At 33.9% G+C, this 144,179-nt stretch overlaps 1 pseudogene across 1 annotated transcript; it reads right to left on the bottom strand.

Moving 5' to 3' along the window:
- Positions 1–49,609: 49,609 nt before the first annotated feature.
- On the bottom strand, positions 49,610–141,310 carry LOC143256514 (voltage-gated delayed rectifier potassium channel KCNH8-like; annotated as a pseudogene). The gene is made up of 14 exons (XR_013031393.1): positions 141,101–141,310; positions 89,081–89,314; positions 88,569–88,706; positions 87,917–88,053; positions 84,874–85,111; positions 83,337–83,497; positions 79,829–80,033; positions 69,394–69,576; positions 65,784–65,983; positions 64,626–64,875; positions 62,051–62,275; positions 59,963–60,119; positions 57,728–57,867; positions 49,610–55,556 (listed from the first exon to the last, which is right to left on the bottom strand). The product of XR_013031393.1 is annotated as a voltage-gated delayed rectifier potassium channel KCNH8-like (transcript).
- Positions 141,311–144,179: the final 2,869 nt, after the last annotated feature.

Here is a 144,179-nt window from a genome sequence, read left to right as displayed (position 1 = left end):
TTTCATAATCTAAAGTCTGTAATTAACCGTTTTATGTTTATATTTCATAATCTAAAGTCTGTAATTAACCTTTATAGGTTTACATTTCATAATCTGAAGTCTGTAATTAACCTTTATGGGTTTATATTTCATAATATGAAGTCTGTAATTACCTTTTGTGGGTTTATATTTCATCATCTGAAGTCTGTAATTAATCTTTATGAGTTTATATTTCATAATATGAAGTCTGTAATTACCTTTTGTGGGTTTATATTTCATAGTGTAACGTCTGTAGTTAACTTAATGGGTTTATATTTCATGATCTAAAGTTTGTAATTAACTCCTTGTATTTCATAAAGAATGCTTTTCTAAAAAATGTTTTGGAAAGTTATAAACGGGTAGAGAAATAATTCTGTCGTTTATTTAGACTGTTACATAGAAGTACAAGCATTTCATTACAGAACTGAAACAGTTATATAGATATGTCGTCTGTATTTCACAATGCACAGTGGAGATTTAAAACTGATATAGGAAGCTTTGAACTCGTCAATAGATTTAAGACCAGGATGAACATTGTTATACGTTTATATACATACACCAAAACAAAAGCGATTCGGAATAGTGAGACAGCGGTAAATTAACGGACTTTGAACGTTAAGTTCCGGGGTTCGATTCCCGCAGTGAATACAGCAGTTTGTTCAATTTGGTTTCCTTCTAAAACAATCCAATCAATCGGAACGGTGGCCCATACAAATGGGAACTCTTAGAATAAGAATATATAATATAAACTAACAGACTTCATATTAGCGCTTCATACCAGAGCAGCGACGAAATACCCTTAAAAGCGTATGTTTTGATGACTGGTTCACAAATAACAGTTTGAAAAAAAAAAAAAGTCTTATATGCGCACACACGCTGCAATAACAGATTGAATATTACAGAAATGTCAAGTTCTTATGGAGTATTTTCTTAAGCTGAGTGCTTCTGCATTTAGGTGGATAATAAATTCTGTGAAAACGTATAAGTCGAGATTGATAGCAGTTAATGACAGGATAATGGTGTCCAGTGGAGGTTGTGCAGTCCTCCAGGTGTGGTTCCATCGTATGATCATCAGCGCTAGTACACTTTAACCCTAATAGTTTTTTAATGGTTTCCTTCATCTCAGGGAAGCTGTGGCTGCTGTCAAAGCAACTATTTGTGCAATTTCAGCAATTTAGTCGGTGGATGCGAAGTCTGCGAGTGCTTAGAAGGGGCGAGTGAAATTCTTCATGCGTTACAAATATTATGTAGCCTATTAAAATTAAGTTCCATGATTTAGTCATTCTTCTGGAGTGTTTAGAAGACAAAGTTGTCGGTTTTTCTTTCCTAACCTGTACATTTTATTCTACTAAATAAATAAATAAAATATCTTTTGAAATAATAACGATTTGCTTGTTTCTACACAAAGGGCTATTTGTGCACTGCTCACCACGAGTTGCAAGTTCCCAGACACATCAAGGGGAGAGTGATGGGGCATATAATGAGGGACTTGTAATGAAAACTGAAATAAAAAAATCTGTGGTCACGTTCCTTTTGCTGTTGTCGTTTTGGAACTTTTTTTTTTTTGCTAACGTATATATTTCAACATACGTCACCTTAATTTTTATGAAGGATGTGTGTGTGTGTGTGTTTTCTTACAGCAAAGCCACATCGAGCTATCTGCTGAGCCCACCGAGGGGAATCGAACCCCTGATTTTAGCATTATAAATCCGTAGACTTACCGCTGTACTAGCGGAGGGCTTTCATGAAGAAATAATCCGCCTTAGAGTAAGATGGGCTGTTTCGATTATCCGTACAGTAAATATTAAACTGGTTAAATTACTGTCCACCCAAAAGCTTCAATCCCAAGGATATCTTTCAGGGATAAAAAAAATCATTCGATATAAATACCCTTTGTACCTAAGAAGTTTGTTTGCTTGTTTGTCTATGGAATTTTGACCAAAATTGCTCGAAGGTTACTTGTGATAGCGGTCTCTAATTTAGAACTGATAAACTAGAGGGAAGGCAACTAGTCAACATCGCCCACCGCTATCTTTTGTGCTGCTCTTTTTACTAACGAAAAGTTTGGTTGATCATCGCATTATAACGTCCCCGTCTCTCAGCTGAAAGGGCGGGATTCGAACTGGTGACTCGAAGATTACTAGTCGAGTGCGCTAACCATCAGGCCATGTTGAGTCAACAGAAATCAGATAACAATTACACACAAATACACACAGCCATTGTAGTCACAATTTATTAATATCTATAAATAAAGGCCCGGCATGGCTAGATAGCTAAGAGGGCTGGACTCGTAAACTGAGGGTCGCAGGTTCAAATCTCCGCCACATCAAACACGCTCGCCCTTTCAGCTGTGGGGATGTTATAATGTGACGGTCAATCTCACTATTCGCTGTCTTCCCTCTAGTCTTACACTGCTAAATTAGGGAAGGCTAGCGCAAATAAACCTATTGTAGCTTTATGCAAAATTCAAAATAAACAAACAAAAAGAAACAAGACTAATGACAAGGAAGAGGTCCTCCTGGGTATCTAAAATTCGAGATACCCAAGTAACCACAAAGAAGTGATGACTAATGACACGACCTGCTATTTGTATGTCAGTAGACAATGTAAGCATATTTAAAATAGGCTTCGTAGACTTGTGTAGAATGATCATCACTGATCAGTTGGTTAATTTATTCAGAGGTATTTTGTTTAAGAAATTCTATGTTTTAAATATTGAAATATAAAACAAATAACAATTTATTGCTTTGCATACAAATATGTGTAACGTTATTCTTCATTTTCGCTAAATGAGCACAGAAAGGTAAGTGAGTAGCTATACCGAAATTTCGGACGAAATAAGTTCTGAACGAATTTTTATCTAGAACGTCTCGTAATTTGAGGGTCGTGGGTTCGAATCCCCTTCGCACCAAACATGCTCGCCCTTTCAGCCGTTGGTGCGTTATAATGTTACGATCAATCCCACTATTAGTTGGTAAAAGAGTAGCCCAAGAGTTGGCGGTGGGTGGTGATGACTAGCTGCCTTTCCTCTAGTCCATCACTGCTAAATTAGAGACGGATAGTGCAGATAGCCCTCATGTAGCATTGCGCGAAATTAAAAAAACAACGAATATTTGTAACGATAAAATGCACCCCACTTTCTGTTGAAGTATGTCTCCCATCCCCATCCCACCAGTAGCACAGCAGCATGTCCGGACTCATAATGCTAGAAATTATGATGGGCACAACACAGATAGTCCGTTCTGTAGCTTTGCGCTTGATCACAAACGAAGAAACTGTTATCAATTTCAAGTTGAAGGTTGGAATTCACCAGATGTCTTTATTAGCAGTTGAATGAGATATTCATGAATTTAATCTGTTTTGTATTTCTGTAATTTTTACAGATGTTAAGTTTCAATCAAGACATGTCTGAGTTCAGGAGTTTGTTTCATTTCTGTCGTTTCTAAAAAACTGCGTTAATGAAACGTTTTTAAAGATATATCTTTATATTTTAGTTTGAATCATATCTGCTGGGTTAGAGAACGCATACACTTCAAAGGTTGCTGAAAAATAGTTTCACATTTTTCTAATTTTGTATTTCCTCCCCCAAACACACAAATTTGTAGAAAATACCGTCCTCTCATTTGCACAGCGGTTATGTCTGCGGACTCATAATGTTAGAAACCAGGTTTCGATACCCGTGGTGGGCAAAGCACAAATAGTTAATTGTGGAGCTTTGTAATTCTGATAAGGATATGTCAGATAGATATGGAATTCAACATGTAGGGTATCTTATATCATGATCAGTTTGAAAGACACGAGATCTGTGATACTATCTAACAAGGATGTTTTTATTGAAGTTCTTGTTACCATGTAAACAATGACATCTTTCTCTAGAGCGTATCAAACGTAACACTCTACACTGAGTATGTCTGCTTCCAGAAAAAGTGTCCCTGACAAGTGCTGGAAACAATGTTAAAATACAATTGGATGTTATGTAAAGTACAACATACAATAGGCTCCAGACAATGGCCACTATTTGACGTTCATCAACCGCATAAACCCAAAGGACATTTCAAAATGCGTTACACCACAGCGAATATTCAGTCTAAAATAGTTTACATTTCATACAAACCAACGGATCAAATAGTGGTCCACTAATTTTGTTTTTCACTGACGACACCACTGCTGCCACGTGCAATATTTTTAATGTAGGTTGTTTTTTTTTAAATTTATGTTGTAGTTATTCTTGGTTTGTTGAAACTTTCAATTAAATATGGCTTCTGTGGAGTTCAATTATGAACTCACCTTTAACCATTCTTTTGTAATGTTATGAGAATATAAAAAATATTGACAACATCAGATGACGTACTTCATCCTGCTTCTGTCTCCGACAATTCAAGCAGCTAGAGGTGGTGTAATAGTGTGTGGCAAAGCTCTTTTCATGACAGGGGATGAGTCATTTTTATCATTTTGGAAGGGATATTAACGTCAGGATTGTCGCGCCCCCTCGTCTCAGCTCTACATTGTTAAGTTTACATCATAATAAACAACGACTTATGCAAAGGGGTAATATTACTCTCTACCGCGTTCATATTTGTGTTTGACAAAGTATTCTCTATATTATATATCTTAAATAACGAAAACAAATTGCATCAATAACTCTTTCACTTCAATAGATTGCGTTCCTTCGTTCTAACCATGGATAAAATAATATTTAAAACTCTTAGAGAATATAACAGCATCTTTAGCAACAATGTTAAAACTGCATATCATAACAGAGAAAGAATAGAGTTAAGTCTTAGGAAATTGTAGGAGTCAAAATATACATTAATGGTTTCAACAATTCGACAGTAAATTTTATTATGTAGAGTATTTTGTTTCTGAAATACCACAAATACCAGTGGTTCCTTCGCTTTCTTTTTTACTCACAACACCCCTGCTGCCACGTGCAATATTTTTAATATAGAGTTTTTTTTTCTTTTAAATTTATGTTATTAGTTATTCCTAGTTTGTTAAAACTTTTCACTAAACATGATTTACCATTCAATTGAAAACCATCACAGACTACCTTTCTTTTTAAAAAAAACCTACTGTATCCAACGGATAAACTAGATTTTTTACAATAGAATTTTAAGAACAACATAAGAAACCTACTGTACCCAAAAGGATAAAATAGATTATTTACAGCAGAATTTTAAGAACAATATAAGAAACCTACTGTACCCAACGGATAAAATAGATTATTTGCAATAGAATTTTAAGAACAACATAAGAAACCTACTGTACCCAATAGAATAAAATAGATTAATTACAGTAGAATTTTAAAAACAATGTGAGAAACCTACTGTACCCAGAAGGATAAAATAGATTAATTACAATATAATTTTAAGAAGAATGTAAGAAACCTACTGTACCCAAAAAGATAAAATAGATTATTTACAGTAGAATTTTAACAAAAATATAATAAACCTACTGTACCCAACGGATAAAATAGATTATTTACAATAGAATTTTAAAAACAACATAAGAAACCTACTGTACCCAACAGGATAAAATAGATCATTTACAATAGAATTTATGAACAATATAAGAAACCTACTGTACTCATGAGGGTAAAATAGATTAATTACAGTATAATTTTATGAACAATGTAAGAAACCTACTGTACGCAACAGGATAAAATAGATTATATACAGTTAAATTTTAAGAAGAATGTAACAAACCTACTGTACCCAACAGGATAAAATAGATTATTTACAATAGAATTTATAAACAATATAAGAAACCTGGGGTACTCATGAGGATAAAATAAATTAATTAAGTAGAATTTTAAGAAGAATGTAAGGAACCTACTGTACCCAACAGGATAAAATAGATTATTTACAATATAATTTTAAGAACAATAAAAGAAACCTACTGTACCCAACAGGATAAAATAGATTAATTACAATATAATTTTATGAACAATGTAAGAAACCTACTGTACCCAACAAGATAAAATAAATTATTTACAGTAGAATTTTAAGAACAATATTAAAAACCTACTGTACTCAACAAGATAAAATAGATTATTTACAATAGAATTTTAAGAGCAATATATGAAACCTACTGTACTCAACAGGATAAAATAGATTATTTACAGTAGAATTTTAAGAACTATGTGAGAAACATATTGAACTCAAAAGGATAAAATAGATTATTTACAACAGAATTCTCAGAACAATGTGGAAAATCTACTGTACCTAACAGGATAAAATAAAATTTTTACAATAGAATTTTAAGAACAATATAAGAAACCTACTGTTCCCAACAGGATAGAATAGGTTATTTACAGTAAGATTTTAAAAACCATGTAAGAAACCTACTGTTCCCAAAATGATAAAATACATTATTTACAGTAGAATTTTAAGAGCAATATAAGAAACCTACTGTACCCAACAGGATAAAGTAGATTAATTACAGTATAATTGTATAAACAATGCAAGAAATCTACTCTACCCAACAGGATAAAATAGATTATATACAGTTGAATTATAAGAAGAATGTAGCAAACCTACTGTACCCAACAGGATAAAATAGATTAATTACAATAGAATTTATAAACAATATAAGAAACCTAGGGTGCTCATGAGGATCAAATAGATTAATTAAGTAGAATTTTAAAAAGAATGTAAGAAACCCATTGTTTCCAACAGGATAAAATAGATCATTTACAATAGAATTTATGAACAAAATAAGGAACCTACTGTACTCATGAGGATAAAATAGATTATTTACAATAGAAATTTAAGAACAATATAAAAAACCTACTGTACCCCACAGAATAAAATAGATTAATTACAATATAATTTTATGAACAATTTAAGAAACCTACTGTACCCAAAAAGATAAAATAGATTATTTACAATAGAATTTATAAACAATATAAGAAACCTACACTAACTAACAGGATAAAATATATTATTTACAATAGAATTTTAAGAACAATAAAAGAAACCTACTTTACCCAACAGGATAAAATATTTTAATTACAATATAATTTTATGAACAATGAAAGAAACCTACTGTACTCAACAGGATAAAATAGATTATATACAGTTCAATATTAAGAAGAATGTAACAAACCTACTGTACCCAAAAACATAAAATAGATTATTTACAATAGAATTTATAAACAATATAAAAAACCTAGGGTACACATGAGGATAAAATAGATTAATTAAGTAGAATTTTAAGAAGAATGTAAGAAACCTGCTGTACCCAACAGGATAAAATAAATAATTTACAATAGAATTTATGAACAATATAAGAAACCTATTGTACCCATGAAAGTAAAATAGATTATTTACAATAGAATTTTAAGAACAATAAAAAAAACATACTGTACCCAACAGGATAAAATATATTAATTACAATATAAAATTTTATGAACAATGTAAGAAACCTACTGTACTCAACAGGATAAGATAGATTATTTACAGTAGAATTTAAAAACGATGTAAGAAACCAATTGTACCCAACGAGATAAAATAGATTACTTACAGTAGAATTTTAAGAAGAATATAAGAAACCTACTGTATCTCACAGGATAAAATAGATTAATTACAATATAATTTTGTGAACAATGTAAGAAACCTACTGTACCCAACAAGATAAAATAAATTATTTACAGTAGAATTTTAAGAACAATATTAAAAACCTACTGTACTCAACAAGATAAAATAGATTATTTACAGTACAATTTTAAAAACGATGTAAGAAACCTACTGTACACAACAAGATAAAATAAATTATTTACAGTAGAATTTTAAGAACAATATTAAAAACCTACTGTACTCAACAAGATAAAATAGATTATTTACAGTACAATTTTAAGAACAATATAAGAAACCTACTGTACGAAATAAAATAAAATAGATTATTTACAGTAGAATTTTAAGAACAATATAAAAAACCTACTTACCTTACAGGATAAAATAGATTAATTACAATATACTTTTATGAACAATGTAAGAAACGTGCTGTACCCAACAAGACAAAATAGCTTATTTACAGTAGAATTTTAAGAACAACATAAGAAACCTACTGTACCCAATAAGATAAAATAGATTAATTACAGTAGAATTTTAAGAACAATGTGAGAAACATATTGAACCCAAAAGGATAAAATAGATTATTTACAACAGAATTCTAAGAAGAATATAAAAACCTACTGTACCCAACAACATAAAATAGATTATTTACAGTAGAATTCTAACAGCAATATGAGAAACCTACTGTAACTAACGGATAAAATAGATTATTTAGAATAGAATTTTAAGAGCAATATAACAAACCTACTGTACACAACAGGATAAAATAGATTATTTACAGTAGAATTTTAAAAAGGATGTAAGAAACCTACTGTACCCAACGAGATAAAATAGATTATTTACAGTAGAATTTTAAGAACAATATAAGAAACCTACTGTACCTTACGGGATAAAATTGATTATTTACAATAGAATTTTAAGAACAATATTAGAAACCTACTCACACCACAGGATAAAATTGATTAATTACACTATAATTTTATGAGCAATGTAAGAAACCTACTGTACCCAACAAGATAAAATAGATAATTTACAGTAGAATTTTAAGAACAATATAAGAAACCTACTTACCTAACAGGATAAAATTGATTATTTACAATAGAATTTTAAGAACAATATAATTAAACTACTGTACGAAAAAAAAGAAATAGAATATTTATAGTAGAATTTTAAGAAGAATTTAAAAACCTATTGTACCTTACAGGATAAAATAGATTAATTACAATATAATTTTATGAACAATGTAAGAAACCTGCTCTACCCAACAAGACAAAATAGATTATTTACAGTAGAATTTTAAGAACAATATAAAAAACCTACTGTACTAAACAGGATAAAATTATTTCTACTGTAAAGATTATTTACAGTAGAATTTTAAAAACGATGTAAGAAACCTACTGTTCCCAACGAAATAAAATACATTATTTACCATTGAATTTTAAGAACAACATAAGAAACCTACTGTACCCAATAGGATAAAATATATTATTTACAATAAAATTTTAAAAGCAATATAAAAAATCTACTGTACCCAACAGGATAAAATAGATTATTTACAGTAGAATTTTGAAAACGATGTAAGAAACCTACCGTTCCAAACAAGATAAAATAGATTATTTACAGAAGAATTTTAAAACAATATAAGAAATCTATTTACTCCAAAGGATAAAATAGATTAATTACAATATAATTTTATGAGCAATGTAAGAAACCAACTGTACCCAACAAGGTAAAATAAATAATTTTATGTAGAATTTTGGGAACAATATAAAAAACCTACTGTATCCAAGAGTATAAAATAGATTAATTACAGTAGAATTTTAAGAACAATGTGAGAAACCTACTGTTCCCAAAAGGATAAGATAGATTATTTACAACAGAATTTTAAGAACAATGTCGAAAATCTATTGTACCCAACAGGATAAAATAGGTTTTTTAGAATAGAATTTTAAGAACATTATAAGAAACCTACTGTACCCAACAGGATAAAGTAGATTATTTACAGTAGAATTTTAAAAACGATGTAAGAAACCTACTGTACCCAACAGGATAAAATAAATTATTCACAGTAGAATTTTTAGAACACTATAAGAAACCTACTGTACCCAACAGAATAAAATAGATTAATTACAGTATAATTTTATCAACAATGTAAGAGACCTAGTGTACCCAACAGGATAAAATAGATTGTTTACAGTTGAATTTTAAGAACAATGTAACAAACTTACTCTACTCAACAGGATAAAATAAGTTATTTACAATAGAATTTATGAACAATATAAGAAACCTACTGTACTCATGTGGATGAAATAGATTAATTACAGTAAAATTTTATGAACAATGTAAGAAACCTACTGTGCCTAACAGGATAAAATAAATTATTTACAATAGAATTTTAAGAACAATATAAGAAACCTGCTGTTCCCAACAGGATAGAATATATTATTTACAGTAGAATTTTTAAAACGATGTAAGAAACCAATTGTATCCAACGAGATGAAATACTTACAGTAGAATTTTAAGAACAATATAAGAAACCTACTGTACCCAACAAGATAAAACAGATTATTTACAATAGCATTTTAAGAACAATATAAGAAACCTACTGTACCCCACAGGATAAAATAGGTTATTTACAATAGAATTTTAAAAACAATATAAGAAACCTACTGTACCCCACAGGATAAAATAGGTTATTTACAATAGAATTTTAAAAACAATATAAGAAACCTACTGTACCCCACAGGATAAAATAGGTTATTTACAATAGAATTTTAAAAACAATATAAGAAACCTACTGTACCCCACAGGATAAAATAGGTTATTTACAATAGAATTGTAAGAACAATGTAAGAAACCTACTGTACTCAACAGGATAAAATAGATTATTTACAATAGAATTTTAAGAACAACATAAGAAACCTACTGTACCCCACAGGATAAAATAGGTTATTTACAATAGAATTGTAAGAACAATGTAAGAAACCTACTGTACTCAACAGGATAAAATAGATTATTTACAATAGAATTTTAAGAACAACATAAGAAACCTACTGTACCCAATAATATAAAATAGATAATTTACAACAGAATTTTAAGAACAATGTCGAAAATCTATTGTACTTAACAGTATAAAATAGGTTTTTTACAATAGAATTTTAAGAACAATATAAGAAACCTACTGTACCCCACAGGATAAAATACGTTATTTACTATAGAATTTTAAAAACAATATAAGAAACCTGCCGTACCTAACAAGATAAAATAGAATATTTACAATAGACTTTTAAGAACAATATAAGAAATTTACTATACCCGGCAATATAAAATAGATTAATTACAATATAATTTTAAGACCAATGTATGAAACCTACTGTACCCAACAGGGTAAAATAGATTATTTACAGTAGAATTTTAAGAACGATTTAAGAAACCTACTGTACCCAACAACATAAAATGGATTATTTACAGTAGAATTTCATGAACTGTGTAAGAAACCTACTGTACCGAACAGGATAAAATAGATTATTTACAATTGAAATGGTAAGAACAATGTAAGAAACCTACTGTGCCCAAAAGAATGAAATATATTATTTGCAATAGAATGTTGAAAACAATGTCACAATTTTTTATCAGTCGATCTTCTTTAGACACTAAGCTAAACACGTGACTTTCAAGCTCCCGACGATTTTTTTTCTTTCCTTCTTATAGATGTCCATTTTTAAGTTATGGTTTGGGAGGGCGTATTTAATATGAGCTTAAATCAAGCGAATAATCTACGTTTTTTCTTTAAAGCCGTTATGATTAAAAAATAAATTTTGATACGTCCATGTTCTACAGGTACTTATACAAAATTACTATGTTCTTGTTTTTATTTGTTGACAATTGATAATTAAAAGACTGCCAGCCCCCGAGGCGTAAAAACGCCCCTTTTACCAAACGTATGTAAAGACTTTGGGCTACAAAAATTAGTGGGGGAGGTATTTTGTATATGTTTTTATAAATATCTCACTGTTTTAAGGCTTGGCTTATCTTGTATATAATATGGAACTGTCTAAGTAAATAAAGCAGTGATGTAACCACGCCCATATCCCTATATTCGTTAATCAGTACCGCGTTTTCATCATTCTTTAAAAGCCACTGAAGTAACACGAGATACAAAAGAATAAATAATAAAGTAATAACAATTATAAAGATCAGAGGAGCGGGTGTGGCCTGAAGGTTATCATATTTAAGATTGGACTGTTCACGTCCCATTACCACCAACGAAAAAATAAATTATATTAGTGGTAATCAAATCCCACGATTATATCAGCCAGAAGTTTAGTATTAAGGACAACTAACGTATGTAGCACTAAAGTAATTTCGATAAAAAAACAATAATTGTATGTAACAAAGAAGGTTGATTCGTTTGTTTTTGAATTTCGCGCAAAACTACTCGAGGGCTATCTGCGCTAGCCGTCCCTAATTTAGCAGTGTAAGACAAGAGGGAAGGCAGCTAGTCATAACCACCCACCGCCAACTCTTGGGCTACTCTTTTACCAACGAATAGTGGGATTGGCTGTCGCATTATAACGCCCCCACGGCTGAAAGGGCGAGCATGTTTGGTATTAATGGGATTCGAACCCACGACCCTCGGATTACGAGTCAAACGTCTTAACCACGTGACCATGCCGGGCCAGGTTCATTCGTAAGTTACGCCGAATAAACAGGACTTAGCTTGACTTTGTAAACATCTGTAAACCCTAAAGCATAAACAACTGCATCGGTTTATCATGTGTGAACAAATATTGTCGTTTAAATCTGTGTTAAAAGTTATTAACATAAGAAATTGTTGGTTTTCAAAAGATACTGCAGCTGAAAGGGCGAGAATTGTCAATAAGTGAGTCGAACTTTGACCCCCAGATAACACCATCAAACCATACCTACCTCAATACCCTATCTCCTTACAAAACCTCTGTCATTTAGTACTTTACTCTCTTTTGTTATTCTGCAAAAGGCTGTATGTTATCTTGTCAGAGTACAATGTTCTCTACTAACCAAATAATAAATAAAATACGGATATTTTCCGATGAGAAAGTGTGCAGTTATGCTTGTTTGTGATGTGCTAAAAGCACACAGGTCCAAGAAGTCTTGATGAAACTGAAATAGACACCCTTATAACCCGCCTTATAAAGGTTTTTATTTCAGTTATTTTTTGTTTTGTTTGTTGTTGTTTTTTAATTTCGCGCAAAACTAGCGCGGAAGTTGGGTGATGCTTCATCCTGTTGGAGGAGAGCTATCTTTGTCACAAGGCAGGAATTTCTGGAGTTGTGGAATAAAAAAAACTCTTGTAGCATCTATAAATACAGATTTCCAGTAATAGTTCGTTCGTCAAAGAAACAAGAAAAATATATTAACAGAACAAAACGAAACTTAAAAGTTTTTTTGTTTTTTTCAATTTCGCGCAAAGCTACTCGAGGGCTATCTGCGCTAGACGTTTCTAATTTAGCAGTATAAGACTAGAGGGAAGGCAGCTAGTCATCACCACCCATCACCAACTCATGGGCTACTCTTTTACTAAAGAATAGTAGGATTGACCGTCACATTATAACGCCTTTAGACTGATGTTTATAGTCTGACAGAGGTCTAGGACACTTTACACACTACAAACATTTTCGCAAGAGACAAACATAATAAGAGTAAACACATATTAAAGAGATAGCGCAAACAGGAAATGAATTATTAATCCTGCTTTAAGGTCGTTTACGTACAAACATGGACCACATAATTTGTTTTTGTTGTTCTAATAGCGATTTTAATTATTCATTTGCACTTTCTGATAACTTGTGCACTGACTGTAACTTTATAACGCTCCCACCACTGAAAGGGCGAGCATGTTTGGTGCGATTGGGGATTCGAACGCGAGACCCTCAGATTACGAGTCGAACGTCTTAACCCACCTGGCCATGCCGGGCCTATTTGCTTAAGTTTATTTTTAGTATATCCATTTTACACTATACGTATGTTCAATAATGCACTTGGGGACCAATTACAATAAAAATTTGGGTTCTATACCCGTTGTGGGCACAATTTCGTAGCTTTGCGTCTAAAACAAACAGTCAAACGTAACATTTTTTTTTCCTAACTCACAAAAGTATGTTTGTTCAAACAGCTGTATTGTATGCTTTTGGTTCCGTACTTGAAACTAAATACAATCTTATTTGTGCACCGCCTAAATTATATATTCACAGTATATATTTGTAACTATTACTTATATTTAAAGAATGCAGAATATTATTGAAAATAATGTTTGTTCGTTCAGGACACTACGAAATCACTCAACATTAAAGTTATAGATAAGTCACAAAACAATGCAACCAAAAACCTAAGCGTTTTCGAAAGGTAGACGTTCCTTATCGAGGGTGAAACGTTTTAGTACCCTTGAAAAGAAAAGTTACTCATCTCTCAAGGCGCTAGTTTCCATTGTGTCACTTGTTTAGCGATTAGTTTTAATCAAAGAGGTTCGTATTTACGTTTACAAACATGGGTTCGGAGTCATTTCTCTCCCATTGTAACATTATAAAATATTTTGATTGATGCAAGTTTAATCATGAGAAAAAACGCGAAATTTTTATGGAACAACTTTAGATTTCGTGGGAAACTAAACTATAGAAATATTAAGTACAGTTTGTTTGTTTTTTCTACGATAGATGGGGCCACTAAACGACTAATTATTAAATGGTTCTGTTCTCGTCAATCAAAGTTTAATCCTCTTGCCATAGACATCTGGTTGGGTAGTTTTGGATCAACAAAGACCTGAGATTAATCCAGAATATTATTTCGTAACTTCGCCCATCACGTAAAAGCAGTCTTCTCTAGACATACACAGTAGCTTGAAACGTGGAGTTACCTTTATTTAGTAACGTAAGTAACCAGGTTCATTAACAACAGGATGGAAGGTGCGAAACAAAGCAGTAAATAATGATAGAAAGTTATACTAAGCTGAAAAGAGGTTTAACTTCTTTTTAATACCTTAGTATATTCTTATTAAAGCTTAGCTTTCAAAGTTATTAATGCATAACTAAGAAATAAGTTTTAATCCCAAGAATTTTTCAACTTGTGGGAGATAATCGTTAAAGTAGATAAAAAAAAAATAAACACATACACAAATAAATTAAATTACGTCATGTTTTGCTAAACACAAAAAACTGAAGTCGACTTATGTTCAAGGTTTGAATATATAACAAGTAGTGTAAAATCAGTAGATGAAAAATAAATTATGAAAAGGTTTTATTTTTAATTTTAGAAAAACAACAACTAAAACTACCTACGTACATGTATGTATGTAATCCGTATTTGTTAGATATACATGTGTGTGTATGTGATCCGTATTTGTTAGATATACATGTGTGTGTATGTAATCCGCATTTGTTAGATATACATGTGTGTATATAATCCGTATTTGTTAGATATACATGTGTGTGTATGTAATCCGCATTTGTTAGATATACATGTGTGTATGTAATCCGCATTTGTTATATATACATGTGTGTATGTAATCCCTATTTGTTATATATACATGTGTGTATGTAATCCCTATTTGTTATATATACATGTGTGAAAATAATCCGTATTTGTTAGATATACATGTGTGTATGTAATCCCTATTTGTTAGATAGACATGTATGTATGTAATCCCTATTTGTTAGATAGACATGTATGTATGTAATCCGTATTTGTTAGATATACATGTGTGTATGTAATCCCTATTTGTTAGGTAGACATGTATGTATGTAATCCGTATTTGTTAGATAGACATGTATGTATGTAATCCGTATTTGTTAGATATACATGTGTGTATGTAATCCGTATTTGTTAGATATACATGTGTGTATGTAATCCCTATTTGTTAGGTAGACATGTATGTATGTAATCCGTATTTGTTAGATAGACATGTATGTATGTAATCCGTATTTGTTAGATATACATGTGTGTATGTAATCCCTATTTGTTAGGTAGACATGTATGTATGTAATCCGTATTTGTTAGATAGACATGTATGTATGTAATCCGTATTTGTTAGATATACATGTGTGTATGTAATCCGTATTTGTTAGATATACATGTATGTATGTAATCCGTATTTGTTAGATATGCATGTGTGTATGTAATCCGTATTTGTTAGATAGACATGTGTGTATGTAATCCGTATTTGTTAGATAGACATATGTGTATGTAACGCGTATTTGACAGTGATGTTTATGTATGTATGTGTGTGTACCTAATCTCTATTTGTCAGTGAGATATATGTGTTCATATATGTAATCCCTATTTGTTAGATATATGTCTGTGTGTAATCCGTATTTATTGACTGTATAAAGCCTGTAGATTCATTCATCAATTTTTATAAATGAAATAAATTCAGAAATGTACAGTTAAGTCTGGTCCACATCAAGTCCATTTTTTTCGGACTCAAAATTACACAAAAATATTTCATTTTGAAACCGTTAAGATCAAGTTGTTAGCTTATTTTATATTCAACAATAAATAAGTTTAGCTTATCTAAATTTTCCTTACACACTCTCTGCTAAGCCTTTCGGTTTTTGTATCCTACACCTACCTATCCACGTGACTACTTAAGAGGGTCAGTTTTCTGAAACAGCGGTGAGAAACTTGTTGAAAATCAAACATGAAAAATCTTCCCGAACGAAACACTATCAGTGTCCCCACCTATCGACCGATAAAATTGCTACTTAAAATTGCACTATCCACTACGCGTCATAGTAGCTCTTTTTTATATAACCTATTTTGTTTTGTTTTTACGCGTGCATGCTCAAGTTAGTAGCTGTTATCCAAGAGTTTTCTTGACGGAGAGTAAGAAGGAGAGATGGGAGAGAGGGAAATTAGAAATTGTATAACATTTCTTGTGTTTCTTTCTCCCAACTTCTGGATTGGTTTCTGTTATCTGAAAGAAATGGTCATGTTGTTGCATTTCTCGCTAGAATACTTTCTGTTTCCAGTTGATTTGGAATGTAGGAGTGTGGCGCCGAAGACAGATATATTGAAGATGCGTCTAGCTTTATTGCATTATAATAGAGCTCTGCATCTGGAATACCAACAATCGTCTTTTCCGGTTCGAGCACAATGAGAGAAAACGATTTCTGGACGAGAATAAGGGGGCGTCAGCTGGTCAGTATACCGACACTTTTGAGATTGGTGGGTATGAAAATAGATCTCCTGACGTCTTCACATGACCGAGTTTTCATGAAGCCAATATCTGAGTTGATTTATTTCAGTGTATGAGCTAGCTCGGTGCCTCATGAAATTCATACTGTCCACGATTGATTACAGATTTTCTGGGACGAATTTGATCCGTCAATCTTGGCTCGTAGTGTTCAAACCTACACAGATTCGCAAATTTATTATTATTATTTATATATAAATAACGTACTTAAAAGTCTCTTCAATCACCATTTATGGAAGTTCAAAGCAACGAAAATGGCTGCCATTTTTTTCCTGTCAGTTACGTCCACAGTAACTAAGTACAAAGGTGAACATTTAGTAAGAAGGTAAATACTGATCAGGAGTTAAATACGCCTTCTAATCTGTTTTAAATAAAAGTTGGTCCAGCACGGTCAGGTGGTTAAGGCGCTCGACTAGTAATCTGAGGGTCGAGAGTGCGATTCTCCGTCACACCAAAGATTCTCGCCCTTTTAGCCGTAGGGGCGTTATATTGTGACGATCAATCATACTATTTGTTGGTAAAAGAGTAGCCCAATAGTTGGCTGTGGGTGGTGATGACTAGCTATCTTCTCTCTAGTCTTACACTGCTAAATTAGGGACGGCTAGCGCAGATAGCTCTCGTGTAGCTTTGCGTAAAATTCAAAACAAACAAAACCTCGTAACTAAATAAGAGAACCTACGAACCTCAAAGTACAGATCGAGCACTTTAACAACCTAGCCTACATCACGTTTTACTCAAGTCAATATTTAGTAGACTATCATTTTAGTAAGTAATACATTGAATCATGGCCAGGTGGGTTAAGGCGTTCGGCTCGTAATTTGAGAGTCGTGGGTTCGAATACCCGTCGCACCAAACATGCTCGCCCTTTCAGCGGTGCAGGCGTTATAATGTGACGATCAATCCCACTATTCGTTGGTTAAAAAGTAGCCAAAGAGTTGGTAGTGGGTGGTGATGACTAGCTGCCTTTCCTCTTGTCTTACACTGCTAAATTATGAATGGTTAACGCAAATAGCTCTCGTGTAGCTTTGTGTGAAATCCAAAACAAACAAATAAATGTCGTTCTTTGCCAGAACAAGTTATTACAGTTAGAGTTTCAAAGAACAACAATATGCGGGAAAAAAAAAATAATGCATTGTTTAGGTAAACTATAAAATTGTTCACTGTAACAAAATAAAACAAGCTATAAGTATATATATATATATATACTATATTCACCATGCTATCAATAACATGTATAAAAAATAGCATGGAAAAAAATAAGATGAAAACTTAAGGTTTTGAAAATGCAAACATGGTTTACATGTAAAGTTTTCAAAGGGAAAAAAAAACAGTTCATTCTCTAATTTTAATGTTGGTTTAATGACGTATACACTTATAATATTTAAATATAACGTTTCAAATACAGTTTAAAATAAATTTACTCACAGTAAAACTATTTTATTTTATATAACTTTAAGATTTATATAAAAGTAGTCACCCGCTGGTACAGCAGTAAATCTTCTGATTTACAACGTTAAAACCAGGGGTTCGATTCCCCTTGGTGGACACAACAGATACTCCGATGTGGCTTTGCTATAAGAAGAACAAACAGACACATACATAAGCGTATAAAAGTATCTGTAAAAGACGGTCAGTCAACAACCTTTAATGGTGGATACATGGTTTGAGTAAAAACAAACCAAGTTTTCGATAACTGGAGGTGATTTACTTTAGTTCCAGGTTACACAATGGGCTGTCTCGGAACTGTTCGTCACAAGAATCGAGCCTCTGATTCTAGCGTTAGAGGCACGTAACTTATCGTTAATTAACCTAATAAAACATACAAAGTATACACCTAATAGAATATTACCCCTACCTTATGATACATACAAAGTATACACCTAATGGACTTCCCTACGTTATAATACATAAAAAGACCCGTGTGTTTTTAGAAAAGTCTAAATTTCCAGGTTAAAAAGCTAGATAAGACTTCAGCTATTCCTTCAAAAAACTACACATATTTCAACCTGTATCGTGACGTGTAAAGAGATATTGAGACATGGAAAAGGAAGTAAAACAGTTTTCTATCTTACAGCGGTTCTGCACAATAACAAAAACGCTTAACATCAAATTGTTATTACTAATACAGTGCTTTCGAATGTATTGTTGCCAGTTTCTCGTTACATTTGTTACGTAATGTACAAGACTGGATATAAAACAAAATTATCCATCATTCTCATTACAAGAACTTCTGAACAAATCTAGAAGGGCCCGGCATGGTCAGGTGGTTAAAGCACTCGACTCGTAATCTGAGGGTTGCGGGTTCGAATCCCTGTCACAACAAACTTGCTCTCCCTTTCAGCCGTGGGGGTGTTATAAAGTTAGGATTAATTCCACTATTCGTTGATAAAATATTAACCCAAGAGTTGGCGGTGGGTGGTGATGACTAGCTGCCTTCTCTCCAGTCTTACACTGCTTAATTAGGGACGGCTAGCACAGAGAGCCCTCGTGTGGCTTTGCGCGAATATTAAAAAAACAAACTATTATTTATTAAAACATTGTTTCTCTGAAGAATCGTTAAAGCGATACAAACCTTTCATAAAATTAATGTTATTATAAGAAACTTGACAACAAGTGAGAATAAAATAACAATCACTTCTGCTGTTCATACACTTTTAGTTGTTCATGTTGTTAAACGTGAATCAAGTTTTCACATCCTCAACCATCTCGCCTGGTGTTTTCTTCTTCTTGTTTATAAGTAAGCACAAGGCTACGTAATGGGCGATTTGTGCTCTGCTCACCAGGGGTATCAAAACCTGAATTCTAGCCTTGTGTACCCCGCTGATACAGCGGCAAGTCTTTGGATTTACAACATTTAAATCAGAGGTTCGATTCCCCTCGATGGACTTAGCAGATAGCCCGATGTGGCTTTGCTATATTAAAACACACACACTCTAGCGCTCTATGTCCGAAGACATGCCACTGTGCCACTGGGAGGTAGTGTTTTCTTAAAGGACCGTCTACGTTCGTTCTTTGATAGTTTAACCTTCACAAGACATTTATTCTGTCTTATATGAGTGAGAGATTTGAATACTTTCCAGTTTGTTTAAAACCAGACTGGTTAAAAAATCCGAGGATCCAAGGTTCGTGTCCCATTTGTAGGAAAGTGTATTTGTGCTTTGGAGCGATGGGTGCTGCTGATTTGCTGCCTTCCTTCTAGTCTACCATAAACATTATGGGTGGGTTGAGAAGGTGATCCTACTATAGCTTTATAGAAACAAATAAACCATCACGAAATACGGAAGTTTCTAAGGTGGAACATCCGGAGCTATAGAATTTTGACGTTTTGTTAAATGAAATACTTGGTAAACAAATAAGGGAGACGGAGCTGGGCTCCACCTATCAACGCTCTTAGATGTTTCAAGTTCCAGCAAGTCTTCCTATATATTATACTATCTGTTCCAGCAAGTCTTCCTATATATTATACTATCTGTTCCAGCAAGTCTTCCTATATATTATACTATCTGTTCCAGCAAGTCTTCCTATATATTATACTATCTGTTTCAGCAAGTCTTCCTATATATTATACTATCTGTTCCAGCTTTACATATTGTGATTGAGTTAACGAACACTTGTATTTTATGTTGTTTCATTTCTGTGTGTCTAACATAATATATATTCCAACTTTTTAATATTGTAGTCGTGTGAACACTTGTACCGTACATTGTTTTATTATAACCATTCAGCTGTGTATGTACCATTTTAAAAGAGTCCAGCGTTTTTGTTGATTTCTAACTACTTCTTGACAACTCTTTATTTATAATTAACAGATGCTTGTTGCTAAGGCCTTTCCATGCTCTTTTATCGGACATATATATATATATATTTATGAACCTATAGAGAGTGGACTGTAACGCCAGTGTTGGAAGTAATTTAAGCAAACAGAGCAATAGTGCAGCCAACATCCCTATATCTTTTAAACAACAGAGGACTTTTTGTACTACTAAAGGACTAACAAAACAATACTGGACAGTAAAAAATAAATGATAAATAAGCAAGGAAAAAAGAATTAGTGGAAAGACAGGTAAAATCATGGTTTATAGTTTATGTCCAACAGACTTCGTTGTTGTTGTTTTGCCTTTAACCTTAGCCAAACAACATGATGAATTCTATGAAGTTATGCAACAGTTGCACCAATTTGCAAACAAAAAAAAACATCAAAAAACTGCTTTTTGTTTTAACGTGTACTGAAATCAGTTGAGACAATAAGTTGTTTATCAGTTGTATATCTGGTATTTTTCAGTCTATTATGGTACTATGAATAACTAGTAAACCCACATGAATAGACAATTAAATGCAGAACGTGCATATTTATTTGTTTTGTTCTATCAGCTGGTTCCTATCACAACTTCGTTTCAAAGTTAAATCAGCTTACAGTTATGTTCATGTTTGTTCTGTTGCTGACTGCCATAAGGATGAACTTGTAATGTTTAGCATATATATTATTTGGTGATACATCTTTAAAGGGACAAAAACTGGGGCTACTTTATGTTGAAAACCTGTATTTAAATGTTCACCTGAATGTATTTCGATTGGTAAAAACGTCGTAAACTATGGTCATTGTTAACACCACAAATATAGTGACGAATGTTAGTATGGAAAAGCCTCACAATCGTTATTCTTAATAATAGAACACAGTGTACGAAACTTGTTTTAATTAACTGGTAGATAGAGCAGCTCTTTTAGAAAATTATACATGAATATGAAAGGCTTGTACTTTGGAGGGTCTAAAAATTCGTACTGTTTATTTCCTATATATTATTTTTGTGTTTAGAACACTCAGGTAAAAAGTTATTAGAACTGGCAATCAGAATCCGGTATTGAATCATTAGGACTGACAATCACAATTCCGTATTAAATCATTAGAACTGACAGTCAGAATCCGGTATTAAATGGTTACAACTGACAATCAAAATCCGGTATTAACTCGTTAGAACTGACAGTCAGAATCAGGTATCAAATCTTTAAAAATGACAGTCAGAATCCGTTATTAAATGGTTACAACTGACAATCAGAATCCGGTATTAAATCGTTAGAACTGACAGTCAGAATCCGGAATTAAATAATTAGAACTGACAGTCAGAATCCGGTATTAAATCATTAAAAATGACAAAATCCCTATGGATCTGATAGATCATAGATCTTAAAATCTACTATCTCACCCCGAAGTGGCACGGCAGTATATTTGCGGATTTAAAACGTTATAAATTGGATTTTGATACCTGTGGTGAGCAGAACACAAAACGCCCATTGTGAAGGTTTCCTTAACTTAAACAGAGGCCCAGCATGGCCAGGTGGATAAGGCACTCGACTCGTAATCTGAGGGTCGCAAGTTCGAATCCCCGTCACACCAAACATGCTCGCCCTCTCAGCCGTGGGGGCGTTATAATGTTACGGTCAATCCCACCAACGAATAGTGAGATTAACCGTCACATTATAACGCCCCCACGGCTGAAAGAAAGAGCATGTTCAGTGTGACGGGGATTTGATCCCGCGACCCTCAGATTAGGAATGGAGCTCCTTAATCGCTGGGTCAATATTGTTTTGTACTCAACAATACAATCGGCTATTGCGAACGAACTTTAAAATAAGCGTATTATCAGACACATTCCTAGCAAAAAAAAAAAAAAAATCGTCCACTCTAGTTTTGGAAGCTCATTTAAAACTTAATAAAAGAGGCATGCCACTTGTTTGACAGTTAAAAAAAAAAAAAGCCATACTTTTCTAAGTGATGTTTTTGTGTCAGATCTGCATAGCTCGAGACCCACTTCGCATAAAGAGGTAACGTTTAAAGTTTAGGTACAAACCCGTAAATCAATCACCTCCACGCGTGTCTCAGTTAAATGATGCGGCAAGATGCTCATTGTGCAGCCGGGAATATGGGAGCCGAACGACACGGTTGAAACTCCTTACTTTTCAAACCAACAAACGGCCATGTTTGACTAAAAGACAATATATAGGCAATGCAACTAAGCCATTAACTTTAAATATAGCATAGCGAAAGCTGGAACAGCAGCGCTGTAAAATACGAGCGAAAATTTATTAGTAGATAACAGTTTGGAAAGCGAATTTCGCTGGATAGAAAACTAATTTTTACGTATATTTCTGTGAATTTTATTTGTTCAACGGATCGATCTTTCCAGATCAAACATGCTTCACATAAATGATTTTGTTTCCTTATAATTAAATACAAAAATACGCAGTGGGCCATCTGGGCTCTGCACATCGCAGGTATCGAAACCCGATTTTCACTGTTATAAACCCTCGGACTTACCTGATTGTTGTTGTGCAAACTTCTTTGGAAATGCTCATAACCTTCTCACACGTAAAACTATTCATTTCCAAAGCGCATATTATAAATATTTTACCATGATCACTTATTTCTATATTTATATACACACACATATATATAGAGAGAGAAACACGGCCCATTTTCATTCACAGTGGCATTTGGATATTATAGATATCTCTAGGTAGAGACGAACTATTCTGATTTAAGGTATACCACCTTAATCGTTTTTTATATTTATCCTTAAAAGTTCGATTTGTGTCAAAATTTTACATACAAATAGGTTTTCTAATTTCTGAGATATTTAGAATACATTCATCTTAATCTGGAGTTATATATCTATATATATATATATATGTTTAACCTGTGAGAGTTAGAATACATTAATCTTAATCTGGAGTTATATATATATATATATGTTTAACCTGTGAGGGGGTTACTTCTCGTGCGAAGTTTTTTCCTTTTTTTATTACACAAACTTTCATTTTAAAAAGCGTTTCTTATTTTTAAGGTTATAATTATACCCTAAGGTATTTGAAAGTAAAAAAAAACAAACAACATAACATTTAAATAGTTTTCTATTAAGAAAACATACAAGTCATAGTTCACCTTTGTGTGGTGCATAATTTTACCTAAGACTTGGAAATGAGTTAACTAATAAATTTTGTATTAAAGAATACTATCATACTAAGACAACCTTTGATTTTGTAGAGTTGACTTAAACATTAAACATTTTGTGTTAAAGAATACTATCATACTAAGACAACCTTTGATTTGTGTAGAGTTGACTTAAACATTAAACATTTCGTGTTAAAGAATACTATCATACTAAGACAACCTTTGATTTGTGTAGAGTTGACTTAAACATTAAACATTTTGTGTTAAAGAATACTATCATACTAAGACAAGCTTTGATTTGTGTAGAGTTGACTTCAAGATTAAACATTTTGTGTTAAAGAATACTATCATACTAAGACAAGCTTTGATTTGTGTAGAGTTGACTTAAACATTAAACATTTTGTGTTAAAGAATACTATCATACTAAGACAAGCTTTGATTTGTGTAGAGTTGACTTAAACATTAAACATTTTGTGTTAAAGAATACTATCATACTAAGACAAGCTTTGATTTGTGTAGAGTTGACTTCAAGATTAAACATTTTGTGTTAAAGAATACTATCATACTAAGACAACCTTTGATTTGTGTAGAGTTGACTTAAACATTAAACATTTTGTGTTAAAGAATACTATCATACTAAGACAAGCTTTGATTTGTGTAGAGTTGACTTCAAGATTAAACATTTTGTGTTAAAGAATACTATCATACTAAGGCAAGCTTTGATTTGTGTAGAGTTGACTTCACAATTAAACATTTTGTGTTAAAGAATACTGTCATACTAAGGCAAGCTTTGATTTGTGTAGAGTTGACTTAAACATTAAACATTTCGTGTTAAAGAATACTATCATACTAAGGCAAGCTTTGATTTGTGTAGAGTTGACTTCAAGATTAAACATTTTGTGTTAAAGAATACTGTCATACTAAGACAAGCTTTGATTTGTGTAGAGTTGACTTCAAGATTAAACATTTTGTGTTAAAGAATACTGTCATACTAAGACAAGCTTTGATTTGTGTAGAGTTGACTTAAACATTAAACATTTTGTGTTAAAGAATACTATCATACTAAGGCAAGCTTTGATTTGTGTAGAGTTGACTTCAAGATTAAACATTTTGTGTTAAAGAATACTGTCATACTAAGGCAAGCTTTGATTTGTGTAGAGTTGACTTCAAGATTAAACATTTTGTGTTAAAGAATACTGTCATACTAAGACAAGCTTTGATTTGTGTAGAGTTGACTTAAACATTAAACATTTTGTGTTAAAGAATACTGTCATACTAAGACAAGCTTTGATTTGTGTAGAGTTGACTTAAACATTAAACATTTTGTGTTAAAGAATACTATCATACTAAGACAAGCTTTGATTTGTGTAGAGTTGACTTAAACATTAAACATTTTGTATTAAAGAATACTGTCATACTAAGACAAGCTTTGATTTGTGTAGAGTTGACTTCAAGATTAAACATTTTGTGTTAAAGAATACTGTCATACTAAGACAAGCTTTGATTTGTGTAGAGTTGACTTAAACATTAAACATTTTGTGTTAAAGAATACTGTCATACTAAGGCAAGCTTTGATTTGTGTAGAGTTGACTTAAACATTAAACATTTTGTGTTAAAGAATACTATCATACTAAGACAAGCTTTGATTTGTGTAGAGTTGACTTCAAGATTAAACATTTTGTATTAAAGAATACTATCATACTAAGGCAAGCTTTGATTTGTGTAGAGTTGACTTCAAGATTAAACATTTTGTGTTAAAGAATACTGTCATACTAAGGCAAGCTTTGATTTGTGTAGAGTTGACTTAAACATTAAACATTTTGTGTTAAAGAATACTGTCATATATGTACACTTGTATTATCTGCCAACCATTAGTGAAACAATTTGGGACTAATTGTTATAGGTGTGTCTATGGTTTAAATGCCCCAAATTGCTAAAGTTTTTACAGACTTCTGAGGAATATCATGATATATTTCGTTCTAACAAAAGGGTAAATGATATTATTAGGTTCATTGATGCCCGCCACTAGTACAGCGGTAAGTCTACGGATTTACAACGCTAAAATCAGGGGTTTGATTCCCCTCGGTGGGCTCAGCAGATAAGAAAACACACAGGTTCATTGACTAATCATTCCTTTCGAATCGTTAATGTGTCTATTTTTGTATTTCAAAAACAAGACTTGCGTTCCTTTCGGTTGCATCGTTAAACTTAAGTCGAATTCGCTGTCCTGTATTTTTTAAGTAAGTTACATTATCTGTGTAACATACGATTTAGACCACAAAAGCACAACCAGTAATCATAAAAAAAGACCGTATTTAAAAGCAGTTCTTCGCTAAAGAACGATATAGATTACTGTGGAGTCCTGTTTATTGGATTGTGAAGTGCATAGCCCGAAAGTTGAAAAAAAAATAGTCAAGTTCAGTTGCGGTCACGTGCACAAAGAACTCAGACCACCTGCACACAAAACGGGAAGTAGCCACCGGCTTAGTGGCAGTGCTTACTCTAGGTTTGAATTTATGCTTTGTGTAGAGATTAGTGCTTGTCTAAACGTTGTCTAAAAGGAGGTAAAACCCGAAACTGTATAGGATCTGCTATTAGAATGGTATTAAACTCCTGTTTTCTGAACCAGCAAATGGTACACAATGTAAGTCGAGGAAGCGGAAAAGAGAGAACTGTAGCCACACAACGTATAGTTTACTTTGTGTCATAATTAGAAACGGGGATTAAGTTAGGAGAGACGAATACGTTTATTTTGTGAATGTGAAGCCTCAACCAATCATCTATTCACGCCATTTCTAAACCAAATCTTTGCGAAGGTTTCCTGCAAATGGTTATACTAAACAAACCAGATGGCAGTGTAGTTTAATATGACAGTAAGTGTGGGAACAAATATATACACGATGTATTCTACTATTCATCAATTCGATATCTTATTTTGACATAACAATAACAAATACGTCCTTTCAGTTGCATAACTTTGTTACTAAAGCTCGCTTCATATTTCTAAATGTATTCTTGTCGATGTGGTTTTTCAGCCTCTTTGATGAATTCGTCGTATCGTACAAGGACTTTGAAGGTTATTATACAAGTTTGTATCTAATTTTCCTTTAAATAGGCGCTTTTCTCTAATAGTAAGTTTATATTAATTTTACTCTGATTCTGTCAAATTTAACTATATTTGTTTAGTATTACTTTAACGTACTATCTGAAGTTATAACATAACTGGTTTAAGACCTTCCATTGAAATCACATCTGGATGAGAAAACGAGGTTACAAAACTGATGCATCGCTAAGAGCTTTAACCAAGAAGTTAAAATAACTTTACTTTCTGTAACTCATGGGACCACAGATATAAAATTTAGTTGAAATATTCTCACTTGATATATTTTAGTTATAACTCAACCCACCGCTATTGTCTGTCATGTATATAAGTGCAACCCTCTTCCATGGTTGAGAAAATACAAATATTATTTGCTCTGTGTCTCAAGTCAGGTAAACTCTCAATGTTGTGTGCTTTAAGTTGTTGTTTTGTTGTTTTTAATCAAGCACAATGCTACACAATGGGCTATCTGTGCTCTGCCCACTACGGGTATCGAATCCCGGTTTTTAGCATTGTAAGTTCGCAGACATACCGCTGAGCCACTGGGGGGGGGGTTGTGTGCGTAAAAACAACAACAAAAAAAGTTTCATTCATATTATTTTATTGGATCCTAAAATGTTAAATATTTATTATAAACGTAATACAATTTTAACATCCGATTAGCCAATCAACATTCAGTTTGCTCAGTCTCTACAAGATGTCCGACATGGCCAGGTGGTTAAGGCACTCTACTCGTAATTTAAGGAGCGTAGGTTTGAATCTCCATAACACCAAACGTATTTGCTCTTTTAGCCATGGAGGGCGTTTTAATGTGATGGTCAATCCCACTATTCGTTGGTAAAGGAGTAGCCCAAGAGTTGGCGGTAGGTGGTGATGACTAGCCGCCTTCTCTCTTGTCTTACACTACTAAATTATGGACCGCTAGCGCAGATAGCCCTCGTGTAGCTTTACGCGAAATTCAAAACAAATCAAACTCTACAAAAATTTCCAATTCAGCCACTTTATCAGCATCTAGTTTATCTGATCTCTAGCCAACATCCAGTTCACTCAACCTGCACATAAACATCAAGTTCACCAACACTACATACAGATCACCCAATCACTACATCAATAAATAATTCATCCAACCTCTATATTAACATCCAGTTTGTCCAAATTCTTTTTGCATGAACAACCTGTTCTCTACACTTAATACATATACATTTCAACAGTTAGGCAAATATTAACAACTGAAGGAAAAATACAGTAAACCCAAACCTGTGATGGAAAAAACATTAATTACCATAACCAGCGCTAACAACCACAACAAAAAAGATGTGTAAATTAAAAAGAACACTAGAACACAGGCTGCAATGTGGGATATAAGATGTACCCTTGGTATGGTAGGAATACCCCATCTAGTGGTTATTTGCAGCATAACACGCCACCTTTGCCTCAACAAAGGTTATTATACGCTCAGCATAGAATATGCAAGCTTATAACTAAACAACCGACCCTACAACTATACTCACTTCAGAAAATAAAATAGCCAACCCTACATTGAAAAACCTATCTTTACTTCAGTGTATAAAATAGCCAAATCTACATTGAAAACTGACCTTACTTCAATGTATAAAATAGCCGACCCTACATTGAAAACTGTCCTTACTTCAGTGTATAAATTAGCCGACCCTACATTGAAGACTATCCTTACTTCAGTGTATAAAATAGCCAAATCTACATTGAAAACTGACCTTACTTCAATGTATAAAATAGCCGACCCTACATTGAAAACTGTCCTTACTTCAGTGTATAAATTAGCCGACCCTACATTGAAGACTATCCTTACTTCAGTGTATAAAATAGCCAAATCTACATTGAAACTGACCTTACTTCAATGTATAAAATAGCCGACCCTACATTGAAAACTGTCCTTACTTCAGTGTATAAATTAGCCGACCCTACATTGAAGACTATCCTTACTTCAGTGTATAAAATAGCCGACCCTACATTGAAGACTGTCCTTACTTCAGTGTATAAAATAGCCGACCCTACATTGAAGACTATCCTTACTTCAGTGTATAAAATAGCCGACCCTACATTGAAGACTGTCCTTACTCCAGTGTATAAAATAGCCGACCCTACATTGAAGACTGTCCTTACTCCAGTGTATAAAATAGCCGACCCTACATTGAAGACTGTCCTTACTTCAGTGTATAAAATAGCCGACCCTACATTGAAGACTGTCCTTACTTCAGTGTATAAAATAGCCGACCCTACATTACACTCAGGTCTTGAAGCTTAAAACGACGACGCAGAAATTCAAGACCGTCAACTATACTGGTAACTATCAGAAACCAGAGGTCGCTCTACGTTTTAGTCACCTCAACATTTACCTGTTCCTTCATAATCTTCCAAACACAATATCTGTGTAGCTACATCAATCACAGAATCAGGTTATTTTTTTTTAATATTCATGTAATTATCTATTTGTTTCTGTGTGTTCTTTTTAATATGCAGGTAAATATCAGACGTAGTTCATCATAGTTAGTTTAAAATTATGAAATATATTAAGCTATCTTACCTTCTCTTAAGTGGTTTTACGTGGAACATTCATAACCACGTGCAAGCTTGATTTACGTGAAGATATAGTTTATGTTCTTAACATGGGTTTTATTTTTCAAAGATACGCCTTTTATTACTGTGTAAAATACATGAATCAACAAACACCACATTTAAAACAAGAATCTAAGCGTTTAGGACAGAAGTATGTGTAAATGAAATGTGATCTTACTTTTTTTTATTTCGTGCAAGGCTACAAGAGGACTATCTGCGCTAGCCGTCCCTTATTTAACAATGTAAGACTAAAGGAAAGGCAGCTAGCTAGTCATCACCATCAACTACCAAGTCTTGGGTTACTTTTTTAACTAAAAAATAATAGGATTGACCATCACATTATAACGCCCTCACGCATGAAAGGGCGTGCATGTGGGGTATGATAGGGATTCGAACGCGCGACCCTCGGCTTAGCAGTTGAGTGCTTTAACCCCCTGACCAATGAGAGTTTGCTATAATAATTTTATAAATTATATTTCATTTAATTTTTCTAATAAAGTATTATTTCAAAATAACAATTAAATTGCATTATTATTTAAGTTCTTGTATTTTCATGTATTCAACGTACTGAAACTTTTATATTTAGTTATTATTAAATGGTCTATCTGTGCTGTGCCAACCATAGGTAACGAAACCCGTTTTTAACCCTTCCTTCTTCCTTAGCAGAAATGTTAAAAAATGTTTCCGTTTTAATAACCCTTCAGGCTTCTTTAGCAGAAGCATGGCCAGATGGTTAAGTCGCTCGACTCGTAATCTGAGGGTCGCGGGTTCGAATCCCCGTCGCACCAAACACGCTCGCCCTTTCAGCCGTGGGGGCGTTATAATGTTACAATCATTATTCGTTGGTAAAAGAATAGCTCAAGAGTTGGCGGTGGGTGGTGATGACTAGCCGTTTTCTTTCTAGTCTTACATTGCTAAATTAGAGACGGATAGCGCTGATAGCCCTCGTGTTGCTTTGCGCGAAATTCAAAAAAAAACAAACTTTTAGCAGAAATGTTAAAATGTTTCTAATAAAATCAGTTTCCAAAGGATTTTTTTTTTAACGTACCGCAAGACATGTCAATTACAACCCTAACGGTATGTTTAGTTACCATTGAGCCTGATATCTCAAGTGAAATTACGTGGCGACTTTGTAGTCCAATTTCTAATACTCAAAAAACAAGTGTTGAAAAATTTGAAAACAACAAGCATCACAATTCTGAGAGAAATGATCACCTAAACATTAGCGAACAAATTTTGAACTAGAAATTTAAACTTTATGTTAGTTACAGTAAAATACATTTTAAACTGGCCTGACCTATGCTTTTACAAAGCTATATTAGTGTCATTCGTAGCTAGACGTAACATAGATAATACTGAATTTCAATGAGGTATTCTTAGCACATACCTGAGAGGAATGTTCCGTTGATGTATATAGAGGGTACGTAGCATCTTTGGCTGATAGGTCTAAATCGTAAACAGTTTTGTAACCCTTTCAGCCAAAAGATACGTGATTAAACTGTGCTATGTATTACATTACTGCCTACAAAACTGGTATTTAGTATGTTAATTGAGATATTACTATTCAAATCAATACCCTTTCACATGTATATAGAGAGGGCTCAGATATGTTAATAAACTTACAAATAGATGGTCGCTTTACTTCATCTGAATTCACGATTGTGTGTGTCTTCTTTTAGCAAAGCCACATCGGGCTATCTGCTGAGCCCACCGAAGGGAATCGAGCCTCTGATTTCAGCGTTGTAAATTCGCTGAATTCACCACAGCTTTGTACTTCAGTCCAAATCGTGTCTGAAAGACGGAATCTGTGGTTTGGCGTGAATTAACTTTTGTCCGGCTGAGTATTAACTGATGCATATCACGTTCGTGTGACATCGTACACCTGAACAGTGTACTTTATTAACAATAATTAAAACGTATAGTTTTGTTGGGTTAAAGTTAAAACGTATAGTTTTGTTGGGTTAAAGTTAAAACGTATAGTTTTGTTGGGTTAAAGTTATAATTTGTAATGCAAACATTTTTAACAGTTATAAAAAAACTGGTAACTGAGTTTTTTGTTCAGTCTTTAAACAAGAAATTGCGAATAAATAAATAAATAATTCTACATTTTGTGGTCTTTACTCTTCATAATAATGTAAATAAGAATAGTAGAATATAATAATAGAATATAAGAATAATAGATGTTATTTTGTACTTTTTGATATACTGAAACGCGTTGATACCAGACCCGTTGTTTCACATGCGCAACACGCATTACATGTTCATATCAAGTCGATTGTAAAATTTTTATATCATAATATCACAAGCGTCTTGAATCTATTTCTATGTCGTTTCTTTCCTCGTGGAGCCATTTGCTATTTAGAAATGATTTAATACATCGTTAATTTGCGAAGTCCAGCAAGCTACCTTATTTCCCAAGCAGCCAACTCTATCACTTTCTCTAGTAATGCCGTTTTAATGGTCTACAATTTACGTTCCATTATTGGGATTTATGGAGGAAGGTAAACTCCACAGTCAATCCCTAGCTTCTTAACGCTCAGCAACTGTTTATAATATTAACTACGTGAAAAGTTCAGCTGAGACTAGAAGTGAAAGGACTAGCGCATTGTATCAGTCGACAGATTTATAAGCTGAGGCCCATTGGATCCACAAAAGGAGTTCCCGCCTACGATATAGGTCGCCATTACTTCTGTTCCACTGCTGGTTTACTTGGCAGCCAGCCGTGATACTGCAAAACTAACGTGTCTTTCATGGACTTATCGTAAACGTCTGCTTCCGCCTTAATAAAACTAACGGCTTTCTAATGGCTTAATTTATAACAATTCCATAACCTCTTATGCGATTTTTTTTGCAACTTTCTCCTTTTAGGCTTAACTCATACGCTTTGTGTGTGACAAACGATGTTGAATTTGCTTACTGAAGAATAATTTATTACTCCAACAGATGAATTACTCCCAACCTTATTTGAACTATTTACGCAGTAACATTCACTATCAAAACGTTAATATCCCGCGTGATGACTTTCTCCACTGTCCTAATGTTTTACGCACTCTAACAGTTCGTGTGAACAGCATAGTAACAAATCAACGATGTATGCATGTTCATTAAGTTTATACTTCTAGAAAATTCTAATATAAAAAGACACTCCGACGATAATTAAAAATTGTGGGAAACTCCAACTGAATCCATGAGACAAAAATAACTTTAAATAAAGTTTTTACAGACTGTTGTTCTCTTAGATTGGCTTTGAATCTATTATAATTTTTTCCTTAAAGTACTGTTTTCATTTTACACTCCGAATGTATAGTTATGTTTAACATATCCTTCCGCTGGACAATACAAGTTGACTCAGAGAGAGCACTAATACAATAGAATCAGTGTGTGAGAGGGGGTAGAGAGGGAATACCGGCTCTGTGTGTACAGATTGTGATGTTTCTTTTCTGAAAACAATTCAAATTTTAAACACGTGTTTAAGAAAAAAGAACAACACATATTGCATCAACACTCTCTGTTTCACCTGCAACGGATAGAAAATAATTCATAATAAATTATAACCCAGTCCAGATGTCATTGGAGTCCAACGGTGTTTATTTTAAACGTGTATTTGTATTTCAGCATCGCATTCATTAGTAATTTTGTTGTCTTTCTTTCTATTCAAATGTATAAATTACTTTCATACAAAGACACTGTTTTCGTATCTACTGTCTTCGCAGGGCTTTGGTTCCACAGCGATGTGTCATATACATACATTTTTATATACAATGTAATATTTCCAGATAGAACTATTTTCTAGTAAGGCGACTTGAAATGTCAAATTGAAGTAACGTACTTCCATTTGATTTCACTAACACAGTGGATGTTTTATCTCATTAAACTAAGCCTGTGTGTCTGAAGTAAGCAACTTGTGCGCTATTTTCATGTGGGCCTTTCGAATAATACAAACATAAATGGAGATTTAAGTTTTAAAAGCATTGTATATTACATAACACTGATTTGACTAATAATATTATATATATATATATACAATCTACAAAGTGAAACATAGCAACAAAGGAAAACATGTAATTTAGCAGTACAGTTTCTGGTTTTCAAGTAATTTAAACAGGCAAGAAATTGCACCATTTAATATATATATACTGGTATCATTTTACATTGAAAAATAAAAACAACTCGAAATTTCTCCCTGAACATGTGTCATGTTGTATCTAATATATACTTCAAGTGGACTGAGGACCAGTTTATATAAGTTCATTTAATGTTTAATATAAACGTTTTCCAAACTTTTGATCGTTAGTAATGGCAAATGATTTCTCTAGTGTATGCATGAGTTCAGTTTCCTTCATCGTTGGTGTTGCAGAGTCCACGTGGTTCAGCAGGAAATTGATATTTTTAAAGCAATAAATCATAGTCGAGAAGCCTGCTTAAAGTTTCCTGAGGAAGAAATAACATTAGCACTTCATAATCAAAGCGTTTCCTATACACCAGTCACTTTTAGTTATGAGTGAAACCTTATGTTTAGCAGTCAGTCTTGCTTGTAGCAACGTTCAAATCTCAGACTAAGTACACACTAGACTCTCTCTTAGCTCACTCTTATATGTCTATGAAACACAGATCAATACTATACCTAAGTAAAAATATACAGTTGGTCAAAATAATATAAAGGTTTGTGCGTATCTAAAAATCACACCGTTTTTTAATATTACTTCTTGAACTCAGAATACTTTGGGCAAGTAGATTTAGCACTTAACACAAATACTTAAGTTTTAAATATACACTCATGATTATCTTAATCGCTCTACAAACATAGCTGGTAGTTGATGTTAGAGAGATTGAAAAATATGTAATCTGAAATAATTTCTTTATTTTATAATAAATGCACACAATATTAGAAAGGAAAGGAAACGTTTACGTGTGTAACATGTGTGTGTAACGTGTGTAATATGTGTAAGTAGGGTCTGTTCGTTAAGAGTACACATGATAGGTAATGATATAATTGTATTATATTCACAATCATAATGACGTTTCATATTTATTGAGAATATACAAAATAGGGCATAGTATAACTGTGTTAAATTCTTAAACCTGAGAGAATATCTACTTTTATTAAGCGTCATTGAAATAAAATAACAAAAATAACTATATGAGATAACCAATATAGTTTTATCAAACCGAGATGGTCCTCCAGTGGCACACCAACAAGTCTAAAGGCTTATACTGTTAAAATACTGGTTACGAAACCCGTTATGGGTAGAGAACAGATAATCTATTGTGCAACTTTGTACTTAACAACGTACAAACAAAAAGGACTAGAACAACAAAAGATCTCTAAGGGACATAAACATTAATATAAAATAAATATAGCATTTTTATGTGTGTATAAATCAGAACAACCTTCAATAAATACAAGAAAGATGACATTAGCTGGATCAGGTATAAACCAGACAAACCTTTAATAAATATAAGGAAGATGACATTAGCTGGATAAGGTATAAACCAGACAAACCTTCAATATATATATAGAAGATGACATTAGCTGGATCAGGTATAAACCAGACAAACCTTTAATAAATACAAGAAAGATGACATTAGCTGGATAAGGCATAAACCGGACAAACCTTCAATAAATATAAGGAAGATGGTATTAGGTGGATAAGGTATAAACCAGACAAACCTTCAATATATATATAGAAGATGACATTAGCTGGATAAGGTATAAACCAGACAAACCTTCAATATATATAAGGAAGATGGTATTAGGTGGATAAGGTATAAACCAGACAAACCTTCAATATATATAAGGAAGATGACATTAGCTGGATAAGGTATAAACCAGACAAACCTTCAATATATATAAGGAAGATGGTATTAGGTGGATAAGGTATAAACCAGACAAACCTTCAATATATATATAGAAGATGACATTAGGTGGATAAGGTATAAACCAGACAAACCTTCAATATATATATAGAAGATGACATTAGCTGGATAAGGTATAAACCAGACAAACCTTCAATATATATAAGGAAGATGACATAATTTGAACATATGTTAAAAAAAAATAACGAAACCGAAGATATGTGGTGGGTTCTATATTTTATAGCAACGACATAATGGACTATATGGTGTGTCAACTACAGAGAATCGAACCAGGGATTTTTAGCATTGCATGTCCATAGACAAACTGTTGCTCATCTGGGAGACATAAGAATTACTACCGAAGATCTAGTGCTTACGTTTTAGGTCTAATTGTGTTCGATTTATCAGGTATTTGGAATTTTTATTTATTCGATCAGGTTGTCTTCTTTATACGCGCGTATTTTCGCTCAATCATCATAAATCTAAGAAAGGCATGGACAAATAATGAAACTTATCTTTTGAAACTGTTGACAAAATGACAAGTACATTTTTTGTTCATGTTTATAGTTTGGTTTGTTTTGAATTTTGTGCAAAGCTACACGAGGGCTATCTGCGCTAGCCGTCTGTAATTTAGCAGTGTAAGACTAGAGGGAAGGCAGCTAGTCATCACCACTCACCGCCAACTCTTGGGCTGCTCTTTTCCAACGAATGGTGTGATTGACCGTTAATTTATAACGCCCCCACGACTAAAAGGGCGAGAATGTTTGGTGTGAGTGAGATTCGAACCTGCGACCCTCAGATTACGTTATTTTAGTGAACTCCCAAGGTTTGTTCCATTAAAATAACGAAATGCATAATTTATAAACAATATTTCGTTTTCCTCAAATCAATGTATACATAACGAAGCTTAAAATTAAACAAAAGAAACAAGTCTTTAATTTAACTACATGGGACAACATCCTTCAAGCTGTTCATAATAGCACGAAGTCTTCCACTGAATTCTTTTCTGATTTAAATAAAACTTTACGATTAAATGACTATAGCTGTTAATCTATAGCGGATTCTCTTAGGCTATTCTCGTATACCCACTCCGCCTACTTGTATACTTTTCAAGGGGAAATTTTCAAGGGGATGCGTCTCTCATGATCACGTTACCTCGTTTCATCGCACACCCCTCGAGAAATCAATATCTTCATTTACTTACCCATTAGCAGGATGTATGAAACGGTTTGTCAGCCAATTAACTCTAATCAGAAGAAGTAAGCAGGGCGTTATTGCCCTACAGTCCCTAGAACGGGTAACAATTATTAATCTGAGCCTGTCATACGTCAGGGTTTAACCGAAGTCGTGCAGTTAGATTGCTACAGGTCAGGATCACACCACGATGGGAAGTGAACAGCAAGGAAACAAAGACGACCCGAGGCGCCGGTGAGTTGATGTATTTATTTCACTTCGTATATAATAAAGTGTGGTTAGATAAATAGTGAATTATAAAACCCAGAAGGAAGAAAGTGTTATTAATTTAAATATAACTTTTACTGGGATATGTCAATAAAAGCTGTATCTAATTAACATCTGCAACATTTTAATTAGCTTTGTCAGATTACAAAACGTTGATAAATTAATAAACAAGGGGAAGTTGTGATTTTCAACCAAACAGTTTTCAATAGATTAAGAATGCCTACACTCAAAGAAATCTCAAAAGTTTCTTTAAATAGCTTCTTAAGACAACTATCTCGTTTATAATGTACAAAGTTCTTAAGTGTAGAATTTTCGAGTTAAGTCAGTTCACGAAATTAACTCATCTGGCAATGTTTATATTAATGAAATTCTCGGATATTTTTCCTCTGTCAGAGCGTTAATTAAGACAAGTTAAACGCGTTAAATTGAATTACTAACCCTTGAAAAATTATAACGTAACAAATCTTGTTTGATAATATGACATAAATATTCATTTTAAATATTTATATGCTTTCTCTTGTAATTCTCGTTTTACATATAAATAAAACTCAACACATTTATATTAATATTGGTAAAAAACAAACAAATCACACAGAATCCATTATATATTTCAGGTATTCTCGCTTGTTGTTCACTGTTTACAACACACAGATGTATTTTATCGCATTATTGTTTTACAAAAAAAAATAATTCAGAATATAATTAGGATATACTACGAATGACTGCCTATCTGTACTTTCAAGATGAAACCTAGTCTTGCAGAACAGCATGAAGTACGCAATGGGGACATGACTTAAGCTCAACAAAAAACAGGTTTCGTTTGTTCTGTTTGGCTTTGAATTTTGCGCAAAGCAGCACGAGGGCTATCTGTGCTAGCCGTCCCTAGTTTAGCAGTGTAAGACTAGAGGGGAGACAGCTTGTCACCACCACCACCACCAACTCTTTGAACAACGAATAGTGGGATTGAGTGTACATTATAACGCCCCCACGGCTGAAAGGGCGAGCATGTTTGATGTGACGGGAATTCGAACCCGCGACCTCCGGATTACAAGTAGAACGCCACCTACCACCTGGTCATGTTGGGCCTAACAAAAAAGAAAGAAACGGGTTTTACAAGTTTCCTTCGTAAAATTGATTTACTTAAATTAAGTAACTATAACTTAACACTATAACTTATAACTTAGCACTATAACTTAACACTATAACTTATAACTTAACATTATAACTATAACTTAACACTATAACTTATAACTTAGCACTATAACTTATAACTTAGCACTATAACTTAACACTATAACTTATAACTTAACACTATAACTTATAACTTAGCACTATAACTTAGCACTATAACTTATAACTTAACACTATAACTTAGCACTTAACACTATAACTTAGCACTATAACTTATAACTTAACACTATAACTTAGCACTATAACTTATAACTTAACACTATAACTTATAACTTAGCACTATAACTTATAACTTAACACTATAACTTATAACTTAGCACTATAACTTATAACTTAACACTATAACTTAACACTATAACTTATAACTTAACACTATAACTTATAACTTAACACTATAACTTAGCACTATAACTTAACACTATATCTTAACACTATAACTTAGCACTATAACTTATAACTTAACACTATAACTTATAACTTAACACCATAACTTATAACTTAGCACTATAACTTATAACTTAACACTATAACTTAACACTATAGCTTAACACTATATCTTAACACTATAACTATAACTTAACAACATTTCTTTAAGGGAAGCAAACATTTTCCATGTAAACTATTTATGATATTAACTGTAGATGTGGGGATATCTCGATGATATTAACTGTAGACACGTGGGTATGTTGATGATATTAACTGTAGACACGTGGGGATATCTTGATGATACTAACTGTAGACGCGTGGGTATCTCGATGATATTAACTGTAGACGTGGGGATATCTTGATGATATTAACTGTAGACGTGGGGATATCTTGGTAATATTAACTGTAGACGTGGGGATATCTTGATGATATTAACTATAGACGTGGGGATATGATTAACAAAAGAGCTCGTGAGAATATAAACTTGACATGAGTCAACATTCATAAAAAAGCTGCTACATTATAAACAGTTCCACCTTGAAAGTTGAACAGTTACCATTAAGAAAGCTAAGCTTGTAAAATGAAACCCTATCGCAGAAGATCAGCTGTCTCCAGATTCTGAGTGTGAAACGTTACTTGAAGTTAATCCCGCTGGTGTGAACAAATGCAGGAATGCAATGTGTATTTGGATAGCTGGCAGCTATTGAGTTAACATAAACACGTGTATCTGTCGATGGAAACTGACATAAATGGTACACGCACGAAAGTCTATTGAATATCAGTTTTGTACTCCGTTAAGCCTTTTCTTCCCAGTTTGGCCCAGGACACTGTATAAGCTATCTAGTTGTTAGTTTTGTGAGAAAGGGAATAGGTGTATATTAGTATGTAAATAACGTCTTTCAGGTTTTGAAACTTTTCACACTGTGCATTCTAATAGTTTCATTTTGCCATAACCTTCACACTGGGAACAAAGATGTAGTAAGTGGAGGCCGTGAAGAGATTAACTGAGTGGTTTATCTAAAGGCATACAACACATTTTTATAACTTTTTATCTCTTAATAATAAGTGTAATATTTATGTCGTACCAGTATGGTGTCATTAAAATATGCGTCATGAATTTATTTATCACACAGCGTCAAGAAATTTTTAATAATTTTGAGCAAAATGTATTTTTGTTTTATTTAAGACAAAATGGGCAGTTAGAATGTTTGAAAATTCGGTTTCATTTCCGCAAAGAACTGCTTATAATTTTCTTATAAATAACCATCTTTTGATTTGTTTTTAATTAAAACCTCACTTAAATAATTAAATTGTTATATTTCATTGTATAGAAACAAATTAAAGAATTAAATTATATGTTTCATTGTACAGAAACAAATTAAAAAATTAAATTTTATATTTCATTGCACAGAAACAAATTAAAAAATTAAATTTTATATTTCATTGTACAAAAACAAATTAAAGAATTAAATTATATGTTTTATTGCACAGAAACAAATTAAAAAATTAAATTTTATATTTCATTGCACAGAAACAAATTAAAAAATTAAATTTTATATTTCATTGTACAAAAACCAATTAAAGAATTAAATTATATGTTTCTTTGCACAGAAACAAATTAAATAATTAAATTGTTATATTTTATTGCACATAAACAAATTAAAATTTACATATCATTTTATATTTCGTCGCACAAAAACAAATTAAAAATTAAATTAATATATTTCATTATACGGAGACATGAAAAACCTTAAACCAAGTCTAAATGGGGGCTCCTACCCTAAAACATAATTACAGAAAACCAGTGGTAATCAATGGAAACTAGGGTTTTGTCCATGTATTTTTAATAAATTGTAATTACTTAACTGCCTGAAAATTCTCTGTTGAAAAGACTTTAGTTTTCAGTCCAGATTGACATAATAAGTCACATTAGTAACATTTTCTCATTAGTTTTACACATATAACTTTCTTTAGTGAGTGGTAACAGTCTGGTATCTATATAATAATTACTTTAACAAAATAGTATATAACTAATATTGTGTTACACACTGAAACAAAGAGTGTGTGTGTGTGTGTTTTTCTCATAGCAAAGCCACATTAGGCTATCTGCTTAGCCCACCGAGGGGAATCAAACCCCTGATTTTAACGCTGTAAATCCGTAGGCTTACCGCTATACTAGAGGGAGGCGAAACAAAGAGACCGCCCAATCATTTGTTGTTTTGAATTAAACACAAAGCTACACGATGGGCTAGCTGTGCTCTGCTCACCACGGGTATCGAAACCCGATTTTAGCGTTGTAAGTCTGCAGACATACCGCTGAGCCACTAGGGGCTCGCCCAATCAGCACCAGATCTCTCAGACCGTTTCATCCGTAACCAAAGATTGCTATTTTATAAAATGTCTAAAAACTATATATATTCCGAGTTATGTACTCTAGTAGAAAAAAACTACTAATTTTCCTGATGCTTATCTTAAACTTTACTGAAATGAAACTTATGGAGGAAAACAAACTGGAAGTATCGTATCATGAAATATATCAGAATGCGAATGTAATTAGAAAGGTATCAGGGTAAAAGTAATTTTAATCTAACAATAAAGCATGCGTTGTCAATCATAAAAAAGTGTTCTGTTCATTTATGTTAAACTTAAAATTGATTAATTGCTTGGAAGATCTGAAACATGTTTTAAATATCGATAAGGGATTTAAAATTTTCCAAATGGGGGTAAGTACGTAATGAGATTGGAAAACAAAGAAATATGAATCAGTTTGGAACACCAGAACCACCCAGAAACGGACCTCCGAAAAAAGTCGTTTTATAACAGTGGTAAGAAAATTACGACAGCTTGCAATAACTCAGAGCTCAGTGGCAAAAGTCGTCCAAATGCCCCGGCAACAGTAAACATCGTAAACAAGTATGATCGCCTCCTGGGAAAACGACTCAAGTTATATGGATACAAACCGATTTCTTGAAAGTAGAAAAATAAAATAGAGGTATTCATGTTATTCCATATAAAAGCATATCCGTTATGTCGCCGGAGAGAGTATCTATAGATTTCTGTGCGATTGGGTGAGGTAAGTGGGCACCGAAAAAAACCGTCGTCTTGGTACACTAGTTTGCTCATGGAAAGCATGCAAGATAGAAGATTGAAGCATTATACATGACAGAAGAAATGTTTTATAGCTCAACACATATTTTTAAGGAGTTTCTTTTACTCTGGGACAGTTTCTTCAAATTCACCTTTATGTGATTGTTAGACTTTTTTATAGATTCTATAAGCGATGGTGTTGGCCCTATTTTCTTGTCTTGGTTCTATAATATAACAATAAAATTATTGTTCCTAAAATTAAGGATAAAAAATACAATAGTTTCAATATTTGTCGAATTTGTTCGTAATATTGCTTAATATTAGGATGAATACAGTTCGACAATAGATACAACGTATTATAATCTGAGAGGGTTATCCTCAGTACACAACGTAATGTGATCTAAGAGGATCATCCTCAAGACACAACGTAATGTAATCTAAGAGGGTTATGCTCACTTAACTAATGTGTACGATACCTATAAAAAATTAAAATGTAATTTACTGAAGAAAGAAATCGAGTTTACCTCACTGATATCTTTCATTCTTGTGTTTTCTGATATTTTTCACACGTGTAGCCGATTTTAGTTTCATGTTTCAATCTCAACGTCTATAATAGTACTGTTTCAACAGACTGAACACAATATTCTATTCATGTTTAGAATTATTTTTAGTTGTTTAATATTCCTCCCATCCAAGCGGCACAGCGGAATGTTTGCATATTTACAACTCTTATAAACCAGGTTTCGATACCCATAGTGGGCAGAACACAGATAGCCCATTGTGTAGCTTTGCGTTTAACTACAAACAAACAATATATTTCTGTTTTAACTGTCATAATAGCACTGTTTCAACAATTAGTGTATAATACACTAGAGATATTCAGCACTGTTGTTTTATACTTCTAAATGTATTAATGTATTCTACCGTTGTTCATATGTGATGACGAATCTTACAAAAAAAAAAAAGTGAATTCTTTATATTCGGTGTTTATCATTATTTACGAAACAAGGACTGTTTCCACGATGATATTGACGTATCTTATGATATGTAAAATCATCCACTAATCTTCAGCCATGTTTTCATTTAAATAAACCATTATTTTATTTTTTCTCTCTTATAATTTTACTGAACAAGTTTTATGAACCCGTATCCCTTTGCGTCGTTTTCCAGACCTAATACGAATGTGGCGGCATCTAGTAATGCTAAATAACATTACCACAAAATTTAAAGTTCTGAAAGAATTCGAATCACTTATTTCTCGCTTCACGTGTAAAATCAAATGTTCTACGTTATGTCGATAATACGTTACAAGCGGATCTTACTAAGAAAGATTTTTGTAACTAGCGAATCCCGAGTCTGTACGAAAATTATCGCAAAATATTTCAATTAAAAGAAAATGATATTGTGCACGAGCTAGTCGCGCCAAACATGCTCGCCCCTTTTAGTCGTGGGAGCGTTATAATGTGACGGTCAATCCTACTATTCGTTGGTAAAAGAGTAGCCCAAGAGTTGGCGGTGGGTGGTGATGACTAGCTGCCTTTTCTCTAGTCTTAAACTGCTAAATTAAGGACGGCTAGCGGAGATAGCCCTCGAGTAGCTTTGCGCGAAATTAAAAAAACAACAAAACAAACAAAAAACAAACAAGCACGAGCTAGTAAACCTATAATTTTTCTCTATTGATATTGTTTGTACATTAATTGTCACAACAAAAGGATTCATTTTTTATTTTTGAGAACTGAATTATACATGAAAGGTAATACCTACATAAAATACTTGTAGATAATGGAAATTATATATTTATTATAATCATTAATAATAATATTCTTCTGTAAGATGTTATTAATATTTCAACTCAAACAACAGAAGAGCAGATAACCAAAAGGAATGTTTTTATATCTTTTACAATTAGTCTAATGCATGACAAAGTATCTGAATCCAGAAACATAAGACCACTACGTCAAGAGCACGTGACAACAATATGCATATTTAATCAATATTACTTGTTAAGTTATTGATGTATATTTTGTACTCAGAGTTTTCAACTCTCTACAGTCAGTAATTATACAGTTAAAAGTCTATCTTGTGGTTAAATTCTCAATCAGATTTCAAGTTAAACGTAAGAAGTGGGAATACATCAAAACTTTTCATCATTACTTCGAATTTTCTTTCTTTACGTGATAATGTTTGTCGCCTGTCACTCATTCAAATTTTTATTTAAAATAATTCAAGAACTGTAAATATCTCATTCATAAATTTTTGTTAAAATTTAAAAAAACAAACATACAATAAATGTCATGATTTAGTTGAAATATATTCGGGGCACAGGTCTGCAGTTACTGGTAATTGTTTCAGTGTATAATGTTTAGGCACAATTAAACAGTTCATTGTTATCAATGAGAGGTGCAAATATTTCTGTTTAATTCTGTTTATCTGTAATAATAAAGTACGATTGAAAGAAGCTATAACAAATTACGACACTTTATAAAAACCTGAGCTCTATTGCAGTTAAGAAAAATTAAACATGAAACACAGTCATGTAGTTAATTACTACAGAGTGTTAATTTATTAATACACCATTAAGAACCAATAATAATTAACAATAATAAATAAAACTATTATTTTACAACCTGCTATTGCATGTAATTTTCGAAATAATAAAAGGAAAACATTGTTTTATGTTAAATTAAATGGGTGTTATAAAATTACAAATATCTTAAGGCTTACATCATATTTACTAAATTAAGACCTTGATAAATGATCAAGGTAGTTGGGTTATACTTTGTAATTTAAGCTTATACAGATAACATGAGAAATATTCTTACATATGACACGAGTCTAATACTTTTGCTTGATATGTCACTGTTAAAATGCTCTGTCAAGACAAAACATCAAATAATACGATCAAAAGGTAACGCGAAACTACTCTGAGGGTCCCTCACGGAACAAAAAAGAATTAATCTTTAATTTAATTTCACTATTTTAAAAAAAAGTTTAACATGTTGTAATTCTCTAACCTGTTCTAAGGCTGCTAAACAGAGAACTCAAAAACAAAATTTCTAGTTATTAAAAGATAAATTATTTTAACCACCTTAAAGAGAAACCAAGTATATCTAATAAAGCATTATTAATGCTTTAGTTAATGTCTTTAGTTAAAGACAGAAAAATTCTTGATTTATAGCATCATAAATTGATAACGCAGACGCTGCACATATAACACACGTCTTAGAGCTGAGATCATATTGTGTTTCTTTTCCACTAGGTTTAAGTGTAAAACGTGTGATATTAAGTGACTTAGGACCTGTTCCAAACGTAAACGTAACGAAAAACACATGTTCGTTCTTTCAGCCGTAGGGGCGTTATAAAGTTATGGAGCAATCCCACTATTCTTTGGTAAAAAAGTTGCTCAAGAGTTGGCGGTGGGTGATGATGACTAGCTACCTTCCCTCTGGTCTTACTCTGTTAAATTAGGGACAGCTAGCGCAGATAACCCTTGTGTAGCTTTCTTTTTACTGATGAATAGTGCCATTACCCGTAACATTATAACGCCCTCACGGCTGAAATGGCTAGCATGTTTAGTTTGACAGGAATTCGAACCGACGATTGTCAGGTTACGAGTCAATGTTTTGACTTAACCACCTGGCCATGCCGGACCGATACTTAGATAAGCATATAAATTGATACAGATCCCAAATATACGAATTATAGTTGAATATTCCAATGATTCAATGGCTCATTTTTATTTAAACTATTTTGTTTGTTTGTTTCTTTTTTAGAACAAAATCTCATTGTGCCTACAGCGAAGAATGGAATTTTAGATTTTGACATTGTCAGTCCGTAAGCTTATCGCTGTCCCACCAGGGGACAACTAGTCTAAAAACCTGTTATTTGTTCTTTTCCTAAACCCTGTTATTTGTTCTTTTCCTAAATCTAATCACCACACAGTGATTCAGTTTGTTGATCAACATGAATTTTAGGTGCTTGGAATTTGTTCTTAATCAAACCCAGCCCTGTTGTTCGACTAGTATTTTTTTGCTTTTAAAAACTAGGAAAGCTCTCTATGAGGTTGGGATTTTAAAGAATTGTTTCGTATTATTGGTTATCATTGTGATAATCAGCCAATAAAAAATCTTGTATGAACAGCGGTAAACAAGAAGTCACATTTGACTTTCCTAAGTTTGTCCAAAAGTCTTGGACGTCTTGACGTGAGAAAATATTCTTGTTGTTTAATGACTGCTTCAAATCGGAAAAAAAAAATTAAAAAGTGTGCCCTAGATTTTCTGTGTTTATGATGTATATAGCGACAGTTATCAGTGGATTCTTCTAACCGCCACGAATGATTCTACTAACTAATCGCCATATCATACCATAAAAGTAAGTTCATACAACATTCCAAATAATTGGTGTTCTAATAATAATTGCTGTGATAAAACCATAAAATATGTATATATATATTATAGAAATTGCGTGCGATACCAAAGTTAAGAGGAATCGCAAAATGAAATTCTGTAATTATTTTATAGTTTTTAAAATGGCTTGGCAATACAAGGATCACGAGTTCGAATCCTCCTCCCACCAAACATGTTCGCCGTTTCAGCTATTGGAGCATTATAATGTGGCAGTGAAGCCCACTATTCCTTGGTAAAAAAAAGTAGACCAACAGTTGGCTCTTTAGTCTTTAACTGCTAAATAAGGGATGGCTAGCGCAGGTTGTTGTTGCTTTGAATTAAGCACAAAGCTACACAATGGGCTATCTCTGATCTGCCCACCACGGGTCTCGAAACCCGGATTTTAGTCCGCAGACATACCGCTGAGCCACTGGGGGGCGCTAGCGCAGCTAGTCAGTTATCTTGTAGTTCTTTCACGAAATTGAAAAAAAACAAACCCATAACTTGTCACTGACGAAAGAGGGCACGACATACGATCACGAGCTGTCGGCTGAAATTTCCCAAAATAAATATGAATTACTTTTATCTCTTTTTAATGCCAATAATGAAAATATTAAGTGACATTCGGCATTAAAGATAAATTCAATATAAATTGGTATACATGTCTGATATGCCAAAATTACGGTTATCTTACAAAATAATTGCTCACTTCACAGAATGTCTTGTAATCGGAGTAGATATTGGAGATTAATTATTCAGTTTCTTAACGAAGAAACTTTTCTCTTATTGCAATTTTTGATGTCTACTTTGTAGTAAGCTTAAAAGCTTTAATCCAGAAATTCAGAGTTAGATCTCTGTAACGGGCACAACACAGATAGTACTTTTCACCAAGACTAACTAGCTAATTACTTATTCATTTCACACTAACTAGTCCAGTATAGAAACTGTGTTTACACTTTCAGTTCACAATCTTTAAACCTATATATAACGACGTATACTTGTACTCAAATATTTGAAGTCTTTAGTGTAGACGTTGTCTCGCACTTTTGCATGACATAATAAGTTAATTTACATAATACAGGTAAAAGTTAAAATTTATATTTAAACGAAAAACTTAAGACCAGACATCAAAAACATGTTTGTCTTGGTTTCATAAAAACGTGTTTATATCTCGTTTATTTGTGGAACTTTTATAAATATTTTGATCTTTATATCATGTGTTAAAGCACTTATGACGGACTACGTTTCCAAGCATTAGATTACTTACAAGTTCTAATAAAGTCGTTTAGTCCAGTATTTTAATTTCCTTTATGGCTGATAGATGGCAGCAGTAGAATATAATAGTCAGTGTTTTAAAAGACAAGTTGAAATGTATATTAATAGCAATGCACAGAAGGTATTTCTTTGTATAATTAAAAAAACATAAATAAACGTTTATCCTGAAAACTGCACGTCGTTTATTTCAAAATGTTATCCAAAAAGAAACTGGAAATATATAATTTTTAGTAAAGTAATACCATCGAGCAACTATTAATTTATAATGAAACAATGTGCATATTTTGTTTTGTTTTTTAATTAGTCATTAAGATAGTATTAAGAAAACGGAACACCCGAATTATATGTAAAATTAAGAACAGATGAGCACAGGTATTGATCGAAATACGTCACATTATTAGATATGGCAGATGTAATGTGTTTGATATATCATTACATATTTTCTTTGTAGTTAAGCAGAGTCTACAGAAATAAATTAGGTAAAACAAATATAACAACGTAGGTTAGTCTCAAAGTAGTACATTTTTTCTCACATATAAAGCCTGATTATAGTTTGGAAACAAATACCTACAAGGGCTACCTGCTTTGACCGTCTCTAATTTTCATCAGCCGTGGGGGCGTTCTAATGTTACGGTCAATCCCACTATTCCTTGGTAAAAGAGTAGCCCAAGAGTTGGCGGTGGGTGGTGATGAGTAGCTGCCTTCCCTCTAGTCTTACACTGGAAACTTAGAACGGCTAACGCAAATGACCCTGGAGTAGCTTTGCGCGAAATTCAAACCAATTAATCGAATAGTGGAATTTGGCTGTTACTCTTATAACACACCCATGGCCTTAAAATACAGAGTGAATTTTCGTAACACCGATTACAACCAAATTAATTCACACATTCACACGTGCGATTAATCAGTAATAAAATATATCTGATTCCAGAATAACACAGCAACTCTGAATTTGCATATTACATCCTTTTCTGGTCGCCTGATGAATGTTGTACTCTATACAATAAACTAATTGCTAACTTATGTACACAAAGCACACGCTTAACTTTTGCTTGAGTTTCTTTTTTAAGAAAACTGCAGAAATTGAATTAGTTCTTTTCTTTATAAAGGAACTTGAAAATTAGTGTGTGTGGGGGGTAAAATGCACATACAACAAGAATGGTGTCTTTTATCTCTCGAAAATAAGCTGCTTTGGACAACAGACATCCTTTAATAGTTTATACTACGACCAGGTGTCATTTAGGTAGTTAGAAAATTCAGCATTAATGTATAAAGTTTCTAAAAGTACAGGTAGTCATACTATACCCAGTAGTAGTAGTGTGATTAAGCAATGTTACGTGTATCGATCAGAGTTTTGGCTGGTCATTAATACTCCATGTTGAAAGTCTCCACGTTTCAGTAGGATCTGTAGGCTAGTTTCAAAAGAGGAGGATAGGTGGAGCTAATAGTGTTAAGAATAGAATGGGTTGAAGTTAGAAGATGTTGATTATTTCATGACAAGTTCTTTAAGTAAAGGAAGACTCTGCTTCTGAAGATTGTGTTAAATGCGAGAGTAAATGCTACTTCGAGGCGAGTAGGACACCATTAACTTAGAATGATCCTATTGGGGGCGTAACTGTTCGAAAATCACTGCTGAAAAAAAAAATCAAAGGTTTGAGACCCCGCACATTAGAATGAGCAAAGCTGGATACATGGACTACAAATAAACCCAAATTCGATCTGTTTTTTTTAACAATCGATAGCAGTTTGTTCAACGACTGAAGAGAAGAACAGAGTTGTGGTCAAGGTACATCGTCTACATTGAATCAATACAAGTTTGGGGCTGCGTTGAGCCAACAGTATTTGTGTTCTACAAAAAACTTGTGTGGTCGTAACTGCTGACAACTACAGGCAGATTTCATCATGAAATCCCTCAGCCTACAATCAAGGATCAATCTTCTAACAAGACAATGATCCCAGGCATAATGCAGAAGTTGGGTGTGAAACAACATCTTGGAGGTAAAGAGACCGATGAAACACCAACGACCTCTGCTTGCAAAAACTATTGATGTAAATAGTCCAGTGATTTTGTGGACCTATGCACAAACTACACTGGTAAAAAGGCTACTAAACAACTTGTTTGGATTGTGGGGAGAAATATGTAACTTGTGGTAATATAATATATGTAATAACTTCAGAACTTCCGTTAGGATTTTTTTTTACATAACTTGCATCCAATTTTTTTTTTCATTTTAGTAACGTTTTGTACTATTACTGAATTCACCTATTAATTTCTAGTTTGTTTCTAACTCCTGTGTGTTTGTTTCCATAGTTATTTCTACGTCTCACCACCAATGCACAAAAAAGAAACCATAACAGTTTTAGTTTCTATAAAACTTTATTTTATTTCTGATACATCCAAGATAATAGGACAAGAAACTTTTGTATATTTATGTGTGAGTTATATACAACACTGGTAATTATATATATATATATATATATTTGTTTATTTATTTATTTTCAAACACCACCAAGCAGCTAGTTTTAAAACCAGTCTTCACCTTTAATATAAACGATTCATTTCACTTATGTAACAAGAAGGTATAATTTCAGAAGAAACACGTGTTATAGATACTTCGCTATTTATAAACCACAGTTTCTCTCGAGATTCTTGCACGAAATAAACTAGAAACTGACATTGTTTCTCATAGTTTGTTCACAACTTAAAATAGATAATCATAATAAAACATGAGATCAGAAAATAAAATTATAATCGACTTTCGTTTTCGTTGCAATTAAAACGAGAGTTTTTTTTTTGCTGAGTAACTGCCATCTTTACGAAACTCACTTATTTCTTAACTCAATAACGATTCTCTGAGATGCATAAAGTTACGTCCATCTTTAGTCACGAGAACACCGCCAGGTGGAGCGAAGATCAAAAAAATAAACTTTTAAAAAATGTTGCTTGTTAATTAGTCAAAAGAATATTTGCATACCGTAAGGAAACTCATTACATTAATTACAATGCCATAATAATATAATACATTGCACTACAATATTTCTCACGCAAGGATTTGAGAGTTGAACCTCCAACAGGTGGAGCCACAGTGTATAAAATTTGTGCTTGCTACTTAAGAGGAAAACTAGATGTTTATTTAATATACAGTTAAGATTGTAAAGGGAACAGATTGTCAGTGTGTGCGTATGTTTGTTTTACAGCAAAGCCACATGGGGCTATCTGCTGTCTCCACCGAAAGGAATCAAATCTCTGATTTTAGAGTTGTAAATCCTTAGACTTACCGCGTTCCCAGCGGGGAACCAAACTGTCAGAACTCTATTATAGAAATAAGTTTTGACACGTTTGCGTCCTTTTCAGTTTGTTTTCTGCTTGAAGAAAAAACAAAAAGGTCAACAAACGTCTACGTGACCCTTGATCTTGTAATTTTCTTAAGGACACAGGAGGTCAGGAAGTTGTTAAGTTTGAAGTGACCTCAGGAAGCGTCTAATTTAGGCGGTCTTCTTACCAACACTTAAGAAAAATACAAGACCAGCGACCACGTAGATGTTTGTTGGTCAGTTGTTTGTTGTTGTTTTTTTCCTACCAACAGAAAACGTGACACTGAAGAGGACGAACAAACGTGTCGAAACTTGTTCCCCCAATATCAGACTTCTGATAGTTTGTTCAGTTTACTGATTTTAGCTTTGGAAATCCGTGGGCTTACCACTGTACCAGCGGTGGACGCCCCTAGCAGACCCCACAGAATACAAGGAAACCATGACGAAATTTTGATACTAAAGACCCTCATTAGTTTAGCGGTAAGTCTTATAACGCTAAAAATCGTGTTCCGATCCCCGTGGTGAGCACAGGAAAATAACCTAGTGTATAACTTTGTGATTAACAACAAACAAACTGTTACTAAACTAAAAGAAAATAAATGTATTGATTAATTATCCTATATAACTTAAATCAGTAAAAGTTTGACTTGTGGTAAACACACCATCTAGAAATCCATAAAGTATAAAACATCATGTAACACTGGACTATGAGTACTTATAAATAAAGCGTCAAGAAATATTGGTGTTGTTTATTGAACTACAGATTACTCTAAAACAACAAAGGAAGTATTCAGGGGTATGGTGAGTTTTATATCTCGTTCATCCACTTTTATTCGGGTTCGCGTCCGAGTCGCGCCAAACCATTCTCGCCCTCCCAGCCGTGGGGGCGTTATAATGTTACAATCAATCCCACTATTCGTTGGTAAAAGAGTAGCCCAAGAGTTGGCGGTGGGTGGTGATGACTAGCTGCCTTCCCTCTAGTCTTACACTGCTAAATTATGGATGGCTAGCACAGATAGCCCTCGAGTAGCTTTGTGCGAAATTCCAAAACAAACAAACAAACAAATCCACTTTTATTTCTTTTTTTCCACACTTTGTTCTCTTAGTGTGAAGTATTGACGTCAAACAATTTAGTTTATGCGCGTGCTTTTCGTTTGGTTTGTTTTGAATTTCGCGGAAAGCTAACGAGGGCTATCTGCGCTAGCCGTCCATAATTTAGCAGTGTAAGACTAGAGGGAAGGCAACTAGTTATCACCACTCACTGCCAACACTTGGGCTACTCTTTTACCAACGAATAGTGGGATTAACCGTCACTTTATAGCGCCTCCACGGCTGAAAGGGCGAGCATGTTTGGTGTAACGGGGATTCGTGATCCTTGGATTACGAGTCCAGTGCCTTAACCACCTGGTCATGCCTAGCCGTGCTTTTCGTACAACAAAGCCACATCGGGCTATCCGTTGCGCCCACCGAGGGGAATCGAACTCCTGATTATCGCATTGTAAATCAGTAGACTAACCGCTTTTCCAGCGTAGAACCAAACAGTTTAGACGATGAATGTTTTTTTTTGAATAAGCAACGTATGGCTTTGAAAAATACAACATAATATATGTTTGTGTGAAAATTCACACTCGTGAGAGAAACAAGCACAACCTTCAAAACCTTCATTTACACGAGAATCTATCTCTCTTTCATATAGTGTCTAATGTAGGCGTACAATCGAATTGTTCATGTATAAAATTAAATGTTGCAGTCGAATAAAAGGACACTTATTTAATTTTTGTATGTTCAAAGTTTTTTTTTCCAGTTAGCACCATGTATACCAACGAGCAATCTTTCTTTTATTTTATTTGAATTACAGGGTTTTGTGTCTAAATACCGTACATTAAAGTTTCTTTTTAGCACAAACAATAAATTGTATTAAGGTTCGATTCTTATTACTAAACCCTGCATGGTCTGGTGGTAAAGGCACTTGAGTGGAAATCTAATGATCACGGGTTCGAATCCCCGACACACTTAACATGCTCGACTTTTCAGCCATGGAGTTATATGCGACGGCTAATTGGTAAAATGGTAGCCCAATAGTGTGTGGTGATGACTACCTGCTTTCCCTCTGGTCTTACACTTGTAAGTTAGGGACGGCTAAGGCAGATAGCCCTCGTGTAGTTTTGCGCGAAATTCTGAACAAACACACTTATTACTATCTATATACTGATTGGTAAACGTATTTACTTATTGTTTAAATACTTTACAAAATAAGTTGAACTTTTACATGCAATATTTGCCTTCCACAGAATATAATCTATACAATCTATTCTATAAATGGGGTAAAATTCTGTAAGTTTAACTAAACCAGTTTATCAACATGTGTGCATATCAAAGAAATTATTTACTTTAATAATTCAGAATGTTTTAATTTTAAATACTCCTTCCCCTTAGGGGAATGAAAGGGGTTTTCACTAAATCTTCGAATTGTTAAGATCAGTGTCTTAGATTAGTTTGAGAAATGTTTATAGTGGGGAGCGGGGAAGTGTTATTTACTTATTGTTCAAAGTAACTATCTTAGATTAGGTTTGAGAAATGTTTATAGTGGGGAGCGGAGAAGTGTTATTTACTTATTGTTCAAAATAACTATCTTAGATTAGGTTTGAGAAATGTTTATAGTGGGGAGCGGGGAAGTGTTATTTACTTATTGTTCAAAGTAACTATCTTAGATTAGGTTTGAGAAATGTTTATAGTGGGGAGCGGGGAAGTGTTATTTACTTATTGTTCAAAATAAGTTTCTTAGATTAGGTTTGAGAAATGTTTATAGTGGGGAGCGGGGAAGTGTTATTTACTTATTGTTCAAAGTAACTATCTTAGATTAGGTTTGAGAAATGTTTATAGTGGGGAGCGGGGAAGTGTTATTTACTTATTGTTCAAAGTAACTATCTTAGATTAGGTTTGAGAAATGTTCATAGTGGGGAGCGGGGAAGTGTTATTTACTTATTGTTCAAAATAAGTATCTTAGATTAGGTTTGAGAAATGTTCATAGAAGGAAGCCGAGAAATCACTCACGTTTGGTAGCTCTTGAGATTCGCTGTATAAATTCACTTGAAAATTGACATAAACTTATGAATAATAATTTAATACAATATTTCTAAACTTATTTGAGTAATTGTTGCTATGAATGGAATTTCACGGGTAATTTCTTTCTGTAAATAATATAAAAAAAAAAGACTGGTTTAATTAAATCATACTTTACTACGAACTAAGCAATTTAAAATCTGGAGTAACGTAGCCTAAAAATAAACTCATCTAAATATTTCACAACAAATATCTCAAATACGTTTCAATATATTTCTAACTCGTAAAGCTTTCTTGTTTCTTAAAATAAAGGTCTTTTGGAAACAAATAATGCGCATATTGTGAATTTTTAAAAATATATTAACCTCGCGATTCAACTGTTTTTCACGCTAGGAGATGCTGTCATTTACTTTCTATACTTTGTTGTTGTTTATTACACAGCTCACACTTGAAGATTCCAAATATTGAATTTTTGTTTATCAGTCAAGCTTCGACTTATTAGCGGTCTAGGCTTTCCAAGCTAACTCGTAAGAAACAGAAAGTGTTAATACATCTAGAGTGAAGGTAATGCAAGTTATTTTATCTGAATTTTCCTTCATTCTATCGAACACCAAAGGATCTAAACAAAATTTCACAGAAAAGGTTTGCAATCATCCTCGTACATAACAATTATTAATGTAAAACAAAGCTTATTAAACCCTAGTATTTTCATACAACTTTCTTACACTTAGCTTGTTTTTGTTTACAAAACACCGGTTTTAAAGTCTAGTTGAACATCTAAAAAGCATTTTTGAGCTTTTTATATATATATACAAACATGTAAATAGATTTATCAGAAGAATATTAAACAGGATTAATTACATTGAACAAGAAAGTTTAAAGAAGGCTTAAGATCGCCTAAAGACAGCGAAATGAAGTTCTTTACCTACAATTTTATTAGTAGAGATTTAACTGTATATGTTTTCTAGGATCTTCCAGTTCAGCGGTTTGTTAAGGTTAGAAGAGAGAAGATAACCCTTAGTTTCACACAGAACTGTGTTTTAATAACTGTGGTAAACAGATGGAGGAGCAGATAATGTCTTCTGTGCATTCATCAAGCTTAATGTTTGAATCACAATGTGACTGAATTTGTAAACATTATCTACAAGTACCATAATGAGTAACTTTAGGTGAGGCCCAAAAAAATCACAATGTGACTGAATTTGTAAACATTATCTACAAGTACCATAATGAATAACTTTAGGTGAGGCCCAAAAAACATGGCGTAATGAGTTCTCTTTTATCATTTGTTTCTGCAGGGTACTTGTCCCTAGATATAAGAACCATTTCATCTTCTGTTACTAGCATTCAGTGGAAAGATGTCTTTTTTTCGATATTGACTCGTTATTTGCTTGATTCTGGTTTTGTTTTTGACTTTCTTTCATTGGCGAGCGTGGTATTTCTGATCGTGGAGGTGGAGAAAAACCTGGGGGTCCGTTCTCTCGCGTGTTCCAAGAAGCAGTCGTTCCACAAGGTGAGGTAATATTTCGCGAAGTGGTTCCACTTAGCAGGAATGTGTTTCTGGAGACATTGTCTTCTGATACTCTTTGACAGTCGTTGTTTCCAACGATAAATCGGACTCGTTCACCATTTGAAGAACAGGGTGAATAACCGGAAGTAGGAGGTAGTGAATTGTAATCACCGATTTTACATAAAAGACAGTGGAGGAGATAGCGATCGGTTTGTGTTTCGCTCGACTTCTTATTGCAGACATTTCTAGAATTGCGAGGAGATTCTGTTGAAGCCAAACCTGTAGGCTGACTCAGAGTTCGGAGTGGCACAGCATCGGTGTGTACATTTTGTGGTAGGTCACACGAGGACAAAGACGTTATACCCCGATGACAGAATAGCTGTTGTAATAAGGAAAGAGTGGTCCTAACTTCCTGGCTCAATACTGCAACGTCGTGTGTTAACGTTGAAAACTGGTTGTCTAGTCGATCAACACTGCTTCTGGTTGTCTCCACCTCATCTCGTAGTTCGAAGAGCTCCAGTGACCGCTCTTTATTACATAGAATTATAAAAAGAACAAACAGTTATTATCTTTAACGTTTACCTTACACACTAACACAACATATTACTAACCTATTACTAACCTATTCCATTTTCTTCATAGTTAGTTTCATTTTCATTAAACGTTATTGGTTTTAACGCTTTTATTATAATAATTATAGCATTGTAAAGGTCACTTCCCACTATTGTATTATTAGTGTACAAATTTGTTGGAATTACGGCCGAAAACGTCGTTAGTAGTGAAGATACCCAACTGACAATTCAACGCATTTTAACAATTATATCATTTAGTTTTCTGATACATAAGTTTCTAATATTAGGTATTTCTAGTCGGTTCGTTATAATTGATCGTCTACGTTTATTTATTAGTTAATTTTTAAATTATTTTATTCCAGTGATTTATCCAAAACATTTCATGTGAACCAGAAACTAACACTTCTCAATAAATATAAGTCGTATCGACTTTCTTGTTTCTTTTGCTAGTGAAACAGGAACTAGAATTTAGGTTTAACTATGTCAGTTCTCATTAACCCAGACTGCTGACGGCGAACTTTATACAAAATAGTTTTATGTCGTGTATGTATCTATATCAAAATGTTAGTAGCAATAACACCAAACCAATTATAATTTTAAAGAACAGTTGCAAATATCAAAACATGTTCAAGGTAACATTTTTAAACAGCGACTTTAAAGTTGCAAAGAACAACAGGTCTGGAATATACCAAATTATATCAACCAATCAGAGAACAGATAATTTTATCAATAAACAATATTTACGAAACTCTAAATACAAGTAAAGAACTCAGGATAATATTAAATCTTAAAACGGCTGAAAATATTTTGTTGGAAAACCAAGGAAAATAATATAACTAACTTATCATTTTAATTTTGAAAACTAATTTGATTGTTTTATAATATCTTCGTTTTCCTTCTAAAGTCAAAAGGGAAACTAATCTGCCTAGTTTTGTTTTACGCTCACCAACAGTATTTTTAGACATGATGTCAGCATTAAAATAAAAATATATTTTCAAAACGTTCTGAAACAAATTCGTAGTAAATCCTAAGTTATTATATTTGGAATAATGTAGAATTGTAAGTCTTAACAGCCAAAGGCGTGGCTTGGTGATTAGGAAGCAAGACTGTAAATCTGGAAATGTTCGTGATCGCAACTCGTTGACGCAAAAGCACTCTCCAAACTATGGGATTGTGGGTGCGTTATAAGAGTGACAGTCAAATCTCATTATTCGATCAGAAAAGATTTGGCGGAAGTTACCGTTGATAATTTACCTTACCTTTAATCTAGTTTGATTTTTTGCCTTCCCTTTAATCTAATTTCATTTTTGCCTTCCTTTTAATCTAATTTCATTTTTTGCCTTTTCTTTAATCTAGTTTGATTTTTTGCCTTTCCTTTAATCTAGTTTGATTTTTTTGCCTTTCCTTTAATCTAGTTTGATTTTTTGTCTTTCCTTTAATCTAGTTTGATATTTTTGCCTTTCCTTTAATCTAGTTTGATTTTTTTGCCTTTCCTTTAATCTAGTTTGATTTTTTTGCCTTTCCTTTAATCTAGTTTGATTTCTGCCTTTTCTTTAATCTAGTTTGATTTCTGCCTTTCCTTTAATCTAGTTTGATTTTTTTCATTTCCTTTAATCTAGTTTGTTTTTTGCCTTTCCTTTAATCTAGTTTGATTTTTTGATTTTCCTTTAATCTTGTTTGATTTTTTATATTTCCTTTAATCTAGTTTGATTTTTTACCTTTCCTTTAATCTAGTTTGTTTTTTTGCATTTCCTTTAATCTAGTTTGGTTTTTATTGTCTTTCCTTTAAGCTATTTGTTTAAGATTAGGAACAGTTGGAGTATGTACGAATATTCGAAACAAAGAAACAACAGATACAATTATGATCAAATATATAAATATATATAGAACAGGCGAAAGTGAAAGTCAGGTAGATTCAATTTTAATAATATCTATTGTAGTTGGTCTGCGTCTAAAGTGAAACCGACCTGTTTCGTGACAAAAATATATGGAAACAAGTGTTTTGTATCCTGTTATTGGGCCCACAAAGGACACAGATACATCTAACAAAAAATCCATTTCATTCTCACTTCTTATCTGACACGTTTTGCTTTTACACTCCAGTATTTAGAAGGTGATATGTTTTACCTGAGGCCTTACTAAGGTTTGGATGAGTGGCGGCTGTTCGTAGCTTTTCATTCTTATAAAACTGACGAGTGAAGACGAGTCGACGAGACGAAGACGATAAAGATTCGCCACACTTAAATTCATTTTCATCGCTTTCGTTTCTAGAATAAATTAAATGTATTAGATTAATTATATATGTCTACAAACTTTATCCAATAATTGTATTTTGTTGTAAACAAAAACAGTACAGAACCAGCCACAATTTCTTGTCATGTCTAACCCAGTAAACGCATGTAGCACAAGAATGAACGATTCATTAAGTTCCAGATTGGTTCCCTTGTTTTAATAACTCCCTCTGGAAGAATTGCGCTGTTTCTGGAAATAAAATGTACCAATGGCAAGGGTAACTATATAAAATGACACAAGTAACAAAGCAACTAATTTTTAAAACAGTTTATGAGTTATCTAATTATTTAAAGCTGGATTGTATATATCAGATAAACAAGGCATTATATAAATATCTGCTGTTAAATATTGTTTTGTTGGTTTTCTTGATACGTTATTGGAAGAAATACGAACTGTTTACTTGTTGTCATGGAGACTAAAGATATTAATAACCAATCTCCTCACACGACATTGAAACGGAAGGAAACTGAAGCAGGATTGTTTATAACTCAACTGTTTTCTCGTGCGTGAGAATTTTTCAGCAACAATTAATGTGTTGTGTTTTGTCTTCATGTCCTGAATTAAAAACACACAAACAGTGATAATTTACAGATTTACAATGTAATGGTATAGATAGTAAATTACGGTGGTATAGAACAATTGTTTAAAAGGCTAAAGAGAAACATTATCTCGCCTATTAACGTTTCAGGGCCCGGCCAAGCGTGTTAAGGGGTGCGACTCGTAATCTGAGGGTCGCGGGTTCGCATCCCCGTCGCGCCAAACATGCTCGCCCTTTCAGCCGTGGGACCGTTATAATGTGACGGTCAATCCCACTATTCGTTGATAAAAGAGTAGCCCAAGAGTTGGCGGTGGGTGGTGATAGCTAGTTGCCTTCCCTCTAGTCTTACACTGCTAATTTAGGGACGGCTAGCGCAGATAGCCCTCGTGTAGCTTTGCGCGAAATTCAAAACAAACCCAAAATCCAAACCAGTATCAAAAGTTCTTATGGTAAGTTAAACAAATAAACTAGATTCTATATATTATCAAGTGAAGTGATACATATATGCATACATTTCGACACGACACAAAAAAAGTAACAAGTTATCTTGCCAGACCAATTGTTCCAGTCCCGTTACTGACACTCTCACAGTAGTTTAGAGCTATAGGTGCGTTATAAGTATGAAAATCAGTTCCCAGTATTTAGTAAGGCAAAAGTAGCCCAAAGCTTTTTACTTTAGGTTATGAATTGAAAACCTGAAATGGATAACGAATATCCGAAAAGAAGAAAACTACATATTTATTGTATAAAATGGTCGAGAATCCTCAGGCTTAAAAGTTGGTTATAATTTATTCTATGTTTATGAACGTTCTAATTGTGGTATTAATCGGACGAAAGATGTTACCAAAGTGTGAATACAGAGAAAACACTGGAGTCAATGTTAACTTCCGTTAGAATATTTATTTATCTTTATATTGTGATTTTCTAAATCTAGAAAAAAAAACACTATGTTTTGATTTGAGTAGTGATTACTTGTATTAAGTGGACATAATTATAAATACATTACGTAAATACTGCATGGGGATTTCAAACGGACAAAAGCAGTATAGTGGAATAGAACTATATATCAAATGTTAGGCCCGGCATGGCCTGGTGGGTTAAGGCGTTCCAGTCGTAATCCGAGGGTCGCGAATTCGAACCCCTATCGCACCAAACATGCTCGCCCTTTCAACCGTGGGGGCATTATAATGTCACGGTCAATCCCACTATTCAAGTAGCCCAAGAGTTGGCGGTGGGTGGTGATGACTAGCTGCCTTCCCTCTAGTTTTACACTACTAAATTAGGGTCGGCTAGGGTAGGTATCCCCTGAGTAGCTTTGCGCGATATTTAAAAACAAACAAACAATATGTCCATTGTTTGGATACCGTGTATCGACTTTAAATTCTCAAACGTTCTTTGGTTACTTAGATTAATTAGACACAGTTATGATACACTAAAATACCATATTTGGATTCGAAATCCGCAAGCTTCGTGATTAGTTTCATAACAAGAACTTATTTATGACATATTCACCCTGCCTGGGACTGACTTACAATGTTCCTGCAAAGCGACAATTCCCTTTAACTGAAGGGGTGACAGGAGGTGCAGATGATGTCGAAGGTGAAGCTGGTGCTGTGCCGCCATTATTATCATTTTCATCATCCTCAGAAATAGAAGGAAGAGTGAGGGACTGGAACCCGTTGTTTTCTTCTTGCTGTGTATACATTTAAAAAAAATCAGTTTTCTATCATTTGTTATAAAATAAAACAATTTGTACACCAGATTAGCTCAGTAATTTAACACAAGGTGCGAGTCATGATAGACGATAAATCGGGTTAGATTATTTGAATACGTGTTGGATTCAATATATACGTTCACAAAACAAGAGAGAAGCCTCAATAGTCGCGACACTTGAAGTTATTTTAGGTAAGATTAGAGTAAATTCATTTTTGAGGCCTTACTCCTCTCAATGACTATATTGTGCGTCAAAAATATCAACTGTAGCACACGCGGTTTCAGCTTTATTACTTATTATCTCTACCAGCCTACAACTAAAATTTTTTAAGCATAATTAGGGCACATTAATTTATGCCTTGGGCGTAATGAAATACATTAATCAAAAATTTTCACCTCCTGAGTCCAAAACTGTAATTTTATCTCAAATCAGTGAAGACATAAAAAACTACGAGCTAAGATATATCTTATTCATATTATATTAGTTAACATTTACAAATATATTTGCAGCCGCGGCATATAGGCTCAAAGAACGGCTCTGAGTTTTTTTATTGTTTTTTAAATATCGTTTTATACTTAAGTAAATGAATATTTTTTTTAGTTTGCTTGGTTATTGTTGAAGCTATACAATGGGCTACCTGTCTCGTGCTCATCGCGGGTGTCGAAACCTAGTTTCTGACGTTATAAGCCCGCCTGCTTACCAATGTGCCACTAGAGGGCAACGTTTTTTTTACCCTCTCATTTACTTGACAAAGTCGTTATCATCAATTATTAAAAAATGAAAAAAAAAACGTTTAATCACATATGACATTTCTGTACTATCCAATATAAACGAATCTTGTCAAATCCATACAACATGTAGCGTGTTTCCCATTGGTTAGGTGACACATACGTGTTTCCCTATAGAGGTATTTATGAAATAACAGCCAGATTCATTAAAGTATGTTAATAACACTGCAGTTGTTAATTTTCAGCCAAGCTAATGATCCAGCAGTGCCGTTCAATAATAATCGCGCAAACTTAATTAGAAACGGCACTGGTTTGTCAGTTTCATGACGTCTACATTCGAAGCTTCCAGCATTTCAGACAAAAAACAAAGCAGGTACCTTCCATTCAGTGAGTCGTTATTTTTGTTGTTACAAAAATGAATCGCGCAAAAAATTTGTAATTAGAGTTTGATTTCAACATTGAATAGCCATTAAAAGACTCCCAGAATAAAGTTAGAGGGATCGTATCATAAAACACACATATAAATATGATATGAATTATTTCAAGTGTGGTCCCTTAAAATTTATTTAGTGCAGTTCAGCAGCTACATTTTAACAAACTGAAACGGACAAAAATTGTTTTTTAATGTTCAGGATAAAAACGCAATTTCTTTTTACGTGTATATGTTTTTTTATAACATACCTTTTTTCATGTAATATTATATCTTGTAACCTGTGATAAACCTTAGAAATATCATTATTTTCTAGTACGTTTTATGATACTCAACACGCAAATAAACATTAATATTTTGATATACAGGCTGGCCCGTAAGTCCCTACCCATCCATATGTTATTATGTTATATTCAATTACGCATGTATTATAAATTTGTTTCTTTTTTTTTCAGAGAAATACGGCTGATGTAAGCCCATTTAGACTTGAAGAGCGTATTGTGACAAGTACGTCGCATAATATTATGCACCGAGAATGAGGGACGCCAGACAGATACACTGGATACATAAGATATACGGATGGGTAGAGACTTACGGGCTACCCTATACTTTTTCAATATGTTTCTAAATTTTTCAGTAACTGATAAATATATACTCATAACCATAATATACTCATAACTAATCGATTAAATGCATTGAATTAAAAAAAAATCCGAGTTTCAAATAAATTCAAATGAAACGTCACAACATGCCTCATTTTCAAAACCTTCCCTCAAGTTAAAGGTCAGGTCATGTAATATATCGTGACAGAAAGTTTCAGCAAACTCTGGGTATAACTTCAGGACCTCCATCAAACCTGGTATATAAATACATTTCAAGTCGCAGTAGGTCAGAGCCTTGACGTCACTGCTGGATTTAATAACGGTTTCATTTAAATTAGTTGTAATGTCACATCCCACAAGATCTCCTTTTCCTGTTTCGGGAAAAATGGAAAACAGACTTATCAGTATAGACAACTATTGTTAACATTAATCATGCTAGGAATGTGAAAATTATAATGAACACTGACAATTCTGTCTTATTAGTATAATCCGTTACATTAACCCACTTCGCTAGTAAACTTACAGTAAGTATCAATTGTTGTTGTTTTAAATTAAGCACAAAGCTAAACAATGGGCTGTCTGTGCTCTGCCCACAGCGGGTATCGAAACCCGTATTTTAGCGTTGGGCGTCTGCTGACATACCGCTGAGCCACTGGGGATCACAAATATCTCTGACAATAATATTAGTTAAACGTAATGTCATAGGCCTCGTACTAATGTCTTACGGTAAAGATGTAATATTTCAATAAACTATCAAAACCAACTGTTCAGGTTGTTAATATTTAGAATTTAGCATTTTTAAAACATATATCGCTAACAAATTTACTGTTGGCCTAGGTACAAGTTTGCATTAAGAGTATTGAATTTATACTTAATATATCAGTAAATTTACTTGTGAGATAACTACAATATTAGACTTAAGTCAATATTTAGTACAGTTACAAGTGTCCTATTACATCAGACAATGTAGATAATACGTAGTTAGGAATTATCTTCAAATTAAAATGGTTTTGTCATACCAATTCAGTACTTTATATAGGATAACTAAAAAAAAAAACAATTTAAAATCCATTAGTAAAATATTTGTTCTTTACATTTTAATGCATGAACAACGTGCTAAGCTGAATTTTATCAGCACGCTTTTATTAATATTGTTCCTAATTCATTTTGTCTGATTTCTCTACAATTGCCAACGAGTACACGTCTAATGGTGATTGCCCAGTATTCCTGAGGCTCGATAGTCAGAGACAGTCAAGCATAATCGAATGAATAAACAAATTCTAGGTTCTATTCTACAGTAGATAAATGTAGTGTCAAATGAAAGTTTAAAGGGTACATCTTGTGTGTGTGTGTGGGTCTGGGGGCCAACCGCCCCTGATGGTTTGCCATCGTTATAAATACAAAGTACAGAAATATTTGAGTCGGCATTGTAGTTTACAGTTCACTGCATTGGCTCGGTGTCAGTATAGTTTTACTGACTGGAGACTTTCAGTATATTAGATGAGTCGGGGATGCATTACTTCTTGTTATAACAGTATGGAGTAATAATCTTAAATGTCCATTCTGTCAGAAGGACTAGATTTCCAAATCCAATCCTGATGTGTAAACACGCAAGCTGTACAGTTAACACTATACAAGAAAATAGCATCAGATAAACATCATCTGTCCATTCATGAGAAACTCTACGTTTTAGGTCGGATCCTGTTGGCATAAGACAAACATCATCTGTCCATTCATGAGAAAGTCTAACGTTTTAAATCGGATCCTGTTGGCATAAGATAAACATCATCTGTCCATTCATGAGAAACTCTGCGTTTTAGGTCGGATCCTGTTGGCATAAGACAAACATCATCTGTCCATTCATGAGAAACTCTAACGTTTTAAATCGGATCCTGTTGGCATAAGATAAACATCATCTGTCCATTCATGAGAAACTCCAACGTTTTAGGTTGGATCCTGCTGGCATAAGATAAATATCATCTGTCCATTCATGAACAACTCCAACGTTTTAGGTCGGAGCCTGTGCGGTTTTGTCACAGAATTTGAACCAGACAATAATGTAATAATGGACTCTATCAAGTGATAGGCTGTCTCCAATCAAATGGCTTATCAGGTTCTGACTCTAACAGTGAGGCACGATCAGGAGTGCAGCCAGGACTCTTCCCGAAGAGGGCACTGAGACGGGCTGGACTAAACATTGAGGGACTGAACTCTGGTTTCTGGGGGCATGTACACTATAGTGTTTAAGAAGTGAAGCAGCAATAACCTTTGAACATTTCGTGGGTGTAGGGGCTACAAGGAAAGTTACGGCGTATTGTAAGTAAGAGGTAGTACCAGTCCTAACAAGCCCCCTACCTCTTACTGTCGCCCCAGAATTTGGTACAAAGAGATAATACTTGATAAAACAGCTTCTACTCAGTTTGAAGGTTAAGGTGTTAGTTATATCCTATTGTGAGCTCAATAAGTTAATATTTTATAAATAAATCAATATATTGGAAAATTAAGAAATGTGGCGACAAGAACTTTGTGAGGAAATTCTGGTGATAAGAAAGCAACCTAAAAGATTTAGAAAAAAAAAAAACACGTTCCATTTTCTCTTAAAATGTTACATTATGTTCAATCGCTTTGTATCAGATATTGTAGTGTACCATATGACAATAGTAATTTGTATCAGATATCATAAGGTATCATATGACAATGGTAATCCATTTTATTACCTACCCAAAATGGCGACAACCATGCCATTTTGTAATACCTCCATCGAACCGTTGCAAACAAAATAAATATATCCTAAAGCGTCTCCTTTATGTACCAGATATTCACCAGGTGCACAGAAGTTACTTTTAATGTGACGAGCCAGCTGTTTGAGACAGCCCTGGGGGGCTGTCTCGAATATCGGTAAGGATAGTATTTCTTTGTTCAGATGCATCGAGACATCACCCCGAAGTTCGTCTGGAAATTCTCGCAAAATCTGTCAAAGAAATATTGAGTAATATTGTGTTGTTAAAATTCTCCAAAAAAAAGAACATTTCCGTTTCTTTTATTAAACTGATCTGCAGACAGGTTTATTTCGTGAGAAACTGACGTAACATAGAATACAATACTTACACAACATATATAATAAATATATTTTAAATATCAAAGTAAAATTAAAAATAAAACAAAGAAAGTATTACAAAATAATAAAACAGTAGAGAAATGCGTTAAATCACAATAAGAAAAATTTAGTAGAATGTACCATAACCTTGTTTGAATTGAGAAAACATTATAGGGGGCAGCACAATATTCAATCTTAATTTAATATAAGTATAATCCACAGGTAAAACGTTCAACATCAATAAACTTTAACACAGAACTAATTCTGGTTGGATAATAAAATTCAAAAGAAGGAAGACATTTTATAGTGTATAATAATACAAATCCTAGAAAATACTAGAATAATAAAATATATAACTTACTTTCAAGATATTTCTCGACAAACATTTGTGTTTTATATACAAATTAGAGTTAAATTCTTAGGTTTGAAGAGCAGTGAAAACGGATTACCAAGCTTGTAATATTATCCAGAGTTAGGATTAGGACTAAATTATTATTAATCTTTAATCTACACAGTTTTGAGCACCAGGATTACCTCATATAACATTTTAAATCGTTATTGAAATGATTTGTTAACTTTTTAACTTCATCGTTTATCGAGTAAGAATAATTAACGACGTAAAATGTTATAACTATGAATTTAAAGTTTTAACCGACAGTTAAGAATTAGTTATTAACAAGGATGCTTCTTTCAAGCGAACAAAACGTCTGGTTCTACCGACGCTGGACAAACTTTCAGATAAGTATCTATAAATATTTTCTAGCTAAAGGAACGTTCCTTACTTCGTTAGGATCAATTCCATGGTTTAGAGACCACGTGGTCTGGAAGTAATCTATCATTCGCTGCTGTAACTCCTTCGATATTCGATGTAGACGGAAAAAGTCCTTCAGATCTCTTAGTTTTGTCTGATACTGTGATCGCCGAGAATACATACGCTGAATGATAGCTGTGACGTTCCCAAAGACAACCGCGTGCATTAAAGCTGTAAGAAAAGTAATGTAATAGTAGTAAACTTTTAGTAACAGGTTTCTACTCACAGTCAGTTACTCTAAGTGTAGGTTACGTTCTATGAATTACAAAATGGAGTCAAGTCGCATAGTATTAATACACACACACGCGCGCGCATATCCATACTTTACTACTGATAATTTCTCAAACTGACGCATACATCATCACTATACGTCAAAATACATATAAAGAACAAAATATAAAATATTTAAAACCCAGTATTACTATGTCTGAACTAGTTACTCTAAGTATTGCACTAATTTTTTATAAGTATCTCAAAAAGACTGTTATGGGTATTAACACTTTTACTAATGAAGTAGAGGACAACAAATCCACCTTCTGAGATACATTTTTATTTAAAGTGGGTTTCTTGTCATCAAGACTAAAAATTTTTATAGTTCGAAGATTTTATTATATACATAAATTAGAGGTAAGGTTATATGTAATTAGTTATATCAAGATACTAACCTGTAATATAATTAGTTATATCAATATACTCACCTGTAATATAATTAGTTATATCAAGATATTCACCTGTAATATAATTAGTTATATCAATATATTCACCTGTAATATAATTAGATATAGAAATATATTCACCTGTAATATAATTAGTTACATCAGTATAGTCACCTGTAATATAATTAGTTATACCAATATGCTGTCATATAATTATTCACCTGTCATGTAATTAATTGTATCAAGATACTAACCTGTAATATAATTAGTTATATCAATATATTCACCTGTAATATCATTACAGCTGCTCACTTCTAACATAATAAGTTATATCAAGATAGTTACGTGCAATATGATTAGTTATATCAAGCTACTAACCTGTAATGTAATTAGTTATTTCAAGCTACTCACCTGTAACATAATTAGTTATATCAAAATAGTTACGTGTAATATAATTAGTTATATCAAGATAGTTGCATGTAATATAATTAGTTATATCAATATGTTTACCTGTAATGTAATAATTATAACAAGATACTAAACTTTAAAATAATTAGTTATATCAAGATAGTTACGTGTAATATAGTTAGTGTTATCGATATGCTCACCTGTAATATAATTAGTTATATCAAAGATGCTCACCTGTAATGTAATTAGTTATTTCAAGCTACTCACCTGTAACATAATTAGTTATATCAAAATAGTTACGTGTAATATAATTAGTTATATTAAGATAACCACATGTAATATAATTAGTTATACAAATATGCTCACCAGTAATACAATTAGTTATTCAAGCTACTCACCCGTAATATAATTAATTATATCAATACAATAACCTGTAATATAATTAGTTATAACAAGATACTCACCTTTAATATAATTATATATATCAATATATTCACCCGTAATATATTTAGTTGTATCAAAATAGTTACGTGTGATATAATTAATTATATCAAAGATACACACCTGTAATATAATTAGTTATATTAAGCTACTCATCCATAATAAACTAGTTATATTAATATACTCACCTGTAATATGATTAGTTATATCAATATATTCATCTGTAAGATAATTAGTTATATCAAGCTACTCACCTGTAATGTAATTAGTTATATCAATATGCTCACCTGTAATAAAATTAGTTATTTCAACATGCTCACCTGTAATATAATTAGTTATATCAATATGCTCACCTGTAATAAAATTAGTTATTTCAACATGCTCACCTGTAATATAATTAGTTATATCTATATAGTTACCTGTAATATAATTAGTTATATCAATATACTCACCTGTAATATAATTACTTATATCAAGATAGTTACGAGTAATATATTAGTTTTACCATTATGCTCACCTGTAATATAATTAGTTGTATCAATATACTCACCTGTAATATAATTAGTTATATCAAGCTACTGACCTGGAATATAATTAGTTATATGAATATAATCACCTGTAATATAATTCGTTATATCAAGATAGTTGCGTGTAATATAATTAGTTATATCAAGCTATTCACCTGTACTATAATTAGTTATATCAAGCTACTCACCTGTAATATAATTAGTTATATCAAGATACTCACGTAGAATATAATTAGTTATATCAAGATACTAACCTATAATATAATTAGTTATATCAAGATACTAACCTATAATATAATTAGTTATATCAAGCTACTCACATGTAATATAATTAGTTATATCAAGATACTCACCGGTAATATAATTAGTTATATCAAACTACTCACATGTAATATAATTAGTTATATCAAAGACACTCACCTGCAATGTAATTAGTTATATCAAGATACTAATCTGTAATATAATTAGTTATATCATTATATTCACTTGTAATATATTTAGTTAAATCGAGCTGCTCACTTCTAACATAATAAGTTATATCAAGATAGTTACGTGCAATATGATTAGTTATATCAAGCTACTCACCTGTAATATAATTAGTTATATCAAGCTGTTCACTTCTAACGTAATAAGTTATATCAAGATAGTTACATGTAATATAATTAGTTATATCAATATGTTTACTTGTAATGTAATTAGTTATAACAAGATACTGACCTTTAAAATAATTAGTTATATCAAGATAGTTACGTGTAATATAGTTAGTGTTATCAATATGCTCACCTGTAATAAAATTAGGTATATCAATATACTCACCTGTAATATAATTAGTTATATCAAAGATACTCACCTGTAATGTAATTAGTTACTTCAAGCTACTCACCTTTAATATAATTAGTTATATCAAAATAGTCACCTATAATATAATTAGTTATATCAAGCTACTCACCTGTAATGTAATTAGTTATATCAATATATTCACCTGTAATATAATTAGTTATATCAAGATAGTTACGAGTAATATATTAGTTATATCAATATGTTTACCTGTATTATAATTAGATATATCAATATATTCACCTGTAATATAATTAGTTATATCAAGCTACTCACCTGTAATATAATTAGTTATATCAAAGATACTCACCTGTAATATAATTATTTATATCAAGATACTCACCTGTAATATAATTAGTTGTATCAATATAGCCACCTGTAATATAATTAGTTATATGAAGCTACTAACCTGTAATATAATTAATTATATTACTTTACTTAAATTTAATGGTATATTACATTTATTGAATGTCATTGTTTCAGTTTATCGTCTTCAGAAGGCTTAATGACACTAGGACATTTATTGGGAGATACTAATATAAGATTATCTTAGTATATGTGTAAAAACGGCTCGTTTGAGTTGAGAAAATTTTTTTACGTGGAGGAGTGAACAACGTTTCGACCTTCTTCGATCATTGTTCACTTCTCAACGTGAAAATAATTTTCTCCACAAGTGTGTTTTCTCGACATCACTGAAGATTATCTTACTGACCTCCAATGAGCATAGTGAGTATTGAAAACACCTTCTCGTTGTTTGTATTGGCAGACACGTTCCCAAATCCTACACTCGTGAGACTGCTTGTAGTGAAATAGAGGGCGGTAATGTAGGCAGCAGTTGTGTCAGTGTGATTTATGACGTCATTGCCTAATTTAGTTGACAACTGGTGAAGCCAACCTTCGAAAGAAACAAGAACAAGGAACAGAGAAATCAACACACAAATAAAACAACCGTTAAATAACCATCCATAAACTTACACTCCAATTATGTTTTCTTTGCAGTTTCCAGTGCAGCACAGTGCTGAGATTCACTAAAATATATTCTGGAGTCAGTTCGTGTAAAGAATATTATCTTTCTTAATTACTTGTTAATACAGAAACAGTGTTGACACATTTAAAGTTCTAGTTGGCCAGTGTTGTGTTATCTAAATTGTAATGAAGTTAGTCAAATAAAAACGTAATTATTAGTTACCGGAGAAACGGTTACATTGTCTTTATCGCTATTCGATGTGATCGACTTCAGTTTACGTGTTATTTGTAATTATCCACCTATCTGGAGTAGAAATAAAAATAAAATAAATGTTAGTGTGAGGTGTTATGCCTCCATTTTATTTTTGCTTGTCCCCGGAGCAGAAATAAAAATAAAATAAATGTTAGTGTGAGGTGTTATGCCTCCATTTTATTTTTGCTGTCCCCGGAGTAGAAATAAAAATAAAATAAATGTTAGTGTGAGGTATTATGCCTCCATTTTATTTTTGCTTGTCCTCGGAGTAGAAATAAAAATAAAATAAATGTTAGTGTGAGGTGTTATGCCTCCATTTTATTTTTGCTGTCCCCGAAGTAGAAATAAAAATAAAATAAATGTTAGTGTGAGGTGTTATGCCTCCATTTTATTTTTGCTTGTCCCCGGAGTAGAAATAAAAATAAAATAAATGTTAGTGTGAGGTGTTATGCCTCCATTTCATTTTTGCTTGTCCCCGGAGTAGAAATGAAAATAAAATAAATGTTAGTGTGAGGTGTTATGCCTCCATTTTATTTTTGCTTGTCCCCGGAGTAGAAATGAAAATAAAATAAATGTTAGTGTGAGGTGTTATGCTTCCATTTTATTTTTGCTTGTCCCCTGGAACAGAGGTAACTCTAAAGGTTTATAACGCAAAATATCGGGCCTCAATACCTCTATTGACAAAGTATAGGTACATTTTCTTATAGTTGTTTTTGTTTTGAATTAAGCACAAAGCTATACAATGGGCTATCTGTGCTCTGCCCACCACGGGTATCGAAACCCGGATTTTTGCGTGTAAGACCACAGACATACCGCTGAGCCACTGGGGGGCACATTTTCTTATAACTTTGCGCTTGACAACAAACAAACAAATAGCTTTTGCCATTTCTATGTTTCCTAATAAACGCCAAAGAGCGTAATTTCTATCATCATCATATGAGACAATTGGAGAAATAAAAAGCTAGAGATAAAAATAAAGTGTTTAAATCTTACAATTTGATTATCGGAGATTTTCTTCAAAACAATCGCGATTCCTTTCCGAGTTTAATATTAATATTCGTGCAATAAGTTGGCATAATTTTCATAAAAATACCTCTGAACATACCATTGATGCAAGGCCCGGCATGACCAGGTGGTTAAAGCACCCGAGTCGTAATTCGAAGGTTGTGGGTTCGAATCCCCGTCATACCAGAAATGCTCACCCTTTTAGCCGTTAGGGTGTCATAATGTGACGGTCAATCTCGCTATTCGTTGGTAAGAGAGTAGCCCAAGAGTTGGCGGTGGGTGATGGTGACTAACTGCCTTCTCTCTAGTCTTATACTGCTAGATTAGGGACGGCTAGCACAGATAGCCCTAGTGTAGCTTTGTACGAATTTCAAGACAAACCAGACCATTGATGTATTTCTCTGTAAGAGATTTTATTTTTTAAAGGTACATGCCTGCGTCGCTCAGTCAAATTAAATATAATTGGCATAAACAGTCATTTTATTACTTTAAATATCACATTTTGTAGAGGGCGATGACTCATTGTTCTTTTAATATCTTATGCTGATTGTGTACGCTCACTGTGAGTGTTATGTTATAGAAATCGAATTACTTGTAGTCTATTGCTGTCAGAATGGCTTGTAGTCTTGTTAGTTGAATGATTTGTGAGTTTGTTGCTGTCTGAATGCGTTTTTGTCGGTTTTTAAGAGAATAACTTCGTTAGAATAAATATCATTATTATAAGCACTCTTCGTTGGAATAAATATCATTATTATAAGTACTCTTCGTTGGAATAAATATCATTATTATAAGCACTCTTTGTTGGAATAAATATCATTATTATAAGCACTCTTTATTGGAATAAATATCATTATTATAATATAACGTTGTTTGTTTTTACACTTCTAGTATGGGAATATTACTTTGGTCTTTGTGCTTATAGGAAATGATTGTTGGAATACCATTGTTTGTACGCTTTTATGAAATAAGTATTTGAATACTATTGTTTGTATGTTTCCATGTAATAAGTACAAGAATATTAAGTAGTTTGGATACTTCTGGGAATCACTTCCATCAGACTTTACAAATAAAGGAATATTGCTACTACAATTCCTGTTTGGAATAATGTATCATAACGTAAGTAAAATTTACGATAATTACAATTAACTTACTTAATTTGTTTTGATTCCCTCCATAACAGATGTTCATGAATATTGAGAAAATCGGAAGAGATAAACATAAATTTTACAAAATCACGGAATACCTCTCTCATACCTTCACCTTATGCAAATCTGAATGTGCATGACTGAACCAAGCTACCTTGGCTAAAATGTTTTAGTAGTTTTGTTTATAACGTTCGTAATAACAGGTAACAAAGATAGATATTTGCAACACTATTCGCGATCTAACAACGCACTAGTAGCCACATTCTACGGTTACAAGTATGCTCTGTGAGTTTCCAAGCAACAACCAAACCTCATAAACGATTGTTTATGTGCACACGCAAAGTGATCGATATGCATCTGTATCAGCTAGATAAGGAAAATGTTGAAGACGTAGATTCTATAGACTTCAATTCTGACTATGATCTAATCTTTGAAAGCGACGTTTTCAGTTCTGTACATCTAACTCAAGGATATTGTGTCGCATAAAGCAATTCTATCATAACAGTCGGTGCCTAAGAGGTAAATCTCCTACATAAGGACGAACACTATTATTGCCAAAGTCTGACATAGCTTTGCTCAAGTACTCTGGACTTTAAAATAAGAATGAATTTTCCTATAATTTACTAAGTGTGATATAATAACATCTGAGGTTGTACTTGAAACAGTTTGAGTCTAAAATATACCTTTCAAGGAAACAAGAAAAAGGACAATCTATTATAGTGGTACCTTGAAAAGTCTTTGTCTCAGCGATGAGACATTAACATTTGTGTGTGTATATATATATGTTTGTGTGTGTATAATGCGTAGAGTTCTATTATCTCCACCTTATTACAGGTGCCCTGATGAACCCTGGTATTGGCAAGTTTGTTGGCACTGGATAGGATTAATTGTGTGTTTCACATAATACAACATATTATTTTGTACTTTCTCCCATGGGTTTTCAGTATTTCCAATATTTTGTAGTTGCATCCCTAAACTGGGCGTTGAAACATTCTGTCGGTTCAAAATGATACATGAGTGTGTACATACAAACAATCTACAAACACTACATGTTTTAATTATTTTTTTCATATTTCTTCTTTCGTACTGGCTCTGTTATATAATAGAAAACGTCCTGTGTTAGGGTGTTCTGTCATTAAATTACTTTCAGCAAAAGGCCCGGCATGGCCAGGTGGGTTAAGGAGTTCGAGTGGTAATCTGAGGGTCGCGGGTTTCACTCTCCTTTCGAAAGGCCCAGCATGGTTGGGTGGTTTACACAGTAGACTCACAAACTGAGGGTTACGGGCTCGAATCCCCCATCTCACCAAATAATTTCGCCCTTTCAGCCGTGTGGGCGTTATATGTGACGATCAATCCCACCATTCGTTAGTAAAAGAGTAGCCCAAGACTTGGCAATGGGTGTTGAGGTGTTTGCTATCTCTCTAGTTTTTCACTTCTAAATGAGGGTCAACTAACATAGATAATCCAAGTATAGCTTTACGTAAAATTCAAAAGAAACCAAACTTATAGCCATCTTATTAAGGTAAAAAAAAAAGATAGTTTGCATAAAGCTCCGATAGAGGTGTTTTGAGTCAGTATGATCCTGTACATTGGCTCTGTAATTAATTTATTTTTTATGTTTTTCTGATTTTGAAATAAATTAGATATTTATCGCAACGTATTTGGTCACTAGCTTTCCACAAATATCAAGTGTCAGAAAGTAAGGAGTCCCAACACGGTTCTGTTAACATCAATATTAAAAACATACTTATCCGTAGACGATCCTTTCTTTAAATAAAAACATACTTATCCGTAGACGATCCTTTCTTTAAATAAAAACACACTTATCCGTAGACGATCCTTTCTTTAAATAAAAACATACTTATCCGTAGACGATCCTTTCTTTAAATAAAAACACACTTATCCGTAGACGATCCTTTCTTTAAATAAAAACATACTTATCCGTAGACGATCCTTTCTTTAAATAGTTTCTTCTTCTTTTCCAGAATATTCAATGATCCGTTTGTGGAAATTACTACTCAATCCCAATCTCATAACTCTACGAACATATTTTTTTACAGAAAGTTAAAATAATGGACGTTTATGCTAATATATAAATGTGTGTGTATTTGTCTGCGCGCGAAAGCAAAACTGAATTAGCTTAACTTATTCTTGAACTCAGCTGGAGTACCTATCCCCGGGACTGAAGTTATATACCTTCATGATTATCTTAGGACATGCAAAGTTGCTTCTCTTATACGTAATTGTAAAAGAAATAGCAAAGACATCCATAAACAAGTGTAACATTGAAAACCAAAATCGTTTATATATAACTTCACACGGACACGTGTAGACTCACATGAGTCTACATACAAATTTTGGTGAAGATCCATACATACCCTGCGAAGTAGTTACATATACATGTAACAGACAGTACTATTATATTTATATAGATAAGTAGTTACATATACATACAACAGACAGTACTATTATATTTATATAGATAAGTAGTTACATATACATACAACAGACAGTACTATTATATTTATATAGATAAGTAGTTACATATACATACAACAGACAGTACTGTTATATTTATATAGATAAGTAGTTACATATACATACAACAGACAGTACTATTATATTTATATAGATAAGTAGTTACATATACATACAACAGACAGTACTATTATATTTATATAGATAAGTAGTTACATACACCAGACTGTACTAACATATTTATATAATTATAATAAACATTACATATGAAATAAAGACAACATAAGGAAAGATACCACTTACAAATAGAATTTTTATTAACAACCACAATGTTCCATAATCTGCGATTCACCCACTGCTACTATCTGAACCTGATGTTTTGTTATATGAACACTAAGACTTTCCGCTAAGCTTCTGGGGTGGGGCGGAGATATGTAAATCATATCAGTGTTTGTTTGTTTGTTTTTGGAGCGAGACGTAAAAGTCAACCACATTACTTAATGTATTTTTGTTTTTCTTCTAATTAAAGCGGAAGCTCTCTGTTGTTTTACTTTAACATATTACGCTACCTTGGGGTGTAGCTTAAAAATTCGTTGTCTGGTCAATAACCAACAGTAGCTCGGAAGCCATATTGCTTGGTATCAAGTGTGTATTTATTTCTTATTTATTATCTGAACCAAACAGTTTGCAATTAACTATTTAGGACGACAACAACAAACCTCTTCTTTTTTTTTAAGGTTTTAGCTGACGTATTGATTTTCGACGTTTAGTCAGCGGGACAATATTTTCTGTTACGCTTAGAGACGTCTCAAACCAAGCAGCTGACAGCGTGAATTTCTCGGTGCCTGACGTCTAAGGTCTTGTAATTTTCTCAGTCAATATTTGCTACAATAATCGAAGCGATGGATGAGAGAGGGGTAAAATAGCAGTTCAAACTAATAACCTTCAAAGGCTTTAAGCCCAGAAAGTCGAAAATTATACGCCATGTTTTACTTTCTATCCTGTTTTAAGATATGGAACTTATGAGAGGCTGAGAGGTCATGGGATCCCGTAGGTTTCTTGTATCAATTAGCTTCGCTGAGCGATAGCTGGGCTCTACACCTTGTTCATTAAGAATCATTTCCAACATGTTTCACAACCCTCGGGCACATTGTAATGGATAAATACACCAGGGACGTTGTGTTTCATCAGCATGGCAAAAGTGTTATGTTTAATTCTTAGATAACTCTCTTCTTGAAACTTTGTACCTGAAAACGTTCAGTCATCGTATTTCTGAGTCCGTATTCTGCATGACAAGACGTGACGAAAGAAACACAGTCACTTTTCCAACAGAATCTGAGACTGGCAGAAACACAGATCATGGTTCGTCTTACGTCAGAATTACATCTGAAATGGGACACTAAAACTATGTGCTTTCAAGAAACGGATAAGTAAGAAAAAAAGAGTACTGTTCATGGATATTATATGGATATATAACCAGAAATATTTGTTCACAAAAAATAATTAAAGGCATTGCTCACGAAAACCATGAGGTAAGTAGTGTGGTTAACGTGATGGAAAAGAATATATATATATATGTTACAGGAATTACGTCAATAATGATTTTCTATATAATTAACGCTTAACTTAAAGCATCTCAGGTTCCTTTAACGTAAGACTTATGTTGTTTTCTTTGGATAAAACGGATGAAAAATTGGCTATGTTCTTATGGAACAAAATGGATGATGAATTTTATTGTAATGGATTTTTAAATATTTCTTATTCAGAATGTGAAGAAGTAAAATGTTGAACGGTTTAAAGTTTGATGTTTGTTTCTTAAACCACTTGCATGGACATAATTAACTTGTTATTAGAGAATAGGCCATGTTACTATTTCTATACAACCACGTTCATCTTAAACAAAATGTTAGCAATTTTAAGGTGGTTTTTGTGGAATACAATAAACAACATCTAACATACGCTTATGGAATACAGACTAATACAATTTTAAGGTGGTTTTTGTGGAATACAATAAATAACATCTAACATACGCTTATGGAATACAGACTAATACAATTTTAAAATGGTTTTTGTGGAATACAATAAATAACATCTGACATACGCTAATGGAATACAGACTAATACAATTTTAAGGTGTTTTTTTGTGGAATACAATAAATAACATCTAACATACGCTTATGGAATACAGACTAATACAATTTTAAGGTGGTTTTTGTGGAATACAATAAATAACATCTAACATACGCTTATGGAATACAGACTAATACAATTTTAAGGTGGTTTTTGTGGAATACAATAAATAACATCTGGCATACGCTTATGGAATACAGACTAATACAATTTTAAAGTGGTTTTTGTGGAATACAATAAATACCATCTAACATACGCTTATGGAATACGGACTAATACAATTTTAAGGTGGTTTTTGTGGAATACAATAAATAACATCTAACATACGCTTATGGAATACGGACTAATACAATTTTAAGGTGTTTTTTGTGGAATGCAATAAATAACATCTAACATACGCTTATGGAATACAGACTAATACAATTTTAAGGTGTTTTTTGTGGAATAAAATGAATAACAACTCACATACGCTTATGGAATACGGACTAATACAATTTTAAGGTAGTTTTTGTGGAATACAATAAATAACATCTAACATACGCTTATGGAATACAGACTAATACAATTTTAAGGTGTTTTTTTGTGGAATACAATAAATAACATCTAACATACGCTTATACAGACTAATACAATTTTAAGGTAGTTTTTGTGGAATACAATAAATAACATCTGGCATACGCTTATGGAATACAGACTAATACAATTTTAAAGTGGTTTTTGTGGAATACAATAAATACCATCTAACATACGCTTATGGAATACGGACTAATACAATTTTAAGGTGGTTTTTGTGGAATACAATAAATGCCACCTAACATACGCTTATGGAATACAGACTAATACAATTTTAAGGTGTTTTTTTGTGGAATACAATAAATAACATCTAACATACGCTTATGGAATACAGACTAATACAATTTTAAGGTGGTTTTTGTGGAATACAATAAATACCACCTAACATACGCTTATGGAATACAGACTAATACAATTTTAAGGTGTTTTTTTGTGGAATACAATAAATAACAACTCACATACGTTTATGGAATACGGACTAATACAATTTCAAACGAAGCAGCTGGTATAGTAGTTGTGAAGTACAACTGTGTATGTTGGTAATGTGTTTGGTGTTACATCAAAACTCATAATTAAATATGATTAAATTAAATTGTAATACATGATCAAATTATGTTCATGCGTTGATAACGAACACTCTCAAGATCGATGAACAGCTAAAATGAAAGAACACTAGTTACATCCGGGTAGTTTAGAGGAAACAGTGGAGCGATTTATGGCTAACGTTTCGGAATTTGGATTACAAGAGAACAGAGGCAGAAGGTTACATTCTGCCTGTTTTGGATAAGAGTACGATCAGAATATTTTTAGGAAAAACTAGAAGATGATCAAACATTCTTGGAAACATTCGAAGTTAGAAAATCCAATATAAGTGTCAATATTCAGCATGTCAAGTTATGCCACCCGTCGGATGCGAGTAGCTCTTATCTCTATCATATGATAAGTTCACAGATACCCGTATAGTGAATTTACTCTCACATTTTCTGAGATAAATACGTTTGAACCCAATGGAAATTCCATTATAAGATAAAAAAGTAGGTTTTATGCATTGTGAGTTTCTCAAATCTATGCAATATTACCAAAATAACATTATACACCTTACCCTTATGTCTTTGATAATAGGATTGGATAAGGCCAAATTATTTTGGGAAATCGTGGGTACGCTGAAGGATTGGAAGTAAAATCCTACAATTCAGTTAACTAACTGTTGGAGATGGTTGTTGTTGACTAGCTGCCCACCCTTTAGTCTAACGTTTCAAAATTAAGAGACAGTTACGAGCGTGTAATCTTATGTACCGTGTTTCTCCGATAATAAGACCTACCCATAAAATAAGACCTAGTGTGATTTTTGGGGATAGTTTTAATATAAGCCCTACCCTTAAAATAAGCCCTAGTTAAGAGTGGCAGGAAGAGGAAAGAAATAAAAAAAAATTAATTTATCAATTAGTTTAATAGTTAGTTAATTAGTTTGTTTAATAGTTAGTTAATTAGTTTGTTTAAGTATTAATCAGTTAGTTTAATAGTTTAATAATAGTTTATTTTAAATGGTTAGTTTAATAGTTTTACTTTGTAACTTCATTTTTTTAATATATCAAAATAAGACATCCCCCGAAAATAAGCCCTAGTGTCATATTTTGGAGTGAAAATTAATATAAGCCCTGTCTTATTTTCGGAGAAACACGGTAGTTCTGCTCCACAACTTGAAACAGAGTTAGAGTTAAGTAACTTAAGTAAAAGTAAGATAAAGCGGGTATTTGAAAATAATTTTGTGTTTTATTTAAATATTTAATTTCTTACAGTTATCAGATCAATATACTTTCTCAAACAATAATGTCTTTAAAATGTAAATAACATTGAATACTTGTTTTAAATCGGTATCCAGCAAGTAACTATACATAACTTAAATGTGTTATGCATTACACACACAGATAATCTTGATCATAATATTATATAGGAAGGGTAAACTTAGTATTCAGCAATGGAAAAATATGACTTCCTTGAAAAAAAATTACCTCACTAACATTCCGGTGAATTTACTGTTTGTTTGTTTTGTTTTGAATTTCGCGCAAAGCTACACGAGAGCTATCTGTGCTAGCCGTCCCTAATTTAGCAGTGTAAGACTAGAGGGAAGGCAGCTAGTCATCACCAGCCCCCGCCAGCTCTTGGGCGATTTTTTTTATCAACGAATAGTGGAATTGACCGTCACATTTTAATGCCCCAACGGCTGAAAGGGCGAGCATGTTTGGTGCGACGGGGATTCGAACCAGCAATCCTCGGATTACGAGTCGAGTGCCTTAACCACCTGGCCATGCCGGGCCCCACTGAATTGAATTGGTACTCTATGTGTGTATGAAAAGGCAGACAAATCTTAATATGATACTTACTTCACTAACTTTCCACTGGAGTGGATTGGAATCTGTATATTAAAAAGTAGAAAATCCTTAAGATCAATTATATCTCAGTATACAACTAACTGGATTTGGTTGGAACCCGATAAGGAAAGCAGGAAATCCTTGATGTCATTTTGTTTCATCTAAATTGTTATATGTGTATGAAAATTGAAAAAAACAAAATCCTTGAAATAAATTTTATCTCACCTACATCCCATTCGATTGGATTGACATCTATTTCTTCAAGTGCAATGACATACCAAACGCAGGCCATCCAGTGAGCGACCAAGGAAAACATAAGCATCAACAACGTTAGAATGATGGCACTGTACTGAGAGTAGCGGTCCATTTTTTGAAGAAGTCGAGCCAAACGCAGCAGTCGGGTCAACTTCAACAAGTGCATCAAAGTGTTCTAAAATAAAAAGTAGACACACTTTTCTTTATCGATAAACAGTGAAACAAAAACGTGCTGTTACATAAATAAACCAAGAACCGACAACAACTACGGTCTAGAGTGGATGATAAGGATTTTGTTTTTTAACATCTACTTCTGTTTACTTATAATATAACAATACACTTTCATATTCGTTCAGGCCCGGTATGATCAGGTTGTTTAGGCGGTCGACCCGTAATCTGAGATCCGCGGGTTCGAATCACTGTCACACTAGACATGCTCGCTCTTTCAGCCGTGGGGTCGTTATAATGTTATGGTCAATGCAACTATTTGCTGGTAAAATACAGCCCAAGAGTTGGCGGTGGGTGGTGATGACTAGCTGCCTTCCCTCTAGCGTTACACTGCTAAATTAGGGACTGCTAGCTCAGATAGCCCTCGCATAACTTTGGGCAAATTTTAAAACAAACAAACAATTCAAGTTAAAGCTTCAGATGCGACATCATAGGTCTTTGTATACATCTAAGCCATTTCATTTTTTTTTCAAAAGATATTGCTCGAGTAACTTAAATTTTTTTTTTGTTTTGAATTTCGCACAAAGCTACTCGAGGGCTATCTGTGCTAGCAGTCCCTAATTTAGCAGTGTAAGACTAGAGGGAAGGCATCTAGTCATCACCACTCACCGCCAACTCTTGGGCTACTCTTTTATCAACGAATACTGGGATTGACCGTCACGTTATTACGCCTCCAAGGCTGAAAGGGCGAACACGTTTGATGCGAGGGGGATTCGAACACGCGACCCTCAGATTACGAGTCGAACACCTTAACCCAACTGGCCAATTAAAAAATTAAACATATCGCACGTAACAAACTGGGAGTGCTTAACCCCCTAAAGTGGTCTTAACCGTTGTATTATTTGTAGAATGAAAATATACACCAAACACTATGATTTAATCCAGTAGCCTATTCTTAACACAGTTAAGCCTAAGTTTGACAATTAACTAGTTTTTAGACTTTATCTAGTAAATAAAACGGTGTATTTAGTTTGTCTTACAATCTCGCTGCAAGGTGAATTATAGCTGAGGCTATAGATCCGTCACCAGTGCTAAGCCCATTCTAACGTCATATATAACATGTATACATATTACATTAAATTTGAAACTTATGCCCACTTCTGTAGTCCCCAGTCTTACTAAATCTAGTTATTTTTTATTATTCAAGTTTAATTTCTAAAGATAAAAGTAATAAAACCAAACAATATTCAAAAATTCACAATATTATAATTTAATTTTTCTAGCGTTTTCTATTGTCAGACAGCGCCCTCTAAACCTCAACGTTGGAAGCTTTGTACTGTCAGTTTCGGTTTTTGTTTTAAAGAAGCTGAAAAGCGAAATGTCGATGTTTAATTAAATAATAACAACATTTTGATGTTATAAGGTCGTTTATTTCTAGTATTAGTTTGAAATAATTAAGGTATTATGACAATATAGTAGTTAACAAAGAAATAACAATCTCAATACGTGCCCTTTATTTAAATACAGTTTTAGGAATTGTTTGTTAAAGTTGTAACTTTCTCGTGTAAAACACAATAGAAAGTTGTAATTTACTTTATTATAACATCGAAATGGCCAAATAATTGTCCCCCAGTGGGACAACGGTAAGTCTACGGATTTACAACGCTGAAATCAGCGATTCGATTCCCCTCGGTGGACACAGTAAATAATCCGATATGGCTTTGCTATTAAAAAAAAAGCAACCAAAAATGCACACCCAAATAATTATGCTGGTAATATTCCCCAAAACAGTTAGATCAAAATATGAGTGTGTATTCAACAATGAACCCTTCTTATAAAAAAACAACAACATGTTTCCCACTCTCGATTTACCGTACTTTATCTCATAACATTCAAAGTGGCCTTACAATAAAATATTAAACGCTTTTTAAGAAACTTGTCGAGGAAGTAACGTAGTTTTATTAACCAAGTAAAATCTCTTTCCTCAAGGAGATTTTGTACAAGAGTGTTTTTATCTTCTTTAATAAAACGTGTTCTGCCTTGTATTAGTTAGACCTTAGGGAACTTCGTTAGTATATACGTTTCATTGCGAAAGTCAAGTTTGTTCCGAAAATTCGCGCACAGCTACATAATGGATATCTGCGCTATTCGTCCCTAATTTAGAACTGATAAACTGAAGAAGAGATAGCTAGTCAACAGCATCTACCACTAAGTCCCTCGTCTAATCGGATAGTGAGATTTGATAACTGCTAGTACATAACACTCACAAATCCAGAGCACAATATTCGGTTTTTTTTTTCTTTCTTTGTGCAGTGAAAAAAAAAGCAAACCATATGATCCACAGTCTAGTATATCAAGGACTTGGTCACGTCCAGTCCCTCTGTGAAAGATTCTAAAATGTATTATTTAATAGGCAAAAATAAATATCTTGCGTGTCTTTCTTGCTAACTAAACTTACTTTTAACTGAAGAAAACACTTCAGTGAAGATATTTCTATATGGGCACCTTTTTAGTAAGAAAGAATCGATATAGAAATATCTTTATATGTCCGTAACGAAACATTTACTGAAAAATACAGGGTGCCTCGTAAATCTCGTCAATAGCTGATCTTTGACTAAGAACCGGTTTGTAGTAAATTTTTAAATAAACAGAATGTCCTTATATATTTATAAACGGCTGATATGGATAGAGAAAGCCCTAACAGAGGAGCGAACAACGTTTTGACATTCTTCGGTCACTGTCAGGTTCACAAAGAAATAAAGGGTCACTGACCAGTAGCTGACCACATGTTTGAAGGCGGTTGTGTAATTGAGTGTAGAAATACTGAATAAAGAAGCAAACATAAACAAACGCAAAATTAAAGAATCCTTACTTATACAATAACTCAAGCCCAAAATAAACCAATACAAAGGAACACCTTTATACCTATATTAATAAATATAATCCAACGTCTAAGCACACCCTGTACATTCCTACACTCAATTACACAACCGCCTTCAAACATGTGGTCAGCTATCGGTCAGTTACCTCTTTCTTTCTTTGTGAACCTGATGATGACCGAAGAAGGTCGAAATGTCGTTCGCTCCCCTACTAGTGCATTCTCTATCCATACCAGCCGTTTTTAAATATATAATTCTCTACAAGTGGGTTTTCCTCGTCATCACGGAAACAGAATGTCGTATATAAATTCCAACTATAAGTTTTCTAGTGGACATTTAACGAAGGGAATTGTCGAATAAATCTTTATTAACTACGTTCTCCAAGAAATCCTTCATTTGAATAAAATTGTATCTGATCATATAAAACTTACCCTACTGTACAGGTTTGCTGCATATAGGAGATCGAAGGGTAAGGCAGCAAAGAGGTCAACAATGAACCAGCTACGAACATAATGAACAGCAATTGATTTAGGCTTTGCCACAACTTCTCCCTTTCTACTCACAAAGGTTGTGCGAAAGTTGATAGCGATGTCTGTTAATCCAACAGGAACAGTTAGAAAACTCAGATGAAATTAATATTTCATCTTAAAAAAAAAGAAACAACTTTATAATAGAAACTTCGACGTGATTAGCTAGCTCTTTATAGTTTTAAAAACAACTTTAATGAATAATGTTTCGATACAGCAGATTTAGAAATGAATTATTTTACAAAAATATCCAATAAGTTCTAAAGACCTGGACGTAGAAGAACATTTTCGAAATCGTTAAAAATTACGTTTACAGTCAGTAATAAACACACAATAGAACGACTTAACAACATTAAGACAGATTCACCAAACGTGTATACATTTAACGTTACAAAGTTACAACGTATGGCCAAAAATAAAGTGTTGTATCGCATTATAAAGAACTATTGTGACGATGTGATCATAAAACAGTTGTGTTAATATGTATATAAATCATATGAAAAGAGCAATCATAACTTGGCAGAATATACTTTTGGCTTTAATGAACTACTAATGTCTGCTTTTAAAGAGGGTCATTTAAAGACGGCTAAAAATACATTCACTTCTAAATAAAGTAATACGAAATAATCAAAGTTCACGTCTATTAGTTGAGACCTGTAATTAAATGCTAAAAGTTAATCTAGGTAGTTCTTAAGCTCATATGATGAAGGGTATCCACATATTTCTTATTTTAGTTTAAGTAGCATAAACTGTTCTAATATTTCAATTAATAACACAGTAACTGTCCTGTTATTTAGTTAGTTATCTCCTTTAGATTCCATTTAGAATCATAGGGCCTCAATCGCTTGCGGATTCTTCAACAAGTATTTAAGTGAGTAGGTTGTTAGCCTACTCCACCAAGCCGTCCCTAATTTAGTAGTGTAAGACTAGAGGGAAGGCAGCTAGTCATCACCACCCACCGCCAACTCTTGGGCTACTCTTGTACCAACGAATAGTGGGATTGATCGTCACATTATAACGCCCCCACGGCTGGGAGGGCGAGCATGTTTGGCGCGACGCGGGCGCGAACCCGCGACCCTCAGATTACGAGTTTCACGCCTTACGCGCTTGGCCATACCAGGCCAACTGTTCTGTAGTTATGTGTTATTTTTCGCCTGAAATAACCTCGATATCTCAAAAGATAAATTCCTGCAGTAAAACTCTGGTAACATTCAATTTAAGCATGTCTTAAAGAACACTTAATGTATGCTTAATAAATAAATGTAAACGAGAAATGCGTGTTTATAAATGTGTTAGCTACATTGATCTATGATTATTTTCAGAATGCGTTTGCGAAACGTCACAATAATCCACGTAGGATTAGGCAATGAAAAATAATAGTAGTAAAGCTATCTGATTAAAAATAATAAATGCGTTATTCAATTTCACTTCTCGAACTCACCTATAATAAAGAAAGCCTCAACAATGACGTCACATATGATTGTCTGATTTCTAGATGGACTTTCATTATTGTCTCGAAAGGCGGCGCTGTACGGAACAACAATGGCTACATAGAACGTAGCTACAAGAACTAACCAATCCCAGCAAGTCTTAAATGCACCGTAATGGGATACGATAAACTTGGATTTCTTTATGGCTGCTGTTTTGTATTCTGGAAGAGAATTTGAATGGAGGAGATTCTAGAAATAAGAAGAAAATTATAATAAATTAGTTTTTCAACAGTAATTATAACTCACAACTTAAAATTAAATTAGGAAACTCAGATATAAAATAGAAACTATTAAATGTGTGGAAAATACATCAAAATAAACAAGAAAAACACGTAACCTATCGATTCCTTCTTCAATTCTTGGCTAAGTGATATGAAACGCTATATTATATCAAGTATCTGGGTTGTCTACAACACGTGTTTTATTATTATTGGTCTAGTTAAACTTACGTAGTCACTTCATGCCCAATAGGCACATTCCGTAACACTCGGTCCCTTAAGATTTGTTAGTTTCAGATATTCAACGTTTTATTATTGGAACGCGCGATTATTATGCCTTTAAATGTCAGGTTTGGTTTCCCGTGTAAAATCTAAAACTTAATGGTCTAGAAAAATGGCAAACAAGAAGAATTTTTGTTTTACTTTATGGTTATTTGAAACGAATCGTTATCTACGAAAAGTTCACAGTAAATAAAAACTTATTTAACAGTTTCATAGTTGGATTAAATTTAATATGATAAACGTTTAACTTTTATTATAATTTATTTCTAAAGCATCGTCTTAATACGGAAGTTTTTTGTAAACTATGATTAACAATATTTTAATCTTACTTAGACTTATCAATCTAAATCTTTATCTGACAAAAGTCTGTCTTTGTTAGCTGGTGATTGGTGAACCGCTGAAACAAGTTTCACCAGACCTGGTATGTTTGTTTTTGAATTTCGCGCAAAGCTACACGAGGGCTATCTGCGCTAGCCATCACGAATTTAGCAGTGTAAGACTAGAGGGAAGGCAGCTAGTCATCATCACCCACCGCCAACTCTTGGGCTACTCTTTTACCAACGAATAGTGGGATTGATCGTAACATTTCAACGCCCCCACGATTGAAATGGAGAGCAATGTTGATGTGACGGGGATTCGAACCCGCGACTCTCGGATTACGAGTCGAGTGCCTTAACCACCAGGCCATGTCGGGCCAACCTGGTATGTACCATTCGGGATCTCAGGGTAGTAGCATTAGAGAATTCGGTGTTTGTTTCCGTCCCCCCTCTTTATCATCCTCCAGGTCTTCCCCGTTTGGACTGAGAAGTTAGAAGCTTAATAAAAATCATAAACTCACTAAAGTATCGATTAGGCTTAGAAATAAGACCTCTTAACACTTTTAGGTAAGTAAATACGTCAGACTGCATTAATCATCATTTGTTCATACTCTAAGTAACATAACACTACAAAGTATTCAGGCAGATACATACATATAATTAACACAATATAATATATTGTAAAATAACAAAATAAATTAAACTATTTTTCCTAATACCTTACTTCTGAAGCTAACTGCACCTTATATAAAAAAAAAAAAAGATGTTACAGAACCTGACCTTGGACCTACTTTCTCGATTGTACTTAATTCGATAACCGTAATGTTCACTGTATCAAGCTCCTTTGAAAGGCAGCTGAATTACAGACGTACAACTTTATAAATCTTCTTTACAAGCCCCACCGGACGTGATCATCACATTCCGTGGACTCGTTTAAAAAGTGGCAGAAAAGTTCATTGAAACACTTATAGAATGGATTGGCCCGGACATGATCCAATGTGGATTCTTCGGCCACGTTTTCATGGTAACAGTTTTTGGTTTAGAGGTAGGGTTAGATTTAAGATCTTTAGACTTGAAGCCTTTGGGAAATTCGTGTTATTGTTCATTACATTATCAATGTACGTTTAGTGTCATTAAAATGTTTTTAATTACATAAAGGTCCAGCTTGGTCTCGCTTTAAAGCCTAATACTGTTCTAAGTACTCTGTCATCGCATCGTCAACGTCGTACGTCAGTCTAATTGTAAGAACATTCTATGGATAGCGTACCGGTCTGTGTATCTGAGGGTCCATGGTTTGCGCCCAAATAATTTGCGTTTCGAACATTGGGATCTTGGGTGCGTGACACCCGAGATGGCTTAATCATACCTTGATTGGAGTAGTACACAAGTTGACACTGTTTATTGGGTGCGTGACACCCGAGATGGCATACCTTGATTGGAGTAGTACACAAGTTGACACTGTTTATTTAACTAACTTCACAATTTGGGGTAGCTTGCATGAAAGTTCTCATCGGTTAGCTTTACGCGAAATTCAACAAACAACAACAACACCCATTCAGCTACAAGTCTATTTGTGACAGTGTTACATTGTTGAACGGTCAGGAATTTTAACCGTGAACCAAATACATAACTACTAAACGTAACGCCCTCTGTAGCCACGACATTCCTATGCGGCAAAAACGCTACTTTAGTATACTACCACATTTCGTGAAATACATGGAAACCTGCAGGGGGCAATATAGGAGTCGGACCTACACACTGACCAAATACGTCACTCCCCTGGAAGGGGGTTCTAGGGATACATGCCAGATTTGTTGATATTCTGTTTAGCGTATCTTCAAATATAAAAGAACGGGTACATATTTCTGTCAAACATCTTTTTGGATAAACAAAACTGATATCAAGTGTTTTCCACAAGTGTATTCACGGCCCGTCATGGCCAAACGCGTTAAGGCGTGCGTCTCGTAATCTGAGGGTCGCGGGTTCGCATCCCAGTCGCGCAAAACATGCTCGCCCTTTCAGCCATGGGGGCGTTATAATGTTACGGTCAATCCCACTATTCGTTGGTAAAAGAGTAGCCCAAGAGTTGGCGGTGGGTGGTAGCCCTCGAGTAGCTTTGTGAGAAATTCAAACAAACAAAAACAAACTAAGTTTCACAGAGAGAATACAGATATTACGTTGTTCAGTTTAAGCTTAGATTTCATGTTGTCTTGACGATAGTGACCGGACAACTGGTATAACACAGCACGACTTCTGCGACGCTGGTAGTATTTAGTAGATAAACATCCTTGGGGTTCACGGTTACCGTTGGCATCTGTATGACGAAAAATTGGAAACTTCTTAAAAATAAATAAAAAATTACGAGCTCGCAAATAAACATTTTCAAGAAGTCTGTTTAAAACACTTTAAACAGTCTATTGTATAAATATATAAAAGATACGTTGAAATTACTAATTTACTTAAATAAACGGATTTACAATCCCACGTTTACGTGTAATTGTCGTATAATCCGTACATTATAAAAATAGCATTAATAACAGCAAAGGATTGTTCAGAAACTAATTATTTTTGTGAAATTAATTGTGGTATTAATTTCGATTCCCAATGAACCAACACGAAATTCCAAGGATTTGTACTGCTGATTATTATAACTGACTTTTCCAAACTAAGTAAGACCAGGCATTCTTTGAAAAAGTTCAATAGCACAAGCTATATCATTTTAAATGTCCTTTTCATAAACAACTAGTTTAGCTGTAGTAACTAAAAATTAAACATGATTTTTGCAGAAAGTATTTTTACAGTGACGAAGGTAATGGGGAAGCATCTCACCACTATTATACGTTTCGTTCATTTCTATCTCGGCAATTTTCGTCTTCGTAATATCCTTGTGTGAAGCAAGAAACAACACTACTTCATGCTTTTCGTTTTTAATTGGAACAATGTCCAGAAGACACCAGAAAGGGATTCCTGGAAAGAGAAACACCAGAATTTAGACACGAGAATGTATATTACGTTAGACTTAAATCAACATATTTACTTTTAGCCTAGCCTAATTAATGTCTACCTTCGTAAGAGCCAGTTTTGATTTTACCAAAATATGTTAATATATATATATATATATACACAAACATAATTCCATTTATGAATTTAGTTACAGATCGAACACACCATTTTAATATAAACTCCAACTACAGGTTGTTTATTTGAATTTTTTTTAATATAAACAAAAACAGGTAAGTTACCCTTTTTCACGAGATGTCACGTGCAGTTACCCTGAAAACTTTTAACCCTTCGTAGCATATAAAGACTAGAATTAAAACCCAATAGTAAGAACTACGAACCAGTTCTTGTGTAGAATACCACTTCCAGTTTCAGTTCGGTTTTATTACACAGCGCCATCTCGATATTTTCTTTATCCTCTTTAGTGGTTTCAGATCCAAACAGAAAAGTGCACGCACAGCTTTTTTGCATGATCTGCGCCCTGGGGTAACCGGTCAGGTCACAGAATCCGTCAGAGCAGTACACGATCGGATATATCGAAGGAACTTGTGCATTTCCCAGCACAAAATTGCTGTCTATAAAGAAATAGAAACAGTTTACGTAACAAAAGGATTTATTGATATATTGTTGCCATGTGCAAACAGACATTACTGAATTCAATGATGGCCATGGAGTGTAACTAATAAAACCTTTACATCAAAGTGAATTTATCACTAAACCATTTTCTAGGTGGCTCACGGAAGAGAACAGAAAACGTTCAAATAATTTACTTAACGTAATCACTTACTCATAAGCAGTAAATATAATTTACGAGATACAAAAATGTTTAAATACATCTAAGGATACATCTGCTGAGGGTCAGTTGTACTTTATACGAGCGAGCATTCACGTTACGTTCTGCTCTTGGACGTACTTCCCCCGACATCAATTGTGGTCAAGCATATGATGTCGCCACATTCTATGTCGTAAAAGTTTCTGTGAAGGGCCAGTCTTTTGAAACATAAGCCTTTGAAAAACTTTTCACAGATTCTCCACTGAACATAAAAGTCCGTTACAAAAAACACGATTAATAATATCAAAAGCACAAATGTATCCTTTAACTGCGTGGAATGAAATTCCACTTCCTCTGTCTCTCCCATGAGACTAGCTATTGATTTTAAGGTGTGACTGTTGGCCTGTGAGCCTTTGTCAACTTTAAATCGTTGTCTATTATCTTGTTAACGGAACCCGAAAATACGCCAGTGGTCATATTTGGGTTAAGCCTCTCATGGTGGCTGAACGACAAAACTGCTGGCTTATGACACCTGAATAATCGAGTTTCCATATCTTGGGGTAGGAAGAAGTTCTTTGTGCTTGATAGCAACCAGGCAAGATTTTAAGTCCAAGGGCTTCTTTGTAATAGCCATATTCTTCACTTTTTTTGTATGAGGGCTGTACTCAGAGTTGACTTTTATAGTTCTTTCTCAGCTAGTTGCTTGCCTAAACATGCTGTTGGGCGATTTTTCCCATTTCGATGAAGAATAGTAAAATCTCCCTTTCTTGAAATGTTTTGTCCCTAGACTCTACGACTTTAAGAATCCCGTTACGCAAAACTGTCTTCTTTTGAAGGAGCTTTGAAACGTTTCCCCAAGCAATAATCTTTTTCTTGGCTGGATTACAATATCGATTTGGTTAGACAATTGTCGCGGACCAAATGTTGACAGTGCACCTGAGACGGCACAAAAATCATTATTATTACAGGGTTTTCATAAAAGATTATTGAATTGAAAAATAGAAAAATATTGAAGCTTGTCACAAGCTAACCATGACCTTACGACTTACAGAATGAATTGACCATTAGATCCCAGTTACGTTCCATTTAAAGGATGAACGTTGGCTTATGGAGGAACTGAAATAATTGCGGAAACACACAACGAATAAAAATACAAGGACAACAAATAACTAGATAACAAAGCAGTATCATAAAATGTAAGGAAGAAATGCTAATAAGTTATACAATGCACTGGTGTTTTGTAAGTGAGTTCTTTGTTTCACGCCTCCCAGTGCAACAGTGATATGTCTGCAGTCTCTTACTGCCAGAAATCTGGTTTCGATACTCGTGGTAGACAGAGCACAGATAGCCCAATTCTTCTGAGCCTGATAACAAACAACAATAGTCTTCGCTTTACCCATAGTATTTTCCTTCCGGAGGGTTAGCGCTAAGTTTATGAACTTAGCGTTAAAATTCCGTGATTAGATTGCTCACTGTGGACAGAATGAAGCTAAACAATTGTGCTGCTTTGCACTAAGAAAACAACACCGGCAACAACAAAAACAACAACCTGCTATATTGCTATCAATACAGTTTACTAAAGCAACATACTGTTCCAAGTGCTATATTCACTCCCAGTATTGATCCTTTCGACCTCAGTTTTTAAATAAAGACATTCAACCTCACAAACGTCCACATCGGAATTTTGGGCAGACCTAGTTATGACTGTGAATATCCTATTCACCTTTTTACAGTAAATATATTATTTTACCCCTTTCTCTGTGTCTTTAGGATCATTATCTTGCTGGAAGATGAATTCACGCTTAATGTGACGTCTTCATTATGAGCCATAACACTGCACAACAAAGTTTTTACTTCTTGAACATTGTTGGATGTTCCTTATAGATTTTTTGGCTGCTGATCACGAAAACCACTTCCAAATTTGCCCATCACGTACCGTTTCATCGAAATATTCAGTTTTGTCATGTTCACCAGAACATTGCTACAATGGAAAAACGATAACAGGACAACTGGAATCCGTCAATGCTTGCTGACACTGCAACGTGATGCACCTGACATTGAATACAAACGAAAATCATGTAAAAACTTTAAATTATGTTGAACGTAATAGCGTATTAGAAACATAAACGCGATTAAATACGTTATTGCCGGTAAACAGTTAACTGTCTATTTCTCAGAGTTCCTACGTGATGAAGCAAAACCAAAACTATATTTGTGCATACCCACCAGGTACCTGTCACAATCAGCAAAAACTTTTCAGGAAGCAAAACTTTAAAAAAAAAATTGTTGTGCAGTGCAATCTGCCTATTGGGGTCAGCAGTCGTAATGATATAAGTTCTGTACAGCTCACCAGTATTACTTGTTAAAATACAGCACTATACTTCTATTGACCTCAATCACCACCATGATATAATAATCTGATTCCTTTCCCTTTGGGGGATTTGAATTCCATTCATCCAATCGACGAATTGTTTACATCAAGAGAGTTCTAGATCTTAAAGAAATTCATACTGAGGAAATTAATTTAGAGTCTCAAGACGGCTCGTGTGGGTATTAAAACTTTAATTAAAACAAAGTACAAAATAACGTTTCGAATTTCTTAAGTTGTCTTCAAGTTAACAAAGAGTTAAGGTCTTCCACGTGAACCAAAAACCATCATGAGACTCCTAGAACAAAATGGCGATGAAAATGCTGTTGATTTTCGCCTAAATATTCGAACTTGTATTCACCTGTACAAAAAGACTTATTTTCAACTTTGTTCATTCCACTGTTTTTGTTGTTATGTTCAGTCCACTTACTTAGTTTAGTCGCTTCTTCTTAACAACTATTTTCGATCGGTCGCAAATCTGCTGAGACCACTTCATGATGATGTGTGTCTTACTGTTCTCGAGCTAATTTTCACACACCGGTATTTACAGCGAAGATTTGATGGTACGACCTGTACTTGACCATAATCTAACTTGTTAACAAAATACTCTGAGAAGCTTAACAAATACTTTTGGAACGTTTCAGTTTTCAAGTTTTGACGTTTCTACTGTTACACGTGCAATCTTCAGTGTCTTTGATAAAACTCTTACTGAAAGATGGAGCCTTTTCGCAATTTCTTTTTCATGGATTATTTTTCACTAACGGGCCCGGCATGGCCAAGCGTGTTAAGGCGTGCGACTCGTAATCTGAGGGTCGGGGGTTCGCGCCCCTCCATGCTCGCCCTCCCAGCCGTGGGGGTGTTATAATGCGACGGTCAATCCCACTATTCGTTGGTAAAAGAGTAGCCCAAGAGTTGGCGGTGGGTGGTGATGACTAGCTGCCTTCTCTCTAGTCTTACACTGCTAAATTAGGGACGGCTAGCACAGATAGCCCTCGAGTAGCTTTGTGGGAAATTCCAAAACAAACAAACAAACAAACAAATCTTTCACTAACTAAAACATCTGCTTTATACGTATTGTTATGCGACATTTCAAAACTGGCAGTCATAACTAGATTCACACTACTACTACTGGGTATGGTATGGCAGCCTGCACTAATGTATATAGCTTATTATGATATGGAACTTCCTGATTAGAACTAACCACAGAGTAAACTCTCAACTGTACTTTGTTGCGGTTCATTTTTCCTCATGATAAAGGAAGGGGCGTTTCAGTATTTCTTATCTGTTTATATTCTTTGTTTACAGTTTCCATACTAATTTGCCTCTTATACTATTTATTCCCAGCTTCCATAATTATAACCAAAACTGTATAAAATTTGTTTGCTTCAAACGTAATGGCGTCAAACGCAACATTAAATTATTTCTTTTAAAGTGTTAAAATGATAAATGTTGTCCCCTAAAACTAAAAATGGTCCAAGTCCGCCAAATCGAGGAAGAGATAAAAGTTTACCACCCTGCACAACACTGAATGAGTAAACCGAAGGTGTTTAAAATTTATTATGTTTTCAGGTACGAATCTTCGGGATTTTACATTTTATCGATTGTCAAAGTCTGAAATAAAAATTCTCTTTAATATGAATTCTCTCGGGTATTCGACTGCCATTCGTTACGATAAAAGTCGATCGACAAATTGTTTTCCTCACGAGAGTTCCAACTCCAATCGGAAATCGCTTTTGAGGAAATCAAATTAGACTCTCCCACGAGTTCAGTTTTAACCAACAACCATCAGGTGACTTTTAGAGCTACAAGATGAAACGTGGGTGTCGTATTTGAGTTATCTCGCTTCATTTGAAACTAGGGTTATTACGGTATTTTTTTTTTTTTTCAATCCAAGCATGCGGTGTAATACAGCAATAAAAAAAGAGTTTTAAGAAACTATGGTTCAGAGAAGTATTCGTCTCTTCCCTTTGTGCATAAGTTTCAAAATAAATGTTTCAAATGGACAATAAAAATTAATTCGGATCCTGATCACCATAAAAATGGTTTGATTTTGTTGTAGATAAACATATATTTTAGATTGACACAGTAACTTTATATATATATAGGTTTATTAAAACAAACCCCGTCAACCATATGTGAAAAGAAAAAGTCGAATGCTTGCAGTCGAATGATGCCATATGCCATCATGAGAACTGACCGTTACATTTAACACACGCAAAGCTATCAACACAAATCTCTGAAATTATTAGAAGTCAATTGACTAGTAATTTCAAAACATGTTGAAATCAAGCTCTGAAACAAGTTGTTGATTGGCCTAATGTTTAATTTTGCACTACGTTCTAACTGTTCTAGTTGATTTTGCAAGCATGAAAATAAAAAAAAACTTAGGATTAATACGAGAAATTAGGTTCCTTTATTTGTTTTAACACAAAGTTACACAATAGACTATCTACGGCTGTCTACCGCGGAGAATTGAGCCATAAATTTCAGTTTTATAAGGGACCAGAAAAATAAACAAATAATAAAACGAATTTTTATGACCAAGATGGAAGGTAAATATTTTTCTGCTATAGTACAATTATAAAACGACATTTTTTTTTTAAATAACAAAATAGAGCAGGTGAAATTTCATTAGCGAAAGAGAGTTATGACGATTTTAACATCATTGAGAGAAACCAATCAAAAACTGCTAAACCTTTCTTGATGTATTTATGTTTGTAAACCAAGCGGTTTATTAGTATAACAAACGAGAAGCAGGTCGATAAAGAAATATTTCTCACGCGTATTGGGATGTGACAATGATGCCAGAGAAACAAAATGTAGAACTGTTTCCTATTTGTATTTTTGGTACGAAAATATAAAACACGGCTCTGGTTACCACAGGAAATAAGTTAAGACTTATTTCACATTTTAATTAACTCAGATCTTCATATATGAGCGTTGTTCGTGCAACTTTCAAACAAAATAATTTTTCTGGTTGAAATTTATCATAACGAGTTAAAGTAATATTAGCAAACGATGTCAAAAATCAGTAATTAGTTAACTTATTAATTAATTTAATAATCGATTATTCCGTGTAGAAAAATTATCAAATAAACAATAACTTTCTGTAATAAACTATTCAATAATTTCTTATGCTGCATAATAAATTATTCAATGATTGGTAATAGTGTACAATAATCTGTCCGTTAATTTATTATGTTCTGTAACAAATACCTGAATAATTGATTGTGTTCTGTAATAGGTAGCTCAATAATTGATTGCGTTCTGTAATAGATAGCTCAATAATTGATTATGTTCTATAATAGATAGCTCAATAATTGATTGTGTTTTGTAATAAATAGCTCAATAATTAGTTAAAGTTTGTAGAAATTAAATCAATAACTGATTATGTTATGCAACAGCTAACTATAACAGTCTATTTCAAAACAACAACAATCATGAGTCGTATTTAACGTTAAGTGGTTTTGAAATCTGTTTCAGTTTAGCCAAGAACACGTTAGAATTTCGTAACGCAAGTTGTTCCTTAAATAACAGAAGCTGTACCTTACGTAACATAAGCTGCTTCAAACATAATAGAAGCTCTTCGTTAGATAACATAGGTTGTTAACTAAAAATATCTTCCTTACATAACAGAATCTTTTACATTTATAACAGGTGCTGTTCTTTAGATAACAGAAGTTGTTCCTTACATAACTGAAGATGTTCATTAGATAACATAAGTTGTTCCTTACATAAATGAAGTTATTCCTTGTATAACAGAAGCTGTTCATTAGACAACAGAAGTTGTTCCTTACGTAACTGAAGATGTTTGTTAGATAACATAAGCTGTTCTTACATAAATGGAGTTATTTCTTGTATAATAGAAGCTGTTCGTTACATAAGTTGTTTCTTGTATAACCTAAGCTGTTCCTTAGATAAGAGAAGCCGTTTATTACATAAGTTGTTACTCACACAACAGAAATTATTTCTTATATATCTGAAATTATTCCTTGTGTAACAAAAGATGTTTGTTATATAAAATATTGGTACAGGATTGAATGTATTATGCAAAGCTCTGAATTAGACTAAATGTTTTATATTTTATTTGAAACAATAGTAAATAAAAACTAGGCTTAAGGAAATGTTTTCTACTTAAAACTTCTGCGTACAGAACCAGTAACCAAGAAAAATGTGCATCGTTTCTATATAAACAAACACACCAATATGTGAACGATTTACTGAAACGATGTGTGTCTTAAGAAGTGTTGCACATAAAGAAAATTATATTAATTTCCTTAATGCTCTCATGTCCGGTTTGAACAAACAGCTTGACGCTTATATGATATTGTACATTTACGAAGATAATTAGGTAATTATTTACCATTACTGTGTAATATTGATAATCAAAATAAATCTAGGATAGAGACTGTTACAGGGGTTAAAGTTCATTGATTTAACAAGAGTCGACAGAAGCAAGGTAGGCTGGTGAATGATGAACGTATACCAGCAATTACTTTGCTTGTTTTCTAAACAAATTCAAAGCTCCAAATTTATTTTAAAGAAGATCTCGAAAAATAACAATTTTATTATTAGCAATAAGTAGCTTCTCTTTTGACTCTGTTATTTTTCCCCGTTAAATCATGAATAATTTGAAAAAAGAAAGGAATATAACGAGTTAATAAAAATATTTGTCCATATATCATCTCACGCAAGTTGAAAACAATCTTACAAAGTGAAGAAAGAAGGCTTAGTTTTATCTCGTATGTTCGGCTCTTGAGGACTGTGTTTCAAATTTTCTTTGAAATTCGTTGCATTTTCCACATCAGTCGTCTGAATCGAAAGGCTTTTAACGTCTAATGTTAAGCGAGAACAAAAAAACAAAACGTCAAATAACCTTTAAGCACCAGCTTATTTCTGCTAGATTTTCGACAAAGAGAATGTGACAGATATTGGATAAATGGAGATATGGCTTCAATAAAACTTGTGGTTAGTGTGGAATATGACGTCTTCCATTTATTGAAATCGTTTAAATAAAGCAATGTGTAAGTGAAGAATGGAAGAGAGTCTGGAAAAATAAAAATAATATAAGACGTAATTCAGAGGTAATCTGTGTTTTTATTTCGGGCGTTTCATCTGTAAGACTTTATTCAATCACATGAAAACAAACTTAAGAACGAAGCTTGGAACGTATAAATGTAATGTTATCAACAAAACAGGTCCAGCATGGCCAAGCGTGTTAAGGCGTTCGGCTGGTAATCCGAGAATCGCGGGTTCGAATCCCGGTCGCACCAAACAGGCTCCTCCTTTAAGCCGTGTGGGCGTTATAATGTGACGGTCAATCCCACTATTCGTTGGTAAAAGAGTAGCCCAAGAGTTGGCGGTGGGTGGTGATGACTAGCTGCCTTCCCTGCTAAATTAGGGACGACTAGTGCAGATAACCTCCAATAGTTTTGTGCAAAATTTTAAAAAAATCAACGAAACATCAAGAGACAAATATATTATTCTTGAGTTGAGGTGTTATGTAACCTTTATTTCTAAGAACCTTAACTAATATTAATATTGTTTCTAAGAACCTTAACTAATATTAATACTGTTTCTAAGAACCTTAACTAATATTAATACTGTTTCTAAGAACCTTAACTAATATTAATATTGTTTCTAAGAACCTTAACTAATATTAATATTGTTTTTAAGAACCTTAACTAATATTAATATTGTTTCTAAGAACCTTAACTAATATTAGTGTTGTTTATAAGAACCTTAACTAATATTAATATTGTTTCTAAGAACCTTAACTAATATTAATATTGATTTTTTAAGAACCTTAACTCCTTTGTCAGAAGAAGACATCAGAAACAGCATCGTTTTAATTGTTAAAGAAAACTCGGTTTTCGTATGGGTGATAGCTTCGACTTATTGTAAACTAACGCATTCGCTAAATGGAGACAGAGTCATATTTATTAATATTAAAATGTGTAATGGCTTGACTTGAGTCAAGCTTAGATAGTAGATTCTAGACGATTCGTTTGAAACCAAAAAAAAATAGAACATATTGTGTTATCACAAAAGAAAGTTTGATTTTGGAATTATCTTTAACGTAATTAATTTTATTTGTAGGAACATTCTGTATTTTACGTTTTGAAAAGCTCGTGTATGTACGTGAGAAATTACAGTTTTAATTAATAATACGCGGTCAGAAAACTACGTTATAGCTCCTGCTATACTGGCAGGTAACCCCCACTCGAATTTTTCTTAGAAACTCTAGAATTAAGAGTTGAATTAGTAGATGAGCGAAAAATAAATCTGCACCTTTACAATGTAAAAAAATAATAATAAATAATTTATTTTCATTTCTGTAATATCAACCACATGTAATTTATCTAATTTATGTTTCGATGTTTTGTGTGACAGATATTTTAATGAAATGCTGAAAAAAAAAGTGTTTTTATTTCTGTATAATTTGTTTGTTTGTTTTTTTGGAATTTCGCACAAAGCTACTCGAGGGCTATCTGTGCTAGCCGTCCCTAATTTAGCAGTGCAAGACTAGAGGGAAGGCAGCTAGTCATCACCACCCACCGCCAACTCGTGGGCTACTCTTTTACCAACGAATAGTGGGATTGACTGTCACATTATAACGCCCCCACGGCTGGGAGGGCGAGCATGTTTAGCGCGACGCGGGCGCGAACCCGCGACCCTCGGATTACGAGTCGCACGCCTTACGCGCTAGGCCATGCCGGGCCGATTTCTGTATAAACATGCAAAGAAGTCGCAGCGAATTAATAGGCGGTGAAGGGTTTAATACATTTTAAAGTTTCTTCAATCTAAACTTGTTCTATTGTCTACAAACAGCAATACAGTTGAAAGCAACTCACAATAGACAACTAACATAAACGTTTGTGAGTCGTAAGAACGTCTTAGAGAGCTCATTAACAGCCGAGATCTCCAATTACGTGTCTTCAAGACACAAATCGCTGAATGATTTATAATGATAACTGGAGAATAAATTTTATGATAAAAACGTGAGTTACAAGTACCAACCTTCTTGTCAGCGCACTATGTGATAACAATGCTGAAACTTCGGACTACCAGTTGAAATTGACGTTTCGCTGACTCATCAGTGGCGCAAGGTATCAAAGAAATGTTTACTCACAGTATTCTTAACGACATTTAAACCTATATGAAACATTTCCTGTGTAGTACGGTTCGATAGGTTTCAGTGCAGTTAATTAAAACGTGTAGAGGTGTTTCGTGAGACCTTAAGGATCTGTTCTGTGGAAGTATACTTCTGAGTATTAGAATATGTCTTTGTGTGTGTGTTGTGTTAATTGTCTCTTTGTCGCGGAGAATCGAACCCTGTATTTTAGCATTATACGTCCGTAAGCTTAACACTCACCACTGGGGATCCGCAGTATGAGGAACAAAAAACGTCATTTGCATGAGAAGAAACCTTATATATGAAGAACCTGTTCACTTCATTCCATCGGTTTGGTATATCATAGGTTTGATTCAATTTTAAAAGAATTATGTTGTTCGTGTTTTTTAACTATATATTTAAAAGTTGCACCGACCTCGCTATGAGCTAGCTTTGTTTTAAGTAACTAACGATTGAAAAAATTAATATTTAATTACAAAACTTATGAAAGGCCATGACGTATTATCACCTTCCCAAAGTTTCTCGTTTATCATCCTTATTAAGGTTTCCTCACCTCGCACACACACATAATTTCATTACGTTTGATATATATGTTGCTGAAAATTTTAAATTATTCAGATGTGGCTTCAGAATTCTAAAAACAAAAAAAAAACATGATGGCAAATTATTTATCATTCTAAAATGTAATAATTATTCCTACTTTAAGTATGGGGTAGCTTCTACAACAACGTTTGCTCGTTCTATCCCGAATCTAATTTTTGTAAGGCGAATGTCTACTAAGGTTCTAATGGCAGTTAACAGGCACCGTAACCAGTGGTATAGCACAGTAAAATTCACTTATATAAAGATTTTTAAAAAATCCAAACACCTCTTTTCTACTGTTGTTGACAGATTTTTTTTTTATTTTGTCGTCAGGCAGGAACCAGTTATACAACTTTTAATTTTGTTTTCGGAAGTAATTTTAGACGTGCGCGTTTTTTTAACTTCGAAAAATGGAAGAATTATCAAAATTAATCAGTGATGTCTGTATTGATATGTGAACAGACAGGCCAGTATTAAAGAAAAGGCCCGGCATGGCCAGGTGGGTTAAGGCATTCGACTCGTAATCTGAAGATCGCGGGATCGCATCCCCGTGGCACCAAACATGCTCGCCCTTTCAGCCGTAGGGGCGTTATAATGTGACGGTCAACCCCACTATTCGTTGGTAAAAGAGTAGCCCAAGAGTTGGCGGTGAGTGGTGATGACTAGCTGCCTTCCCTCTAGTCTTACACTGCTAAATTAGGGACGGCTAGCACAGATAGCCCTCGAGTAGCTTTGCGCGAAATTAAAAAAAAAATTAAAGTGAATGACGTAATAAAATATATGATATACAAATAATTTTTCTTTTAAAACTGCGGCGAGAAGGTACTATTTTTGTGTTCATAAATTTCTAAATCGTTATGTAGATTTTAGCGTCAAAAACGTTTTTAAGTGGAAAAAAAAGGAAGTATGACGTCACTCTTTTCTTTTAACCCTGGAAATATTTATTTAGAAATAACGAAGTTCATACCGGTATAAACTGAGAAAGGTAAGTCAGAATTAACACCTGGTTTTATTTCGCGATTGGAAAGGTATAAACATTTTAATATCCCACACCGAAAGGTGTTTGATAGGAAACGTGAAAAACAATGTTACATGAGTAAATCAAACTTTTTTATATTACATGAGTAAATCAGATTTTATGTTACATGAGTAAATCAGACTTTATGTTACATGAGTAAATCAGACTTTATTTGCAATTTTTTGTGAATTAAAAATAAAAAGTCGAAATGTGGATTATTATTATTTATTATTGTTATTACTATTTTGAACAACGGCCCTGTATGGCCAAGTAGTTAGGGTGCTCAAGTCGTGATCTCAGGGTCGTCGGTTCGAGTGCCCGTCACATCAAACATACTCGCCCTTTCAGTCGCGGGGGGCGTTATAACGTATCGGTTAATCCCACTATTCGTTGGTAAAAGAGTAGCCCAAGAGTTGGCGATGTGTGGTGATGACTAGCTGCCTTCCCTCTAGTTTTACACTAATAAATTAATGACAGCTGGCAGAGATGTCAAAAGTTCAAAAGAATAAGAAACGAAAATAATGTGCTGCAAAATGAGATGTGACGACAATGTTGTTGTTATTTCATATCAAACTATTGATGTGAATTCTTTTTATCAGAAATATGTTTTCAAAAATGATTCCACACTATGAATAGTTTGATTAGTTGAAATAAGCACAAAGCTACAACGTGGGCTATCTGCGCTCTGCCCAGCGCGGGTATCGAAACTCAGTTTCTACTACTGTAAGTCCGCAGACATACCGCTGTGCCCCTGGAGAGCAACAGTTTTAAATTATATAACACTGTTATGTTTATTATTATATCATATAATTAATAGAAAACAACCAATGTTAACAACAATTTTAAGCTATTACAAATTACGTTCATAATTAAAAAAGAATATAATAAGAACAACGGGAACGACAGTACAACCATAATGAACATTTCTCATTTTCTCATTAATCTCCGTTAATACAAGATGGAAAGGTAGTCACACTAATATTAGATTCCCATGACAAACATCCACAAGTACACTGGAGCAGCTTGAACGGTACATCACTTAATTAAAATCTTTGTTTGATGTTATCACGTGACAAGACAAGTTCAATAACCACAGTTAAAACCTTTCGTCTCTGAACGAAAGTAAATAATATTTCTTTCTATTTGATCAGCGCCACAAAATGCAATTTATAATAAAATTAATGTTAAAATTGAATTGGAGCCAGAGAACAGTGTTTGTTTGTTTTTGAATTTCTCAGGTCTATTTATGTCAGGTCCCTGTTTTAGTAGTGTAAGGCTAGAGAAAAGACACTTAGTTATCACTACCCACCGCCAACTCTTGAGCTACTCTTTTACCAACGAATAGTAGGATTGACCGTCACATTATAACGCTCCCACGGCTGAAAGGGCGAGCATATTTGGCGCGACGGAGATGCGAACCCGCAACCCTCAGATTACGATTCGCACGCCTTAACACGCTTGGCCGTGCCAGGCCTTTTCAGTCGTGTAAATAAAAATATATTTGCAGTAGGTTAGGCCTTGCTGTTTCACAGTCATGAGCTTGGAAGTGGTAAAACATAAAGTAATGTTAAAAAGTATTACCTTCTGAGTAAAATTTGTGTATGTTATTTGTTTTAATAAGGCTAAAGCTCGCATTACAGACACTCACTTTAGTATTATAGCGCACTGTATTAGTTACTATCTGACATTCTCACATCGCTTATATTACATGATGTCAAAAGATATGGGACTTAAGGAAATTAGATGAAGACGAAGTCATTCAAGAGTAACAGATTACATTAGCTACGCTAGGATCTTCATTTTCGTCGTAATTCTTTCTACTAATGCTAGATGTAGTTCTGCTGGTCTTATTTACTCAAGTCTTCCTACGCCGAAGAAAGAAGTGAAAGAAATAATCTAATTCTAGCACAGTTACTTAGAGTCTTACGATATAATAAAAGCTACTCAAGTTCAGGGTTAATTCTGATTACAGCTTCTTCAAGACGTTTTTTAGATTACTAGTAATATAAAGAAGCCAATAAACGACTTGTATATTTAACACAAAATTTCCACCGCTGGAAATCGAACCATAGCTTTATAATTGTAAATTTTAAAACTTATCGCTGACCAACCAAAAGGTGAAGGGGCAACTAATACGAGGATCAGTGGAACTACAATTTAAGGGTACTGGTATGTTCTGGGGGACTGGTATGCTCCGGAAGACTGGTATGCTTTGGAGGACTGGTGTGCTCTGGGGGACTGGTATGCTTTGAGGTACTGGTATGATATGGGGGACTGGTATGCTTTGGGGAACTGGTATGCTTTGGGGGACTGGTGTGCTTTAAGGGACTGGTATGCTCTGTGGGACTGGTGTGCTCTGGGGGACTGGTATGCTATGGGGAACTGGTATGCTTTGATTAGTAAATATCACGTATTAGCTTATTAAACTTCATAACAACTGAATTTCCATACAGATGTTTGAACTAATACCAAAAAAGTAAGTTGGCGCAAGATAAAACAACATTTCCTTCCAGGAGTTATTTCTATTCAAACTAATGTATAGCATTATTTCAGTTTTCTAACAACTGATGTACTTGTTATAATGTTATAATTGCTTCTTCTCATATTTAGATCCTTCTCATTATCACAGAACTTTAAAACCATGTTAATACAAGCTAACAAGTTTGAATTTGAAAGTCCTAAACGTTATCTGAATCTACTTGAACGATATTAGGTGTGAATTATGAGACCTTGAATTTAGTAGTCACGTCGATTAAATAATATATTCGGTGTGAATTATAAGATCATTGAATTTAATAATCTTTTAGATTAAATAATATATTAGGTGTGAATTACAAGACCCTTGAATTTAGTAATCACTTCGATTAAATAATATATTCGGTGTATATTATAAGATCCTCGAATTTAGTAATCACGTCGATTAAATAATATATTCGGTGTATATTATAACATCCTTGAATTTAGTAATCTTCCAGATAAAAAATATATCAGATGTGAATAAAATTATAAGACCTTCAATTTAGAAATCGTTTAGATAAATAATTTATTAGGTGTGAATTATAAGACCTTGAATATAGTAATCACGTCGATTAAATAATATATTCGGTGTGAATTATAAGATCATTGAATTTAATAATCTTTTAGATTAAATAATATATTAGGTGTGAATTACAAGACCCTTGAATTTAGTAATCACTTCGATTAAATAATTTATTAGGTGTGAATTATAAGACCTTGAATATAGTAATCACGTCGACAAAATAATATATTCGGTGTGAAATATAAGGTCATTGAATTTAGTAATCTTGTATAAAAATAATATATCAGAAGTGAATTATAAGGTCCTCGAATTTAGTAATCGTGTACATAAATAATATATTAGGTGTGAATTAAAAGACACTTGAATTTAGTAATCGTGTAGATTAATTATAAATTAGGCGTGAATTATAAAATCTATGAATTGAGTAATCATATATATAAATCATATATTAGGTGTGAATAATAAAATCCTTGAATTTACTTATCGTGTAGCTAAATAATATATTATTATTAAATAATTTAGTCACCTTGTAGACAAATAATATATTACATGTGAATTATAAAATCCTTAAATTTACAAATCATCAAGTTAAATAACATATTAGGTGTGAATTATAAAACCTTTGAATTTAGTAACCTTGTACATTAAATAATATATCAGATGTAAATTTTAAGATACTTGAATTTAGTAATCATGTCGATAAATAATATATTAGGTGTGAATTATAAGATACTTTAATTTAGTAATCTTGCAGATCAATAATATATCTCATGTGAATTATAAGATCCTTGAATTTAGTAATCGTGTAAATAAATAACACATTAGGTGTGAATTATAAGACACTTGAATTTAGTAATCTTGTAGATTAAACAATATATCGCGTGTGACCTATGAAATCCTTGAATTTAGTAATTGAGCAGATAAATAATATATTAGAGGTGAATTATAATGACTTGAATGTAGTATTCGTGTGGATAAATAATATATTTGGTGTGAATCATAAGATCTGTGAATTTAGTAATCATGTACACAAATAATATATTAGATGTTAATTATAAGATCCTTGAATTTAGTAATCATGTAGATTAGATAATATATCAGGAGTGAATTATAAGACCTTGAATTTAGTAATCGTGTAGCTAAATAATATATTAGGCGTGAATTATAACACTCTTGCATTTAGTAATATTTCAAATTAAATAATATATTAGGCGTGAACTATAAAATCATTGAAATTAATAATCGTGTAGCTAAATAAATTATTAAGTGTCAATAAATAGATCTTGAATTTGTAATCGTGTGCATAAATAACATAGTAGGTGTGAATCATAAGATCCTTGATTTCTGTAATCGTGTAGATAAATAATACATTAGGTGTGAATTATTAGATCCTTAAATTTTGTAATCTTGTAGATAAATAATGCATTACGTGTGAATTATAAGACCCTTGAATTTAGTAGTCTCGTAGATTAAATAATATATCAGGTGTGATTTATAAGATCCTTGAACTTAGTAATAGTTCCGATAAATGATATATTAGATGTGAATTATAAGATCCTTGAATTTATCAAACGTGTAGATAAATAATATATTAGGTGTGAATTATAAGAAACTTGAATGTAGTAATCATGTAGATTAATAATATCTATATCGTCAATTATAAAATCTATGAATTGAGTAATGATGTACATATATAATATGTTAGGTGTGAATTATAAGATCCTTGAATTTTCTAATCGTGCAGATAATAATATATTAGGTGTGAATTATAAGATCTTTCAATTTAGTAATCGTGTAGATAGATAATATATTAGGTGTGAATTAAAAGATCCTTTAATTTATTAATCTTGCAAATAAACTGTATATTAGGTGTGAATAACATGACCCTCAAATTTAGTAATATTGTAGATTAAATAATATATCAGGTGTGAATTATAAGATCTTTGAATTTAGTAATTTTAAAGATGAATAATATATTAGATGTGAATTATATGATCCTTGAGTATAGTAATCGTGTAGATAAATGATATATGAGGTGTCAATTATATTATTATTGAATTTAGTAGTTGTGTAGATAAATAATATATTAGGTGTGACCTATGAAATCCTTGAATTTAGTAATTGTGCAGATAAATAATATATTAGAGGTGAATTATAATGACTTGAATGTAGTATTCGTGTGGATAAATAATATATTTGGTGTGAATCATAAGATCTGTGAATTTAGTAATCATGTACACAAATAATATATTAGATGTTAATTATAAGATCCTTGAATTTAGTAATCATGTAGATTAGATAATATATCAGGAGTGAATTATAAGACCTTGAATTTAGTAATCGTGTAGCTAAATAATATATTAGGCGTGAATTATAACACTCTTGCATTTAGTAATATTTCAAATTAAATAATATATTAGGCGTGAACTATAAAATCATTGAAATTAATAATCGTGTAGCTAAATAAATTATTAAGTGTCAATTAATAGATCTTGAATTTGTAATATGGTAGGTTAAATAATATATCAGGGGTGAATTATAAGACTTTGAATTTAGTAATCGTGTAGAAAAATAATATATTAGGCGTGAATTATAAGTTTTTGAGTTTAGTAATTGTGTAGATAAAGAATATATTAGGTGTTAATTATAAAATCCTTGAATTTAGTTATCGTGTACATAAATAATATATTAGGGGGTGAATTAAAAGATCCTCTAATTTAGTAATCGTGTAAATACATAATACTTAGATGTGAATAATAATATCTTTGAATTTAGTTATTTTGTATGTTAAATAATATATCAGGTGTGAATTATAAGATTTTTGAATTTCTTAATCGAGTGGTTCAATAATATATCAGAAATGAATTATAAGATCCTTGAATTTAGCAATATTGTAGATTAATAATATATTAGGTGTGAATTATAAGACCTTAAATTTAGTAATCACGTCGATTAAATAATACATTTGGTGTGAAATTTTAGGTCATTGAATTTAGAAATCTTATAAATAAATAATATAATAGGTGTGAATTATAAGATCTGTGGATTTAGTAATCGTGCAGGTAGATAATATATTAGGGGTGAATTGAAAGATCTGTGAATTTAGTAATCGTGTACATAAATTATATATATTGTGTGAATTGTAAACTTCTTGAGTTTAGTAATTGTCTAAATTACTAAAAATAATATATTAGGTGTAAATTGTAAGATCCTTGAATTTAGTTATCGTGTTGATAAATAATATATTATGCGGAATTATAAAATCTTTGAGTTTAGTATTCATTTACATAAATAATACAATAGATGTGAATTATAAGGTCCTTGAATTTAGTAATCATGTAGATAAATGATATATTAGGTACGAACTATAAAATCCTTGAACTTAGTAATAGTGTAGCTAAATAGTTTATTGGGTGTGAATTAATAGACCTTTAATTTGTAATCTTGTAGATTAAATAATATATCAGGTGTGAATTATAAGACCTTGCATGTAATAATCGTGTAGAAAAATAATCTATTTAGTGTGAACTATAAGACTCTTGAATTAAGTAATCACGTAGATTAAATAATATATTCGGTGTATAATATAAGATCTTTGAATTCAGTAATTTTGTAGATAAATAATACATTAGGTGTGAATTATAAGATCCTTGATTTTAATAATCGTGTAGATAAATAATATATTAGGTGTGAATTATAAAATCCTTGAATTTATTAATCTTGTAAATTAAATAATATATCTTGTGTGAATTATAAGATCCGTGAATTTAAAAATCGTATAGATAAATAATATATTAGGTGTGACGTATGAAATCCTTGATATTAGTAATCGTGCCGATAAATAATATATTAGGCGTGAATTATAAGATCTGTGAATTTAGTAATTGTGTAGATAAATAATATATTAGGTGTGAATTGTAAGGTCCTTGAATTTAGTTATCATGTAGATAAATAATATATTAGGGGAAATTATAAAAACTTTGAATTTAGTAATCATTTACATAAATAATAGATTAGATGTGAATTATAAGATCCTTGAATTCAGTAATCTTGTAGATTATAATATATAAAATATATATTATATATTTATATATATAATAATATATAAAAATATGTCACTTCGACTGAGAAATAATCCCGAAAATGAATTCCGTACATTAGTTCATTTCAGATATTTTGTAATGTATTAATTTAAGGAGTAAAACGAATGGTGCTAGGAATAACCTAAGAGCTGTCTTTCATTAGACTGTGATGAAAATTCCCCGAAACAGTCTGATTACTGACTGGGGTTAGAAAAGGAAGCAGTCGTGAGCTTTGTGGTCACATGTTTGCTATCTGCTGCCACTGAAAATCTTATGATAATTCATCTGAAAACCTAATAGATGTACAAGGTATTTCTCAAACACAAAACAACAGATGTTTTTACTTTCCCATCTCTTTATTATGCTTCCCATCTATGTACTCTATTCTCTATCTATTTATTATTTTCTGCACCTGTTTATTATTTTCCTATCTGCTTGTTATTTTTTCCGTCTGTTGATAGCAACTTCGAGAAGTAGCCACAAACAAGAACTCATTGAAGTCAAGTAGTTCAAACTCACTATAAATTAATAAATGAGCGCAACACTTACTTCATTTGGGTTTGTTTTATCTGCTTATCCTTACTGACTATTTTTTCTTACGCAGGAATTTTAGAAGTTATTTTTAAAAAGCCTTTTTTTATGTCAGTACGCTGCAAAATTTGCTATTTCCAGTGTACCCTCCGAGGGAATTCAACCCCAAACCGTAGCATTACAAAAGATTATGCTTTCCGCTGAGCCCCTGGGAACAACGAAACAGTTATGACTTTATACAACCTTGATGAGATTTCTAATTTCAATGCATTATATTCACAAATCATTTTACACTTTGTTAATGAAAAAGGATTTGTTTCTGGTAAGAATAAAAAGGAAGGTTTATTGGTTTTGTTGTGAATTTTGTGCAAAGCTACACGTGGGCTATCTGCGCTAGCCGTCCCTAATTTAGCAGTATAAGACTAGGAGGAAGGTAGCTGGTCATCACCACCCACCGCCAACTCTTGGGCTACTCTTTTACGAACGAATAGTGGGATTGACCTTCACATTACAACGCCTCCACGACTAAAAGAGCGAGCATGTTTGGTACAACGGGGATTCAAACCTGCGACCCTCAGATTACGAGTTGAACGCCTTAACCCATCTGGCCATGCAGGGCCAAAATTAGCAGCGAACGAGTATTTTTAGCCTAATTTTATACAATGTAATACAGTTTGTGTTTGACAAGTTTCAAATACTTTTTAAGCACATTTCGAATTATTTTATTTAATTTTTTAATTACTGTGTTTGGTTTGCGATTTGTTTTTCTCACGTTATGTAAAAGTTTTAATAAAACCATATATATATATATATATGTATGTATATGAAAACTATAGATCACATATAGCTTAGCGTGACGGAATGCAGATCGAAGGGTTCAGAGTTCAAGACGTTATACTGCTGAGCACGTTTCAACATTTTCTGTTATCGACGCGTTGTAAAAGTGACAGTGACTTTTGTTGTCAACTTCAAAAAGCTTAATATAGCATTTGTGACGCTATGTATTGGTGGTTGCATGCCTTCCTTCTTGTCAGTAGTTGAGAATTAGGGCGAGCTAAACCTGAACCCTACTGGGTTTATTTATTAGCTGCTTGTTGGAAATTAACATCAATCATCCCGTGGACTCATAATGAAGTACGAAGAAGTTGGATTATTAAAACATAATAATTTTAATTATTAAAACATAACGCCTTTATCGTGAGAAATTCTCGTTTAATTATCGTACAGCTGGTCAGCTTTCAAGAACTGATTAAATTCGGCCATTCATTTGAGGATAATAAAAAAGTTATTTCACGTGTGTGAAAGTTGTAAAGAAGTTATATCACGTGTGTGAAAGTTGTGAAGAAGTTATATCACGTGTGTGAAAGTTGTTAAAAAGTTATATCACGTGTGTGAAAGTTGTTAAGAAGTTATATCACGGGTGTGAAAGTTGTGAAGAAGTTATATCACGTGTGTGAAAGTTGTGAAGAAGATATATCCCGGGTGTGAAAGTTGTGAAGAAGTTATATCACATATGTGAAAGTTGTGAAAGAAGTTATATCACGGGTGTGAAAGTTGTGAAGAAGTTATATCACGTGTGTGAAAGTTGTTAAAAAGTTATATCACGTGTGTGAAATCTCCAACTGAGTCTTACTCTGAGTTTATCCTTCCTTTTTGTTATAGATCCTTCAAAATACACGGAGCTCTTGATTTGTTCTAGTATAATTTGAAATCGGTATGTTATTTTTATGCACTACATAATGTAATATATATATTTACTAATATATGCAGCTCTTGGCTATTTTTGTTGTTGTGATTATTGTTCAGAACGAATGCACACTGTTTAAGCATGAAGGGATAAAGTTATAGAATGCTCTGATGTGAAATCGATTTATTACTTTTATGTATCACACAAATAAACATGTGTCTGACATGACGGGAAGATTATGGAACCTCAAAAATATTCTCGTAATGTACCTTTTCTTTAATGAATTAGGTATATCTTTTACGGCCGAAAATACCGATAAAGGCGCGTGTAATCAACTGATTAATCAACTTATTCTAATCACTGCAAGTTTTCATTTTATGGCTCCACAGACACCGAGTTAGATCGGTTTATTAGATTACCTACAATTACTAACAAAGTCATTTTTAATTATCATCTGTACAGGCAGCTCGCTTTGATCAGAAATTAATTGTAATTGTTATGAACTTAAGATAAATTATTTTCCTGTCTCTAACCTGTCATTATAAACGATTATTGTTTATTATTATTATTATGCCAAGCTACACAATAGGCTATCTTCTCTCTATCCACATCAGAGAATCAAGTTTTACATATTAACATTATGAGACTGCTGAATCACAGGGTTACTCATGGTAATTGAATTATATTATTTATTATATAAAAGTGTCAATCTCATAATGATTTGATTTAAAAACATTCACTTAACAAAGTAAAATTTAAAGAAGAAATGTGTAATTTTTAATATAATATTTTTCCAAATATCTTAGTATTTAACACACATCTTCACATGACGTGAAACCCAATTTCACTAAATATATATCACAGGAAGGCTGGTATGGGTATTAACACTTTACTAACTAAGATCGTTTATTTGTTTTTTGAATTTCGCGCAAAGCTACAATAGGGTTATCTGCGCTAGCTGTCCCTAATTTAGCAATGTAAGACTAGAGGGAGGGCAGCTAGTCATCACCACCCGCCGCCAACTCTTGGGCTACTCTTTTACCAACGAATAGTGGGATTGACCGTCACATTATAACGCCCCCATGTATGAAAGGGCGAGCATGTTTGGTGTGACGGGCATTCGAAGAATGGGCGGTGGGTGGTGATGACTAGTTACTTTCTCTCTAGTCTTACACTGCTAAATTAGGGACGGCTAGCACAGATAGTCCTCGAGTAGCTCAGCGCGAAATTCAAAACAAACGAAACTAAATCATAAACCGAAGATCACATAAGCAAAGACGAGACATCAGAATCAAGAACAAAACGTAAAAGTTAAATCGATTAAAAAATTGTGAAGAAAAGAAATAAAATAATTGTTCGCTCTACTTGAAATGAGTTCTATAAATCTTTCCAAGTCTCATATCACGGTCCTTTGAAGAATGAAATATAACAGTCTCTTTATAAGCTTCTGGGATTCGTATGGGGAGGTAGAGGAGATATTATCTCATCCATTGTAATAACATAACGTATAAATATTTTGCTGACTCTACAGTCACGTTAGCTTCTTTGTCTTTTTACTATCATCGAAAAGTTTCCTGGACCTAAATTCAAATTGAGAAACTAAAGGGAAAAACAGCTAGCTTGTCCAACTGTCGCCACTTGGGCTACTCTTGTTTAATCCCAAAAAATGGATTTTGTGGAACTTTTAAAGCGTGCCTGCAGCCACAAAGTGCAGAGTCCATTCGCTAGTGGGACGTAAACTATGAATCCTTATAGTGGCATGATTTAATGTATAAAACTAAAACAATTTTAAATAAATTCAATAAAACATGTTGAAATCGTTTCTCTGAAAACTGAATAAATGTTAAAGAACATATTTTAACGAGTCTCTCAGGAGCTAAGTAATATATTTACACAACAGTTCGTTAAATATCAAAACTAAGTTCATCCTGAAAATCTCCAAAGGAAGTGGTTTTGGACGTATCTTTTCGAGATGAGTATTAGTTTGTTAATTAATAATTTTATGAGAGAAATACGACATCCTCAAATCTCCATACCAGGTAATACTAAGACCTATTCGCTGGTATTAAATTCAGTGTTTATCAGTAAAGCCACGTTCTCAGCATCATTAATTAAACAATTGCCAATTTTTTTATGTTTAGCTTTCAATCTAGATACGTACGATTTCACCTGTATTCGGTGAGGGAAGATCAAAGTATCACGATAGTCAGTAGTGGGATAAGTAGACAGGAACACTTTGAAAGCAGCTACAGGTATAATATTGTACTCAACTTGTTGCACAATATCTACCAACGTTCCTGAATAGCTAATAAATATGTCCAAATATTTTCAGTTCAAATTAAGAAAGACTGGACTGGATAGTTGTTGTTTTCAACAAAAGTGTCCCACACTGGCTCGTGAGGGGTCTCTAGAGAAAGATCAATTAAATTACAATCATTAGAACTCAAAGACGTATTTGTACACTTTATCAACGTCGATGCTACTGTATGGAATATCTTAGCACCTACCTTACAATAAGAGAGAGTTTCATGTTTTTTAATTTAAACAGAATATATAATTATTAAAATACAAATAAGTAACGAGTTGTAGTAGAATACTGTTCTTGCACTTTTTAGAAACTTTTGGAGGAAAAATAACGTTTTGTTTTAGTAAACTATGACCGATTTTGACCACACACACATGAATGGGTATCAACGAATATCTATCTTCTCGGCGACATCTCTAAGCTCTGAGATTTTGCGACAGCAAATTTTTGCTGTCTGAGAATGGTCGCGTCAGAAACCTGACTCTGAAACTCTTCAGTCAGAAAGAAGAATGATACATTTATAATAACAGCTTTTGTTTCTTTTGCTGCATTATCTCTCATTATTATATCCGATAAGACCCGGTATGGCCAGGTGGGTTAAAGCGTTCGACTCGTAATCCGAGGGTCGTGGGTTCGAATCCCGGTCGCGCCAAAATATGCTCGCCCTTTCAGGCGTGGAAGGTGTATAATGTGACGGTCAATCCCACTATTCGTTGGTAAAAGAGTAGCCCAAGAGTTGGCGGTGGGTGATGATGACAAGCTGCTTTCTCTCTAGTCTTACACTGCTAAATTAGGGACGGCTAGCGCAGATAGCCCTCGTGTAGCTCAGCGCAAAATTCAAAACAAGTATCCGATTAAAAAGTGTAGTGGGGGAGTATATTACACGAAGCCTAAAAGCAACTTTCAAACTTACGTTCAATTTTTCTATGTGTGTTTTCTACAAACACAGCTTACTTGTGACCAATGACTGTTAGTGCCTTATAACACTATGTAATTAGTTGTAGTTGTTTGCTGCTTTCGGTGGACTTGATTCGCATTTTCAACATTTAGTACTACCAACGAAAGTCTACGCGGCATGGCTAGGTCGCTCGACTTGTAATGTGAGGGTCGAGGGTTCGAATCTACTTCGTAGCAAACATGCTCAACCTTTTAATCTCACTATTCGTTTGTAAAAGAGTAGCCCAAGAGTTGGCGGTGGGTGGTGATGACTAGCTGTCTTCCCTCTCGTCTTACACTGCTAAATTAGGGACGGCTAGCTCAGATAGCCCTCGTGTAGCTTTGCGTGAAATTCAAAGCAAACAAATTCTAATTTATACTTCATTAGTTTATTGTTTTGAGTTTTGATCTAATTGATTAAAACAGTAAAAATGAATTATCTTCGGTTGATTTTTTTTTTCTCAATTTCGAGGACTCAAGCATCGCCGATAGAAAATGTAACTAAACCTTTCTTCTTTTTTGTAATAGGACTGAAGATATATTTACACGTGCATATGTCTGTCTTCAGCTTTTGTTGTCTATTGTTCCTCTACCCTAGTGATACAATAGTATGTTTATGGACTTGCAACACTAGAAATTGGCTTTTATTCTCGTGTTGGGCAGAGCGCAGAGAGCTTATTGTGGAGCTTTGTACTTAATTCTAAACAAACAAACAAACCAAAGAGTATCCAATACAAGCGTGGAGAAAGATTACCTGTAAACATTTATCGCAAGTCAAACCCACATACAACAGTTATGTTGATTTTAACATTTAACCGAGAGGGCGCGTGTGTATGTGTTTTCTTACAGCAAAGCCACATCGGGCTATCACCAGAGTCCACCAAGGGGAATCGAACCTTGTCTTCAACGGTACTTTTAAACATATAAATATATAACTCAAAACATCGTGGTGATGGAGTGAATCAGAGGAGAAAACGTAGCTAACAATTTTTATATTTTCCTCGTTTTTATTATTACATGTCTAGTTTTGGGGTTTCAGGACGTTTAAGAAATATTGCTTGAAAACTGCCGTTTAATGTTTATCCAACAATATTAGAGATACGGGTCTACCATTTTTTATGTCTTTTATATTTCAGTTTCTATAGCAACGGTTGTGAATTAATTAAGTCAGTAGGAAAATCAATAATAATCAATTCGAACTTCAGGGTAAATGTTTTGTGAAACGAAAAGCACTACAGGGTCTCACAATTATGGAAGACTTTATTTTATAAGAAACTGAAAAAATTACGACTATTTTAAAGGCTGGCGAAACTTTCATAAAATGAAGAAAGAAACAAAACAAAAATTGAAAGCATTATAAATAAGGGAGAAGTGACATATTTATCGATTTATTTCCATTCAGACTTGTTTCATATTCCAGAACATTATTGTTAACTATCCATTCACAAAGAGATGCAATTCTTAAAGGCAAACCTTCAAACTTCCAAAATGTTAACACGAACGTAATGTTAGTTGTTTAGATTTCGAATGTATCAGTAGCCGACGTTTCGGGGTCTATGTTGAGGTCTCCAAATTTTCTACATATAATTATATACTATATAAGCTCTTCTAAAACATGGTAGAACATTGACTTCAGATATAAATAATTCGTTTTTAACAGGAACAAATCAATATCTTTATACGAATTTTTTATGTTTATTTCTCGGTCCTGTAAAATATTTTATATACCATCTATAATTGTTTATATATGCACGCACAGTTGTCTCGCGACGAAACAACTAAAATACGAAGTTTTATTTCTCCCAGTAGATAAAATGCAGACTGGAGGTTTATTCTAAACAAATCGACAATGAACAAACACAGAAAATGTTACTTGATTGAAATCGTATAGTGAAGACTAGATCAGATAAGACATTATTACAAACTGGATTATATAAGCCATTTCTACCATCAAATATAACTAAAGTAATATCGACCTGTCAGTACGTTGATACTTTCTGTACCACTGTTACCGTTATTTTAATTTTAAGTAAATGAATGGTGAACTAAAATGTTGGTCATCTTATAACGTAGCCATTAGTCTAAGGAACTTAAATCAGTAAAAGTCGATTTCACTAGTTTTTTTAGATGAACCACTGCAGGTCAATTTCACTAATGTTTTAGACGAACCACGTGACTAGAGGCTCTTATTAATTTACTGAAAACAACTTTTACGCTCCTCTAGATGAACAGTTTTCAACAGCAAACAAGAAATACAATTAACAATTCCAGATAAAGTTTAAAATTAATGTACGCTATAAAAGATTTAGAGATCCACAAAGACGATTTAATTCTGCTGATTAAGCCTGAAAGCAAAGAAAATAGATTCCTGCTGGCTTTTCAGAAGAAAACAACAAAACTGACTAACATTGGCTCGTCGAGATCAGGTTTATTTATCAAGAGAGTATTTTTTTTTTTCATTTTCTCGTTTCTTTCGAATTTGAAGTCTTAATAAGAGAACAGCGAAATTGTGTCTAACACTTCTAAGTGTAATGATATTAAATAATATCTTTTAAGAAAAAGTTCATTTCTGATAAGAAATTGGCTTTTAAATGTTTGTTTTAGAACAAAATCACACCGAGCTATCTGTTGTGTTCACCGGGACAAATCGAACCCTGGAGTTTATTTAGCACTGTAAGTCCTTTAACTTACTTCCCTATCGCCTGAAGACAAAATTAGAGCTGGTTTGGAACATGGCACCAGTAGGCCACAGTTACATGTCATTCCTCTCTTACATTTATTATTCGATACAAATCTTAGAATGCTTGTTCTGTGCCCACTGTGAAAATCGAAACCCATTTATGAGTATTACAAGCTTTCAGGTTTGCCACTGAGCCACTAAGGGCTTCTTGTTTGTTTTTTTAATTGAGTAGAAAGAAAAAAAATAATTTTAACTGAAAAATGGAGAAAAAATACACGTGTGTTAAGTTTTAATGTTGAATTTAAATGCTCATAAACCGAAGAAATCCATTTCATGTACAACCTTTAAAAATAAAGTTGGTGTTTTCACACACACAAAAAAGCGCCCGGCATGGACAGGTGGGTTAAGGGGTTCGAATTCCCGTCGCACCAAACATGCTCGCCCTTTCAGCTGTGGAGGCATTATAATGTTACGATCAATTCCATTATTCGTTGGTAAAAGAGTAGCCCAAGAGTTGGCGGTGGGTGGTGATGACTAGCTGCCTTTCCTCTAGTCTTACACTGCTAAATTAGGGACGGCTCGCGAAGATAGCCTTCGTGTAGCTTTGCGCAAAATTCGAAAACAATCAAAAATGTATTATTGGACGATAGGTTGGGGTTTCGCATAAATTAAGATAATATTTTCAAAACATATATGCTTATTTATTATACCTTATCAATTTTGCTAACAAGGAGAACCTATTTTTTATTCTTCTATGATTTAAACATTGTTTTTCGTAGCTATTTCTTTAGTAAACTGATTTTTTATATGAATATCTAAATATTTGTATTTTTGAAGATGTTTCTATCTTGTGAAGACTTGACGAAATTCTAACTGCATTGGAACCAATTCGTTTTCTTCGATTAACTTCTCAGCTTTTTCTTGACGTCATCTCGAGATGGTGATATATTTTAATTTTTTTGACATGATTATGTCTTTTAACCTCAATATCATTTCGTAACGAAACTCAATTTTTATTAACTTTGTTTTTGACAAGAACTTCAGTTTATGAAAGCAGAAAACGTTTTTAGTACAGTTACTAATTTTTAGGCCTGGAACTACATGTCTTTCAAATACGTCCTAAGTACATTTAAGTCTAAAGTTTGCTAATTAAACTCAACAACGGTAGCTAAGTGTAAAAGCAACAATTATTTATTCACCGCTGTTTTCATTTATCGTTAATTTTTTTTTCATTTTATACACTGGCTAATGTTTAGTTTTATATCAAGTTTAGTTTCCTTTGAATCATTATTTGGTGTTTTATATTAAAAATAAATAGAAAAGTTGCAAATACTAAAATTAGACTTAAATGTTGCTTCATTGGACGAAAGTAATGTTGGGCATTTCATCCATCATAAAGAATGGCAAAAACTCGTTGTCCATGTTGGTGGCAATGTGGTCCAAAGTTGTGCACAGCAGACACAGAGGCATAACCTACTTGGTGTAATCGCATGTGCAGTACGCAGTCGATTCTTGCAAGTTTCAATTTTGTGTATCATGGAAAACTTGATTTCTCAGAAACTTTCATCACACAAAATAAGGAGGGATGGCTGAGGCTTTGCTTTGTGACAAGATCCAACTGTAATTTTGTGTATCATGGAAAACTTGATTTCTCAGAAACTTTCATCACACAAAATAAGGAGGGATGGCTGAGGCTTTGCTTTGTGACAAGATCCAACTGTAATTTTGTGTATCATGGAAAACTTGATTTCTCAGAAACTTTCATCACACAAAATAAGGAGGGATGGCCGAGGCTTTGCTTTGTGACAAGATCCAACTGTAATTTTGTGTATCATGGAAAACTTGATTTCTCAGAAACTTTCATCACACAAAATAAGGAGGGATGGCTGAGGCTTTGCTTTGTGACAAGATCCAACTGTAATTTTGTGTATCATGAAAAACTTGATTTCTCAGAAACTTTCATCACACAAAATAAGGAGGGATGGCTGAGGCTCTGCTTTGTGACAAGATCCAACTGTAATTTTGTGTATCATGAAAAACTTGATTTCTCAGAAACTTTCATCACACAAAATAAGGAGGGATGGCTGAGGCTTTGCTTTGTGACAAGATCCAACTGTATGTTTCATGAGAGATTAATAAGGTTTGATTTTTCGAAACCTTGCAATGTAAAGAAATATGTGTATATGTTGAAATATCGAGGGATGGTTGACTTTTAATTTGTGGCAAATTTCAACTCTTTATTTCTTGCAATTTACGAAATGCAATTCAGGATTTCAAGGCATGTTGGAATATTTACAAGAGTTTTTACGTTGGAGTAAATGTTACATTTCATCTGTAAGGGTTTTTTGTATTTCGTGCAAAGCTACTCAAGGTCTATCTGCGTTAGCCGTTCCCAATTTAGCTGTGTAAGACTAGAGGGAAGGCAGCTAGTCATCACCACCCACCGCCAACTCTTGGGCTACTCTTTTAACAACGAATAGTGGGATTGACCGTCACATTATAACGCCCTCACAGCTGAAAGGGCGAGCACGTTTGGTGCGACAGGGATTCGAACCCGCGACCCTCATGTTACGAGTCGAACGCCTTAACCCACCTGGCCATGCCCAGCTCTTCGTAAGGGACAGAATAGTGTTAATTTTATGTATTTAACTTCACAATGATTCACCTGACCTCAATGGCACACAAAAGGTTACTTGCTACCTGCTTTGATTGTCCTGGTTAATAAGATAAAGGTAACCTGTGGGGTATTGTTAGAGCCAATATACCTCTTTATTTTAAAATACACCGGATGAGTTGCGGCCTTAAAATACTATCTATGAAACTATAGTAAGAACCATCTGCATGGTTAACCTGAACAGATACCTGAAACAGGTTAACCTGAACAGAGTCTGTGAACGTTACAGCATGGTTAACCTGAACAGATAAGAACCTCGGACCGTTACAGCATGGTTAACCTGAACAGATAAGAACCTCGGACCGTTACAGCATGGTTAACCTGAACAGATAAGAACCTCGGACCGTTACAGCATGGTTAATCTGAACAGATAAGAGCCTCGGACCGTTACAGTATGGTTAACCTGAACAGGTAAGAACCTCGGACCGTTACAGTATGGTTAACCTGAACAGATAAGAACCTCGGACCGTTACAACATGGTTAACCTGAACAGATAAGAACCTCGGACCGTTACAGCATGGTTAACCTGAACAGATAAGAACCTCGGACCGTTACAGCATGGTTAACCTGAACAGATAAGAGCCTCGGACCGTTACAGTATGGTTAACCTAAACAGATAAGAACTTCGGATCGTTACAGCATGGTTAACCTGAACAGATAAGAGCCTCGGACCGTTACAGCATGGTTAACCTGAACAGATAAAAGCCTCGGACCGTTACAGTATGGTTAACCTGAACAGATAAGAGCCTCGGACCGTTACAGCATGGTTAACCTGAACAGATAAGAACCTCGGACCGTTACAGTATGGTTAACCTGAACAGATAAGAACCTCGGACCGTTACAGCATGGTTAACCTGAACAGATAAGAACCTCGGACCGTTACAGTATGGTTAACCTGAACAGATAAGAACCTCGGACCGTTACAGCATGGTTAACCTGAACAGATAAGAGCCTCGGACCGTTACAGTATGGTTAACCTGAACAGATAAGAACCTCGGACCGTTACAGCATGGTTAACCTGAACAGATAAGAGCCTCGGGCCGTTACAGCATGGTTAACCTGAACAGATAAGAACCTGAGACCGTTACAGCACACTTCCACTTCCATCCAGTCAGTGTACTAAAAGATTATAGGAATATAACTAAGCAATTAAAACTGAATAAAATACTTTTCAAGGTCTTCTGTACAATGTAATTCGACAAAAATGCATATTCTAACTGAGGAAAAAATTAGGACACCTTACCCACTAATAGCTAGTGTTATTCCTTTGGCTGAAATAACTGCAGTGAGACGCTTCTTGTAGCCATCTACCAGTCTCTGACATCGGTCTGAAGAAAGTTTGCTCCACTCCTCAATGCAGAATTCTGTCAGCTGTGAGATGTTTGAGGGGTTTCTTGCATGTACAGCCCGTTTCAAGTCACCCCACAGCATCTCAATGGGATTAAGATCTGGGTTTTGACTCTGCCATTCCAGGACTCACCATTTCTTAGTTTTCAGCTAGTCCTTGATGGATTTACTGGTATGTTTTGGGTCATTGTCGTGTTGCAGGGTCCAGTTCCGCTTCAGCTTTAATTTTCTTACAGATGGTTTCACATGTTCCTCAAGCACCCTCTGATACACAGTAGAATTCATGGAGGATTCTATGATTGTAAGCTGTCCAGGTCCTGCTGCAGCAAAGCAGCCCCAAACCATGACACTTTCACCTCCATGCTTCACAGTTGGTATGAGGTTCTTTTCATGGAATGTTGTATTTGGTTTATGCCAAACATGTCCTCTGTTCTGGTGTCCAAATAATTCAATTTTGAACTCATCTGTCTGAAGAACATTATTCCAGAAGTTCTTGTTTTTGTCTACATTCTCTCTAGCAAATTTCAATCTGGCCTTGATGTTTCTCTTAGAGAGCAAAGGTTTCCTCCTTGTACACCTCCCATGCAAGTTAAACTTATGCAGTCTCTTTCTGATTGTAGAGGCATGCACTTTCACATCAACAGTAGCCAGAGCCTGCTGTAGGTCCCGTGATGACATGTTAGGGTGTTTGGAGACCTCTTTCAGCATCTTGTGGTCTGCTCTCGGGGTGAACTTGCTTGGACGACCAGAACTGGGCATGTTGGAAATTGTTTTGAAAGCTCTCCACTTGTTGACTATTTTCCGGACAGTTGAATGGCTGATTTCAAAATCTTTTGAGATCTTTTTAAACCCCTTACTAGACTCATAAGCTGCTACAATTTTCTTTCTGAAGGCCTCAGACAGCTCTATTGCTCTCACCATGGTACTCACTCTCACTTCAACAGTCAGGAGCACATCAAACTAAATGTCTGAGGTTTAAATAGGGCAAGCCTCATTCAAAATGTTGAGTAACGATCTTCTAATCACGTGCACCTGGTGTGATACACTTGTGTGTGAGTTGAGCCATTTTAAGTGGGAATAAATGTGGGGGGTGTCTTAACTTTTTCCTCAGTTAGAATATGCATTTTTGTAGTATTACATTTACAGAAGATCTTGAAAAGTCTTTTCTTCAGTTTTAATTGTTTAGTTATATTCCTATAATCTCGACGTATTGTTAAAATTGATATTAAATATTTATATATCCAAAAATGTTACAAAAATACACAGACTTTCATAGGGTATCCTAACTTTTTCACATGACTGTATATATGTCTCATATAAGACACAATTGGATACGAGAGAACGCGCTTATAATATCGTTGAAATATGATGGGTTTCGACAATAATTTATTAGTTATTCAAGAAGTTTTGATTAAGTTGTTCAGATGACCCAAGATTTGCGGACAGAGCGTTTCTTCTTGAAGGCGTTAGTGAAAGGTGTTGTTAAGACGTAACCAAGGTTGCAAAAGGAAAGCACTTCCAAGTAGATCTAAACTCTTGTTTTGTTAAAATGGACTGGAAAATAATGAAGATGAAATAAATTAGATACTTTTTCTTTTAATTTGAGGGACCATATATAACCTGGTGACAGCATAAACCTTACTGAAGGAAACTGAATTGGTTAGGATTAAATGAAATAGAGTTAGACTAGCTTGAAGAAAACGGCCATTTCAGGTACTGGATCTATAAATCCTATGCTCGGTATAATTAACTGTCGGGTGAGAAGGAGGATAAACGTAACCCTAACCTTAGCTGCCTTACAGAGAACATAACTTAGGCATTAGCAGGAGGCATACAACTTCAGAAAGTATTGTGAAATCAGAAGCGCGTCTTGTCTAATCCTATTATGTATCATATAAGACACATACCTACATATATATAAGCAAAACACAAACAAAACTGTATAGTTTTGTATACAAACATGGCCCCAGACGTTACGTTACTTATGACTAAATGACCAAGAAAGAAAATATGAACAGAAAGTATCATGTTATAGAGTTGGTAGAAGGGTAGTAATAGAAAAGCAAGTCATCCACTGTCTCTCCACATTCAACCCCAAAGGGCATCAAACTCTTCATACACAAAAACAATACCTCAAACAGCAAATGTCTTTTGTATACTAAACAAATAGAATGAGTCATAACCCAGGCTATAATTACATGTTATGACATTTATCACAACTGGGAAAAAAAAAAAAAAATTCGGGTTTCGGCAACATTAGAAAACACCAAAACGAAATTCCATCAAGTTGTCACGTGACTAATGGAAATACTTACTTCCTGCAAGCACGCTTCTTGAACGTGCCTAAGGTTGATGTCAGCAAAGATAGGATCTTGCCAATTTGTGCAGACACGAGCGGCGTGTTCCTAGTCCATAAATTATCTTAGTTGCACGAGCAAACAAGGGTGCCAGAGAAAGCCCTTGTGTATTTATGTATTGTGTGTGAATTTTACCTTACAGAACGGTCAGAGACCTTTGTTTAGAAGACGTTTGTGGACGGGTTAGATAAAGCTCTATATGTTATTTCTAGTATGTTATTTCAATAACGAAGAGTGGCGATTACATTTTCCAACTGTGAATGCAGATAGATGCATCTTCAGCCACTATATTACTGATGGAAAACAATGGCCTTTCCTTCTGAAATAATGGCACGAAATATTGTTTGTTGGTTTTGAAATTCGCGCAAAGCTACATGAGGGCTATCTGCGCTAACCATCCCTAATTTAAAAGTGTAAGATTAGAGGGAAGGCAGCTAGTCATCACCACCCAACGTGAAAAGCAAAGGGGAGATAACCACTTGTATATCTTAGAGCTTCATTACAACAAAACCAAATTTATCTCGAGGATCTTAGTAAATGAAAAACTAATAAGGCTGTAAGGTTCATGTTTACAGTGTGCATAAAGCCAATTTGTGTTAAGCACTTCTCCCCCTGCATTTTGTGTTAAGACTTTCCTACAGCACAAAGCACAAAAAATGCACAAGTAAACAAGGAAACACAAACGACACTAATACCAATAAAAGTAAACTTGTAACGTTCTATTGAAATGGATATATTACCACCTTTCAGGCATTTCTTAAACCTAATTTAATCCCTCAGTAACACAGCAACAAATCTGAAGACGAGTATATCGCTAAAAACCGGGTTTCGATACCTGTGATGGACACAGCACAGATAGGCCAAAATGTAGCCTTGTGCTTAATTCCAAACAAACCAAAGCCTATTTAAATACATTCATGCCAATTTTTTATAAAAATAGTGAAATTGTCACTCGGGAAAAATCGTGTTCAACCTCACCTATTTTATTACATTGTTTGTTTGTCTCGTGTTGAACCTCACCTATTTTATTACGTTGTTTGTATGTCTCGTGTTAAACCTCACCTATCTTATTACATTGTTTGTTTGTCTCGTGTTCAACCTCACCTATTTTATTACAATGTTTGTTTGTCTCGTGTTGAACCTCACCTATTTTATTACGTTGTTTGTATGTCTCGTGTTAAACCTCACCTATTTTATTACATTGTTTGTTTGTCTCGTGTTCAACCTCACATATTTTATTACATTGTTTGTTTGTCTCGTGTTCAACCTCACTTATTTTATTACATTGTTTGTTTGTCTCGTGTTCAACCTCACTTATTTTATTACATTGTTTGTTTGTCTCGTGTTCAACCTCACTTATTTTATTACATTGTTTGTTTGTCTCGTGTTCAACCTCACTTATTTTATTACATTGTTTGTTTGTCTCGTGTTCAACCTCACTTATTTTATTACATTGTTTGTTTGTCTCGTGTTCAACCTCACCTATTTTATTACATTATTTTATTCGTGTTAACCTCAACGCAACACAATGGACTATAGAAGTCCGACGTTGAGAGTTACACACTGATACACATTATTCCATCTTTCATGCATATAAAACGTGATTATTCAACTTTTATTTTTATGGAACCTGATAAATTGTGATTATATGAAGATCATTTATCACAACTTGTTTTTAACTATATTACACGTAGCTTAAAGTTTTGGAAAGAGCATTAAATGCCAAAATATTCTTAATCTTAAGTTTGATGTTTAGTTTCGAAAACAAAACGTTTCAGTTTTATTGTCTCAGCGCAAAGTTACTAAATATATTATCTGCATTATGCCCACCATAGAAAATCAAGTCAATTTATTTTAGTGTTTTAGGTAGGATGGATTAAAATAACGATCATTTTATTATTTCTACTTCTGACCCAAAGCTACAAAATGGACTATTTGAACTTTTCTTACCGCTGGGGATCGAATACCGGATTTTATAGATGCAAGTCTGTAAACTCATCGATAATCTACAGGCGGGAGAGACAACTTTACTGACGGATATGTGTGTGTTACTCTGAAAAATTGTTTGTCCTGGGTCAGGTAAAAATTATAAATTATAAAAGTGCACACATAATATGCAATATCAAATTGCTGTTATTTTTTAAACGTAAAACTCTCGTTTCTCTGTTTATTTATTTTAAATAAAGTAAAGCCACAGTTGGATATCTACTCTGTCCATCGCAATAAATCGAATCCCTGAATATAGCCATATAAGTCCACAGACAAACATAAAGCAAAGCAAGAACTCCGAAAATCGACATTATCAACACGTTCTTTTCAACCAAAAACATTAGAAATCTCGATTTAACGTCTATTTCGTCTCGTACAGATTATATCTGCACATTAATCACTGGTGAATATTACATATTCATCATGGATATTATCATTCTTGATGAGAAATATCGGAAGATGTGTGAAGGAAAAGTCCAGAAAATTTCTGGATAGATAAGTCTAATGAACATTAAAATTATTCTCTGCGATCTAATCGAAAAGAAATTTTTTTTATTATTATCTTGTTTCGGTAAAACTTAAACAAAAGTAAAAATAATCGTTATATTTAAATATCTAAGTCATTTGGTTGTTTAAGACAATGGTTCCTAACCATCAATCTGCTGTTTAAATTTTACCGGTCAGAAAAACTAAGCATATAAATGATAAAACGTTTGAAACTTAATAACTTTTATTCAACTTTGATTGTTTTGTGTTTCACATGTTTGTGATTAATCGTAATTAAAATTAGTGTGTAAGTGTGGAGATTCCTGCTGCTAACACTAAACAGTTTTATATACAGTAACAAAAATTGGGGCCTAAAATAACCTTAAGTTTTACGCATTATAAAATGAAAATACGGTGAAAATGTTTTTTTTTTTAATTCTTACTGAAAACATGTCTATATTGCACACAGAAAACATGTTTTTGTGAAATATATTTTGATAAGTTATAAATGGGTGTTATGTTACCTAGAAGTGGCATTATTCAATTGAGGAGCTAACAGTGATTTATTTAGGTTGTTGCCTGGATGGAATAGTATAGAACTACAGAATATAAACACTTGTGTGTGTATTAAGCAACAAATATAGATCCTATATTATAATGTGTAACAGAGAGTTAAGCTTAATAGTTGAACTTAAGCCTATAGTCTTAAAATATTGTATCGTTTATCTACATCAACTGTTTAATCAGGTGCCTTCAGTTATGGACATTTCAACCTATTTAAAGAAGTTAAAAGTATTTTATATAAGTAAAATATCTCGAAAATACTGCAGACTTAAATTTGACGTTTTGTTTTGATGGATAAATTAATCTCTTAAGAAGATTCCTGTGGGTTTTTTTATGTATTTTTTATGTAATGTGGAATGTAACTTCATTATTAGCTATGTTTATTCATGTTCAGCTTGGGTTGTAACTTTTTATGTTTATCTTATCATGTAACTTATCTTATGTTTTTCATGATTGTTTCAACTATAAATGTTATTATGTTTTTTCATGATTGTTTCAGCATGTAACTTCATTGTTACTTATGTTTTAATTCTTAGCTGAGAATGCACTTCTTCGTGATAACGTTAAAAATCTTTGAATGGTTATAAAAGTAATGTTAATGAACCTGAAATTAATGAACACATTACAGTAGTAACAAATGTAGATATAAAAAGAAATTTTATAATTAATTTATATAAAACACTGGATATTAAAAAAAATCTAATTTAACCCTGCTATCAACATCAATCCAGAAAGTGAAATCCGTCAACAACAACAGTTTGTAAACAGTTCGGAACAGAAACGTCTGACAATCGATAAAGCACCCACAACATTCTGATAAAAATAATCAAAGCTTGGAGACTAAAAGTCTATCTTAGTAATATTAAGCTTTGGCATAATACTTAATATAGATATATTTCATCCTCTCAGAAAGTTTTCACCACGTGTATCAACTATGAAGAATTTAAAATTGTGGATCAACAAGGAATTAATTCGCTCATTATAAACCATCAATAAAATATTCAGTTTCTCACAAGATAGAAGACTTAGTACTGTTTATAAGTTTCTAAAACTTTTGCATATAAATCATTAATTGTAATAATCATTTGTAATTACCCTTATTATAAATTGTATTGCTGTTTGTAGTTTCAGTAGTTTCATTAATACTAATTTCCATTATTTTTCTACTTCAGCTAGATGTAGTTTTGTTGGATATAAGCATTCGTTTCTTTGTTTTACTCTATACACATTGACCAGTAGTCTAGTGACGATGCACTCATTAAAATGTAAACTTATTGTAATAAAATCACTTTTCAATTTCCATAAAATTCTTCAGTTTATGTGTGTTTTTTTTTAATTTCGCGCAAAGCTACACGAGGGCTATCCGTGCTAGCCGTCCCTAATCTACCAGTGTAAGACTAGAGTGAAGGCAGCTAGTCATCATCATCCACCACCAACTCCTGGGCTACTCTTTTGTCAACGAATAGTGAGATTGTCCGTCACGTTATAACGTCTCCACGGTTGAAAGGGAGAACACGTTTGGTGCGACATAGATTCGAACCCATAACCCTCGGATTACGAGTCGAACGCCTTAACCCACATGGCCAAGCCACGCCCTTTAGTTTATGAAGAAGTTCTAAAAAAGCATACTTCAGTCTGGGACTTACGAGTTGAAGAATCATTACTCAGAAAAAACCACTAGCAAGTATAGATTGTAATCGTATTAGTGCTTGTTTTCTCAACTTAAAAAATGAATCAATTTTGCCCTAACGATGCCAGTTTGTACGAATTTAAATGCACGTAATTGCCGTGATTATAGCTCACACAGCTGTGCCTTTACCTCGTGCTTTTACCATCAAAGTTTGTTGTTGTTTTTTTTAACAGAAGACGTGACGTTTTTCATAATGTTGATGGTATATGATCTCATAAAATTCCCTTATTTTCTGCTAATTCATTGAGCTTTGAAAGTAAGTTTTGAAAAGCTATCCTTCTGTGGTTATTAAAACACAATTTTAATTTTCTTTACTTTCACCATTACTTTCACCACTATTATCAAACAATGAATTTTAAATTAAAATAATGTGGTTAGTTAACTAACGGCCCGGAATGGCCAGGTGTGTTAAGGCGTTCGACTCGTAATCTGAGGGTCGCGGGTTCGAATCTCCGTCGCACCAAAATGCTCGCTCTTTTAGCCGTGGGGGCGTTATAATGTGAATGTCAATCCCCTTATTCGTTGGTAAAAGAGTAACCTAAGAGTTGCCGGAGGGGGCCTGCCTTCCCTCTAGTCTTATATTGCTAAGATAGGTACAGCTAGCGCAGATAGCCTTCATGTAGCTTTGCGCGAAATTCAAAATAACCAAATACACTAATTAACTATCACAATACATGTAACTTAATGAGCTTTCTATTCTTTTAAACAATTATTTTTATACATGGAAAAAGTAGCTACAATTGATATGAGTTTTTATTCCAACATGTCCAATGTCCCTGTATTATTATTTTTTTATAAACTCGTTTTCCATATAACAGAAATTATAAAAACGAATATTAGACTTGCGTAGAAACACTAGTGTGTCTTTGAAGAAACTGGATGTAAAAATCAAACCTTTTGGTTAATTCCAAGCTATGTATAAAAAATATACCTTAAAGCAAATATTTATGTATATATTGAATCTTATCATAGAAACTCTCTCTTTCCATATAATGGCGAATGTTACGTTCATTTGTCTAATTTGTTTATCAAAACTAATAGTACTGTCTTCTGGTGAAACTAATTTGTTTGTTTTTTAATTTCGCGCAAAGGTACACGAAGGCTATCTGCGCTAGTCGTCCCTAATTTTGCAGTGCAAGACTAGAGGGAAGGCAGCTAGTCATCACCAGCCCCCGCCAACTCTTGGGCGATTTTTTTTATCAACGAGTAGTGGAATTGACCGTCACATTTTAACGCCCCCACGGCTGAAAGGGCGAGCATGTTTGGTGCGACGGGGATTCGAACCTGCAATCCTCGGATTACGAGTCGAGTGCCTTAACCACCTGGCCATGCCGGGCCCCACTGAGTTGAATTGGTACTTTATGTGTGTATGAAAAGGCAGACAAATCTTAATATGATACTTACTTCACTAACTTTCCACTGAATTGAATTGGTACTCTATGTGTGTATGAAAAGACAGACAAATCTTAATATGATACTTACTTCACTAACTTTCTACTGGGTGGATTGACAATTGTGTATTTTTAGCAAAGCCATATGCTGCGTCAATCGAGGGAAATGAACCGCTGATTTTAGCGTTATAGACAGACTGTAAATCGGGGGTCGTGTGTGAGAAAGGTGGAAAATGAAATAATTATTTTTCCTGACTTACTGTTCCACCGGACTAAATTGAATCTGTTCCGAATTAGCAGTGTAAGACAAGAGAAAAGGCATCTAGTCAGCACCACCCACCGCCAACTCTTGGGCTACTCTTTTCCAACGAATAATGGGATTGACCGTCACATTATAACCCGCGACTGAAAGGGCGAGCATGTTTGGTGTGGCGGGGATTCAAGCCCGCGACCCTCAGATTACGAGACAAGTTCCTTAGCCACCTGGCTATGTCGGTCCTGTTAGAAATGCCTGTAACTTACAGTGTTAAATATGTGTTACGGAATTCCTGTCTTTTCTCTAAATGTGTTGAAGATTCTCGAGCGTAAGCATCAACGATGTACTCTATGTGTAAGTAGAATACTGTTGCCAACTGAACTTTCCAGAGCCTCGCCTAAAGTTTATAAACTGACACATCAGGAGACCGTTATATGTTGTTGGTTTGCTACAGTTAGTATACTATAAATCTTGGAAGCTGTAACTCTGATAAATGCTTATTAATTGGAAACTACAGATAATTTGACCAGGAATGTTTGTCGAGTTTAAACATTACAAACCGTTCAACTTTCGACGTTAATACTTCTACGAGGACATTAATTTTTTTTTGTTGGGAAAAAAAGATCACGTGTGAAAACCTAGCTGGCTCTTCGTCAAGAGAAGTGCATCTGTGTATAAACATAGAATTAATTCGTTAATTGGAAACCGTCGAAAAATATTCAGTTGCAGACCAGATACAAGACTCATTATTGTTTATAAGTTTGTAAAACTTTTGCATATAAATCATTATTTGTAACAGCTACTTGTAATAACCGGTGTTTCCAATTGTACTGATGTTTGTATATTAAAATATATTTATGTTAAAAAAGAAAATTGTATCAGTTGAGTTGGCAAATATGATAAATATGATACATATCAACATTCAATTAATTTATGAATTAAAATTAAAATGTCCAGCTATTTGAAATCGCAATATGTAACATAAGAATTCGGAGACTTGTCTTAGATAAGTTGTAATAGATAACAAAATTTATGTTATTATATACTCTTTAAAAAAAGAAACGCAAAAGGGATATTTTTGTTATTTTAAAGATAAATATATGTAATAACGTTACAAGCTCAGAGTATGTGATGTTACACGTGTTAAGGCATTGATTGTCAGACCAAAATGACAATAAAAGTTGTGCACTTTGAAAACGGAGGAAAACATCGGATTTTTCGGCAAAACGCATTCGTGTCCAATAAATTTGTTTGAGAGATCTGCATGTTCTGCAAGTGCAACATGTGCAAAATCCCTATAAAAGTGACGGGTTCTCGGTTTCCATAGCTCAGTGTTAAGCCACCGACACGCAATATAGTTACGCCAAGACTGACTGAAGAACAACGCAACAACGCCATTGGTCGCTGGAAGCAGGCGAATCTCGATAAGATGTTGTCAGAGCTGTGAATGTCAACCCAAGCACCATAACAAGGCTATGGAATCGTCACCAACAACATGGATCAACTCGTGACCGTCCACGATCTGGCAGATCTCGTGTGACCACGCCCGCACAAGATCACTACATCCGGTTACGTCACCTTCGGGATAGGACCACCACTGCGACGTCTACTGCCTCAACCATACCAGGGCTGCGTAGGATTTCCGATCAGACCGTACGCAATTGTCCACGAGTTGCAGGAATCCGACCTCGACGTCCAGTCAGAGGCGTCATCCTCACCCAGCAACATCGTCAAGCACGGCTGCAGTGGACTCGGGCACATTGGGTATGGCCTCATCGACGATGGAGGCATGTTTGGTTCAGCGATGAATCACGTTTTATGCTTCGTAGGCAGGATGGAAGAACCCGTGTTTACCGTCGCCGAGGTGAACGTTTTGCAGCAAACTGTGTGCAGGAAGTTGACAGATTTGGTAGTGGCAGCGTCATGATGTGGGCTGCCATCGCCTACAATGCCAGAACAGACCTTTTGCACATTCGAGGGAATCTTACGGCTCAACGATACGTCGACGAGATTCTTAGGCCCCATGTGCAACCCATCATGGTGAACGTCAACGACGTTTTTCAACATGACAATGCCCGTCCTCACACAGCCCGACTCACCACTATCTTCTTGAGACACCACAACATCAACGTTCTTCCATGGCCCTCCAGATCACCAGATTTAAACCCCATCGAACATCTTTGGGACGAGTTGGACCGAAGTCTGCGACGGCGACAACCTCAACCGCAGACTATACCTCAGCTTGCAGCAGCTTTGCAGGCTGAGTGGACAGCCATTCCACAGGATGTGATTCGTCATCTCATCGCTTCCATGGGCAAGAGATGCCAAGCAGTTATTGATGCTCACGAGGGGCACACTCGTTATTGACGTTGAGTGACGTTAAACTTCAACTAGTGAGCGTGGACTTCACCTTTGCACACTTTGGATGTTCAACAGTGAATGTGCAAATTTTCACACATATCCTACAGAACTACCCAGAATAAACTTTTTCCTTTTTTTTTGAAGAGTATACTTATATTAAATCATATAAACCTTCATAACCATATCATGGAATTATTACAAGTTTAAAAACAAATGTTTGATGTCCGCTTTCTAGATATATTTAAAGTATTATAAAGAGGAAAACTTGGAAACATGTTAAACCAGAATCACCCAAAGTGTGTTTTCGTGTTGTTACACTTTCCTGTCAACAATCGTTTATTCTGCAATAGCAAATAACATTATTTTATTAATTTACATCTTAATTTCGAAAAGGTATTAATATGCTCGGTGGCTAGGCCTGGTGGCTAGAACGCTTAACTTTTAATCTGAGGGTTGCAGGCTTGCATCCCTGTCGACTTTTAACGATGGGGACGTTATTATGTGAAAGTCAATCTCACTATTCGTTCTTAAGTGAGTGGTGTTGACTAGATGCGTTTCTTCTATTTTATCACTGTTAAATCAGGGACGGCTAGCACAGACAGGCCTCTTGTAGCTTTTAAAACAAACGAAGCCAATAAAGTTCCCAGTGACTTCATTGACTTATAATGCGAAACTTTTGGAGTCGATACCCGCTGTGGTTGCGGCATATAAGCCCATTATATAGCTTCATGCTTACAAAGGAACAAACAAACAAACATGTATCAATCATAAAACAGAAAAAAATTGTATTACAATTAGTTCCATAAAGTTTCACCAGGAGCGTCAGGTTTCTCTTTCTTTCAACTTTTCGTGATAACCGTAATTTAATAACACTTTGTGTTCTAAAGAAAAGCTTACACTTGCTACTTGTTGTTGGTAAATACAAAATCACACAATATTCTATCTTGTAATAGACGATTTTTAGCTCCATAAGCCTAACATACAGTTAGAGTGGATAGGTGGAGTGAGTGAGTTCATTGCTAGTGTATTAGTGTTTGTTCTTAAATTTCGCGCAAAGCTACTCAAGGGCAATCTGCTCTAGCTGTCCCTGATTTAGCAGTTTAAGACTAGAGGGAAAGCAGCTAGTTATCACCACCCACCGCCAACTCTTGGGCTACTCTTTTACCAACAAATAGTGGGATTGACCGTCACATTAAAACGGGCGAGCATGTTTGGCGCGACGGGCATGCGAACCCGCGACCGTCAGATTACGAGTCGCACGCCTTAACCCCCCTGGCCATGCCGGGCCGCTCTATTGTATTAACTTATCGTTTATTAAAACTATTACTTATAATGCTACAAGTTTAAAAAACAACCTACATCAATACAATTTAGGCTTCGTAAAGACTCATATAAAAAAAACAGAAACTTTTGCAGTCAAACTGAGTTCAATGTTTACGATGAAAATGAACATTTTAATTGATATGAAAGTGATAATAAAAACGAATTATTAAAACAGACTAATTCTGTGTATCTCACAAAATATTTTCTGCTGGTATTATACTCAAAAATAAGTGATATCTCGTTAACAAAAAAATACTAGAAATAAAAGAAAATTACATAAAAGAAACTTTTGTTTCTAAGCCAGCAGGGGGCGTCGAATCAAATTTTCTAAAATATGAGTAAATATTTGCTGTGACAAGTGAAGTATTTTAATAATATTTATTATATGTTCCTGTTTACAGCAACGTGTCATGACTTTATTTTAATAACTCGTTTGATTTGATTAAGTATTTGTATAGCACCGGTCGTACAATTAAAGGTTCACTTGAAGAACACTTCCCCCGGACATGACCAAATACCAAATATTATTCTGAAAAAAAGCTCCACTCTCCAATTACAACACCTCACAAATATCATGAACATTTCACTAGCGACCGGATACTACCCTGACAAGTGGAGAAAAGCCATCATAACAACGATCCCTAAGAAACAAACTAATAGAACTAATCCAGATAATTTCCGCCCCATCAGTCTGTTAAGCTGCCTTGGCAAACTGATGGAGAGAATTATCTCCAACCGTCTCTTCCATTTTTGCGAATCGAATAACATCCTTCCAGAATCTCAAAATGCCTCCAGAAAAATAGGCAAACAACAGATCACCTCACACGACTCACCGAATCAATCTACAAAGCTTTCAACAACAATCAAGTAACCATCGGGGTATTCCTAGATGTCAAAAAAGCATTCGACAGCGTATGGCACAATGCCATCAAATACAAACTAAATCACCTGCAAATAAATCCACGATAGTTAAATGGATTTCAAATTTCTTAACCAATAGAACAGCACAAGTAAAAGTCAATAAAACTATATCCAAATCATTTAATATAACTGCAGGAGTGCCCCAAGGATCAGTCCTCTCTCCACTTCTATACATAATTTTCGTCAGTGACATACCTTTTCCAAATCTAACATACACACACAATTCACAATACGCAGACGACATCGCTATCTGTAGCACCTCCAGAAACCCAGTAATGGCCATGTCTCGCGTACAAGAATCACTAAACAACGTCTCAACATGGAGCAACAAGTGGAGAGTCGTGTTAAATCCAACCAAAACACAAGCAATCACCTTCTATAGGAAATTAAAAAAGCAAAGAAAAAATCTAGAAAAAGTAAAACTATCACTCGGAAACACAACCATTAACATGAGCAAAAACATCACATTCCTTGGCATCACTTTCGACACAAAACTAACATGGAAAAAACATATAAACAATATACACTCATCAATCAGAAAAAGGATTTCACATCTAATGACTATAACCGGTAAACAATCGAAATGCTCACCAAACACCATTATACAAATATACAAGGCTTACATCCGTCCACTAATAGAGTACGGATGTCAAGTAACATACAATATGTCAAACAACACACTCCAGAAAATCCAAGTTCAACAGAACAGAATATTAAGATCTGCATTCAGTCTACCGTCATTCACGCCAACAAATTATATGCATCAAATTAGCAATTTACCAACAATAAGAGATAGAATAACGGAAATATCACTTAAATATTATCTAAAAGCAGAAAATAGAAACAAACTAACGGCATCACTATACAAATTATCCAGTGCACCAACAAAATACATTTCACCTTACAACATATTTCAAGAATCACAAATTACTCAACAAAGAATGTAAATAAATAAATCCATGTCATTAACATGTATTCCTTTTTCTTTTCTTTTTTTCAGATACCGGGCACACGACAGGCAAAACTTCCGGCGCCTGTCCTGTGAAAGTGGGTTTTCTCGGGGCACTCCCGTTTCCCCCCACAGCAAAAAACTTAGGCATTGGATTTATAGATCCCAGGCAACTTTATTGCCAGACCCTGAGTCGTGCCGTTTGATTTGATTTGATTTGATTTGATTTGAATTCTATTCATGTTGACATTTGCTTGACTTCTTCCTTTCGGGACAGGTCTCGGCCTTTCTTTCCGGTGCTGCCTTTGCCTCCACCCAAGACAACATTTAGAGAGACATCCTCCACCCAAAGAGTTAAAAATAATAGCAATAATTAATTTAAAAAAAACACAAAAAAACAACTTATTCCCTAATAACAATTCACGAAAGGGGACGAAGAGGAACCACAACGTTCCTGAACACCCCAGTTGGAGAAAGAACTCTTCTGATTTCTCTCTCTCTAAACTAAACCCCTGCCACATTAGTTTGAGTTTGAGTTTTATTAAAGGTTCTGTGTTATCAAGTTGAACAGTGTTACCAAGGTTTAGTCATATCTCTGGAATCATTATGCCTAGATTTAACGTATATCGTGTATATATGTATATATATTTAACCCTCCAGTGGCACAGCAACACGTCTGCGGAATCACTTCCTTACAAACCGGGTTTCAGTAACCGTGATAAGCAGAGAACAAGTAATTCTTTGAGTAACTTTGTGTCTACTTACAAACACGTGAATGTAATCTTTCATTCACTGGTAAAATCACTTTTATAATTTTATTTTCAGGTATTTCCGACTGGTAATTTGAATATTTGAAATTAGCTAAATATGGACATACAAGCAGTGAAGCTTTGTTCCAAGCCTCGTTTCTTAAAGTATTTTTTTTTATATTCTGTTGTTGTTTTTTATATGTCTATGTATTCCATGACTATTCGGTCGTCTTTGATTTATTTGTAGCTAATGTGTTTTTATAGATATTGATAATAAAGTTCTATAACAAATAAAGGAGAAAAAATCATATCCCAAATACAGCCTACCCTATTATCGATTATCTTACGTACTCAAAAGTTTAAGTCACAATCATTTACCGTTTCGCAGAAGGGGAAAAGATATTCCCACATCAATAAGCGAATTTGTTTCGAACTTCGCACAAAAATACACGAGGGCTAACTGCGCTAGCCGTCCTTAATTTAGTAGTTAAAGACTAGAGGGAAAGCAGCTAGTCGTCACCCACCTGATCTACTCTTTTGCCAATAAACAGTAGAATTGACCGTAACTTTTTGACGTTTCCATGGCTGAAATGACAAGCATGTTTGGCAGGACGAGAATTCCAGCCTGCGACCCTTAGAGTGCGAGTCAGTATATATATTGAGAGAAAATATATTTCTATTTAACAATTTGGGATTACACTGAAATACATTTGTGACAATTCTATTAAAACGTTCAGGTCCAATTATTATTTTTTTATAAACAAATATTAGGATGTTTCTTTACTTGAATCAAACACAAACTAATGTTTACTTTTCACAGCAACTGTGTCAACGCAACGTTTTTATCTTTATCAAATTTTCACGAACTATTGAAACTTATTCAATTTTTCACGTTATTAAGTAATAACAAAGTGTATGGTTCTTAGACGAAGAATGTTTATAAATCATTACAGCTCTTTGTCAGTCGGTGTTTTTGGAAGATTTTCACGAGAACGCTTATCAGTGTTGTTTTTAAGATATTGAATACTGTTATTTTTCTGTTAGTCGTTGAGATCAGAATTCAAGCGACGAGAAACGAGACGTATTGATTGTCATAGTACTCGTGTAACGATTTAATGTCTCGAGCTTCACGCTTTGGCTGAGAGGTGCTAACGTTAAAATACTTTCAAACCAATAACGGGTAAAGTGATGCTTGTGTTTAACTATCCTATTTTACTGTTTAAAACAACGCTTTCAATTGAAACATGTATTGCAGCTTGTTTCCGTACAAGGCACTTCCGTATTTGATTTATTCCATTCTTACGCATGTATTATTCAGGGCCGTAGATAAGTTTTATCACTCGGGGAAGGTGAAGAGTTGGGTGCTTTTCTCCCCAACACTTACCGCGTAAAGTACGGTTCAGAAATATAAACGTTTTATCACAATTCTACTGTCTTGTGGTTCGTTCCATTTCTTTTCCCTTTCTAATGTTCGTAACTAATCATATTGCGTAGGCAGTTTCCGAATCAAAATGTGATTTTGGAATCGGGATTTTTAAAAATAGAACTGAAACATAAAAACTTATATAATAATATATCTTTCACCACAACACCTGCTATCCATATAGTTTGATAATTCTCTCACCAGAACATCTGCTATCCACATATTGTGATAACTTTTTTATCACAACACCTGCTATCCATATATCATAATAACACTTTTACCACAACACATGCTATCCATATATTATAATAGCTCTTTCACCACAACAGCTGCTATCCATATATAATAATAACGCTTTTACCACAAACCTGCTATTCATAAATTATGATAACTCTTTCACCACAACACCTGCTATCCATATATCATAATAACACTTTTACCGCAACACCCGCTATCCATATATATAATAACTCTTTTACCAACACCTGCTATCCATCATAATAACTTTTCAACACAACATGCTACCCATATCACAGTAACTCTTTACCACAACACCTGCTATCTATATATCATCATAACTCTTTCGTCACACCACCTGCTATTCATATATAATAATAACTCTTTTTACACAACACCTGCTATTCATATATCATAATAACTCTTTTGCCACAACACCTGCTATCCATATATTATAACAACTCTTTTACCACAAACCTGCTATCCATATATTATGATAACTCTTTCACCACAACACCTGCTATTCATATATAATAATGACTCTTTTTACACAACACCTGCTATCCATATATCATAATAACTCTTTTCACCACAACACCTGCTATCCATATATAACTTTGCCATAACACCTAACAATCCATATGTTATGACAACTCTTTCACCACAACATCTCATATCCATGTATCATATAACTTTTACCACAACACCCTATCCATATATCATAATAACTCTTTTGCCAGAACACCTGCTATGCATATATCATAATAACTTTTGCCACAACACCTGCTATGCATATATTATGATAACTCTTTCACCACAACACCTGCTATCCCTATATTATAATAACTCTTTTACCACAACACCTACTATACATATATCATAATAACTCTTCTACCACAACATCTGCTATCTATAGATCATCATAACTCACAACAACACCTGCTATTCATATATATAATCGCAACACCTGCAATCCATGTATCACAATAACTCTTTACCACAACACCCGCTATCCATATATCATAATAACTCTTTTGCCACAACACTGCTATGCATATGCTAATGCACCTGCTAACACCTATACACCTGCTGTATCATAACTTTACCACAACACCTGCTATCCATATATTATGATAACTCTTTTGCCACAACACCTGCTATGCGTATATATTATGATAACTTTCTTTCACCACAACACCTGCTATCCATATATATATTATAATAACTCTTTTCACCACAACACCTGCTATTCATATATAATAATAACTCTTTTACCACACCAACATATATCATCATAACTCTATCCATATATCGTAATATTCTATATAATTGCCACAACATCTGCTATCCATATATCACAATAACTCTTTTACCACAACTTATCCCGCTATCCATATATCATAATAACTCTTTTACCACAACACCTGCTATGCTATCCATATATTATAATAACTCTTTTACGATAACAACTGTTATCAATATATCATAATAACTCTTTTACGATAACAACTCTTATCAATATATCATAATAATTCTTTTACCATAACACTTGCTATCACAGTGTTACACAGCTATACAAATCGTCTTATTTTACTAGTTGCAGCTGTTTTAACATCTCATAACGTTCACCTTCCCTCAATAAACAAAACAATAAATGTATGATATAAACGGCCAGAGACTAGAAAACGTTAAGTATATATATATATACATATAGCTTAGGAGTTGCCATAAAGGTTGTTTAACTCTCATGAGTAGGCGATTAAATCAGTACTATATAACACTGACGAAAGTAAATATAACCAAAATTGAGGTGTGTATATGGTGAGATTCCCACCAAAAGAGAAAATCGTCTATTGTTATTCCTTGTCATTGTCCATTACTCCATAAAAGAATACGAAAAGGAAATAAAATGATCCATTGTTATTGATCGTGTTTCGTCCCCCGCTGGTACAGTGGTAAGACTATGGATTTACAACGCTAAAATCAGGGGTTCGATTCCCCTCGGTGGATACAGCAGATAGCACGATGAGGCTTTGCTATAAGAAACTACACACACACAGAAACACCTTGCCATAATCCATTAATCCATAACGGAATCTATATATAGCACACGGTTTGGAATCATTATGTTAAATTTTACTTTGTTTTCTTTAAAGAAAGCCATTTTTGTTTTGAATTTCGCGCAAAACTACTGGAGGGCTATCTGCGATAGCCGTTCCTAATTTAGTAGTGTCAGACTAGAGGGAAGGCAGCTAGTCATCACCACCCACCGCCAACTCTTGGGCTACTCTTTTACCAACGAATAGTGAGATTGACCTGTCACATTATAACGCCCCCTCGGCTGAAAAGGCCATCATGTTTGGTGCGCCCAGGATTTGAACCCGCGACCCTCGGATTACGAGTCGAACGCCTTAACACGCTTGGCCATGCCGGACCAACTCTTTAAAAGAAGAAAACCTCTGTTTCTAAAGATATATTTTCATTATGGGGATTAGAATCCATATCAACTTCAAGAAGTAAATTTTACTTATTGCCTAAAGAAGTGTCTCCTTCCTGAACCCAGACTTTTATAATCGCTATTTCTTTCGTTAAAAACCAACTACCTTCAAACAACAAGCACGAGACAGTTTCAGCTCCGTCTTTTATTGTCTATTGGTTTTTGTCCCTTATTTTCTTTCGTTTTGTTCTTCGTCTAGTTATGTGAAGTTACTGTATTACGAATCTATTGGGAATTGGGCTCATGGTACGTCTCTGTTTTATATATCACTGAGATTAACGTTGAAATTGTTTTATATAGCTGATGATTCATTTTAATTATTACGAGCCTCAGTGTTCCGTTTATTGACTTCCGACATTCATTATTGTTAGTCAGTTTATTACTTAGAGTTTAGATTATAAGTTATTTGTTATATTGCCTCAGTTCCACCTGTATTTTTCTTCTTCTGAAGTTCCTCGGACGTTCGGAACTACAAACATAGTTACTCTTAAATGTACTTTTCATTAGTACGTATTTACACTTTAGTTCAGAAACATAAAAAGATCGAATAAAATAAAACAGTCAACGTATTTGTGTTTGTTTGTATTTTCTGTTTCCTTTTCTGCTCCTTCCCCCCAAATGGCAGAGTGGTATGCCTTCAGACTTACAACGTTAAAAACTGAATTTTGATACCCGTGGTAAGCAGAGCACAAATAATTCATTATGTAGCTTCGCACTTAAGCATAAAAATTATAAGACCCGGTATGGCCAGATGGTTAGGGTACTCGACTCGTAATCAGAGAGCAGCGGGTTCGAATCTCCACCACACCAAACTTGCTTGCTCTTTCAGCCGTGAGAGGTTATAACGTGCGATCGATCCCACTATTTGTTGGTAAAAGATTAACCCAAGAGTCAGCTGTGAGTGGTGATGACTAGCTGCCTTCCCTCTAGTCTTACAATATTAAATTAGGAGTGGCAAGTGCAGATAGCCTTCGTGTAGCTTGGTGCGAAATTGAAAAACAACAACAAACAATTATTTTGTTTTGATTAAATAAGGATTGGAGCAAGTAAACTGAAACTTGGTTTAAAACACGAGAAATGCGCTGTTCTTACAGTCCATGAAAAAGCAGGCCTACAGTTTGGATTTAACACTGCAGTAGACCAACAGTTTGGATCTAGCACTGCAGCAGGCCTACAGTTTGGATATAACACTGCAGTAGACCAAGAGTTTGGATCTAACACTGTAGAAGGCCTACAGTTTGGATCTAACACTGCAGTAGGCCTACAGTTTGGATCTAACACTGCAGTAGGCCTACAGTTTGAATCTAACAATGCAGTAGACCAACAGTTTGGATCTAACACTGCAGTAGACCAACAGCTTGGATTTAACACTGCAGTAGACCAACAGCTTGGATTTAACACTGCAGTAGACCAACAGTTTGGATCTAACACTTCAGTAGGCCTACAGTTTGGATCTAACACTGCAGTAGACCAACAGCTTGGATTTAACACTGCAGTAGGTCTACAGTTTGGATCTAACACTTCAGTAGGCCTACAGTTTGGATCTAACACTGCAGTAAGCCTACAGTTTGGATCTAACACTTCAGTAGGCCTACAGTTTGGATCTAACACTGCAGTAGGCCTACAGTTTGGATCTAACACTGCAGTAGGTCTACAGTTTGAATCTAACACTGCAGTAGGTCTACAGTTTGGATCTAACACTGCAATAGGTCTACAGTTTGTATCTAACACTGCAGTAGGCCTACAGTTTGGATCTAACACTGCAGTAGGTCTACAATTTGTATCTAACACTGCAGTAGGCCTACAGTTTGGATCTAACACTGCAGTAGGTTTACAATTTGTATCTAACACTGCAGTAGACCTACAGTTTGGATCTAACACTGCAGAATAAACGTTTACCGGAACAGTTTAGTTCCGGTTATTGCCTTTTCACTGCAATCAACAAAACACCAGTAACGGACAACTAGGAAAATAATCAGACAATGTTTAAAAATAACAAAATTTGACTTACGAGTTCCATCAAAACGAGTGGCGATTGTATCCAAAAAGGTGTTCTGTGGAGCAAGAAGTCCTTTCCTGGGTGGCATCTGTTGAAATTGTTGATGTTCGGACGAAACGTCACAATATACTAATTTGGTTTAGGTTTTGTTTCTTGCAGTTAGAGGCCAGTACATAATCCTGTTTCGTCGAATACGATGACCCAGGAACTAAAACTTTTAACTTTTTTTTTTTCCAAGCTGGCAAACAATTTTCTAGAAGAAGTATATTTATAATTCTTATTAGCATGAAGATTTATACGCTGAAATTATATTAATTTTTAAAAAAAAAACGCCAAACAAGAAAAATCAATTTTTTTATAGTAAACACGTAAGAACTACACTTCTCAACTTCTTAGTAGCAATTTTGATCGTACTCTTCTGTTTTGAATTTAACGCAAAGCTACACGAGGGATATCTGAGTTAGGCGTTCATAATTTAGCATAGTAAGACTGGAGGTAAGGCAGCTACTCTTCGCCACGCACCGCCAACTCTTGGACTGCTCTTTATCTAACAAATAGTGGGATTGACCGTAACATTATAACGCCACCACGTTTGAAAAAGCAAGCATGTTTAGTGTGACAGGGATACAAACCCGCAACTTACAAGTTGCGAATCAAGCGCCTTGACCACCAGGCCATGCCGGGCTGTTTAAATGGTGGAAACAAATCAGTTGAAACTCTCCTAATGAAGTTTCTTTTGAACCTCTGATCACAAGCAATTGAACTAAATAAATCATAACAACTTTACTGTTGATGTGTGCCTTATGAATTAATAAACAATAATTTGTTTGTTTTTTGTTTTGGAATTTCGCACAAAGCTACTCGAGGGCTATCTGTGCTAGCCGTCCCTAATTTAGCAGTGTAAGACTAGAGGGAAGGCAGCTAGTCATCACCACCCACCGCTAACTCTTGGGCTACTCTTTTACCAACGAATAGTGGGATTTACCGTCACATTATAACGCCCCCACGGCTGGGAGGGTGAGCATGTTTAGCGCGACGCGGATGCGAACCCGCGACCCTCAGATTACGAGTCGCACATCTTAACGCGCTTGGCCATGCCGGGCCTAATAAACAATAAAAATAAAGTATTTAATAATTAGAATACAGTATCTCATCACCTGGGTATTCAATGTGTTAGTAATAACTTCGGCCAAGATGTAAATATATAAAAGTAAGTTTTGAAACAGCTTACTGCTGGATAAAAGGTTATTCTGTAAGCCTGAGATAGAACGAAGCTGAGTGTTAGAGTGGAAGACATGTTAGGCTTAACACTGAAGACTAGTTTGAGACTCAAATTGCCAGAAATCCATATTTAAAGAAAATATCTCATTTAATAATATTTACTCCTTCTTTGACGGTTATATAATCTTGGTAAAAAAGAAAAATAATTAGTCTTCAGTTGCAAAACGATTTATTTTTAAATCTCCGCATGTCACGTGACTTTCACGGGATAAATAATCCTTTGCGCCACTGCACGAGCTCTTAAAAATGGAATTCGTAGTAAACTTTCAATTATATCAAACGTCAAAACCAACCACTAATTAATATAGCTAATTAGATACGGCTTTCTTGAATTTTTGGTTATAAATACTTGAATAGATTGTTTCACTAGTTGGCAACTCTTGCTGTTAACGATTTAGACGTAATTCCAATAAAATCTAGCAGACTTCAAGCTAACAAAGAGCATATAATTACAGTACCTTTATAGGGGAAAAAAACGTATATAATTAGGAACACAGTCGTTAAACCACAGCGTGCTTTTAATGGTTCAATGTTAATGTTAACTTTAGTTATGCCTTAAATAACGTTGTGCTGCGTACAGTGTGTTTAGTAGGTTTGAATGCTGAAAATGAAATGGCATTAATGAGAGTAAGATTATAAACCTGCTGAAGGGTATTTACTCGTCGAAGGTAGGAAAACTTAAGCACTTATTGTGAAGGTTTCGTTTTATGAGTTGAATCAGAAGATATACATAACTTAACTGTTTTAACCAAATACGACAAATGCAATTAAGATTAAAAGCTTTTGAAACTCAATGTTATTATTATACATATAAGTTCTAGTAGTTAAAACTTACAGATTATACATAGAAATGTTTATATACTTAAAAATACTCATAGGATGGTTAGTAACCGTTTTGCCCCCCAGTAGCTCAGCGATATGTCTGCGGACTTAAAACGCTAAAAACCGGGTTTCGATACCCGTGGTTGACAGAGAACAGATAGCCCATCGAGTAGCTTTGTGCTTAATTAAAAAATAGTGACCGTTTTACTAATAATTAGGTTGGATGATATGGACTCTCAAAGATTGAGTAAAATGTCCCCCATTTAACTCATTGTAGCTAATATGTGAAATAAATACTAGTCTTGGAACTGCATGTAAATCGAACTTTAAGGTTTTGACAGATATAAGGAAGGTCCTTTTCCGTGCATAAGTTATGCATTATCTGACACAATGGTGCAAAAAAATGTGACTTCTGGTGTGATACAATGACGTTTATATTCACTCATACTAGTTTTCTACGGCCTGTATTTCCCTAATTGGCGTGGGGTACGACGGTTCCGCAGCATAGAGGTCTTACTCTAAGCCTCTAATCTTAAAGCAATCACACGTTGCAAATATATATATATATATATGAATTTCAAATGTGTTTCTTTTATGCTCTTAAATTCAGATGTCGTATTATTTGAACTCAGCAAAATGAACGTTCTTGAAATATTTAAATTGTAACAATAGAAAAATTTAAATATCTAATCTCAGGTGAGAGTTGTTAAAAAACAAAAATTATATCTGTGAATCTTTGATCATTCGTCCACCAGTATGTTTATGCAAGTGGTTAAGTGAACATTAGCTGCACATCATTCCTTTCAAATAAAAAAACATCATATCTATTGATCTACACGTGACCGTCAAACGAAAGGAATTGGACATACGTCATCTTACCTTGTCGTTACAAAACGTTTATTTTTCTCGATATAAAATTTGATATTCTACTTATGTAACTTCAAGCTTGACATAAAATTTTATTAAGGCTGGTATAAAAATTTGCAAC

This window comes from Tachypleus tridentatus, chromosome 7 (assembly GCF_004210375.1).
Source record: "Tachypleus tridentatus isolate NWPU-2018 chromosome 7, ASM421037v1, whole genome shotgun sequence".
Lineage (NCBI taxonomy): Eukaryota > Metazoa > Arthropoda > Merostomata > Xiphosura > Limulidae > Tachypleus > Tachypleus tridentatus.
Note: the sequence above shows the minus strand (reverse complement) of the source record. Positions and strands in the feature narration are given on the sequence as shown.